The sequence below is a fragment of the Siniperca chuatsi genome, linkage group LG3, assembly GCF_020085105.1.
Source record: "Siniperca chuatsi isolate FFG_IHB_CAS linkage group LG3, ASM2008510v1, whole genome shotgun sequence".
Taxonomy (NCBI): domain Eukaryota; kingdom Metazoa; phylum Chordata; class Actinopteri; order Centrarchiformes; family Sinipercidae; genus Siniperca; species Siniperca chuatsi.
In genome coordinates, this window is record NC_058044.1 from 19,411,636 (window position 1) to 19,544,133 (window position 132,498).

The window sequence follows — 132,498 nt, forward strand, 5'->3', positions numbered from 1 at the left end:
ACACTCGTTGGCCTCCCTGGCTGTAGCTCTCTGCCACGGTCTGTCGTAGTGGAAAGGTTTGCACCTGTCGCACTCCGGCCCGGCAGTGTTGTGCTTGCACTCACACACAAGACTCCCATCCCGGTCCTTTACGCACCGAGACGCGTGCCCGTTGCATTTGCATCTCCCTCCGACCTGCAGGTCCGACACGGCGTAGAAGTACGAGTCCCGGGCCAGCTCCGAGTCGTCCTCGTTCTCGTCGCCGAAAGTGTGCAACCGGCTGAAGATGACTTTAATGTCAGTGGCCGTTACCCAGTCCTGCAGCACCGGGGAGTTGTCAAAGTCGTGCGCCGACGGTCTGCCGTCCAGCGTGCTGAAGGCGATGAGCCCGCCGGTCAGAGGGTACATGTCGGTGTGGGAGTCCGTGCAGACGGCCTCCTGCTCGTTCTGCTTCGTGATAACGGCCCTGTTTGGCTTGTTGTACATCTTTCTGCACTGGGTCGAGTAAAATTGAAAGGGTACCCAAGTTTTACCGTAGTCCATGGACTTGTAAATAACCATGGATTCAGGTCGAGGCGAGCAGAACTGCAGGCTCACATAAGTGACCTCAAACTTCTTGCCGAGGGACAGAGTCAGGGTGACATTTTGCGGGTACTGGATGAAGTTCTCGGACTGCCAGCAGGTGAGGTTGTGTGGGTTGTTGAGGTCCGTCAGGTACGCCGGAGGGTGGTACTTCTTGGGATCCGAGGCATCGCAGGTGTGACAGTTCCTGGTCCTCTCGTCTCCTTTCTCCGCCGATGTCACCACGCAGTAGCGGCTGGGCGTCTTGCCGCAGGTGCTGGACACCTTCACTTCCTTCCCGAAGGCGGAGTTGACGAAGTCCGGGATGCAGCGCCGCGGGTTGCCGTGCTCGTCGTAGCAGGGGTCCGGGGGAGAGGTCTGCGCCGCGAACAGGCTCATCCCGTAGCCGCCGAGGGCGCTCCGGCACGAGAGGGACACGGCGAGCAGCACAGTCAGCACAATATCCACAGCCCTTGTCATGGTAGGTCCCTCTGTCCCCAAGTGTCTCTGCCGCTGGAGGAGAAAGGGAAAGCAGCGAGCATGTGGGGAGAGAGACAGTAAGAGAGAGAGTTAAGTTTGGTGATGGCACAGTAATGTAAATGTCTGCAAACTGTTTCCAAACAAACATTGGGGGCAAGAATTAGTACTTGACAGTGATATAAAAGTAACATTCACTCGCACCACATGCACGTCAGGTTTGGTGAAATTTTTCATAAAGCTCACTTTACCTGAGAATAATTTAAAAAGATGTCAAAATACCGGCGATGTTAGGCTACTTTTCTCTATCAGGCTTCAATCACAGCTCCTCCTGTTTTGTTGTTTGTTTCTTCAAATCTCCTGCGTAAAAATAGAGGAGCGGCTGGATTTTAAGAGTCGCTAGTGTCCTTATAGCAAGTCCCACTCCTCCTGCCGGTCTTTTCACAATCTCTCCCTCTCTATCTCTCTCCCCCCCTCTCTCTCTCTCTCTCTCTCTCTCTAGGATCGGATCTTGCTTGGCACAGCTTTAGGTCAACTCATCTTGAGGGGGTGACACCGGGCTGAACAACGACATCCACTGGTGACGCATCAGGAGATTGACGTGCGGGGGGACGCAAATTGCCGCAAGAGAAAGAGAAAACAACTGGAACGAACACAGCATTGATTCAATGCTTAACGACACCTGATACGATCACGTAGCCTGTAATCGCCGGGATGTGCAGTAAAGCGAAAAATATTATTAGGCCTTTAACTCCAATCATACAGTAAAACGATAATTATTACTGCAGTTTTCACCGTTTAAATAATAAAAGCTTGAAATACTGCTTAACATTTTCTCTGGTTATTTCTTTCCTGATGCTTGCACTGCGTATAACTCTCAGGGAAACATGATTTGTAGTATCCTGGTGATACTAACACGGCTATAATTTGTAGTCTACTGCTATAGACTAGGTAAGATCTAATTAAGGAACATCATTATAATGGCATTATTAGAAGATAAAATAAAAAAGTGACCAATGTCAACCAGAAGTCCCTTCGAAAACCATAAACACAACACACCTATGGGATCATGCAGGAATAGTCACGTGAGTTGTCGTTACAGTCACCTAAATGAATTAAAAATTGTCCATCGTTGAATATGAAGGGATTCCTTCAAAATAAAATATCCCAGACACTAAAATGTGAAGTGTACCAAATGTGGAAGTTTGCTTCATTTAAGTGCGACTTAATTGACCTTAACAACAAATACAACGTTCTCTTTGCATCGTCTGATACAGTCTTTTGTTTTGTATTTTTAGTTTACTGCAGTTTTGTCTCCAGCATGAGGATCCTCTTACTGAAAACCTTGTGCTGATCAGCTGGGCGGCAGGACAGCACTTAGCCTCCATTGGGATATGAAGGGATACTATGGCTTCTACTTACATGCAAACAACATTAGATCTTGGAAAATAAAACATTTGGAGACCAGATGTAACTGCATTGTTTTGCAGGATACATCCCTCCTGTATGTGGCTCTCTTGTGCAGTCCAACCTGATGCAGCTACAGCTTCACTGGACCTGTTGAATGCTGGCAATGGAAGTAACAGCGCCATCTTGTGCCCGTGGAAAGAAAGCCCAGCCTGTGCAGCGAGCGGTGTCTACTACTTTTCCCAGGCGGTGGAGGCATAACACCGTTTATTTAATGGCCATGAAGATGATTGGCTGCTGTATGTCTGATTGCTAGATATTGCACCACTAGTAGGCTGCTGCAGACTACTGAGTTTATTCTGAGATACTTTTAGTATTGAGATTTTAAAGAACATTATACTTTCGCATTTTGAACATTTCCCTCAGTAGCCCTTCCTTAATCAATAACACGAAGTCAATGCTTAAATTTAAGAAACATGTTGTTTGCGACACTTTCAATCTTTAAAGTGGAAACAGACAACTTTTCCATTCTAAAGTGGTAAAACAAAGGCATGTGCACCCTAAACCACACAAATTAATATTTGAAAGAACACATTAATAGATTTGCAAGATACACTTCAAGCGATTATTATTATTTTTATTATTAAAATTGGAAATAAGAATGCACAGAAAAAATCATTTAAGAGTTGGCTTATAATATTTTCACACTTCAAATTTTATGAAAAATGTTTGGAAACGAGGTGGTAACACTTTACAATAAGGTACACAAAATAGTGATTAGTTACTGAGGAAACTAGTGAAGAACGAATCGGGAACACTCATAATTAATGAATCGTTAATAAGTAGTTAGTGAATAACTCCGAATGGAGGACTATATAGTAGATAATGATGATTTACTAGAGAACTTACTGCATATACTATAATAATAAATCATCAGGTAACGATTAGGTTACTTCATAAATATCTGTGAATCGATCAAAAGCTGCTTTTCCACCCAAAGTACCGGAACTTTTATCCCCAGGAACTACTTTTCAAGGAACTAATAAGTTCCTTCAGCCCATTGTGTGCGGTGGAAACGCACACAATGGGCTGAAGGAACTTATTAGTGGGCTGGCATGGGACCGAGGGCTGCTGTTGGTCGCAGGAGTAAACACACTGGTCTGCAGCCGGCAGTTCACTTTACCTGTCTGTTTCATCTGAAAAACACGGTGAAAAAAAATGAACGTTGTGTCTCACTGCAACGACATTAACAATATATAATTTTGTACAATCGATTTAGCCAACCCTTGTCTTAAGGAACACCACGATTCTACACCATTCACATTAGAGGTTGGTGTTAGCATGTAGCTAATGTTAGCTTTTGGTTAGAGTAGCAATAGCATGACAACAGTCAGCTGTTATAGCATTTAACAAGCAGCATGTGGGCCATTTGTCATTAACCTTCAACCGACTGGTCATCCATTTCTGTGTCTTCCACCACGGCTTCCAACAGCGCAGTAGCTGAGCCGCTGCGCCCAAGAAGGCCGACCTGTGACCCAAAAACGCATTGATCCAAACGGTCAAACCACCGCTGCTCCACCAGTCGACCTCAACCAGTCAGAAATGTTCAGCGCAGCAAGCCCCACCCAGAAAGTCCTGGTACTTCTGAAAAGTACTACCCCCCAAGCAGGGACTTTTTGGGGGTTTGTCCCCGGTATTTAATTTAGACCCTGGTCCCTGCGGTGGAAATGCACTGAGTTCCTCCAAAGGTTCCTAGTCCCTGGGGAAAGTTCCTGTGGTCGAAACGCAGCTATACTGACCACTTTCTTCATGAGTCCTTCCTGATGAACTCTGATCCAGCCGGTGAACGGCACAAAACATACTGAGTGGTTACTAAGTACTGAATCATTACTTAATTATGACCGTTACATTAAACATTTCAGCAATAAGCAAGACAGTGTGCGGGATTTCCCACAAGAAAAGCATTTAACAAGCAACATGTGGGCCATATGGGATTTACCTTCAACTGACTGGTCATCTGTTTCCGTGTCTTCCCCCATGGCTTCCAACATCGCAGTAGCCGAGTCTTTGCGCCAGAAAAGGCAGGTAATGTTAAGCTAACATAGCGTGACCAAGTAATCGACTCCGTGGTAAATTATAAGATTGTTAAATTATTATGAAAAAAAAATGTTTACGAGGAAAAAGATATGATTGCAAGCAGCTCCTCCAAGTACCAATTGTAAAAAAGAGCCATAGAGACCAAATGTTAGCTAAGCTGTGAAAATCAGGCTAATGTTGGGGCTACAGTGAGTGACTAGCTAATGTTGCTAACGGTTATCTAAGACACTGAGGTGATTATCAAAATGATCAAAAATACTATATACAAAAACTAAGGGTAAATACTATTAACAATATGTACATATGTGAAAAGTGAAGTAACTAACTTAAGGATGAAAAAGCACTGTAAGGTGATCACGGTTGGAGGCTCGGGTGGAACTGATGTCATGCTATTATTACCCTAGCCAAAAGCTAATGGTAGCTACATGCTAATGCCAGCTGCTAATGCTAACCGTTAATGGTGTAGAATCGTGGCTAAATCAATCATACAAAATGATATTGTGTTAATGCCGTTGCAGTGAGCCAAAATTCAACGTGTTTTTCAGATGAAACAGGCACACTGAACTGAGACTGGTGTGTTGACCCCTGCGACCAGCAGCAGCCCTCCTCCCATGTCTCCTGCTGAAGCACACCGACGCTGTATTTGGCACGTTTATTTCTGCAGATAAATAAATGGTTGTGGAACCAAATGTGTGTATAGTGGCTGTTCTGTTTATCTGAAAACAATGAAAGCAAATCCAGCACACTGTCTTGCTTATTGCTGAAATTTTTAACATTAACTAATGAAGAGGTAATAATTAAGTAAGGATTCAGTACACAATAACCACTCAGTATGATGCATCACTTTACTTGAAGGGACACAAGTAATTAGTAATGAATGAATCCTTACTAGTTTTGAGCCGTTCACCAGCTGGTTCAGAGTTCATCAGGAAGGACTCATGAAGAAAGTGGTCAGTACGATCGATTCACAGATATTTATGAAGTAATCATTACCTGATGATTCATTATTATGGTATATCCCAGTCAGTATATATATATAGTCCTCCATTCGGAGTTATTCACTAACTACTCACTACTACTACTACTACTACTAATTATCAATTTGTTCCTGAGTCGTTCCTCACTTGTTCCTCAGTAACTACTCACTATTTTGTGTACCATATTGTAAAGTGTTGCCAACCAGGTCATAGAAACCCTAGGTAGAGGCTACATCATTATGTAAATAATGAACTACAAAAAGGGTTTTAATATGTCCATATTTAATAAGGTGTTTAACAAAATGTGTAGCCAAAACAGTCAGGAGGGCACAGTCAAATTTGGTTTTATTCTTATAAGCAACACAGGATGATCACATGCTTCACCAGGTTCGAACAGACAAAAGCTTTTGGGTTAATACTTTTTTGTTAATATTTCTAATTTCAGCTCTCCCTCCTCCCATATTCAGGTATGATTAAGAATTATCAGTCCTGCAGCTGTTGCTCTGGCTTTACTTCTCTGTTTCACTGTTATTAGCTATTTGTTTTGCATGGAAAAAAGAATAATAAGTAATGATAAGTTTGGATCTGCTGTGGAGACACAATGCCTACTTCACCAGCTGGAAAGAAGAATAAAACCAGGTAGATGTTTGACAGCTGTTGGCCTCTTGGGAGAGTACTGTCCATAGTCCATAGTGTTGAATTAGGGCAACCAGAGAAAGGTGTTAACATTATTTACACCTACAGCAAAACTAGTCACTATGATGCAACACGCAATATGAATTCAGACGAATTTTGTGAAATGAAATAACTTTCCTTATCTGGAAATCATCTGGAACACCTCCATAAGGAAACAGAGTTACAGAGAAATGAAGTTTAAAAAACAAACAATCAAAAAGTCTACACAGTGGAGGAAGCAATCAGCTGTTTTTTGAGGCTTTTTGAACATACACATTTCAACAAGAACATGATGAAAATCAAAACACATCTGTCCAGTAAATCAGCATGTTTGCCAGTGGTAAGGTGTAAAAACAAAAGTGTGCAAGCAGAAATGAACTGAGGTGAAAAAAGAACAAATGTGCTCAGCAGGGTTTACCATCTCCTGTTATTTCTGTCTCGCAGAGGCTTCTTCATTTTCAACCACTTTGCAGTTCTGAACAGTTAAATCAGATTTGTGTCTTTGTTCAGAATCCTGTTCTTGGTTTACCTCTTCCCTTCAGTCAGCAACTCACTTTCTATGTATTTTTTCCTCAACTCCATCCTTGTTTTTTCTCTACCTTGCTTGTCTCTCTCTCTCTTCTGCATTTGCTTTTATTCAGTCATTTTCCTGTCATTTTATCCCCCTGTTTTAGGGAAGCCCTCGTTTCTGGGATAATCTGACTAGCTGCAAGTTTGTTTTCTGTCTTGTTATTGGAAGTTAGACATCCAGCACAATATTTGATGTCTTGTGGAGCAGTGGTCATCATGACAGTTTTGAAGAACAGTTTCTTGATTAAGTTTCAGTTATTGATCCTGCACACCCTGATTATAACTACAGTCTGATCGATGAATTCTACATACCTAATTCTTTTACCTCACTCCTTTTCATCATCAGACTTTGTATTTTCATAGTACCACTGATACTTTCCCTAAAAAAAAAATCGAATGGTGTATAATCAAATGTAACAATATAAACAGGTTTCTTTGACAAGTGAGATTACATTGAATAACATCAAATAATTTACCTGGAAGCTCTGTGAAAGTATTAAATACATTTTGTCAAAATATTGTTTCCTATAAAAAGAAGAAGTTCTTCAATGATTATCAGCTTTCCTTTGTATCTTTAATTAAGTGTTTAAATGACTGTTATTCATTCACCTAAATGTGTTTTGCAAATAACCTTTGAATTCAGATCTTGGTCTCCCGTCAAAAATTGCGCAGATATGAGCCGAAACATAGTTAGTATTTCACTCAGTCACTGTTTTGTATGGCATGTCACCACATTTCCCTCCCTTCAAGAGAAGGGGAATTCACAGTCACACTAATACATGAAATGTAAATGACAGGCAAAGCAAGAGGGGGAAGTATCAGTGTTTCCCTGACTGAGAGGGTTGCAGAGGGAGAGAGAGAGCAGGAATATGTAAATAAACCCAAAGGACCCTTTTATTATCAGTTATTATATACTAGTTGATATGCATAAAAATAAAAACTAATATCCTGCTCATATAATTACTTGGATCAAAGTAAAAGCCATTATGCAATAGTTTGCCATTTACCATAACATACTGCATATAATCAGTGTTATTAGTTACAGTCTGTTAGCATTTGAAATTTCATTTTAACTGGATGCAAAATGTTAGACATCAGTTGATATTGTTTGTTCATTTGCACTGCATCATTGATTTTGAAATCAAAATCAAAATCAGAATCAGAATCAGAAATACTTTATTGATCCCCGAGGGGAAACTCTTTCATTACAGCTGCTCACCATCACGTCAATGCACACAGAAATAGAGGTACTAAGCAAATCAAAATATAATACACTAAAATACAGGTAAGATAAATTAAGTACAAAGTATAAAAGCTAAAATAAGTGTAAGTACCAAAGTGGATTTAGAGGTTGATAGTTTGATAAGTATGCACGGTATAATAATACAATGTAATAATATAAGTAATAAGTAATAGTGCAGTAATGATTACTGTCAAGTTAAGTTAAGTGTAGCTTATCAAGATGATTATGAGACGGTGGATATTGCACAGCAGTAATAGAAGTATGAATAATCACTGAAAAACAAAAGTTTTTTGTGTTTATTGTGTTAAGACAATCAAGTACAGTGCTATCAATACTTGCCTAGCTTAATAACCTAATGAACAAAGACACAGCACCCAAACAAAGACACTTTATTCACAAGTGTGAAAATAGCATGAAAACAACGACGTCAAACACAACGACTTCCTTTTAGGGGCCAACATCCCTTCAAAATCCACATGCAACCTCTCAAACATGCATGTAGAAACACACACACATGCACACACAATTGCACTTCCCACCTATCCACGCCAGCAGCCTCCCTCATTGTGCTCACATGCACCTCTCTCATACACTTCCTGTTTGCCCTGTTTGTGAGCCGCAGTGTGTGTGTGTGAGGCGCAGAAGTCTAGCAGAAGTTTAAACGCACCAGAGAGCTACAACCAGATACAGATTTCACCCTTGTTTCGCTGCACTGCTCCGCCGTGCCCAGGATGTGGGTTTGTCTGTTAAACTGTGATGTGTGTGGTGAATGAATGGCAGTGGCACTGAGCTGGAGACACTTTGCCTTGGACTCTTTGGACTCTTTAGACACACACAGAGGTTATGGATGCTGGACTGTAAACGGCAGGTAAGATAACAGAGGCAGTAATAGGTATATTTTATTTTGATGGGGACAGCAGTCACTGACTATCAGCCTGATGAGCTGAGGACAAAGTTTGTCTAGTAATGTTCAGGGAACAGTGACTGACAGTAGAGTATTGATTTGGAAGTATCAATATGCTTGCATCTAGATATGCATGTACACTAAATATCTGAGAATATGATGATTTGTGACAGCATTATATAGCTATTTATTAATTTATCTATCCAACATGATGGTATATATCTTGGGGACTCTTGTCTTTAAAGCTGTTTTTTTCCATGTCATCTTTTGACTCATGTAAATGTGTTTCATAATATCAGAGTTCATTTCTCTGCAGTGCGAAAGCTTCAGGTTTCTTGTTTTCTGTCAGAGGAGCTGATGGGCAGTGTCAACCTCACAGTGATGGTAAAAAGTGGGCTGTCATGTTGACAGCCACCCTCTGTGAGATCACAGACCCCCACTGTGATACCATTTTGGGAACTTCTGCTTTTTCAGACGCTATATGATTCATGATTTTAATAAATGTTGAGGAAGTAGAGACGCAGAAGCATGTGTTAGGCGCCTGGATGTTATCTTGTTTTAAGTGTCTGTATCTGTAAATGGGAACACTAAACTGCATGATGAGGTGACATGGATTCATGTTCCTGAGGTAATTTCAGTGGCTGTAGTTAGTTTTACAGAGTAGGTGAAGTGTACTTGATTTGAACATTTATATGCAGTTTTAATTCAACTTGACTAATACCATTGTCAAGTTACCAATACCATTAAGTTTTAGCTCAGTTTGTGATTTATTTGGATAGATACAAAAACTGCTCTGAAAAGTGGCAACTCGGGATGCAAGCAAAGAATCATCTTAGCTGTCACTGAAGCATAAGTTCAGTCTGACACAAGATAGTCTGTCAGTGGTCTTTGTGGGCTCCACCCCATAGAAACTGTACTGAGCCAACGCCTGAACTCAACATCCTTTTTACTACATAAACCAACCACTTCTCAGCCGCATAAGGATTAAAGGTACATGTGCCTTTTGGAATGAAGCTGACTTTTAATTTAGGTATACAGGTCATAACCAGTGATGTAAAGGTAACGATGGCAAATTGTGACCTCCAGTGATCTTGATCGGACAAACTACCATCCTTATACAACAAAATAAAATAACTCCCATAGCATTGTTGGACTCATGATGAACAGTTTTTTACAAAAGGATCAAAAGAAATATCATCTTCTTTAATGTAAACATTCTTCTCATACATTACCCACAATGCAACTCGACCGGCGACAGTTCAGTTGGAGATTCGGATGTGTTATGCTAGTACCGGCTAATGTAGCCAGGGGAGCGTGCTACAGAGGTCTGGTGAACTCACTTCTTACTAACTCCACACTCCCAGATTTGATTCATTTTCAAACTTGTAGTCTTCAGCTCCAACTGACGGTGACTCATGTGACATCTCTTGAGGTAGTTTATCAGACTTTGTTCAGCTCCCTCTGGAGTCACAAAAGGATTTATACAACTTTTTTCACACGTGCAGTAGTGCTCCCCAACACCTATAAACAGACTTTGATGTGTAAAATTGGTGGAGTTCTCCTTTAAGTCTCAAGCCAGTCAAGTCTCAAGTCAAGTCTTAAGTCTTGTCAAAACAAGTTTCAGGTCAAGTCTTCATAAGCAAATAGCAAGTATATTGCAGGACTTTCAGGTCAAAATGCTGCTGATCATTAATTCTCAACATTTGAACATTTTCTTTTCAAAGCTGTTATATAAAGGTTTTTTTCTTAATCTGAGACCAGGTCCTTTCAATACATATCAAATGATGATATATTCCAGCTGTGTGGCTATGCAGGATTTTACAAAGTCAAGTCTTTAGGGAGTCAAGTCTCAAGTAAGTTAACTTTTGCGGCAGTCAAGTACAAGTCAAGTCAAGTCCTTATTTTTATGATTCTGACTCGAGTCAAAGTCTCAAGTATCAAATCTATGCAGCTCTGTTCTGGGATTTGATTCTACAAAATAACAAGTGGGTAAACTTAGCTTTGATTATTGCTGTAGCCATAAGGTACATAGTGCCTCATGTTTAATGGATAACTTTTCTCTCTCAGTGGTGGCCTCCTATGTAATGAATCTTAAGCATTAAATGTAATGAACTGCTTGTTGCTTGCATCCTGCCTGTCAGACTCGTCCTGCGCAACAAACGGAAGGAATCATCTATTCTTCTTAGAAATTGTTCAATTACACAATCTACAATCATCCCCTCCTGTTGAGAAAGAAAAACTGCCGGAGTAGGTCATGTGTCACACTTGAAATAAAAAAAAGAACACAGATGAATGGCGACTGGAGGTAACAGATATTGACATGCTTTCTTGTTTTACCACAGATATCAGATATGAAGAGTGAAGGCTGTCACAATGTGTTGTTGTTTTTTTTAATTTCACATCTAGCGCAGGTTGATTGCAAGTGCAGTACTGTGTGTTATTCACAACATTGCTTCCTGTTTGTCTCTTTACGGCTGTGGTATCAGTGAAATCTTCATTTTCACCTTTACGGCGCATACTTTCAGGTCAACACCCCCGTGTGTGTGCATGAACATATGCATCTCTGCACATGCACAACACACCTGTTGTTACAAAAAATATTCAGTGATGTAAGCTTTGAGGCAAACAAAGTGTTTTTACCTATATCATATTCAAACAAATGTCACAGGATATGTTTTTCTACTGGGGTGGCTGTGGCTTGGTGGTAGAGCAGGTCGTCCACCAATCGGAAGGTCGGCGATCCGATCCTGGCTTCCCCCAGACACTGAACCCCAAATTGCTCCAGATTGCTGTGCCTTCGGTGTGTGTGAATGATTAGTAGTTTCCTTGAACTGATGTGTGAATGGTGTGAATGTGATGTGTAGTGTGTGCTTTGAGTGGTCGGAAGACTAGAAACTCCACAGTCCATACTGGAAATCATGGATATCTGCATCCTCATCATTTGTTGAGTGATAAAACCCAATGTTGTTCTGTGTGAAACTGAGCAGACAAGGGCTCACTCAGTCCTTTTTTTTGTAGCAGTCACCACTGGCTACCTGTTGTTTGGCGTTAAGTGTCATAACCTGATATTTGCATTAATGGTAGTTTCATCATATGTTTATCAGTGTTTATTGAGGAAGTGAAGACCAAAGGTTATATAAAGTGGCTTTCTGTTCTGTTCTGTGACAGAACATCCTCTGTGTTTTGGTTCTGTAGTTAGATGTACATGTTAGATGTAGAGCAGATTGTGTATTTTTAAAGCCAATACTTCCTACATGAGTCACACATTTGCACATACTGTAGGTCTTCTTGAATAGGTTTCACGTGAAGTAAAGCAAGATATTGCAGTAAAACACAGTTATGCTGGATTCGTTATGAGGAAAGGATCTTCTCAAAATCACATTTAATATAAGATTTTTTTTAAACTGCCTGCAGAAAAAAGGCTTAACAGTTGAGCTTGAACGTTTATCCTTGACCTTGGGGAACAGCAGTTGACAAAACAATCTCACCTTTTTTCAAGTGCTTAGAAAAAAATGGAAATTTCAACATCTGCAATTCCATGACAACTGGGAAAACTCTGTCGGCTAATGAAGATCATGTGATATGATTGAAAGCTGCAGAACAAGCTCACCTTGATGTGAGACTGTTTTGTCAGCTGCTGTTTCCTAGATCAAGAATAAACTTTAAAGCTCATCTGTGAAATTCACTTCAGTGCTTTGCAATGGCAAAAAGTTCCAAATAGCAGCCTCATCGATGTGCTTTATGCCACTTTTTACTCCAGCTTAGTTTATCAGACTGGTGAGTCACCGGTAGCGGTTGTTTTAACTACAGGGAAGCACTTAGTTTGAGCAGAGATTTGGAGTTGGACCGCTGTTGTTTCCTAAAGCCATAAGAGGCCAGTTCACATCCAGTAGGTCAGCGGAGAGAAAGGAGGGGATAACAGCTCTGTGGGCCAGCAGAGGAAGACTGGATGTGAATATCAGACTCTATAAATTGGGGGGTGGTGGGTTGGGTGGTGTCTGTAAAAATGACACGCATACTCACATACACACATAAGCTCTCCTCCCTGGTCTGTGGGAGTTTATCTGAGAGTCTGATCACACCACAACAATAGGGAGGCACCTGCTTCCTCAGCTGAGCAGGGAAGCTATCTTCCTGTTAGGAAGCAGTTGGTAATGGGATCAGTGGGAGAGATGGGAAGCGGCCTGTGAGGAGATGGAGGGAGAGGAAAAAGAGGACAGCATGACAAAGAGACACAGAGACACAGGTGGAGGTGCTGTGCTTGGTTTTGTCTGGGAAATGTTGATACTTGTAATGCTAGACAAGAAGCAGGAGAGAGAGAGAGAGAGAGAGAGAGAGAGAGAGAGAGAGAGAGAGAAGGAGAGGGAGGCTGACTTGAATTGTTTGGGATGTTATTATGGAGTCTATAATTAAATTGTTTTCATTGTTGTTGTCAGGATCAGTGGTTTCTCTCTTTGGTGGAAATCAGCTGACAAGGCTATAACCCTTTTTAGCATCTGATGATGGATGTTATTTTGCATCATGTGATCTCTTAATTGTAGGTGGAACTGTAAATATAGCCTGCTTTTTGTTGACATGGATGTTTGCCTGTCAGAGACCTAGAAGGTCAAAATGATGCACCATTGCAGTATTCAGTATACAGTATGGACTTCTTTGCCTTTTCTTATGATAAGATGACAAGTCTATCTCTGTACCCCTGCAGTGTAAGTCTGCTTGGCTTTTGGAGATTGTTTCAAATTGTTCTTCCACTCCGCCAACACTGCTTGTTATTGTCTGACTGTTGTGAGTTGCAACCCATGAAAAGTGGAAGTGACCTTGTTGACTCTTAGGGATGTGCTGCATACATCCTCTTATGAAACACCACAGACTCAGGCATTTGCAACACGACTAGCAACTCTACGTAAACAACTATGATGACACTGGATTTGGGAATGAACTTTTCTGTTAAAATAATGTATATTGTAGCACCACTCACGGTACCATGGTACCCTAGCTCTCTGGTGATATAATTGACTAATAAAGCTGGTGTAGTTATTGAATTACAGTATAGACATTTTGGCTGTATTTTCATGCTTATAATATTACATTTGCATTGACAAATTAACTGTCCCTCAGCCACCCTGCCATTAATTCATAAAAATGATTATATCATTTAAATGATAGTTACATCACTAAAGGTGTTTGTGTGTGAAATCTTTGTGACATATTTTTGTCTAACTTTTCTTTGAGAATAAAATCATTCCAATACGATTCTTGCCTCAAACAAATGTGCAATAAGGCTACTGCTGTAAAAGGGATTACATCAACACAAGTACTAAAACAGTAACTAGATGTCGTCAGCAGAGCTATTACTACTGTTGGTACTAATAAACTTGAGAACAACACTTTCACTGCATCATGCCACCTCATATAAGGTCTTGACCTCTTTTATTACCTTTACACGTCTCCAATGAACCCAATCCTGGATGCAGGAGTCATCATGGCTCTGACTTATTGGTTTCTTCCACTCTCACCGGGCTCTCATCCAGCTCTGTCCAACCCTGACAATGACCGGACCCCTTAGCACAAGTGTCCAACACGCTCGGCTCTATACCCCGGCTCAGTGCCACTCGGGACACCTTTTAGACACAATACCTCGCTGGGGAAGAGGGGCTGCTGAGAAAAACGGCTACATGGATGTGTTTACATCTGGGGCTGTTGGTATTGTTGTTGAATGGTAACTGTAGGAAAAGGAGTGAAGTGATGTGGGATAATTGAGCTTCATTCCTCTGGCCTCCTGAACTTGGGTTTGCATGAGCTTCCTCAACCCACCTCTCCACTGGTGTTAATGATGAGGTCGGTGGGTTCGATGTTTGTACAGTATTTATGTGTGTTGGTACTGTTTATGTGTGTATAACCATGCATGTGTATGAATATATAGGCTTGTTTGTGTAACACATGCAACACACATGTCCGTAGGCGTGTTTGTGTTCAGTTTTTATGTTGACTTTTGAGTTTGCATACCTGTAAAGGAATAGTTCGACATTCTGGTTCGACATCTTGTTAGCTTTCTTAGATGGGAAAATTTATACCACTTGGTACCAGCAGCTGGTTAGCTTAGCTAGCATAAAGCCGGGAGAAACAAGGAGAAATGGGTACCCTGGCTCTGTCAGAGGGTAACAAAATCTGCCTACCAGCACCTCTAAAGCTAACCTGTTAACGCGTTATATCGTCTTTGTTTAATTTGTAAAAAAAAAAAAAAAAAAAGAAAACCAAAAAGACACAACTGGGGGCTTTGTGCCCTGCCTATTTCTTGGCCGGGTGCAGTAACTTTCAGAAGTCTTGTAATCACCGTGAGGTTGCAAGGCAACTTCTCCCAGCCAAGAAATAGTCCAGCACATATTGTTTTTTACACGGAGGTTTTTGTACAGCTTAAACAAACAGGATATAACATGTCAGTGAGGTTTAGAGGTGCTGGTAGATGGATTTTTTTTTTAACCTTCTAACGCTAAGCTAACTGGCTGCTGGCTGTAGCCTTATATTGAACAGACAAATATGAGATTGTTATCAATCTTCTTATCTAACTCTCAGAAAGAGGCAGATAAACATATTTCCCAAAATGTCTAACTATGGCTTTAAAGTGTAGTGTGTGTGTGTGTGTGTGTGTGTGTGTGTGTGTCAGGTAGGGTTATTAGGTGAGTGGGTGTGTACATGAGCGAGTGAGTCATTCATTAACACTATTCATTTGACAGCCTTCATTTATTTCTAGCTTTCATGTGAAATGGGGAATTTGTCACAGTCTGGGGAAATTTTGAGAAGATGTAATCAGGCAAATACAGTTTTGATGTTATTGCTCATTTCTGTGTGTGTTGACTTCACTCTGTAAGGACTCAGTTAACAAATACACAGAAGGCTTATTTTTCATCAGTGAAATGATATGTGTACACTTAGCTCAGATTAATATAACTAAAATGATTAAGTTTTTGATCATTTGGCTATAAACATTATGTCACCAACAAAAACTGCTGAGCTGCTCAAGTTCTAAAACAAATCTTTAAAAAGCTTTGCCTTCTTTTCTTTAGGGAAGTTCATATGTTCTGCTTCTCAAATTTGGACGTTTCCCAGTATTTGCACATGTGTATACTGTATTTCCATTGAAAAACTCTAATATGAGGTAAGAGAAGCTTAAAAATATATATCAAGTAGCAACATAATGCATTATCAGCAACCATGTAACTTTTCTTCTGACCACATATCAATGAATATTCATTCAATGTTCCAGTATTTTTAATTCCGGTATTTGTCTAAACACAAAAGTCTTACACACCATCACTTTCAGAATCTTTTTCTAGATCAAAACTAAATTTCACAGATATGTGCAGTGTCTGATTTTATGTACATTCATGGATAATTAATATTAATATATCCCATTCACTCAGATGTTTCTTAACTATTTGATGATATTTCTGGCTTTCTATCACATTGTCCAGACAGACAGATTTAAAAGACAAGTTTGTTTATATCATGTTTCAACCAATCGCAGGCCACTCCCCTATTCCCATCCAGAGATGCTGTTAGTCACTGAGCCAGGTCATCCACATTTTTGTGAAATGAACAATGTCATAAAATGCTGTTCTCGCCAAAAAACAAGAAAAATTATTACAGTACATTACCAATGAGGTAAAACAAGACACTTGCTAGATGCTCCATGCTCATCTGAAGAGCAGCAGTTTAAATGGAATATATTAAATGGAAAGTAAAAGATTTAACCAAATTGCTTTTGTTGCCTTACATTTAACCATTAACATCATTTGTGTGATAAACAAGTGTGTTAATTGTCTTAAAATGCCATTAGTGTTAGTGTTACTTAGTGTTAATCTTGTGTAGCTGAGCTCTGTTGGAGGTTGGAGGTGAGGTTGGAGTGTGGTACTGTGGTGGTCACCAAAGTAGAAAACATCTCCAAACCTCAAAGAGCTTGGCAAGACGGGGTTTCCCTGATAAATGACAACATCGGCAGCAACATACTGTATCTTGCCATTGTGTTGACCACTACATGCTTTCTTGAGTTGATTTTGTGACTGATCATATCAGGTGCAAGCAGTCCCCCCACAAAAACACCTGTGCAATTTCTGGGGGAATTCAAAAATCTTGCAATGTTGTAGTTACCAGTGAAGAAGTGGTCACTGTACAATATTGAGCATATAGCTTCTGTTTTTACTGTAACAATTTCCCTGGTTTGGGTAGCAGGCTTGGTTGACTTTTGGTTTTGGTTGGTGTCGTAGCTTCCAAAGTGTGCCATTACACACCTGTCACTGTGGTTGTTGTTTATGTACTGTAAAGAAAGCCAGGATTTATAAATCTGTCACTCGACTCTTTTATGTACCAGGGACTTACCCTGGTATCTTGTTATGCATATGGCTTCTGATGGGATGTGTTCATAACAGAACTGAAACAACTTGCCACACCTGGGTTGTCCTCAGATGCTGCGTGAAAAACAGCCAAATGCACTGATAAACTGAAAGTTCTAAAAGTGTTTGGCACATCCAGATGAGTCAGTGATGAAGATATGATGTACTTACAATGTTGTCGTCATACTAGAATTATACATTTGACCATTTTCACTATATCTCTCCAATCTGCAGCGTTATTTCACAACTCTGCTAAGCGTGGTTCTGATTTCAAATCTGAAATCATTAATGGCTGTTTTTCTCTTTTACCCTACCGTCAAAGTCATGTTGTGAAAATTGTGGGCTTGTTGCGGTATGTCTAAATGTTGCTGACAGAGCATGTTGATTCATGTTTAAATGTCATTTATCCAGTAGATGTACTCATCCTCCTTGTATCATGTAATTGCTGCCAGTAGGCGTATATATCTTTAGTTGTCAATTATGTATTTTACACTAATTACGCAACATCTGTGTTGAGTTTCAATAAGGCTTCTGTTTGTAAAACTTGTTAAACTGTCAATCCTTCTTCCAGTGTGTTTGGTTTGTGGCAGCATCTGGACAGACATCACTGACTTGGAGGTAGAGGTTGTTTGTTGTCGTATGACTTAATCTTTTAAATATATCACAGAACATGATAGCTAATGAGGCTCTTCTCAACATTTTTTTAGTCTTTTTATAAAACTGTCTGATTTGAGGCAGAACAAGCGTGTTGTACTGAATGTGACATTTCAGGAACTATGGCAACAAAACAGCAATACAAGCAACACCGTGTCTGTTTTCCCTTCCCCTTAGAAAGGTCCCTTTATGGTTTGTTTATCTTCTTCGACTAATTTTCATACTTACTGGGTGATCTGCCTTCATGCAAAAAGACGTGATAACACATACTGTCCGTGAAAAGAGAGGAGTATGTTTGTGTGCATGTCTGCATGTAACCATAACAGATAACATTCCACAGAATACATGAATGGGAATGGAGTTACGTATCATGTTTTGATACTTAATATCAGCTCTGTCTCTCGTCCCTCCACAGAACCTGAGCAGTGAAGATGCAACACACCTCATGTACAGAGGACAGGATCCAGCATGCTTTGGACAGGTGTCTGGATGGGCTGAGACAAAGCCCCACAGCAGCACACCACTGGAATGGTAAGACTTCAGGGGCTACCACGGCTGAGTTTTGGTTGTGTTGAACAGAGTTTAGTCAGGTCATGTAGCAGTGAAGCATGTAACAACAATTAATTATGTTTCTGCACTGCTACAATGAGGAAAATTGAATTTCTGTAGAAATTATGATGTACCTTTTCATTTAAAACATCTTAGAAATGGGAGCTTAATACAGAAACAGGCTTGTTTTTAGCATGATTACAATACATTTTTGACTTTGTTGTGTTTTGATCCCATGTGGTCAGAGTGTTTGTCATGCATGTACTTCTTCAGTTCTTGAAAATCTTTTTTTTTAAAAAAGCTCTGCCATAACTCTGCCAATATGCACCATCCAATTTATTTTATTAATGATTGCAATTTTTTGTCAGCACCGGCATCCAGATCTACATCAAAAAAATATACACAGTGACTGATAATCATGGGGCACATGCAAGATTACAGTGCTATACAGTATTTCATTAAAAATAGCAAAAATTCTTAATGTTAAAAATGTTCAACACAATTTTCCAATAATAATCCTTTAAAAAAAGGGTTAAAAAAGGTCATGAATGTGCTCCTGTATCTGAAGCCATGCCGAAATCATATCACTTGTTCAAAGTCCATGGCCTTAACTTCCCACCAAATTATATTAAAATCTGTTAGCAGTTTATTAATTAAAACATTCAGATATACAGAGTGGGACTGAAAACAGAATCTCCTTGGCAGAAATTGGTAAGGTTTATAGAGTGGATGCCGATGGAGTGGGAAAACATTGTCTTTCACTGTTTCATTTAGTAGTCTTAAGCTGTTTGCAGCTCACACTGCAGCTCAGGTGGTAGAGCAGGTTAGTTCAATCGACCTTTTTCACGGCAGACATTTTGACATCTCATAGCAGGAAAAGCACAGATGTATTTAATAACATTAACGATGGCTGCATTCCACTTAGAGGAGGTCCTGGTATTGTGTGTGCTGGCTCACTGGAATACCTTACTGGGACACTGAGCTGCTGTTAATGTTATTAGTTCCACCTGTTTGTTTCCTACAAGTCAAAATGCTGTGAAAAAGGTCTATTGTAGGGTTGGTGGTTCAATCCTGGCTCCTCCTGTGCACATGTGCCTCAGCCGAATCAATGTAAAATCAAACATAACCTTTTATTCATGTTTTTTTGTCTGGTGTGCTAATCTTGCACTCACAACGATCGAGCAGTCTTGCTCAAGGGCTTGTGGCTATTGCATCGGGTCAAACTTGTTACCTTCTTCTTCTAGGAAGGCAATACATTTTCTCAGAAATATCAGCCCCAGTACACACATTTGGATGTGATATGTGCTGTTTACAGTGCTGACTCGAACAGAAGGCTGTTGTTTGTTCTCGTTTTCTTAACACCAGGTCAGTGTGTGATATTTACCCTGCCAGCACATGGGGCATATGGACATAAATGTATCTGAGTTTGTTGTTGGTGGCACTGTTGCTGTATAATAATCCGGGTAACGTGTTACTGGGTGCTGGAGGAAGTTGTGTGAATAGACAGCTGGGAGGAAGTGGTGGTACAGACCGCAGTGTGAGTGAGGCATCGTGAGGCAGGACCCACTGTGACGCAGGGTGTAAAAACAGATCGGATGATCAATTTGGCATCAGCTTCCCGCGTGCCAACCAGTGCCATACAGAGTGATGCATACTTAATCAAACATAATGGACTGTCATGGTGTGATTTTGACATTTAAACCGTGTTAGCTGAAGCTGGAGTTTCTTTTTCATGTTTCCTTCTCCACTTCACTTCTTTTTTCATGGCATGGGCCTTCATGACTCCAATTTAGAAGATTTCCAGGGATGTGTATGTTGTCCATGAGTGTAATCACATTCATGTGTGTGAACTTGCTTACCAATAGCAGTACTGGTACTGAGATAAATTCATTTGAAAACTTGCAGCTTCATTTCCAGTGCTGGCATATAATAAAAATCGTCCCGTAGAGCGCTCTAGTAAATACTTACTAAATACTTAAAAATACTAAATGATGGGTGCACAGAAATTCAGAGTAAAACAGCAACTGACAAGTTTCTTGGAAAACTATTTTGTGTAACCTGAACAACTGCTGAAGTGTTACTTCCTTGGAAACTGAGCCCCTTAGAGATGCACACTCGGAGGCGTTGAGACCAAGGGATCAAATGGAAAGTAAGGTGCTTGTGAGGAGTCAGCAAACACTATCAGTTGATTTTGTGAGAGTGACAGACTTCAGATTAGTGTGGTTTGAGATAATGTATGCACAGCTCTCTCCCGTTGTTTTTATCTCATGTTTTCATCTCACATGGTAGTAGAAAATGTGCAATCAGAGCACGGTGGAACAACACAATTCCTTCCTTTACATCCCAAAGTTTTACGTTTAAATGAAAAGTTTCTAGTGGGCTTTGATGAAAAAAAAAAATTGAATTTTAAATCCACATTTTATGTTACATGGCCAATGATGATCTGAGTCTAGCTATCCCCAATTTTTGCAAATTTCACTTTAACACCACTTAAATTACCTTTATTTTTGCAATGTTTGGTTCCAAAAGACGTTCTTCTGGGGAAGATACTTTAACTCTGTTTTCTTGCAACAGGAAATCTGTCTTGCCAGTGTACAAACATCCTAACTGAAAGACTGAACTGAACAAATGGTGATAAAACACACCCTTGCAGTTATGGGCTTTAAAGCCCTGATATGAGTAGCTGCAAACCTGCATTTGGTTTATGGCAGTCCCAGAGCCCAATGCAAGATTGTCTGATACCCACTTAGTTTACACAGCGTTGTATATATGACGGTGTTAGATGTACTTTCATTCCTATAGGCTATGATTTGTTGAATTTCACAGCGGAAATTAAATGCCTCATACGAACTGAAATTTCAGCTTGCAATAAATGATACACATTTGTGTAATTGTTATTTTCTTATTTGTTGTGATAGTATGCAGAAAACTGCTGCCTCAGCTGAATGTCCGCACATATAGGTGAAATAGATGCGCAATAAAGATGTGAGATATGCAGTCAAGTTAAGGTTAATGACGACATTGTTTGTATAAGGTTGAGCTTACAATACATTCATAGTAAAAGAAACATTTCCACTGTCCAACATTTCTGTGCTGGTGTTATACTGTATGTAATCTGTTAAAACTACAGCTACTTGGCAGCATTTTTGACAGCATAATCAGTTGCTCAGAAACCAAAGCCAATAAATATGTATACAGTACCTGGTTAAATAACAGTGAAATAAACTTGGCTCCCTGTCTCATCAGAAAGCGTGCATTTTTGCCTGCATGCTAAAAGCACAAACACATTTACTTGTATTATTACAATGCACTACCAATACATTGCTGACCAGAACATTCTTGTATTAGCTCTGCTGCTGTCAGAATATACACCAACCACATTTAGCAGTGACAAATAGCAAATTATATATTGTTACACTACCGGCCATATACAGATATAACTACACTATTACACAACAGTTAGTTCTCTCAGTATTAATTCCAAGAAGGTTTCAAGAAACCTCCTCTGCACTAGTCAGATACAGAATGCAACAAAAACAGGTCCACGGTGAGACTTAACCCATCACTAGTTGGTGTCTCTTAGCTCTGCTGGAGCATAAAGGCAGTTTTTTACTGTCCTGGCTAGTGGTAGTATCCTTAGTGATGGACTCTGTCTCCTACACGTCTGCTGTAACCCTGACAACATACAGTATGTGAAGTGTTTAATATCCTATGCACGTGTACATTGATAATTCATTATTGACATAGGCAAAGTTATCCTTAATTTTCTTTAACCCACATGCAGTGTGGCATGACATTGAACATATCCACAGAACTTTATTTTAAAAGATTTTATGGGTAAAATCAGGGCTTGAGAGGTTACAGTAAAATAAGCTTTTCTGCCTTCAGAAATGTTTTGTGTTTCTAGCAATTCTTTTTGGGTTTGGCACAAAATTGTTATGGTGATGTAAAACATGTGACTTCTGTCTCTGTCATCTCTTTCTGTGATTGCATGTTGAAGTTGTTCATTACCATGAATCCACATGTGCTGTCTTTCAGTGCTGATGTGCTCGGCGGGTCAGTCAATGAACCGCTGGAGCCTGGAGGAGATGGTGAAGAGGGACCCTGAGAACTTCCTCATCCTCTTACAACAGATCATCAGAAAGACCAAAGAGGTGAGAGGACAAAGGTCAAAGGGAACATATTGTCCATTGTATATGTTGTGTAGTAACGTCTATGTTTGGACTAATCACTGCTCTCTTTCTGTCTGTCTGTCTGTCTCTCTCAATGTGTGTGTGTGTTCATGTGCGAGTTCAGGTTCAGGAGCAGTGTCAGTACGAACTGGTGGCTCCCCTCGCTATAATGTTCTCCTCCACACTGCTTCAGGTACAAATCATCCTCATTCAGATGTTATCAAATCCTTTAACCTTTCATTACCTCTCAGTACCATTCAGAGAGTACTCTCCATCAAAAGGTCAATCAGTTCCTCAATTGAAACTACTGTGATGTTTTTTTTGTAGATGTTCTGACAAAAGCTTCCAGCGCAATTGAAAAATCACTGTAACGCACAACACTTACTGGCTTGAGCATTCATACTTCCTAAAATCCAGTGGTCCAGTAACAGTACACAAAAATCACATAATTGGAAATGTGATTATTTGATTTATTACAGTTTGAACTGTGTAGCAACTGATAACATTACAGCTTTGAGGTTTTGTAATGACGTGACAAATGTACCTTTGGTTGTTTGTCATAAAGCCTGTAATATAATACAACAGTGGATAATGAAATAACATCACATTATTACACTAAACTGGGTTAAATACCTCATAAGGTATGTAACATGTTTTTAGTTGATGATGTAATGATACAATTGAGCAGTATAAGCCAATATTGTTATTACATCGTCAGTTAAAGTTATATTACACCCCTAATGAAGCCATAAAGGCCAATGGGTAATTATTAATTATTTTTTACATCAAAATCAATATCAAAAAATAACATGTGATAGATTGATCAATAATGAACATAATTGCTCTATGCAAAACAATAACACATGAAGCCTCAAACAGGTCTCGCTGCTCCTTTAAAGAATTACACTAAAATACCTGATTTGTGCTTTGGTTGCAGACACCATACTGTCCTCCAGACACAGAGCTGCTGGAGGAAGCTATTGAGGTGTTTCGTTGCTTCCTCACCTGGCCTGAGCCTTACTGCAGTGTGTGTAAAAACCTCCTCTCCACACTACAGCAGGAGATGAAGGCCCCAGGTAAATATAGATGGGTTAATTTTGTTTAAAGGCCTCTCTATGTGTATGTGTTTCTATTTATCTACTGGTCTGCCAGTCTTTGAAACGTTGACTTACTGTTGTCTCTCAACCCTTGTAATCGTCTTCCCCCTAGTGACAAGTCAAAGAAGTGCATTTAGGATGACACATAGGCAAAATGACACTTCTTAAACCACAAACACCACTAACAACAACAGCAATGACCGGAAGATGATAAGGCTTCAGGTTGAACTGGGCGCTTCATACTAACGTCAAACTGTTTGAAAGTGGATGAAGCTTCAGCATTTACAAAACAAAAAAAGCAGAAGCCACACATGAACACTTACACTGAAATGTACAGGAAGGGTAAAGGAAGTGCTAAAAACACAGCAACAGATTCAATGAAAACATCTGACTGAAATGAATGGATAGGTGTTAAAGGGTGATTTGATCTATGATCTATATTTGAGCTATCAGTGTTTCACTCTTTGAAGCCCTTTGCTGCTTGTGTATTTTTAGTTTAACATTGGTGCTCAATCTATTCTAAACTTCATTTTGTAATTACAGTGTTTAAAAATATAAAGCCATCATTGATACGTGATATGTCATTGTGCTCTTGTCAAGTTGTTAAAACCATCAACAGATAAAATAAAATCATTTTTCTATTTTCCTCATAGGGATTTCCTTTCAGAGACTGGTGAGAGAAGAGCAGGGTCTCATCACCCCTAGCCTGTGCTCCAAGACCATGTAAGTCCACACAATACTTTTTTTTAATAAAGCTCTTCAGTTTCTCACAGCTCATCTTTGACTTTGCAAGGGTTTCATTCCTTAAGAAATGCTGGTGATATTCAGACATTTGTATTATTAAAGGATTCTGAATTCTGCATATGCACATAAAACTTGTTTGTACCTCTTTGAACAGCTGCATGTTCATGACAATCTATTTTCGGTCCAATTCAGACTGTGTTATCTTTGCACTCTTGCACCTTCTGCTTCCTTGTTGAAAAGGGCAGTTTTTTCATACATGTCAGTGGTTCACAGTAAGCTTATCTGATCGGATGCCATACTTTTAAAGTAAAAAAACAAAACAAAAATAGCATTCAGTGTCCTTAGTTAACTGAATTATAGCTCTCAGGTTGTTAACATTTACTATAGCAGGGCTATTCAATTACACATTCAATTGGGCCAGATTTTAAAACCAGGAAGTGTAGATGGGCCAGACATTTTCAGCAACCTTTTTTTAGTTTTAGTAATGTATGTAATAAAAAAAGAGCAGGTGTTTGGAGATGGCGGTAAAATAAACAAATACTTGCCAGTCCAGGCAGGGTTAAACTGACGGTTTTCATTGTCAAAATTACGTTTCAGGGCTGACAGAGACATATTTTCAGTAGAGCACTTCCCTACTTGTGACTGTCAATAGCCAGATGTTTTGAAAAACTACTAAGCGTGGTCGGAACTCACATGAGAAAACGTTGATTTCTGAAAGATATGATTGGCAGTGTTGCTACATCCATCAACATCCTGCCCGATCGGTTCTGCGCATGTGCAACTCTCAACTCTCTCTACTTCCATACACTATATATGTAGTTTACCTGTTTTGTCATATATCAGATTTATGTGTGCCGGGCCACTGAAGTTGCTTCTGGGCTGGATGTGGCCCGTGGGCCGCCAATGGGATAGGCCTGTACTATAGGTTCATGGCCTGGAAAGTCCCTTTTCTTCCCCTTCACCACCCGCTAAACTCCACCACCATCGTAGCACCCTGGTGGCTGTTTGGTCTCCCATGTGAATTTGTGTACGTGCTCACACATTGTCTGCTGCCTGCAGGACTGTGCTGCTGATGAACCCAAATGAGGTGCCCGCTGACTTTGTCTCTGTGGCTGAGCAGCTCAGTTGCATTCAGCACTCACAGAAAGAGAGCTACATCACTCTGATCAAACACGCCTTCCAGTCCACACTAGGCACCAAGTACCCTCTACATCGTATCCACAGAGCCCTGCAGGTATGTGCTCAGAGCGGTGGTTCAGAGGCACTGGACTATGCACTAGAATCTACAGATAGTTCTCAAAAACAATAACATTATATTTTGAGTACAATTTGTGTTTCAAATTGCCTTTGTGGTATGGGGTCACATTATTTAAATTTATATACAGATAACAGTTACAACTACATTTCCCTTTAAACTCTGTTTGTATGCATTTAAAATGAATACCAGGAGTTCATAGTATTTCAAGGTAACTCCCAAAAGGCTTTACATTTTTTTTATACATTATACTACCATGTAAGCAATACCGAGGAATTGAGTAGCATTCCATCTACTGTACAGTATGTTACATCCACACTTTTGAAGAAGAAGTTAACACAAACCATCAGAGAGTGCATTATTATTTAAAAAATCAGAGAGGATGACAATACAGGAATGTGTGAAGACGTGTACCTTTACTTATACCATGTCATGAATACTTTTTGCAGGCAAAAACTGTGAATGAATTAGGGGAGATCTTCTCCACGGTAAGTGATGTCTTAGAGACAGCCGCTGCCATGAGTGACCCTCTGAAGGGCCGCAGTCATGTGATCCAGGGACTTGAGCGACTGAGGGAGAGCATGAGTATCCCAGCATCCAATGGAAGGAAGTCTGACGGTAAGAGGGCAGGTTTCATGAACTGGGGGATATATACATAATGTATCACATGATAGCTGTATTTCAGTTTCCAGTAGATAGACCTCTGATCAGCTGTTTTTTCTGTTGTCGCCTTCAGGAATGCTACAAACTCTACCACTGCCTACAGCCAAGTGTTACATGTTTCACTGGGAAAAAGATAACTTTGGTAAAGAATTCTTTATGGTACTTTACTGATTTATATATGGGAATTATCTTTCTCCTTTGAGCTCATGGAGATTCACTAAATCCATCGGACAATCTTCGCTACCGCTTTACGTGAAATTTATTCTCAGTTTTAATATGATAAAAATACAAACTATATTTCCAATACAAAGCACATTTAATTTATTTACTTGTTGTTTTTTTGTCTTTTTTGATAGCTAAATGTTAATCTTATTTCATAGCTAAATGTGATTGATATTTGTCTATTTTGATTCCTGCAGATGTTTTGAACACCCTTTTGGAGCATGACCCTGATAACCTGGCAACTAATGGGCAGGCTGAGGAGGAAGAGGAGGTAGACACTGATGATGATGAGGAGGAGGAGGATGTGACAGAGATTGATGTAGAAGAAGAGGAGGAGGAAGAAGACAAAGAAGAGGAGGAACATGGAGTAGAATTGGCTTCAATGTGTATCATCCCTAATGGCTGCAGCGTCAACCATCGTGCCTCCACCTTCTCCACCATCTCCTCCCTGTCCACCGCCTCCAAAGACTCCATGTTCTCCACCTTGTCCGTAACTTCAGAGTCCTACGCTCCATCCCTCTTCTCTGTCACTTCTGGAGCTGACAGTGACTACTTTGAAGATTCTGATGACTACATCTGCTCCTCTCCCGTCGCTGAAAAATGTTCACCAAAGTCTATCAACAAAACTTCGGCTCGGCTCAGCCAGCACTTTTACCGGCTCTTCATCAAACCTAAGAGCCCTCGCTCACTTTCCCGGGCCAAAAGCTTAGGAAACACGGAATCAAAAGACATTTTAGTTGTGCGAGAGAAGCGCTCCAACTCTTTGCCACAGCAAGTCAAGTTACGTAGTCCTGAGCCCCTACTCCAGCCACAAAGTCAAACTCTCAGACATGTCTGCTTCCGAAGGAGACCTATTCTCAGCAGTGATGAGGACAGTAAGAATACTACGCTGAGGGTGGTGGTGTTCGGTGCTGATCATGTAGCAGGGAAGGTGGCCCGGGCCTACAATAGCCTGAGGAGGAAGGAGAGTGCATGCCCACGTCTCAGCAGGGCCTTCAACCTTCAGTTCTACTTTGTGCCTGTGAAGAGGGACTCAGCAGCAGGGCCAGGGAGTCTGAAGTCCCCTAGTCCTGTGGTTCAAAAAGGAGCTGCCCTCTTTAATGTAAGTAGAAGAATACTCACATTAAACTTCATACATTGAACACAAATTTTGTTTCTAACATCTTATTTACTAAGCTGGCAAAGATCGGAGTTGTAAAGTACAGAGTAAAGAAAGCCACATGGCTACAGTGTAAAAGACCCAAAAACACGCACATATGAGAATTCCACTGTGTGGTTGTAATTGTTGCTTTTTCTCAAGCAGGATCTTCACCTCATGGGCACTGGGGACAGTACTAACGACATTGCCCATCTCCTTGGTATGTTGGACCCTTGGTACGAAAGAAACACCCTCAGCCTGCTTAACTTGCCTGCCAATGTCGTCTGCCAGGTACAACTGGAATCATTTTTACACTGCCTAACTAAAATTAATCTAAAAGTCAATCATTCATGTTTATCCAACCATGAACATGACATGCAGATAGAGCATAAATACCTTTCAACAATACCCAATGTTTTGTTTAGGCTATACCTACATAAATCATCTTGCTGTATAGTTGTATTAAGTGTTAAATTGTTTTTGTATTGCTCTGCAGCAAACCTCAAAGACAGAGTCAGAGTCATATGATAGTTCATATGAGCAGCGTCTGCCCATCCTGGCTGATTTGGTCCTGTACTACTGCCGCTATGCTGCCCGGCCAGCTCTGATCCAGCTCTATCAGGCTGAGGTCAGACACGCTTTTACACACATAAACACACACACACACACACACACACATGCACACACATAACCAGACCATGGTACTCTTGTGAACAGAAATAGGACCCTGATGCCCTCTGCGTATTTGTAATAACTAATGAAACACTGTTCCACTTTCAGTGATTGATTGAGGTTTTTTGGTGTTGTAGATGACGTTAGCTTGTGGAGAGAGAAGGACCGAAGTGTTCGTCCACTCCCTAGAGTTGGGTCACACCGCAGGAACACGAGCCATCAAGGCTATGGGTGAGTGTGACACACACACCAAACACATGCACATATCCTAGCAACTGTGCCACAAACAAAAAAAAAATCTGCCACATTTTCCTTTCAGTGAAATGCATCATCCGTTTTTATGAGGTTGAGACTGGACTAAATATATGGTAGAGGAACATCTGCTATTTCTATATCATGATTCAGTCTACTTCTACTTTTCTAGTTTCACTCGTCGCCACCACTTGCACTTCTGATTTTTAATTTCCTTTGAGAAGTAAAAAATTCTGGGAAAGCTGCTTATGTCTCATGTCCGGTAGTTACTGTGGAAATGACTGTATTCCATTACTTACAATATTCTTCACAGAAATTATCTAGTTTTTGTTACTGCAAACATATCTTCCACTGTAAAACTTTTAATGTCTTATTTAACAGTGTTGTAGCATTATTTTGCACTGTATAACTGAAACCCTACTCTCACATTGATCACTAATGTGTGCGTGTGTGTGTGTGTGTGTGTCTTTTTCACTCTTTATATAGGTGCTGCCAGTAAACGGTTTGGTATTGACGGTGACCGAGAAGCAGTGCCTCTAATGTTGGAGGTGGTGTACAACAGGGTAAGATGGTGTTTGATTTTATTTACTATCAAAATGTGTGTCTTGAAGCTGCACTTTACAATACACCATAACATCAACAGAATAACATCCCATTACCCCTTTGGAGACAGTGCAGCTTCTCCCCGTTTACCCTAATTCAACTGGTTTCGGTTATGGTCACTTCACTCCACCTACAGGAAATGACACATCAAAATTTAAGTCTGCTAAACAGCACTGAGCATGTGTCCTGTCCTAACAAAGCTAGAGCTTTTGTCTCTGTGGTCCCTGTGAAGCATTAGAGACTGGTAAACATGATGTACCTCTTTACTGATGTTATAACAGCTCTTAATCTATTATCTGTCCCTTATCTTTCATGTTTTGTTCCCAATTCAAAATTCCTAATCTAGTTATGCTGCAGTTATAATCTTTAAGGTTTTTCTCATTTCCCAGTATTTTAGTGTTTTTTCCAAAACAGCAATAATCCTATCCTCCCTTCTCCTCCCATTTAGGTGGTGATTAGTGGGAGAAGCCAGTGGAAAAGAGAAACCAAAGTCTGTACTTCAGTAAACTTAACCAAAGCATGCAAGAATCCTGAGGAACTAGGTATGCTACAGCCAGTGGCTATTATGATACATGGCTAAGTCACTGAACTGCTTAACACCACATACTAATTACTGTTTATAGTGAAAAGGAATATTTTTTCATCAGCAAGTCATCAGTGCTGATTGTTGCAAATTCAGGTCATTCATTAATCTCATGGGAACTATACTTTATACTGTTAGTCCAGCTAATGGTAAATGTAAATTCCTTAATATTTTCCTTTTGGTAAATGCATTAGGTGATGATGAAGCAATTACTGTCAGATGTGCTAGTGTATTCATAATTTACAATCTCTGGCAGACTCAAAGATGGAGTGCCTGCAGCTCACGATGACTGAGGTCCTGAAGAGACAGAATGGTAAAAGCAAGAAGGGCTACAACCAGGTGAGCTAGATGTGACATCAGTCTGTCTTGGTAGTTTGCGGTTGAAAGCAGCAACATGCTTTCACAAACAACTTTGCAACACATTCTCTATTTAAAGACAGAGACCTAAATACATTAATCTCACACTTGTGTCACCTGAATCTCTCATCTCACGTATGCTGAGAACAAAGTTTTTCACACTGGCAGCTTGATGGAACAAAAAGCCACAACACAGGCAAGAGTCACGTCTGTTTTGCTTGTGTTTGTTTTGGCAATATCGTTTGCTCAACATCATAGCTTAATCTCTTAACCTCATTTAGATTTGGAGCTTTGATTTGCAATAGTCATTACAAACCTCCGCAGAATGTAGACCTATTTAAATGATTGATTTTTAGCTCAAGGCTCTCTTTGCAACTCAGAGACAAAAACAAGTGCTTCAAAAACAAAAACAAAACTCAGACAAGCTGCAATAGCAATTCATATCAAATGATACACAAATGTGCAAATATATTAATATATATAATATGTATCTGTTTTTTCTCCAAAAGGTTTATTCATGAGATGCAATGCATTTAGTTTTGCTCTATTCCTTCGTTTTGTAGCAGCTGAGCATGACAGAGGTGAAGGTGGACAAGGTGCAGGTCAGTGGTGCTGGAAACACGACCTTTGCTGTATGCCTGGACCAGGATGAGAAAAAAATACTGCAGAGTGTCACCAGGTGTGGAGTTAAGATAATCACACAAACGTTTGTCTTTCTATACTTGGGAGGACCCTCACTGACATAATGCATCCCCTAGTTAAACTTAATTCTAACCAAAACCAAGTCTTAACCTTCAGTGTTATTATTTATCTAACCCATGTGTCTCCCTCTGCCCCATATAGATGTGACATATCAGTGTGCTATAAACCCGACAGCTCCACTGACTGGAGGCTAAGAAAATCCCGAAACTCAGCCCAAATTCAGCCTCTCCACCCGACCTTCTGCTCCCTCCTCTGCCTGCCCATAGTCACTTTCTGTGGGGCTCTTCCCTGAGACTGCTGACCACTGGTTTGGATGGTTTGAAAGGAAAGATTCTGTGCACTGTTATTTATATGCTCTAAGTAACAGACACTGACTGCAGAAGGAAAGTACACAGGACATGCACATAAGTGCGCATGCGCCAACGTGCGTGCTGCCTGTTGCCGTAGCTCCGTCTCGTTTAAAGAGTTTCCCCTCGGGGATCAATAAAATATTTCTGATTTCATCATTTCTGCCTGCTGTCTTGAAGCTGCTGTTGCCAAGATCAGATGACGCCTCAAACGGCAGTGGGACGCAACTCTTGGAAACACGAGGACTTGCGCAGAAGGGGTAATCAGGAAACTGCAGACCTGGCTGGCCTGTGACCGTTAATACAAACACATGCTAAAGAACCTGAGACACAAAGAATGACTAGAGATACAATAGTTCTAATGATGCTGAGTCCAGCTTTCTCAGTACAAAGCAATCATTCATTGTTGTTAAGGAAACTGTTCAAGTTTCATTCCACGGGTTTCAGTTTTTCTTTCCCTGTTTTCAGAGAAGTGACCTTACCCGCAGTAACATTAGAATGTAATTTGGTCAAAAAGGGTGAATCTACAGTACAGGATCTCGGGTGAGATGGCACCCAAACTGGCAACACCAATATGAGTAATGAATAATAAGCCTTGGTCCTACCGAGAGATGGAATGAAAAAATTTAGACATCAGCTTGAAATCAACCTACATGGACATAGAGGACCAGAAGAATTTTTTACACCTGTTGATCAGACTGCACTATGTAATGCCTCCATTAGGGGTAATTATGGGACTATGTGACTATATTTGAGAATGGACACTATGGACTCACACAATATGTAAATGTTATGTTTGTAAAATATTGTATTGCATGCTTTAACTTGAATGTTACACCATAATGTGGTCTGTCTGTTTTACATGGGCATAAAATTTCTCCTATGGAGTTACAATGAAGCCACTGTTTAACTGGAGTTATACATATGACCAGCAGGGGGTTCTGTTGACCTCCATTTCACTTCAGTTGAAGTACTGATTACTTTAACAATCCAGAGTTGGCACACTTGTAGTCATGTCTCACTTTGTAATAACTGTAATGGAAGTTATGTATAGACCATATTTTTGCTCTTGCAAAGTGATAACCTTTATTTCATTAAGGGCACAGATGGAAAATACAAATTTGATATTATGGTGCTGAAAAATACATTTGGATGCATGTCATCCTTTATAAAAAAAAAGTAACTGATTAATTGCACTTTGCATACTGTAAACTATGACATTTTTAAGAAAGTCGTATTGTTGGTGTAAAGGGATAATATCCTGATCACCTGACTGAAACTGAAATAGTAGCACTGCACAGAAATATATTTTATGGAATTGAAGCACTTGAACATTATAGGTACTTTTATGTTCAGATGAATGCCTGTCACCACTGCCCTCTCCCTTCATGCCTTCTCTGATGGAAATATTGCAAATACAATATTAGTTTAATAGTTGTATGTGTATCACCTATGCAATGTTTACATCTTAAATTCACTGTTCATTAAAATATGTCTTCAACTGGGTATTAATTTTCATCTTGATATTTGCCTTAATTTGAAGAGGCGCTGTATATCACCAACTTGTTATTGTGTACATATACAGCAAGTATGGGTACGGTGGTGAAATTTAATTGAATACATTCACTCAAGTACACTACTTATGTACAGTTTTGAAAGACTTCTATCTTACATATGTATTTTCATTTTGTACTAGATTAAACTTCTACAGGCAAAGACTTTTGCTTTTCACTCCACTACATTTATCTGACAGCCATAGTTACCACTTTTTAGGTAAAGATTTTACATACAAAATATGTGATCAACTTAAAATACTATAAAATATGATGCATTGTTACTACCAACTCCAGGAGCAGATAGAGGTGTAAACAACAACTTATAATGATTACTCAGCTGCATCAGGCTGATGATATCACAGGCCTAAACTGGTTATAAGATAAAACAGTACTTTTACTTTTGATACTTTAAGTACATTTCACTGATACAGATTTAATTCTGTACTTTCACTTTGGCAAGAATGTAGGACATTTCCTTGTAGTGGAGTTTAGAGTTTTTTTTAACATTGAGGTAGGCTATTGCTACTTTTACTTAAAGATCTAAATACTGATTCACCAGTGTGTGTGTATATATATACAGTGGTGTTCAAAAGTGTCTGCCCCCTTCCTGATTTCTTATTTTTTTGCATGTTTGTCACATTTAAATGTTTCACATCATCAAACAAATTTAAATATTGGACAAAGATAACATAAGTAAACACAAAATGCAGTTTTTAAAATGAAGGTTGTTATTATTAAGGGAAAACAAAATCCAAACCTACATGACCCTGTGTGAAATAGTGATTGCCCCCTAAACCTAATATCTGGTTGGGCCACCCTTAGCAGCAATAACTGCAATCAAGCGTGTGAAATAACTTGCAGTGAGTCTTTTACAGCGCTGTGGAGGAATTTTGGCCCACTCATCTTTGAATTGTTGTAATTCAGCCACATTGGAGGGTTTTCGAGCATGAACTGCCCTTTTAAGGTCATGTCACAGCATCTCAATAGGATTCAGGTCAGGACTTTGACTAGGCCACTCCAAAGTCTTCATTTTGTTCTTCTTCAGCCATTCAGAGGTGGACTTGCTGGTGTGTTTTGGATCATTGTCCTGCTGCAGAACCCAAGATCGCTTCAGCTTGAGGTTACGAACAGATGGCCCAAAGTCTTCATTTTGTTCTCCTTCTTCCTCTGTCAGCCTCACTAGAATGCTGTATCAAATTCACATCTGAATCCATGTAAGGTTCGGCTATTATGCAACAGATGTTGAATAAACATTCACAAACAGTTGCTCAACTATATTACTAATATACATATTAGTAATATACTATATGAGGAAAGCAGTAAGATTATTGAAGGATTACTGTAATGCTTCTATAAGAAGCTATCTATCTCTCATATGGGCCTGTATAAACTTTGGAACACCTGTGGCGTAAATTATGGTTTATATGGATAAGTGCTCTGATTGGTTTGCAACGCAAGTGCTTAATGACATGCCATTGGTCGGTTGCAGCAGTGGGCGTGGTCAGCAGACTCACTGACAGACTGGAGCCGACAGAAGTGTCACCGACAGAGAGACGATACAGGAGGCGAATGGAGCTGTTTGTACAACTTAACTGCACGTAAGTTTTCCCAAAGACAGAAATATTTGATGTTTTACCAATTGCAGACATCTTTACATCTCTACTTTATAGTTTAGTGTCAATTTATTTGCGGAAACGTTCATGTCAACGAATATAAATTGTAGTCCGCTAATATTGCGGATGATATTTAGGCTTCGTTAGCCTACTGTGTATGTAACTATAGATATACATTTAATTCCGTTTAACATAAACTTGTCAGTGGATATTTTATCTATATTCATCGTATACCTACTGTTCTTAACTTCTGAGTTGACCTGTTTATATTTGCGGATGTTTTTTTTTTTTTTTGCTGCTACTCATTTCGTCTTAATGATGTTCACGTTTTGCACTAAGGCTAGGCTATTATCTGATTTTGTCAGTATGCAATATGCAACTTACTGTACTGTGCAGATAAGATGTGGTTCACTGCACCTGGCTGAAATATCTTACCAGAGATTCCTGTGCTGCTGTAGCTTATACTGTATGTTAGCCGCTCTTTTACACCTCATCTGTTTTTTTTTTGAATGGGCTCTTCTTTTACATGTGAGTCGGGCTCTATAAACTTCATACCCCATAAGGCTGCCAACTCACGTACTGACCGTGAGACTCACGCAATTGACACCTTTCACACGCTTTCACGCCACACGTCCATTTTCTCACACAGTGAAAAGCAAATCAAATGTCTGATAACGTCAGTAGGGTTATGGATTAAACATGCAGAGAGTAAGACAGCTTTTTCTGGTGTATATTTACCACTTTTCTGGTAGACTGATTAAACTAAGCATGATAGCCATGTTAATCATAGTGTGTTTTAAGTAGCTGAGAATATAATGAAAGCTCCCAGACCCCACGATGTATTGTGTGTGCCCCCCCCTCAAACCAATGTTACACCCTTGAGGTGAGTACTACAAATTTGTAAATCAAGTCACCAATAGCAACCGTTAACAATAGCTAAAATATAATTAACCCACCAGATTCTCCCGAGAGTGCCATTTTTCAATGCCCCCTTCCCCCTTGTCCTCCTGACTTGTCCACCCCATAAATTCACTAGAATGCAGGAAAATAGTCTCTGAAAGTTTTCTGTGGGAAGATCCCCGATTACCCTGGTTAGGTTTGATCTCCCGATTTAGGCTATGATGTCTGGAGGTCGGCAAGTATGCTGATTTGGCTTTTCATCTATACATGCTTTGAAATTGTAAATTTGGCTGCTGAACTTTTTAAACAAAATTCCTGGGGGTTTAGGAGTGATGACCCCGACCCCTGCAGTCGGTTTAATTTTTCCCTCCTGAGATAATAACAAGGGTTTGATAACAGTGCCTGATCTGATTGAAGCCCTGGCTCTCTGTTGTGTCTGTTGGAAGTCTAAGAGCACAGCTGCATTTCCTCCGACTTCCTTATTTTAGATCCGAGCTTCCTGGTACCAATTTGGGGTGAAGGGGATGCAGGGTGGCTCCAGTCTGTGTGTGTGTGTGTGTGTGTGTGTGTGTGTGTGTGTGTTTGGGCGTGTGTTGCTTTGTAAGTGGTATTTTTGTTCATACAATGAGCTAATAATCAATTAATTTTTTGGACAACAACCCATAGTACAGGAATAATTTAAGGCACATTACATCTTTATAGGTTGTGTAAATCTCAAATGTTGACATAATAAATGTGTTGAAGTCATCCACTGTTGCTCACAATGCCTAGTTAAAAGCCATCTCTCTAATCCTAGATCAAAATCAGACTGGTGATGTCAACTATTGGGTGAGGCATGAGAAAACAGTGATTTATTTAGTGAAGTATTTAATCTATTAGCTGAATGCTGGTGATCTAGTCTTGAACATGGTTCTAGAGTAAATAACTTGAAACATATAGACACATCATGTAACACTGTAAAACAGTGATTATGTAACAGTTGTCATAATTCTGCTACATATGATGAGCTTAATTAGTTACAGTCCACACTGTGTTAAATATGATCTCCATTGTCTAAGGTTACCACACCTTATCATTAGACAGTGTGATCACCATGTCGAAATATCTCATGACCACACAGTAAATCACTCAGATACTATTGCTGGGATGATACGTACATCTACAGTGAGATAATGCAGCAAAACAACATGTTTTGGATAGTTGATTGGTGATGACTGGAACAGGTGCAGCATGAAACGTAGGATCGTAAATGAAAACATCACAGCATCTACGGAAAAAGAAATGACCTATTTTTTAAATCATAGGCTTAAACACACCCTTAGCATGTAATAATGTTAATGAACACACTGAATACATAAACATTCACACAGCACAAAATTAAACCACTGTATTTTGTCCTTTCTTTCTCTTAGTTTACCTGCTTATAGTAACAATAGGGAACATCATTTACCAGTTAAAGTGAACTACTCCTGCTAGAGGGAACCTTTTACACAGATGGGATGGCATTTGTGGCCTTTTTCTGAAAAAAATGCAGTTTTTTTTTTTTACTTCACCCGCTTCTACCCAGTAAGTTCAATGTGGAAGGTTGGTGGGATTTACGTAGCAAAGACTGTTAAACATACTAATGTGTCAAGATTAGAACAGGTAAACCCAGAACATAAGTCTTTTCATGATAGAACAGTAATTTTCCAAATTTGTGTTTTCCTGTCAAGACATGAAGAGGGGGCCACCATGAAGCGAAAACTGTCAACATTTGTGGAAACAAACTTATTAGCTACTGTACAGGATGTAGGTTAGAGAGAAGATGGGGTTTTCTCATTTGCATTAGTTTTCTTTAGATTTGTATCCAGCAGCGATTATTTATCTTAAGGCACTTCAGCCACGGGGGTTGTCACTTTGTAGCAAGATTCAAGACCTGCCAGTTTTTAATAGTTTACCTTTTAATTGTCAGGTCAGTCAATGCAGTGTATTTAAATGCATGCACAAAATGTATTACCCTTCCAAGGTTTGACAAAAACTGACCAAAATTAACTCTAACCCTGGTTTATCACACTTAACTTTTTTAAAGTTGCCATGTTTTACTATGTTGGCCTCTGGGTCAATCTGTGTCAGTTTTTTTTTTTTTTTTTTTTTTTTGGCTGGAAGGCAGGGTCAGAGTTCATCGTCTCCTTCATGTTTTGTCAAAATTAGATCCATGGACTGGATGGATGGACAGGGTGTGTCTCATTGTGCCACTCCACCCCATGAGGGTCACCATCATGAGATGGTAACCTTTCTGTACAAAGACCTTTTAGTCCTCTACAAAATGTCAACTACTTAAAGTCAATGTTGGGAGGTCTATCCCAAAGGTGTCTAATACTAAAATAATCTGTGTTCTATTGCTGATCAGTAGATCAAAAAGTGATACTGGGAAATCAGCCCATGTGAGGCCAGCGGTGTCAGAAAATCAGACACATGTGTGCTACAATATGTTTTTGGCCTTTGGTTGGAATGCTGAAGTTGGAGAAGCAGTTTGGCAAACGTGAGAAAATCTGGTTTCCCTTACCAACCTGACCAGAAACTCAGCTAGGACTTTGCAATTAATTTGTTTATAACCGTAATTTTCAGAGAACAAACTGAGCTGACCTGGGATGTGCTTTTGATTATGCTACAAGCAAAAAGAATTGACATTAGGGACTTGTGGAGTAGGGGAACTCAATAAAGACTTTTGTAGTCCCTTTTTTCCTTTGCTGTTTAAGAGGGACAGTAGTTTAGGGCAGTTAGATCAAATAGACTCCCCATGTCTGTAGGGTGTGTTGACACCAGACTTGTATGCCTCAGCTGAGGCTGTGACCATTTCAGTTTAGTCAGATGACCAGATTAATTCAAGCCATCACTTAGTCACTTGACATGTGCCTTATAAATAAAGCACTCAGCAGAAACCTTCATACCAGTGTTACAGTCATGCACAAAGCACATAAAGTGCAATCCATATTAGTCAGTATTTTTGACAACTAAACATGTTGAGGAGCTTTGTAGAACTGAAAGGATTAGTCAGTCGATTAGTCAATCGTCAGAAAACAAATCTGTTCAAAACTATTCTAATAATTGGTTATTCGTTTGCCATTTTTCAAGCAAAAATGGCAAACATTCCTAGTTCCAGCTTCTCATTTGCGAGGATTTGCTGCTTTTGTTTATCTTATGTGATAGTAAATTCAATATCTTTAGGTTTTGCACTTATAGACGAAGAAGACACAATTTTAAGATGTCTCCTTGGACTTTAGGAAAGTGTGATGAGCATTTTTCACTGTTTTTGGACATTTTATAGACCAAACAATTGATTGATTAATTGAGAAATATTCTGCAGATTAATCAGTAATTAAAACAATCGTTAGTTGCAGCCCGAGAACTTTGTTTTGAAACCACTAGACTACATTTGCCTCTTTAGGCAGATGTTGCCCTGGAGTGCTGGGCCCTTGTCAGCCCACAACTGTTGTGCTCTCCCGGAAAACCTGATCCAACATTTTAAATGACAACCTTGCCCAAAGTTATTACAAAACACCCTTAATTCCACTTACTGCAGCTCCCAAAATTCAGACAGCCGCAGACTCTCTTCAATTTGAGATGCCACCCTTTTGTTTGTCCTGTGAGGAATATGAAAACGAATGGCAACACTTCTTGGCATAGTCGTGTGCCTGTGGGCTCCTTGGAAAGCAGTCTCCATCGTGGCTAAGGCTATTTCATGCCAAGTGTGTGTGTGTGGATATATTTGTGTTGCTGATCATATCTATGTGACGCACTTGTTACATCCTGTGCTTGTAGCAGTTGGATCACTTGCCTCATTATCCCCACAGTGGCTAAATAAGGTCTGCTGCGTGGTAAGACTGACAGTCCACAGGAATCCTCACATTTGTCTACATGCTTTTTACTTTTCCCTCGGCATGTCTGGAAACAATGTTTGTTTTTCCACACACGTCAGTTGCAGAATATCCAGAATATTTGGTTAGAGAATGTCTCAAATGTTGCAGACATACTGCAACCTGTGCTTTACTGTGTGCTTACTGAAGTAAAGAGTGAGTTATAGTTTAAGACTTACAGTAAGACTTACAGTATGTGGCTTAAATATTAGGAAAATCTGAAATGCGTTGCACTTGATTGAACAGGTACACAAACAACAGGGATGCCTCAAAAGCAGAGACTTGAACCCATGTCATCTGTTGAAAGAACAGTCTTGCAAACCACAAAGCAACTGTACCATAGCAATTTCTTCAAAAGCATAAGAGGGAATCTGTAGATTTATGGCTAAACAAACAAACAGAATATTTGAACAGAAATTCACAGCTGCTTTCCCAAGTTTTCTTTACAAACTGGCAAGGAGTTGTTAGCCAAAGTTACAACTGCAGTAGACGGCTAAATAGCTGATACCCTACCTTCTGTGTAACAAAAATGGCTTGTTGTGCATTAAGAGTTTGAGTGCAAATTAAATCATTCATACTTGCTGTTCCCCCACAGGCCTCTGCCTGAGGCCACAGCTGTATCGATGGTAACAATGCTGTCTTTGTTCGTTGTTTTTATCCTCGATAAGAACGGATTTAGAAGTATTTCATGCATAAATAATTAATCTAATCACTATTCCAAAAACACAGATGGAAGTCTTTGCAGTTAGTGGCCATATGCACAGGATAAACTAAGTAAGTGCAATAGAAAAACTATTGTGAATTGATTTATAAAAGCTTTTGAGGCTACAGAAAAGCTACTGGTATTTTTTTTTATTCTAAGATTCAGTAGTGTGTAACTACTGGGAGTTGCGTGTGCACTAAATTGCATGTATCTTAGTGTAATGTATGTATTTGCTCATGTGTGACCACACAGAAGAAGTATGTATAGTTTGTGTCCGTTTGCATTTGTGTTACAAATGTGTACAAAGTACAACAGTGTACAAAACTCCTTAACTTATGCGTGTTGCCTAATCCAACCTAAATGCCACATCCTCAACTGACACCTAATGGACCAATTAACCCAATTCTCACTATCATAAGCCCCACAGAAGGAACCATACCACACAAACACGTTCTCGGGAAACCCCTTTGTATCTCTACCTCTTCCTATCTTTCTTCCTCTTGCCTGATGGATTTAGCACACTACTCCCAGCAGCATAAATCTTCACCCTGTCCATTCTGACCTGTGATTGGATGTTGCATTTATACCAACTCCTCCAAATATCTTTTAGTTTTTTATGACACATTCACCTGTTTGTTTGCAGATTTTTGTGGACAATGTTTGCAGGCCCTGAGGAGGAAATAATCCTTGGTCAGTCAGGTTCACAGACACACACACTCCCCGGTCCAAGAGGACTTCCTCATATTGTCCAGCATGTTGATGCAGGAAATCACTCTGATTGATATCCCCTGTTGCTCACACTGAATTAAACATTGTCTGTTTTAGGGGTTTCTTTGCAACTTTTGAACGTGTGTGTTTCTGCATGTGTGTTCCTCACAGCATTGAGCTGTCTTAGCATGGTTATAATCAAAGATGACATGCTGTTTGACTGTTTTATAGCTCAAATGTAAACTCTTGGCGCTTCTTGAGTGTAGCGTGTTTGTGCTACTGTGAGTTCTCCGGGCTCCAAGACACATGCTGAGACACCGCTTACAGGTAATGTTTCTTTGTTTACCACTTTTGTTACACACACAAGTTTACACTCTGTAGTTGCCGTTCCTCCATACCGCCCGGCTCCGATGCTGGTTCCGAGGCCTCTCTGTCCTACGCCCGTATAATGCCAGCCCAGCCTGGGCTGGCTGGCTGACGTGGTGCTGGTGTGTGTGTGTGTGTCAGGGCCAGGTCCAGGTCCAGCAAGCTGTGCATTTAGGGAGAGCATAATTAGTCAATCAGTTTCAGCTGTGACAATTACCTCTCCCTGATGCTGCTCACCTGAGCCAATCCCCCACCTCTCCCTCTGCAGCTGACAGCTACCCATGTCCACCTCCATACTGAGATGCTCCTTGGTGAGAAGAGGGCAGCAGCCATTCGGCTACTTCTTTCTCTCCACATTTGAACAGTGTCGTATTTGTCATCTTCTTGTTTGTGCTGTCACTCTGCACTTGTTTTTCAGGTATTGCTTGGTAGCTACAAAGGAGACAAACTCCGCAGGTGCTTTCATCACTCTTCCACTTTGTCCAGGTCTATATGTAAGAGACGACGAGGCCCATCTGTGTCAGTAGACTCCATGCTATCCTGGGTTGGGGATTTCCAATCAAGTAAACACATACAACTGTAGCACCCAAGCACCACCTCTCTCTTGCTCTATGAATGCACTTCCACACATCGCTGTCAGGTCCTTCCTGTTTTCTGAGATGTCTGCAGCATGCCTGAATGGAAATGAGTGCTCGTTTTTTCTGGTTGGCCGCATTGTAAGAGACTTCGGCTGACCACTGTGCTGTGTGGTGACGGCTGCCCGCATTGGGAAGGGGTAGATAGATGTGTTTCGTAGCCGAAACTTAGATCAGGAACTGATTAACCGTAAATAGTCATAATAAGTCATAGAGGAAGTTTGTTTCTGGCATGTGGCCTTTACAACCTTAACATTTCCGCTTGTGCCTCATTTATTAGGACCCTTTCTGGGTCATTTGGCAGGTTTTACTGTCACACATCATTTATACCTGACCACTCGTGTAGTTTGTTAAAATAATGAATGAGGATGTTCAGGATGCTGAAAAATAACACTTAGTGCTTTTGCTGTAAGGTGCAACAAAAGCACTATGTCAATGCATTTTTTTCATGCACTGTGTGATTGATACAGTGCAAGACTGTGTGTGCGTTTCGTCATTTTAGATTATCTGTCTTTGATTATGTGTGCGTTAAGCGCTTTGTGATAGAGCAGTAACTCACATTGTTTTCACCTCAGTGTCCACATGTGCAGTTTGTTGAACTTGGTTTGGTTTGATGACTTGATGAGGTTTTAACTCATTCATTTTCTACTCCCTGGCATGTTTGTTAGAGCAATACACAGAAGAAAAAAAAAACACAGAAGGGCATGTGGACTTTGAACAAAAGTCAAACTAAATGATGTCTTATAGCGTTCCATACAACCAAAAAGGTATGATGGTGCTTAGAGGCTTAGCTTTTTGCAGAAAACTTTCTGCAGACTCTGGGTTTTCCAAGCTAGTTATTTGGAAAGGCTGTGAATGGTGTGGTGTATCTATTTTTAAGCTTAAGCTCTGGTTCCTTCTGTCTCGCTCTCTTTCAGCATCTCTCTCTCTCTCTCTCTAAATATAGAGTGCCTGCCCACTCATTCTGACAGAGAGGAAATTCTGTCTGTGTCAGCTCCTACACTGCATTAATAGTAACTGTTAGAAAGGTAAAAAAAGAGAGTGTAAGATTGCACATCTGTTTGGGCGGAGTCAATGCGTGCACATGAATGCTTTCTACATGCATGTGTATGTGCGTGCGTAGTGAGTTCTGTATATCAATACAGTCCAGTATGTTTTTGTGTCTGTGTTTTTATGCATGAAAGAAAAAGACAAAGAAAAGAAAAAGAAACAATCTTTTGAGACATCATGTGCATCACAGACCCCTGATAGATGACTGTAGATGTAAACAGTGAGATGGGGAGAAAGGGGGGAGAGAATGAAAGAGAAAGAGACAAGAGGGTGAATACACTAGAGGCAACCGGAAACTTGTGGTCAAACAGGCAGCGTTCAGCTGCTGAGGCAGCGCTGTCAACTCGCTGTTTTTGAAAGTACTGCTTTTCTTTGAGGGATCAAGGCTAAATCACATCACACAAATTCCTTTTATTGTACACATACGGCCTGTGGAATGACCACCCGTGTGTGTGTGTGTGTGTGTGTGTGTGTGTGTGTGTGTGTGTGAGTGAGAGGGAGAAATAGGGAGAGTGAGAGAAATCAACAAGAACAAGAGCAAAATGGGAGTAAAAGCTTAGAAAAGTGAGGCGACCTGTCGTGAGTCAGGTCGTCCAAAAATAGAAACAAATCCAAATACATTAGCCTTGACCAAACTAAACACGACTCAAACAGGTTATGACTCCTTGACACATACCAACATTTGCGCATACAAACACTCTCTCTCCCTCTTTCTTTCTTTACCTCCCCCCTTCGACTCTGCTGACACACACACTCACAGTGCTTATTCCCTGTCACTACCTCATACCCTCTCATAAGAGGAAATACACTCAGCAATGAATCGCTGTGCTCCCTTGATACTCTCTCTCTCTCTCTCTTGCTCGCTCTCTCGCTGTCCCTCTCTCTCTATGTCTATCACACACTTTTTAGTTTCAGTACAAAGAGTGTAGTGTGTGGATGTAAAAGACCTCCAGGACTGTTTGGTCCGTTCCTGTACAGAACAGGGTAAGTTTATGCAGTATTATCTCTGTACACCTGTTAGCTTTGACTGGTAAACATTAGCGGGAAATGGATGAGGGTGGTATTGGTAGTTTTATTGCCTTGTCTGGTGGTACAGGTATACGTTTGGGCATTTTGATTTCATTTAATTGGTGGCTAAGAAGTTAACCATGAAGCGTAAAAATTTGGTTTCAGCCTGTTTGGGACATGTCTTGTTTCTGTGACTCTAGGTTCTTATAATGTGAGACATTTCTGGTGTTTCTTTTACACTTAGGTTACGATTAGCTACATGAGCTCTCTTATTTGCGCAAAAGTGGGGTTTTTTTTTTTGGTTTGTTTTTTTTGAGAATTTGCCCAAAAAGGACCAAAGCATGAAAATAAATAAAAGTCTCATCCACCACTCTCTGTATTTACAAGAAGTGGTCTGTGTATGTATAAATGCTGCAGGAAATGGAGTTTCCTGTGGCAATGAGCATTTGTTGTGGTTTTGATGGTCTCACATTTAATTTATGTTGCATATATTAATTTCACCATAAAGAATGTTTAAGTAAGTGCGATAAGGCCAAATTTAGTGTTGGTGGAGGTTTGAGAGATGACTCATGAACCTGTGCGGGACCTGAGTTGAAGTTATTGATAGGAACACTTTTTAACACTGTTGGGAGGGGGGAGGGGTTTTGTGGGACCACTGCGCATTCTGTCACCTTTTTAACCATCAGTATGCGTTGGTAGGTGTTTGTGGGGGGACATTTTATACACTAAACTTTTAACCCCTCAGCTGTACTGGCATAAATGCTAATTGCAGGCACAATGTTTCACACGCAAATATAAAAAGTGAAACACATTGAGACACATGCAAGTAGAGATTATATCATTGTTAGCCCACCTGCCTGTGAACAGAGAGAGTTTTAAATAGCTTAATTAAATATATCTGTGTAATTTTACACTCACTGTCAGCAAGCAGACAGAAAAAAACAGTCATCGCTTACACGCACTTAATGTCCGCCTGCCATAAGTCAGGCAGAGTGAGAGGCTGTTCACCCACTTAGTGTTTGACCTCAGACATGACTGAACATGACTGACACTTCCTGTCCATGTCTTCTTCCTGATTACAGTTGATAGACCCACAATGCATGTGAGACATGACCAACAAGACGCCCTGGGATAACTCGAGCAGTATGTGCAGCATGGATCCAACAGGTACACACAACACACACACACACACACACAGATGAACACACACTGTACTCAGTGTATGAATATGTGCAGAAAAATCAATTCATCTCCATCTTGGATACACACATGCAGTCATTTGGTAACATGGGTCCGGCTTTAAAGTGTATTTATTCTCCGTTAAATGAGTAGAATGCATCACAGTTTTTCATGGCTAGTCTGTGTTTATTTCAAAAGATACTGATAGTTTTTAAGCAAAACCTTTTCATATTCGGACTTAAGCACCCAACCTCTCTCGACTTTATTGTCAGCCGGCTGCTCCCCCACAGTTCCTGAGCCAGAGCTCTATCGCAGCATCCAGGCTGTGCTGCCCAGGGACACGGACAGCCAGCAGCACCCAGACTGTTTCAACAAAGGTACAATATGATCTACTACAACACACACTAAAATAAAGTAAATGTATTAAGATAGGAAGATTATTTTCTTTGCACTGATGTAGTTTTATCTGTCTTTGCTGTTGGCTCTGCTCACACATAATAGCCTATATGAAATCTTACAAACAACTTAATCCGATTATATCACTGGGTCTTAACTTTATCGTGATGGTAAAGAGTTTTCAGTGGCAACGGCAAAAAGACCAACTTTATTATGTTCATCATGTAGATAATGCATTCACATTCACAATGGTTATATTTAAACGTGGTTTAGACGCCACAAAACTGATTTAACCACCCTGTAAACCTTTCCATCCTCAATGGATATTTAATGAAGCCAACCTGTTTGTGTTAATCACACTGTGGAATATTTTGCCGTATCAGCTTATGAGGGCTGTTCAGTGTTAGTCATCAGACAGATTTTGGATTAGCACTGTAATAGGGAAATGTGTGACACATTTAGAAAGTTTGTGTTAGTCCTGGATTTGTGTGTTTATCTGTGTGTACAGGCATGCTGAGATGGACGCTTCATAAGAAGGTTCTAAACAATCCTGCCAACAGCTTATCTCTGATATGGGTGCTGATAAAAGAGCTGGAGAAGGTACTTGATCTCAGTAGTGGCACTGTTGACACTTTGAAACTCCAAATTTAAAGGATTACTTCACCAAAAAGTGTGTGTTTTCTGTGCAGGCTGAGAGATGGGACTCTCGTAAATGCATCATCCCTCTGCTCCACACACTGATGTATGCCATCATTCAGGTACAGTATTTCTGCCACATTGTTGCACTGTGAAAAGCTGCCTCAGACTTGCTTGTTCATACTTTTTTACACTATTTATTGAATGCATACATGTAGGAAATTTCCCTTATTCAGTTTTCAGAGCCATACTGAACAGATCATTCCTGTAATAATACTGTGTCCAGTTCTTCTAGTCCTTTCTGGGGGTGTAACAGGTGATATATTCTACTAAATGTATCTGGTTAGCCTGATCAACACCAGAGGCATAGTCACACTGCCTTGTAACATAAATATCCAAATCTGCCAGACTGACGTGTTTGTTTATTACTTTTTGCATTGTGTAGGGAATTTCAGTATTGTCACTGCAAATAGTACCAAACAGGAATGTGTTTTCCTTCCAGGAACAAATGCCAACGAGGAAGTAGACACTTGAAAAGCTGAAAAACAACAATCATAATCAACATTCACTAACCGTAAAAGGTATTAGTTGTAACCTGTGTGGTTATTGATATTCCAGACAGCCTACATTCCAGATGAGCTGTACAAGCGGCTTTACGACTTTTGCAAGAGACTCCTGACATACCCTCATCCCTACTGCACCGTAGGCCTCAGCTACACGAGACAGATAAAAATTGAGCGCTCCATTCCAGGTATTACTCAACTCTCAGCTTGACATTGCAGTCAAATTTAGAACAAGAGGTGATAGGTTCACTTCCAGGCATCAGAACAACCTGCTTGAGGAGCCTAGTGTTTGTTTGTCCACTAGCTGAACACACAATTTGGATGTGGTTCAACAAGCAGGAGGTAATGATGATGACAGTGATGACAGTGATACTTATTCATAGGCCTTTTCTCATGATGTTGTGATTTTATGCTGTCATTTCCCACATAGACCAATCCCTCAGACAGGTCAATCAAAACATTAATTATCTATTACTCATACTGTTGACACAAAGAGGAAAACTACACTAACCCAAACTGAAAACAATGAAGAAGATTAAACAAATGTAGCCAAACCTAAAAGATAGCACAGAGGCATAGGCATGTCAGTGACTGACACCAGCTTATACTGCAGACCAGATGACAAGCAGAAGGCCATCACTGCAAGAAAAAACAGATTATGGTTACTGTGATGTTAAATTAACTGTCGATTCATCAAGCATGCGTCAGTTTATCTGTATGAGGATTTGCAACCTTATACTGTCATTAAATGCCAGTTTGATCCACAGGTCTGATGTACCAAAGGATGGTCACAGCAGAGCAGAGGCTAAAAAATGAGCACTATCCCTTTCAAGATAGGTGAGTCAAAAATAAATAATGCATCACATGTCTGAGGGTACAAATAAAAGCCTTAAAAAATGGAATATAAGAATTACAAAGGCTTATTTTATGTATGTATTTCGTGTAGTCAAACTGCCTCACTGAAGTCTGTCATGTAAATACCTGCAGGGTCTTTGTGCTGGCTGACCCAGAAGTCTTCTCTGGTTCTTTGGGACAAGTCCTGTTGGGTGATATTGAGGCATCTGCTTCAGCTTCAGGTGGATCTCTAAGTCCTCTAGATCACATGCGCAGTGTGGTGCAACACTCCATACAGGCTGCTTTAGGAACAGAGCATTGCCACGGGCAGAAACTGGCTCGAGCCCTAAAGGTCAGTGGGACTGCACAATACTGTTTGGTTGCACTCACTTACTGCCTTCTCTTTTCAGTCCTCAGCCCTCTATAGTTGTCACTGCTATTGTGCTTTGATAAACCTTTCTTTTGACTCAAAAGGCTTTGTAAAGTAAATGTGAATGTTTTCCGCATGCTTGCCATTTTCTCTTTTCTACTTAGAGCCTGGCTCAGAATTCCCTGTGTTTAGTTGTTACTTACTTATTACCTTAATCATCTTCATCAAATGTGACTTGACTTTACACTTGAATTCTGAGCCTACACTAATCTTACAAAGTTTGCTTCAGCTTCAGTAAATGTGCCCTACCAAGGCTCAGTTTAATGTGGACTGATGTTATTGCAAGTAGGACATGACTGACAGTGCTCTCCTTCACTGAGACTTCAACATTAACACTTAATGGTAAAAAGCACCATTTTCTGAGCTGTCTTTAGTCTTTGCTTCTGACCTGGCAGCTGCTCTGGAGGAAGCTGCTTATTATTTACTGAAATCCATTTCTGAATAAACAGTATTTGAGGAAGCAAGTAGACCATGCAAGCAGCAAGCCTCATTCAGTTCACTGATTGCGCTGACTTAACTTTTTCACATGATGCCTCTTCCCTCACCACCGCAGACTGGCTGCTGTAAATGCATAGATCTGTAATACTGCGAGGAAAACAGCTGAATATCTCGAAAAAGTAAAGGATATCAGAATTGACAATGATCAGCACAACATACTGTTTCCTTCCTTATGTATAACAACATTTTCTTTGTGGATAGGTTTGTGAAATATTAACATTTCATTGCAGGTTTTATTCAGAAAACCTTCTACAGATGCTTAGAAAATATCACTCCATGTTGCTTCTCTTCTCTTTAGTCATCTCCAGTCCAGGGAAAAATTCTGATTGAATCTGTTTGATCAGTCGATTGTGCAACATCTCTTTATAATTTTAGCAATATTCCATATTTTTCCCATGTGAGTGCATAATTACATAAGCTTACTGTTGCAATTCAGGGGAAGTGAATGACCTCCGTGTACAGTGAAATCAAGTGCATAACCTCTATGGTTGCTACATGTAGAGCATGCTGGGAGATTTTAAGTACTTACCAGAATGACTCATGAGCTTGAGAGTAGAATTAGTAGAATATGATATTGTCAGGTGAGGTTTTTGGTGATGGCGGTACATTTTTCAGTTTTTGCTCCTGGATTAAAAATAGTTTAGTGTCCCTGCTCCATATGTACGTGTCATGTGAAACATCCTGAATGAAGGTCTGTTGTCTTTGAGCTGCATGGTGGAAGTGTCTCCTGGCACCGATCCTAAAGTAACACCTCAGCAGGACGCACACGTAGGCAGACGCACACGCGCGTGCTACTAACCCCTCACCTCTTTGCTATTAATAGTCTGTATGTGTTTATCTTCCTCTGTGCATGTGTGTTCACCCACATGTGTTTGTGTGTTTTTCCGACAGGACATGGGTCAAGACGTTGAGCCGTATTTTCAGGAAGTGTTGGCGACCCTAGAGCAGAGTGTGGAGGAGGGCGGCAGAGGGGAGGGGGGAGCGCTGAGGAGCCGTCTTCAGCAGCTGTACAACGAGATCATCGCCTACACAGAATCAGGTAGGAGCTCTCTGAAAAGAAACTACAGCAAAGCCATGCAAGTTTCTCTGAGGCACAGCTGCTCTGTCTTAGACATAAATCAACTTATTGATTTAGCTAAATCTCAATGGAGGAAGGAGAACCATAAGAGGCACAGTTACATCTGGTTATGTAACTTGACTGTAGTCAAATGGAAAAAGTTTGTAAAGGTTGTAAAGAGATGATAAATGTAAGGTGACATGGACTATGTATGCATATTTTGTACATGAGTCCTATCTTCTAAGTATTTTATCTGACTTCTTGTTTGGCATTCAGGGTTGCCATTGTCCTGGTTTGCATTCTGGAAAAAAACATTTTTTTTCCTGTAAATGTTGAAACTCAAAACCCGGGCCTGTTTCACAAAAGTGATAATGCAAGAGCTGCTTACACGCAGATCACAAATGGTGGCTGCGTCACATTTCACAAATAATTGTCGCCTGCAAATTGCAGGATATTGCAGAAATTTGTGAGTTTTACTGGGCTCTTGCTTGCGAAATTATCTCATGGTTATCTCTACATTTGCTTAAGCCCATACTTATTCTAACTGAGCTACTTCACTGTAAGCTAGTGCAGTGGAGTTCAGTCTACTGTTCAAGCACAGATTGTCGGTGATGGACATGTTTTGGCACGCCAGCTCTTGCTGAGATCAAACATGTGACCTTGCCTTTATCTAGCGATTTCCTCCATGGCCAAATCAGTTGAGTCAGTTGTCTGTCTGTATTTTTATCGTTTTCCAGATATCTATTTCCATGGTATCCACTCTATTCCACACTATTATCATGTCAGCAACCCATTCGATGAACCTGCTCTTCCCTCATCCCAGCTGGGAGATTGAGGAATAGACAGCAGAGAGGAAGTTGTAAGGGTGCGGGTGGGGGGTGTTTTGTTTTGAGTGTCATTGTGACAGTTTTGGTCTCTTCCTATCGCCCTTCCTCTATGTGTGTATGTATTGCAGAGCCATTGTCCAGTGGACCACTGCGTGACTGCCCTCTTCCTAACCCAGAGATGAGCTTCCACCTGTGGACGGAGGAGCTGGATATCTGTGAGTGGCTCTGGACACCGTGGGGGGTCTAAAGGAAGTTGTTACCAGCAGTCAAACAAACTGAATTAGGCTGAAACTGGAATATTATCTCAAAACGGAACTGAATAAAGTGAAGAAACCTGAAATAACATTTCACATTTAGTTACTATATATTTTCTGTAGTGATCAAAACCAATAAACACCAGTGGATGCCAAGTTTTGTAATCACAGACAAAAGGTTTTTCCGGAGACTGCCTTTTTGCACTGTTGTTCAGCAACCTAAGGGAGAAATCCTTTATGAATGAAAGTTTATTCAACAACAGGTAGCCTCGTTAGATGATAAGCATGAATTAAATTCAGTGTAGCTCAATAGGTTTACAGAGCTTTTGAAAGTAAATCTGAAATATGTTCTAAATGACTAAATTAGAAGTATGAGGCAGTTTGAAAGTGCGAACATCCTTAAAAAGCAAATTATAACACTTGTCACAGTGTGAGAATATCTGAGGGGTAGAATGTTCCTCAAAGATGAACTCAGTTTATCAGTACTGGACTTACTGTAACAAACTGATTTAAACCGAATAGATTTGAATTGAATTAATGAAACTGTGAAACTACCTGTGACTGAGACGTGTACCTATACAGTATGGTCTTTATATTCTCAGTAATGGATGACGCACAGTAAAAATGTAAATCATCATCTGACATCTTCATGTGATATTTAAATAAAGAGGATATGTCATGTCCTGCATTTTATCTCATATAAACTGTATAAAATCATACACTGTTTACTGTAAATAAAGGACAATGATTATTGCTCTTGCAGCAGCTTATGCAGTGCTGCATTAACAAGCATTAAATGCTGAGGGATGCAGGCGCTGACCAAATGTGGGCACTTGGTCCCTGCAGGATTGTGAATAGATTCCTGAAATGGAAGCAGTGAAGAAGTCCTATAACCCTCGTTCTGTGCTGTGTCTCTGTGCCGTGGTTTGTGCTGCCTTGCTCCATGTGAGTGTCGACCACTGAATTTGTGTAAATGATGAATGTTGAAATGTTGACAGGGCGAGAGCTGGCCAAGTGGTTTCGATCCAGCTCCACGTCGGAGCAGTTCTCCCTCAGTCTGGAGCAGGAGGACTTTGAGCTGGGTGAGTCGCCAGGTGACCTGATGCCATCTGACATGACTCGCTTCTCCATCATGTCCAACGACAGTGGCATCGAGAGAGACCTGCCCCTCAGTGCTGATCCCTCCCCATTGTCACTATCTCTGGACACTGCCAGCTTGAGGGCATCATGGGAACAATGCAAAAGGTAAATCTAATACCTGTTATTGTTTAATAGTTAAAGGCCGATTGCTGGTTTCATGTAGTTTACTTGATTTGCTGTCTTTGTGGTAAAATGTGCAAAAATACCAGCCACTTCCACAGCATACCTTAGGTTTTTGATTTTTAGAGCCATTGTTTTCCATGTAAATCATCTTGAAGACACTTAAAATTTATGAAGTAAAGTAATCCTCACTAAAAACATTTACGGTAGGTCACTTGATTTTCATTCAGGGAAACTTACACAAAGATTTAAGAGTTGTGCTGAACTAGAAAACTCCAGTGACGCTCATCATGGGATCTTTTGCATCACTTGTTGTGGTTTCCAAACACATGATTTTAAAATGATCAGGACTCAGCGTGTGATAGTAAACCTTCTCCTTTTCCCAGTGAGCAAGAGTCATCGAAGCTGTCACGGCGTGGAGGCATCAAGATGAAACCATCTATGAAGGACAGTATGGTGCTGATGCAGGACACCCTGGAGGACCACACAAGCCTCGGAGGAGGAGGAGGAGGAGGAGGAGGAAGTGGAGGGAGGGGCGGAAGAAGAGGGGCGACTCTGCAGAGGCGGGCAGGAAACAGCACGATGCAGAACCCCTTCCCCAAGCAGCAGAGAAACTTTACTGCCAGGATAGTTGTCATGGGGGATGACAGGGTAGTGGGCCGCCTGGCCAAGGCCTACTACATCTTCAGGTGAGGGACTCATGTCACAAGATGTAAACACAAGATTATGAAGCTTCTTTGACAGCAGCTGGAGGTTTGTGTGTGACTGAGCTGCTAGAATATATTGCTTTCAGTTGTTTGATTTATATCCCCTTATTACACTGTACTGTAGTAGATTGGTAATATTTTCTGGCAGCTGAGATCTGCATGTTATCATGTATGTTGGTCTTTCTCATGAACATAATAGCTCGACATTACAATACAATAAACAATGTATGATGTAAATTATTTTTGTTACAGTAATAGGAAGCTAGATGCGGCACATTCACATCTACTCCTAAATTAAACTTGTATATCCTTGTATATATACTGTATGAAGGCTAACACTGTCATATAAGCACTAACAATACAATTTGATTACTGGAGAACTGTTAAATCACTACTTTACTTTATTTCTATGGCAGGTTTGGGAAGCTAAACAGTACTTCTTCTATGGCAAATGTCATATCTTGAAATCCAAAACCTTTTTGCTGGGATTGTTAAACTGCTAGTAGTCAAGCGTGCACACACTTCGTGCTTCTCACGTATCTTTGGTTTTGTCTTTGCAGAAAAAGGGAAGCACGGAGGCTTTTTCTTACAATGAAAGTCAACCTCCAGTTTTACTACATCCCTGTTTGCAGGGCTGCAAATCCCCTCTCCTCTGCCAAGGTAAGCCAACTTCCTCCTGTCAGCACACCATTGGTCTGTTTATTGTGTGAAAGTCACCACACCTCTAGAGATAACAAAACAAATGGCTTGTGTTGTAACAGAAGATCAGTATGTCAAAATGGCCATTTATATATGTATGACGCTGCATGGGAAGTAATGAAGTGACAATAAATTTGGCTGCAGTTCATCTGAGAACAATTGTCTGTTTATATTTTTGATACAACAAACTTCAAGGGTAATGAAAATGGGATAGAACTGCATTAGATGTGCAAATAAATGATACATTTATTTCTTAAGAAGATATACATTTGCTGGCTGTTCTTGAGTACAAAACTCCACAGCCATTGATGGTATGTTATAGAGATGGAGAATTTTTACGTGAACCTTAATAAATGCAGTGGAATTCATATTCAGCAACACATCATACAAACATCAGACAAAGTGCACCTCATATGAGCCAAATCATGCATTCCTGATGGTTTGCCCTGAGCATGTACAACTCCAGGTGCAGAATGCATAAAAAACAAGGGGTGATAGCCTTATTTTGGTGGTAGAACTAAAAACATACAGTAGCTAGAAAAAGAAAACCTTCAGACTTGTTCTCTCACTGCTCTTGATTTGCCAGATATGATATATTTTTGCTTCCACTTTCATGTTCTTTTTTTCTAGGAAAACCTCCATCAATTCAAGGGGAATCCCTGCACTCTTGGTTCCTACTTGAGCATGGTGGACCCATGGTACAACTCGAACATCAAGAGTTTAGGCTGCATGATCCCCAAACTGGCTGAGATGGTACAATACAATTCCAAACAAATCTAAAGGAAAATGCCTTTTTTTTCACAGCAGGCCTATGTTAGATAAAGTCTTTATTTATGTTTGAGTGGCTCGTGAGAGAGAAGAACCGTGGACACTCTATTCTCTTTAGTTTGAATACTTGCACATTTTCTTTTCCACTGTATTGTAACTTGTCTTGTCTGAATGATTTACAGACACTATACAAGAATGTCAACACATTACCGCATCCCATTTAGTTAGCGTGGCAACTGTACTCTGCATAAGTTTAAACACAGGAAGTCGCAAAAAATCTTTTACTGAGAGGAAAATATATATGTTGATTTCACTGAAACCACAGCTACAATGAGCTGAACTTAGAGACATCTTGATGCGCTGACTCTGTAAGCTGTAAACAGGAAATAGAATTACCATGAAATTGGAAAAAATATGCAAAGGACCATCTAGAAAATAAATGTAATAATATGTAAATGATATAACCTTTCAAGAGAAGATTTATTGCTTGAGGTGACTACTCTTTGAGAATTCTGAAAAGGTTTGTTTTGTTCTATAAAAGGTTGAGTGCTCTCTGACTATGTCCTTCCCTTCCTTAATTTCCTCTAAATACTCTATTAACAAAAATAGATTAAATGTGATGTGTAACACAAAGCTCAAAGCGACGCTTTTTTTCTGTAATTCCTACTTCCTTTTCAAGTTACTGGAAAAAATTGAAAAACATGTTTTTTGCAAAACTATAAACTTTAAGTCACTTTAAATTTACAGCAGAGTAACCTCTGTTACTAAAGTGACTCTAGGCTGAACATAGGCAAATTACCTAGCACTATTGTAGTACCTGACAAGCAGTTGACCTTTTAGTGACTCGTTATATACGACCAAAGTGTGAGCAAAATGAGTTTGTGGTTACCATGTCATGCAGGTTCACATGATTTTTGTCTTCTCTAGCAACAGGCGAACCCAGGGAAGCCAAAAGAGCCCTTTGTGTCTGATGTTATTTCCTACTACGTTCGTACCGGCCAGCAGCCTGTCTACTTCGGTATCTACTTTGTTAAGGTAGTATGATACATTTTATGTGTAGATTCTAGTTTAGTTTCTGAACGTTAAAATCAAAGTGTACTCTCCAATCTGAAGCATCTACTGAGCGAAACAGCTTCATACCAAAAGGTTTTAACACAAAAATATTCACATTTCACATTCATATTTTTCAAATGTCTTTTGGTTGTTTGTTGTCAATTAGATCACATTCACCAGCATGACAAGGGATCCTGTGGAAGATGTTTTTCTTACCCATCTAGAAATGGAGTTTCCTGAGTTCAGACAGATCTCAGCGTCAATTAGAGGTGAACTGGATATACATTTTTTTATGTGCACAGCTTTGCATGTGTGTGTGCAAAAACCAGGTTTAACAACATGCCTGTCTCTCAAACAGATAAACCGAAGAAGAGCTCAGCGGAGGCATGCGGAGCTGTTGTCTCAATGAATTACAGAAAGGTAAGGTGTTTTTTTTTTTTTTTTTTTTTTTTTTTTTTTTTTTAGAACCATTCTTTCCTTATTAGATTACTGCCATGGGGGTATCGCTGTAGCCAAATGGCTTACCAATTACTAGAAGAAATTTCCATTTCAGATTGTGTTGTTTGTGTGCGGGATGCCATTGTGTGAATGCATAACCTCCTGTGTGTGTGTGTATTTCTATGTGCGTGCGTCCAGGTGACATTAAGTGGCCGAGACATTGACAAAGGAATCTCAGTCAGGACATCAGGCGCTCAGATCAACGCTATTCCCTCCGATGAAGCAGAAGGTTCAGTATTATCTTTAACACACTCAGTATTTCATACTTAGGGTCAAAAGTTCCAAAGCCAGCTGTATGTGTTTTTTTTTTTAAATATATTTTTTGATTGTGTCTTGGTCTTATGCTCCCTTTTTCTCTCTGCCTTCGTCTCATAGATCTGAACTGTTTGACACTGACATTGAATGAATCGCTGACAAAAACTAAAAACAACAATGTGGTGAGTCTAGGAAATACCTCTCAAATTGCTGAGTGCTCAAATATCTCACTTAAAACTTAAAACAACTCATAGAATGTAAATGGTTCATACAACAATAAATCCTTTTATCCTTTTACTCAAGTCTCCGATTCGGACGAGCAACATTAAGATTCGCACTTTGGAGAGTCGATCTTTCACTCTTACACTGGACAGAGATTATCGCAGGACCTACAGAGATGTGCAGAGGTGAGAGAGTCTAGATTCAGCTGTACTATAAGTGACTTCATTTTTACACCACTGAATGAAGGTCACATAAAGGGTTGGTATTTCATTGGTTAGAAAAATTATCATTGATAGCAATCATTGCTATCAAAGCACTAGCAGATCAAAGAGATCTCCAATTAATAAAGGCCTCTTTTGGATACAAGGGTACCATCAATGGTGGGTTTTAAAGTGGAACCCTGCAGTTTGTATTTGAAATTGCTCTGTTGGGGTTTAGTTTGTGCCACAGTTTGATTTGCGTCACTTTCTCAGTTGGATTTTTTTCTTTATAACAAGGGAAGTCTGCAAATTTAGAACAAGTAGCTAATAAGACTGACAAATCTGAAAATTGACCCTTTTCACAGTCTTGGTGAATATGGACCCAGTTTCTGTGCAACCCAAACTGATCTGCTCTATTTTGAACATGTTTGTGTTGTAGCATCGAGATCTCACCGTGTCTTGATCCGGGATACTGCGTACAGAAAACCATGAGATCCAAATTCAAGGTGGGAGAGGACAAAGATGCTGGACTAAGCAAATACATAAGCAAAGGACTCCCTCTACCAATCAACACATTTGCTGGAATCATCACCTGACATGATGGAGTAACCCTGCAGAGAGGAGATAGCGGGAATGGTTGTTGCTTCGAAGAAAACAGATGTTCAGTCTGACACATAAAAAGACAAAAGAAATCACATTTGAGTCATACTGACCTGTTCCTGAAACCAAAAGGTTTCAGTTGGCATATGTGAAACTTTAGGCCAAATGCAACACATACAGTAAGAGTGTGACATCTTGCAGTCGATGGAATAACCAGTCGGCTCTTCATGAGTGAACGACCAATGAACAATGCCAAAGAACAAAATTGCTTGTGACACTGGAGAGACCGGCAATAGAAAACAAGTAAGCAAAGATGTGTATACATTAAAGATTTCAGGACTACTGACAATTGGATCACTAATCATGTGACATTATCACAAACCTCCACAGGCAATCTGGAAAATCTGATTTGAAGGGTTGATTGTAACCATTATCCTACTTCATGGACACACTACCGTTTACTGCCTTCTTGAAAACACACATACATACATACATACATACATACATACATACATACATACATACATACATACATATATACATACATACATACAGTACACACAAACTAATGCAGACATACAGACTCACCTGGCCTGTCAGTTATTGAAATGTGCAGATTGTTTAAAGCTGGTACGATGACAGCTGACTAACTTGTTATTCCACATACCTGTTACATGATGAAAGCTGTTATGAAGGTGCAAACGATTGACATCCGCCTTGGGTTATGTGCTTGGAAATGTTCTGGAAAGTTGAACCACTCTGCTCAGTGCAGAAGCTAGAGCCACGTGCAATGTCGTGGAATAACTACAGAACAGAAGAAACTTTTGTGTTTCACTGTATCAGACACACACGGGGATCATGCACAGACTGAGCTACATAAAGTAGCTGTTAGACCTCAGACTGCTGGCTTTGTCCTTGGAGTCACTGTCTACTAACCAGACGTGCAAGATCCTGTGTTACATGCTTGATAATATACACGACGAAGAGCTAAACTTGGGGACACTCAAAATTGAATCTTGCACGACAATCAAAAGTAATACTTGCACACAAACCAGTAAATGTCTCGTGTATTAGCCTTGAGGTGTAAATAAAAATCACCTCTGACACTGTGGTGTGTTACAGTAGAAATGATAAATGTGCTAAACTGCTTCTATTTGCACTAAAACTGCAGTTTCCTTGTGGAAGTGGAACTTTATGTAAAGCATGTGGTATGTCATTACTTACCATGTCAAATATATGATATCCTCTAAGTTACAGAGGGCTGTTCAAGACAAAACACAACACAACTATATATATATATATATATATATATATATATATATATATATATATATATATATATATATATATATATATATATAAAAAAATCTTTTTGATGCATTCCCACAGATGTGATCTCAGGCAGTAAAGGTCGACAGCCTAGGGAACTGGATGTGATGTTAGTGGATGCAAAACATAAAATCATGTGAGTGTGTTTGTCTGTGTGTTTGCTGGCCTGGCAGGGTAAAAATCATGAGTTTGAAATTCATGATAAATTTTGCACATTTTCATCTAATGTCATATAAAGAGGATGCCATTAAAAGAAAAAAAATAATTGTGTAAATAAATGATATTGTTTTGTAAAAACAGTGTTTGTGTTTTATAGTACATGTGGTAAATATCTGCTTGAATCTCAACACTTTTTTTCTGAATAAACTACGACTTACTAAAGAGCTGAGTGAAATGAGGAAGTGGTTTTTAGTAACTTTGTACTGACGCACAGTGGAGTGAGCTCTCCCATGTTGTAAGTGCGTCCAGTGGCCACCAGATAACGCTATTTAGTTACAAACTAACTAGTGTGAGCGTTGGTCGACACCGGGAGACTCTTGTTTGCTGCGCGCACACACCGGTACCTGCCAGAGGTGGTGGGGACCGCTGGAGCATCTCGCGCTCTCTGCCTCTACAGGTCGGTTACTGACTGGCGATGACTCAATGAAATACAGCAGCCAACTAAGACTGCAAGGCCCTCCCCTGTAGTTTCCCTTGCCGTTCCCCAGCAACTGCAACTGGAAGCATAGAGAGGACAGAAGAGGAGAGCAGCAGCCGGACAGATGGAGAAGAAGCAAGGATCTCCTCACCAGTACGGTTCTCTGGAGCGCACTGAATGGACCAGAGACAGCAACAAACCAGGTTAACCAAACGAACAAACACTGCAATTGTATTAGTTGTCGATCTATTGACTGTTTAAAGTGACCTTTCTGTATATATTTAGTATCTCCTACAATATCACTCTAAATTATCCTAATGTAGCTAATGTTCGTATTACAATAACATTGCTACAGGGAGTTACAGTGTCTTTGGTATAGTTAGTAGTGAATTTACAGTGACCTTAATCTGTTTCTACACTGTTTATGTTATAATTTATGGCATCACCAAAATGTTCCTGTAAGTCGTCATAGGTTTGTGTTCTATAATGTAACACTAAAATGTATAACAGGATTACTATAGTTTGTGTTTTTTCTTTTACTTTTGTGTGTCATTTTTATAGTTTGTAGAACCAATCAATGTATTTTTCTAGATGCAGACAGGGTGCAGCTCTAAAAATGTCAAGAATCCACAGGTGTCTGTTCTACTTGTGTGTGTGTGTGTGTGTGTGTGTGTGTGTGTGTGTTGTGTAAGAGCAAAGTGAGGGCCCATTACTCAGTGACCTGCACCTCAAATGATGAATAATGACCCACATGTGGGACTTGGCAGGACATTGGCCACCTCTGAGCTTCAGCGCTCGATAGACTATTAGGTTGGAAGTCACTGAAACTCTTCATTGCATAGTGCTCCTCACAGTAATAATGTTCCTCAAAAGCCTGCAACTAACAATTGCAAACAATTTTCATTATCGATGAAGTTAAATTTTTTCTATGAATCTCTTGGTCTATAAAATGTCAGAAAATAGAGAAAAATGATCTTCACATTTTCCTAAAGCCCAAGGTGACATCTTCAGATGTCCTCTTTTGTCTGACCAAAATCCCAAAAAATTAAATTTATAATGATATAAACCAGAGAAAAGCAGCAAATCCTCACTTTGGAGAAGCTGTAACCAGAAAATGTTTGACATTTTTACACAAAATAGTGAAATGATTAATTAATTATCAAAATTGTTGATGATTAATTTTCATTTTTCGTTTCAGTTCTATTCCTCTACATTGCCAATGGTTATTGCTTTCCTACATTATAGTTTTGTGAATTATGCTCATACTAGCATTATGTTGTCAAGGTTTTTTGGTCATGCTGACACTCCATCTATGAAGTGTATTGATGTGATCAGTCATGTAGAAGTTTGCAAAGTCGTGCAGAATCTCTGTTAAGCTCTCTACATGTTTTTCCTATACACAGGAAGATTTCATTCTTCCTTTATTTGTCTCACTCCTCCTTCCCATTTTCCCTACCTCTTACCCTTCTCTCCTCATCTCCTCCCCGCTTCTGCCTTTTGGTCTCTAATCTGGCTGATCTGTCTGTCAGTATGCTGTTCTACCTCATTAGGCGTAAAAAGCACATCGTGGCAGTGTAAAAAGGGAGGGATGGAGTAAGAGCAAAGACTGTAAACTGAGTTCATGATGTAATTCACATCTCCATGGGTTTGGATAAAGAGAGGGGCAGGTTTGGGGACATATGTAGCGAAATGAGGAAAAGCAAAGGGAGATGAGAAATGCTAACTGTGAGAGAGAGAGAGAGAGAGAGAAAGAGGAGAAAGTGTAAAGGAGGGAACAGAGGTCTAGTGATGAGTCATAACTGAATAACCTGTCCTCGAGAGCCTCTGCAGCAGAACATGTTGTCTCTAACGATGCAAGAATATACTAAGCAACGCTTATGACATCATGTTGTACATTTTCTGTATAATAACCCATCTGAACCCAGCTCATAGTCCATTGTTTCAGTCAGCTACATGGGAATCCCCAGTCATAATCAATGAAGCTTGTCTGAGTTTTTGGCAGGGATACAAGTGGTGAGTGAGATGAGAATACAAAGAGTGAGTGACTGGTCTTTCTTTCCTTCTCAGTTTCTCACACTCAGGTAAACACACATGCAGACAATGCTTATTACAACCAAAGACAACTTCCTGTATATCTGCTTGTGAAATGTGCACCCTCTTCTGCATTAGTTTACCATAGTCTCATGGACGTATTCTTTTAAATCAGCATGAATTCTGAAACACAGATTTGGTTTTGGACATGTATCGTGACAAGTGTGCGTTCCTCTATCACGACAGCGAAAACCTCCGTGACAATGTCATGAATCGCACACTCCACTTTATCTTTGTTAGAAGGCTAAAGAGACCGTTTTTCACCTGTCGTGCTGACAGTAGAAATGCACAGGTGGAACTAATAGCATTAACGAGGGCTCCCTTCCAGCAACTAATGAATAGTTATTCGTTACACCTGTGCTTGACATGTAAGAGTGTATGCTGTGAAAAAGGTCTATTCAGCTGTTTGTCAAGTTCATTCATTTCAGTAGGCAACTCACTTTTGTTATGGTTAAGGATCAGGTAAGGATTAAGTTTAGGCAAATGAAACAGTTTGGTTGAGATGAAATGAGTTGGGGGGTTTTTTATATGCTATATAATAAACACCAGCAATAGCACAAAAATTCTGACTTCATGACTGACATGTCATGAAAAAAAGGTTCATCTACAAATTGTTGTTAATAAAATCACTTTTTATGTGGGAAACAAAAGATGTTGAAGGTGTAAATGGTTTTGCCATTAGATGAGAAGCTTGCCACCGCAATCAAGTCTGTGCGAGCTACAGAGCTAGAGCAGGAAGGCAATTAGCCTAGTTTAGCATAAAAAAGCATTAGCATTAAACAAATGTGATACAGCATGTTAGTCAGTGAGCTTTAGAGGTGCTGGTAGGTGTATTTTTGAACTTTCGACAGAGCCAGGCTAGTTGTTTCTGCCTGCTTCTGGTCTTTGTGCTAAGCTAGGCTTGTTGTGTTTTGGCTCTAACTCAATAGTTTGGGTACAGACATGAGAGTGGTTTTGGTCTTCTCATCTAACTCTCTAAAATGAAGTGAATAAGCATATTTCCCTAAATGTCAAACTATTCCTTCAAAATTAGAAAGAAGCTGCAAAATGTTTATTTATGATGCAAATACTTTAAAAAAATGGAACCAAATGGAAACAGCCTTTTCCTACCGTCATGAAGGCTATGGAGAGCAATCTGTCTTTGTTAAGCACTTTAAGCGGTTCTCTATATATACAGTTATCTTGTGGTCACAAGTTAATTAAAACGTGCGAACGAGTTGTATCTCGTGGCCATGCAATAGCGTTTTGTGGCCTCAATATACATCTTTTTTAATCTTTAATCCTTCCAGGGCTCCGTAGAGATTAGGCTTATTTGCTACTTTATTATGCAATGCATTTAATTCACTTTAACATTTAGATAGTTCCATGTATGTCTTTTTATACTTGTAATCTAATTAATAGCTTAATACTCGCTGTAACAGTTTGCGCAGTGATTCTCCGCTAAGATGTCAAGGTTGTGTTGACGCTACACTGATGTCAGCCAGATTTGTCATAGTAACAGAGAACGTCTGTGTGACGATGTCTGTCTATACTTCAGGATCCCTTTTTGTCTGTCACACAAAGCAGACTGCAGCCCCCAAACAAAGCTTTAATGCCAGCAGGGATGTGAGTCCATGTAAACCGGCAATTATCACCAAGCATGGTTAATGCTTCCCACGGTGCTTTTACTACTACCCTGAAATCATACAAACCCAGTTTGAATTATTACGATACACTTCTCTTCTATTCTGCCTTCTTTCATGCTAGTGCAGAAGACGTGTCTTCACAGCACTTTGAACCCAGTCAGCTCTACCTTCCCCAAGGCTAAATGTGACTAGAATAGAGGTATTACAAACTAGGGCTCTACTAAGTAATAGTGTGTGTGTATAAAGAGGATTTAAGGGCCCCAGTAGGAGTCAGGGACTGTCTGTCAGGTGATATTGGCATCTCCCTCGTTATGTCTGTCTCGGCCCCATGTTCTGCAACTCTCTGCAGGGAAGAGACAGTTCTCCAGGACCGCTACAGTGCTAAATGGAACAATTCGAGAGCAGACCGTGGTGATTTCCTTCAACTGTCACTGCAGGTCTTTGATTATCTAGCTTCAAGAAGGTCAACCATACTTGGATCTCAGGGTGAATTGAATCTAGTGTATGTATTTTGAGGGGCATGGCTAAAACAACTGCTGTTTTAGAAGGTGGTTGCAGTTAAATGTTTGATATGCTGGTGTATTTGATTCTAGTGCAGCAGCTGCTGCTGCTCACAGTGTACAGTAGCTACACTGTGTGAAATGCTTTGATGTCCTTTCATACCACACAAACGTTTCCAGGGACCTTGGGACAGATTCATTAAAAAGCGTTATAGAGCTGTTTGGAGCAAGCCCACACATTGTTGTAAATGGTGGCTGAGATATGTCCAGCAAACATTGCGCAATTTTATATTATTTGCTTTATTTTAGATTGAGGATTGAATTTTCATTACAAACTGTCTGTTTAATTTGAAAGGATACAGCTAAAAGGAGGAATACAGGGAGCAGTGTGTGGAGTGACATGCATAATGAGACAGATTTAAACAGCATTGTGTTTAATATTACTGTTCACCAAGCCATCAAGGGATTCTCTGTGCAGTATATGATTATTTAATTTCTTGAAAGCAGAGCTGCTGTGTGTGAGAGAGAATATTTCTACACGGATTTCCTACTACCATCTCATTGTTCTGTAGAAATAATTACAAACCATTCTGCTTTTTCTATGAACATTGAAATTATTTGATGGAAGGTACTTTAAATTACTGAATGCCGTTTGATTACACTTGAGACAAGTATTAGCTGCAGTGCATTTTCAATTCAATTCAGTTCAGTTTTATTTATATATAATTCATAACAGAAGTTATCTCATTGCCCTTTTCCTATAGAGCGGGTCTAGACTGTACTCTTTATAACATCAACAATAACATTTATTCTAACCCTCGCTAAAGAAGATCACACATTGATACACCTGCCAAGCACATATTCAGCCTTTATGACCATATGACATGGTTCCCTGGTGTGATACAGTATTTTTTAGAAAAACATTTTCTTACTTGATATCATGTGGCTCAGGTTCACGTATGGCTTAGAAAGACTAGAGATTACGAGATAGTTTTTTTGCTTATGTCGAACATTTGGTTTCCTTAAATGTTAATTTAATGTTGTACCATGGTCAGACTACAAACTGTGATGTTGAATATATAATAACCTATACAAGTAATTAGAGATGTCCTTGAATATATAAGCAAGGTTTAAAGTGAATCCTGATGTCACATTAAACTGCCTCTGTGTTTATGTTTGCCACTGATCACATCGATTACTTGCAAAACTGTGTTTTGGGAGTAGGGCTGCAACTAACAATTACTTTCATTATTGATTACTCAGTTATTCTTTCAATTAATCGAACAATAGTTTAGTCTGTAAATTGTCAGAAAATAGTGAAACATGTCTGTTATAGTTTCCCAGAACCCATGCTGATGTGTTCAGATATCTTGTTTTGTCCGACCAACAGACCAAAACCCAAAGAGACTCAATTTACAATGATTTAAAACAGATAAAAGGGGCAAATCCCCACTGGAGAGGCTGAAACCAGAGACTTTGGAAGTTATTGCTTGATAAGTGACCGAAACAATTATATCAGTTATCAAAATTGTTGCTGATTAATTTTCTGTGAATTGACAAATTGATTATTTGAACAAATCATTTCAGCTGTAGTTAGGGGATCGGATTCTGTGTAAACTGTGTGGTGAATACACTAGGGGATTACGTTTTGCAGAAATATTGACAGTGAATGACTGAACAGTGAATTATCTCTCTATAGCAGAACAAGGCAGGGTAGACAGGACTGCAGTGTGTGTCTAACAGCCATACTGGGGGAAGCTAATTTCCTAGGCTGACCCACCAACCTGGGTTTATGCAATGTATTAGTTTGTGTGTGTGTGAGAGAGAGAGAGCGAGAGAGAGCAGCAGTGCCAACCACTGACACTTGGTAATTTGGCTGTGACGCTCTGCTCCTCAGCAAGCAATTTTAAAGAACATCTGCTGCAGCTGTTTATCCAGTTAAAAATGCAGATTCATAGGCAGTTATTGTTATGCAGTGGCAAATTGGATAATTTTTAAAAGCGTGTATGTGCGTATATGTATTTGTCAGTTGAAGCGGTGTACTAAAAACTCCCTTTAATAAAGAAGAGAATCTAAATACACCTGAATGGTTTTTATGTCAGACTTGTGTCCAACACATGATCTTTTACAACATACAGCAAGACTAAAAGCTGTCCTTCTCTTACTCTCTCTCCCTTTAGAGGACGACGTGGTGTCCATGGCGGACTCCACCATCACAGTGGATGACATTGAGGGGGAGCTCTTTAAGATTGAGAGGATCAGGGACATCCTGGTCAGGAGGGAGTCAGAGCTCAGATACATGTGAGTGGCTTAACAACACCAACTCCTTGCTTTTATTTGGTGTGATAAATATTATGACAAATATGAAATATTAAATATTATGGTGACCATAAATATCTGTGCAAAATTTCATCTCAAAATTGTCAAAATATTTCTCTCTGGACCAAAGTGTTGGACTAACAGACTGACCTCCATCCCTAAAAGACAATATACTGATTGACGGAGAGGCATCACTATAATTAAAGGTCAAATTTTCTCAATTTTTAGATGTCATAAATGCAACTGCATCTTATTTGTGATTGGTCCCAGGACTGTCTGCATCAGGCACGTGGGATAACATGTTAATGTACTGTGAGAAACCTGAATAAATGAATGATTTAGTTAATTAACCAGTCAAAAAAAGTGCACTGATACTTTATCAAGCCAGAACAAAGATTTGCATCCATCTTCACGCTTTGGTTTTTCCCATCAAGAGCAGTTCAAATCATTTAAGCCATTTTTCCATTCAAGAGCACACCTTGGTGTCAGAAACACATCTCCTAGCAGCATTGCCCTCTACTCTCTCCCTCTCATTTCTCCCCATCACACCCCAAGCTGGACCCCATTAAAATTTCAATGGCTATACCTTTGCTTCCACTAAGCAGGATAATGCATGGATATTTATTCATCTACTCCTCTGAAAGATAGGCAGTAACACTGCTCAGACAGCGGGGGGAATGTGAGGAGTGGCGTGTGTGGAGTAGCAAGCAAGAGTCAAGCAGATAAAGCGGGAGAATGAGACACTGGGGGAGGAGGAGGTGGAGGGGAAGAGGACGGAGATAGAGAGTCAAGATTTGACGCACCTTTTTTTCCCAGCGCTCCACAAACAAACAAACCCCAAGGTGTGTGTTTCTTCTAGTAAGTTAAGTAAAGAGTATAATTTGTATTCCAGACCTCATGGCCATTTCTCCACCTACATGTCTGTGGAGAGCATCTTACATGACAGGTAGATGAGGCACGGTGGTGAGGCTCTCACTCTGCTGACATTGATGAATGGGTGTAATGTGTTGGGGATTTTGCGTCTGACCCTGTCAGTGCCTGTATGTGTAAAAAAGACTCAGTTGCTGTGATACCAGGTCACATGAGGGCCTCTATCTCCGTCAGGGGAGGAAGGCACAGAGGGTCTTCCACCCCATCTCAGTGTCAGTAATGATCCACTGACTTGAAGGGCCATTGAAAGAGAGAGCATGAGAGAGACAGAGGCGGAGTGAAAGCTATCTGACTCAGAGATGTCACAGGGATTTCTGCGTCATCTCCTGTGTGAAATATAATATCATAATCAAGCTTTCTTTGTTTGAATTTCTTTTTCCCATGCAGTAATGTCAAGATTTCACTCCTAACCACCCTTTAAAGTAGAACTGATATGCATGTGCAGTAGGCTACAAATAAGTGTTTGTTTGTTTGTGTGTGTGTGTGTGTGTGTGTGTGTGTTTCTTTTGTTCCATAATGCCTGTGCAGGATGGATGACATTCAGCTGTGCAAGGAGATCACTCGCCTGAAGAAGGAGCTGCACAAATTAGTGTCCATATCAGGTAGGAGTCCTCTGGATATCGATAGTTGTTGATGGAGGAGAAAAACAGGCAGGGAAAGTTCGACATTTTGGGAGACAAGTTTATTGGCTTTCTTTGCAAGAATTAGTTGAGAATATTGATGAGTGTACGCTAAATATGAAGCTAGAGCCAACAGGCGGTTACACTTAGCTTTATGCTATCTTAGCTTAGCATAAAGATTGGAAACGGGGAAATAACTAACTTCGCTATCTCCAAAGTTCCAAAAACTGCACTTCTAAAGCTTATTTGTTTAATTCTTACACAAACAGAAATGTAAAATCAGTTTATCCGTCCAACAGTGTTGCTGCTTTTACATTTCTTAACAAACAAGATGCAACCTGTTAATTAATCTGCTTTAGAGGTGATGGTGCATGTATTTTTGAACTTTGGACAGCGCCAGGCTAGCTGTTTTCCCTTGCTTCCAGTCTTCATGCTAAGCTAAGCTAATCGCCTCCTGGCTCCAGCTTCATATTTAATGCACAGAGCATGAGAGTGGTATCACTCTTCTCATCTAACTGTCAGCAAGAAAACTAATAATTGTATTTCCCAAAATGTCCAACTATTCCTTTAAATAAATGAATGGCTAGATTTCCACATAGAATTATTAATTCATTTATTTCCACATTTGTTTGTTTAATATCCCGTTATTTTTGTACAAAGTAGGTAATCTGGGACAAACACTAGATAGTCAGATGTCTTGTGCTGCAGATAATGACAAGTCCAACGAGGACCGGCAGAAGGAAGAAGAACTACTGCAGCAGATCCACAAACTGGTCGAGACCAGAGATTTCCTGGTGGATGATGTGGAGTTTGAACGACTCAGGTGTGCTTCTGCCTCTATGGTTTCATTACAGTTTTGTAGGAGTCTTTTGGTCATCTGTCACTATAGGCTGTGAATGAATAATTAAAAATGAAAGACTACTGAACAAAGCTACCAGATAGAGATGCAGTGTGCATGCAGTACCCATGCAGTCTCCCAGAAAATGCTTCAGGAAATTCTTTGCCCAAGCGGAAAAACTTAAGTTTGACATCTATTTTTCATGCACAGGAGTGCAGTTCATGAACATTGTTCTTATAATGACTGATAGGGCTCAGGCTGGAACATCGCTTATAGTCACTATTGCTGGTAACGTTATATCTCAGTTCAGTATCATCCATATGCATGCTTCCACAAAGCCGCCCCATTGCACTCCATTAAAACACTGGAACATTTCCTAAGGCACAGCGCTGCGAGACAGTGTACCGCAGAGCGCACAGCAGAGAGCCATTTCAATTAAAGATGTGTCAGCGGGCGTCAGTGAGTACCGCCAGAGGAGCTGCCATTGGTTAAAAAAATAAACAGTTTGCATCTATTTTAGGTGCACCAAGCCTCTTATGTCTGCTGTTGGTGCTGTGTTCATGCAAGGGAACCAAACATATTATACAAATCACTACAGGGCACCTTACAGTATATTAGAGGTTATACAGGTTAAATCTGTATTATGGAGGACTCCAACAGTGGATGCAACTGCTCTTTTTGAAAAGTTTTGTCCTGCATTCATAAAGAACTTAAACCACTGCATTCAACTTACAGTGAGTCAATTTTGCAGCAGCCGAGTTACACTGCATGGTAGTCTTTACAGAAAATGAGCGCACCTCTGCTTACTTGCTGATCATGATGCAGGATATACATCCTCGCAGGTTCTTTAACTTGACACTCAACTTGTAATCTAATTCGACAGTTGACAACTAGATGTGATTTTAGGTTTAAGCTTCTCTCCACTCCAATTCTCAGACAGTATCAAGCACTGTTACTTTGTGTGATCAACAATTTGAGCTGGCAGCTGACAGCATGCTGTGAAAACGCTGAAGGGCTGCTGGGAAGGTGAGAGGCAGGAAGCACAAGAACCACAGTGCGCTAATGGATCGCAGAGAGGAGAGGCTGTGACGGCACTCAAGGCCATGTTGCCCATGCTGATAAATATAGAGATCTTTCTATTGTTATTTCTCTTTTTAACCCTAACTGTCCTTCACAAGGAAATTCTGTCTGCAGTTGTTGTTTCAATATTTATTTTCAAAGCAGAGCAGACATGGTAGTTAGTAACAGATCAGATATCAATATATATCTGTTACATACATCCTGATGTATTTAGTAGTATTGAACTTCACTTGGCACTACAAACATTCAAATACCCAAATATGCAGGGTATGTTTATCCAATCTAAGAATCTCTTCATAGATGATGAAGAGTGGCTGCCAGATTTATGGAATTTATCACTTGAACCTCTCAGAGTAAATCTAATCTTTTCTAACAGCCAGAACTGCATTAGGTTTTTTATCCAGTGGGTATCTTGGGAAGGTGTTTCATCTCTCCACTTTAGTCAAATCAGTCTTTGAATTGTTCATTCAGTGCTTGTGGAATAGATGGCAAGTCCAGCAAGTGTAACATAGAGACCATATTTTACTTTTACATCTGTATAATAAGGGATTCATGTCAGGATATATTTTGACTTGTCTTTTGTGATCTGAAGGCAATGGAAGACTAAATTGATCTTTCTCAATTTCTACAGAGAGAACGAAGAAGATAAAGAAATGGCAGATTTTCTGAAGTCCAAATTTCCAAGAAATATGAAAAAGACAGGTATTTAAGCATAAAGAGAACTGCAACTTTGTGATCACTGAGGAGGAAATAAGCAGTGGCAAATATTTTCCTTGTTCCAAATGTTTTTCTTGTTCAATGTGTTTTCCTCCTGAGGGCTTTGAAGGATGAAGCTTCACACATCCACTGACTGATTCACCATAAAAATGAAATGGGAGTACTGAGGCTATGCTTTAGACCTGTCTGAAAAAATATGCTCGCTCCTCTTAGTCAAGTCATTAATCATCTGAACTTTATTATACATTGACAGTTAATACTGCACACCTGAGTGTTCTTGCTGTGTGAGTGTGAGAGAGAAAGAGAGAGAGAATCAAAGATGAACATAGATGAAGTTGTCTCTTGTAACACATGTAACACAATACACCACAACATTTTTTGAACATTTCATCTTTTCCTCACAGTGTGATTTCTCTGCGCTTCAGGTGTACCAACCAAACGGATGCCATCCCGGGGTCAGCAGGCCTCTTCTCCCTTCACCAAGACAGGCCTCACCCTGCTGAAAGAGTGCTGTGGCTTCATGTGCTCCATCATGTAGCCTGGAGTCAAAATGGAGGGCCCCACTCCAGGGCTGACACAGGGGCCACAAACCAAAATGGCCATTCCACAGGAGTCAATATTTCCAGTTTCAGCTTTTCAGTCCGAGAAAGACTTTGAAGCATGGATGGAGCACTTACAGACACAAGTTGAGAATTTCCCAGAGGGAGAGCAAAGGATGTTGCAAAGATCATGTGGTGTGTTTTCCATGTCAAGACCCAAGTTTGTCTTGTGTTGTTTGTCTCTTTCGTTGGATTTCATATCTGATTTTGTTTTCCTCCCGTGTCTCTGCTCTCCACATCTCTCATCCCACTCGTGTTTTCATTTTTACTCTTGTTAATTATCACTGCTCAGCCAACTTCAAGAAAAACATGACATACGTTATTTATTTCTTTTTTTCAGATAGGCAAGACAGGGTTTTAAGGACAGAAACAACATAGCACAAGTCAGCACAAGGCATGTGTAGTGTACACACTAATTGGATTGACACGCCTACAAATTTTATATTCAAAGACCTTAATGAGCTATGATAACTGTCCTAATTAAAAAAGGAGCTGTTTTGCAGGAGTCAGCAGGCCAGTCTAGACACACTGCTGGAACTTTATAATCTGTATTAAGGAGATAACACTAATAAAACTGACATTAATCGGGAGCTCTGTTAGGATGAAGTTGCCTGTGATTTGACTCCAGGTCCAAATTGGTACGACCTTTTGAAAAGTGGTTTGTGAAGAAAGAACAGATGTCTCATAACGCTCCATTTTGCTTTAATAATAGTTTACTAATATTGACTAATGTATACTTTTTTCAAGTATCAGTTTCGATGCAAAACGTGGGCTGCAGGCTGCAGTGATTTTTGTGTTTGTTTTTTATTTGCAAAAAAAACATAGAAGAACATCAAACAATACAAATTTCGAGAGTTTTTTGTTGCTAATCCTTACTAGTCATAGTGTTGTGCTTTTTGTCACAATGCTTTAGTATTTATTGACATATTTCTGATGAGTATTCAACAGACGCTACAGTATGGAGGGGGCTAACAAGTTGACAGTAGAAGGGAAAGGTAGTGATTGCAGTGTCATGTGGGGACACAGTATTATCTATATGGTACTGTATGCACTTGAGCAAGCTGAGGTATCAGCACATATACACCACTCCAGTGATAAAGATAGATCATACGCATCACTAAGGCACACTTGACAGTGTTTTAAGTGAGTACTTTATGTTTCATATTAATCCACTGGCCAGGGGCAAAACTCTTCAGCCCACTTCCACTATGAATAAATATTTGTTACCACCCTATGTTTTATCAGTTATTATGGTCTGAATATGTACCTATAGAAAGTGTATCCAGGGATGGCCAATCAAACTACGGAGCAGATCTCTGTGTTGCCAAGAAGAACAGTCGCCATAGCAACCTTGTATACCCCATATCTTTACAATGAGACAATGATGAAGGTTGGATGGATTGGAGAGATCAGACTTCATAGATGTGACAAAAACTCGAGCGCAATCATGGTTACCTAATGAAAGCTAAACAGGAGACAGAATAATATTGCTGTTTTAATTGTGGTGATTTTCATATTTTGGATTCACTCTGGGGATAACAGCCAATTTAGGATTGCAAAAAATCTACCATAATTGAGCCTCTGAATCCCTTTCACATCCTTTTAGATAAACTAACAACCATTTGGAGATCTTTTTAAATCATTATAGATGATACAAGAATCTCCCAGTTTGTTTCCCATCCCTGTTATACGCAGTGTTCTCTTTTATGGTTTATTCCCAACTAGTCCTTGGGATGGATACATGGATACAGCTGTCTCCTTTGTTCAGTCACTGGATCTTTTGATTTTCAGTCTCAACACTGTCATAGAAGCTTTGGGTCACATATCACCCAGCAACCATGTCTGGTGCTGTCATGGAGGTTCACAGGGGAATTAGATGTGTGCCAGTAATGTTGAAATGCCATAAGTAACTCCCATGGTAGAAAAACAAAAAGATACTGGTATACCAGGAAAATATTTCTTCTTGTTATATGGGTGTGTAAGTAAAATGTGAGAAGAAGTGGATAGGAAATTTGTTTCTAAATGTTAAGTATTATGACAGTGTCAACCATTTTGCTGTTTACTTCTGTATTTGTAACCTTAGTTTTGAAAAAGACAGTAATGGTTTGATGAAATTTACAAATATAGTGGAAACACAAAATCTATCATCTGAGCCAAAATAATCAGTTCATACAAAAACTTAACATAACTTTGCCTTTTTAAGTCTGTTCCCATGATTGAACTGCATAGTTTATAAAATAGCTCTTCGCCCTGACAAAGACCTTCATCTAATCAGTAATTGTTTTTTTGAGTGTGTGACATGTTTCTGTTCTTCAGTTTTCACATTTAGACATAAAACCAGCTGTTCGCACCAGCTGTAGGGTGTGTTACATCCCCTAACTGTGCTCTGCCTGAGTCAAGCGAGGATTCAAGAATCTTCTGAGGAGAATTCTTAGAGACGTGGAAGAGACCATGTAGCCTCTTAGGAGAGACACGGTGTCACAGGAGAAGGAGTCAAAGAGAGAAAATGACATTAGAATAGAGGCTGAAAGCAGGGGAGATGAATAAAAAGAGAGAGAAAGAGAGAGAGAGAGTGGGAGGGCACAGAGTTTGGGGGTGGTGGGGTGGTGGTCTAATCTTCAGTGTGAGTCATCCTTAGTGAAAACACTGCGAGTTCCCACAAGGGCAGCTCTCAGTGAACGCTACGTGAAAAGGACAGGATTGTCAGTCAAACACAATAATCCTGTACACCTTCTGCACAGCTCACTGTGTACAAGAGGTGACAGTACAAATGTGTTTGTACAGGTGTGTGAGAAACAAATAAATGAGAAAGAAAATGTGAGTGCAGTATGTGTACCTGTGCTTGTTTGCGTGCCTAGGAACACGAGGGTGATAACAAGAGGTACAGTAGCTGTCACTGCTTTGTTACTATGGTTACTGTGACTTGATGGTATACTCTCACTTCTTGTTTCATTTGGTCATACTATGTAATGTAATAGCCTACACTAATGCAAGGCTGCATGTGTTGTAATATTGCTAGGGGAAGAATATAAGGACCTGTTTTTATAATGTTCAGTGCACAGAGTTCTTAAATGTTCTCAGTTAAAGCTGCAAATGTAATAAATTAAATCTTATCTCAAGATTCAGTCTCATTATTACAATTTAAACGTGTTGAGTTTTAAAAGTGAGAAATGTGATCAGATAGATTGCCGAGAGTTAGATAGGAGATCAATAGTTTACCATAAAGGCTGGAAGCAGGGGGGACACAGCTTGGCTCTCTCCATAGTTCAAAAATACATCCATACAAGCACCTCTAAAGCTTACTAATTAACACATCAAGTTGCTGCCGGTTGCCTGGCAACCTCAAGGTGATTATAAGACTCCGGGAAGTCCACACGCCCTGCTCATGGATGTATTAAAGAGAGCACTGCCACTCAGTCTTGTTGCTAATTTGTCCCAGTGGCCACCCGCGGTATTGCAACAAAAAAAAATCCCCTGCGGCCCAAAAAGAATTTTTCTAAACGACCACCGTTGTAAAACACAGGACACCTCCAACTGCAAACAATGTCAGTTACTCTTTGTATAATGAATATTTAATCCATTCAGGTTTTATATTTGTAAAACTTTCCCAGAGCCTAGAAAAGCAATTTTAAAGTGCGTGATGTCATCCCAATGTAAAGTCTATAGGCCCAGCGGGAATGCATGGGCGGGGCCAGTGGGAGAAACACTTATGAGCATGTGCATTGGGCCACACAACACGGAGGCAAACCCGGAAGCTAGAAAACTTTTTTGCTGTATGCGGACAGCAAGCAGTTTTCATTCACTTGACTGCGAGACTGAATCCAGTTTCCAGTTCTTATAATACATCCATGGTTCTGCTGCTGTTTCCCAAGAAATATTTCCAGCATGTAACTCACTGTAAAACAACAACTTGTCGTTTTTACATTTTTGTTTGTGTAACAGATTAAAAATGAAATACAACATATTTATTAGTGAGCTTTAGCAGTGCTAGTAGGCGTATTTTTTAACTTTGGTAAAAAAAAAAAAAAAAAACAGGCTAGCTGTTTCCCCCTGCTTCCTGTCTTTATGCTAAGCTAAGCTAACCACCTCCTGGCACTAGCTTCATATTTAACAGACAAATATGAGATAGGTATTGATCTTCTCATCTAACTTTCAGCAAGAAAGCAAAAAAGCATATTTCCCAAAATATTGAACTATTGCTTTAAAAGTGTACTTTTGACCTATTTTCCTCTTTATTTTTCTTAAATGACTTTTTATTGACTTTTCCTTTTCTTTTTCTATAATTTAGAGATAATGTATGTATACTCATGCCTCAAAGCTTTTGAGGATGTGTGCTCAGCTTGAAATGAAAAAGCTTTTAAGTGTCAAATTTGAGGGTTAACAATCTAAATTTGTAAACTCAGCCCTCAGACTGTAGTTTTATGTAATCTGACACCGACTGAAGTGCTCAGTATGTCTGTGTAACTTTGAAAGGGCGCAGAAGAGTGAGACTGAATAAAAAGGTCAAATGGGGAAATGCCTTCTCACCCCACTCGTTGCCATGGATACCACATGGCTTCTTTTTTGGGGACTAAACAATGTTTACTTTTCTTTTATACTGTACATGATTACTCTCTTATTATCTCATTATAAGATACACTGAAATATTAATATGGGTATTATGTAAATTTCAGTGTTACAGACTAATAGTACAGTCATTTGTTAAATCTGAATCTCTGAGTTTAATGCATCACAATTATATTACAAAGTACCGTTGATTCAATGCTCATTCAATGATTCAACAATATGATAATTTTGGAGGCTGTAGTTCGTGGTGCTGTTGAATTGTATTGCGTTATACTGACAGGTGATGCTATTATTTTGTTCACCCCATTTATATTCTCTATTATTTCAATAAGGGTAGGCTAAATAACAGAGACACCTCTCTGTATAATGCAATACAGTTCAACAGCACCACAAACCACAGCCTCCAAAATGATAATAGTTTAATCAACACCTCTCTAAAACAGTTTCAATAAAAGCTGAACATTATAACCTCCATGAAGATAGGATTGATTGCAGAACTGTTGTATTATACTGACTAGTTTTAGCTAGGTGTACCTAAAAAACTGGCAACTAACTATATCCTCTATTAAAAGCATAGTGTACATGGCATTAAAACTAAACCCTTAAAATGTACAAACAATTGTGATAATGCAATGCTGTAGATTTCTATAGCAGTAAACTTGAATGAATGAAGGTGGTTTGTTGCGGCAGAGGATATATACTGTATAACAAAGTGCTGAAATGAATCAAATAACTACAACTGAGCAAGTGAAGCAGTGAATATAATACATAAAAAATAATAATGCTGCGAAATGGAAGAGCAGATGCACAGAAATGTCTCCAAAGGAAGAGACATGCTTTTTCAACACTGCAAAAGAGTGGAGAGGAGGCAGTTTGGAGGGGTGTCAGATTGTTGCAAAGAGGAAAAACTCTTCATGTTGATCTTGTGGAGGTCAATCTGCTCTGAAGCACGTACTGGAAAGGTTCTTTGATCCTAGTAGGACCAGGACTGTGTGTTCTGGCTAATTAACAATCCAGTGACATCTGAGCACTGAGGATACCAGCTGGAGCCTGCCTGCTTTCTATTCTTTCATTTGCATAACCATAGTACCATTTGTACTGTATAATCACAGTGTATAGCAGTTGATGATGATTATGATGATGTTCCATAAAAGTCATTTGACACACCTTCCATATTTTGTCTTACCACCCTCTGTCAGTCTCTGTCATGTAGTTCTGTTTCCTACTTTTTGTCTTTTGTGTCCCGCGTCTCTGTTCAGTCCAGGGGTTTCTAAATAACAGCAACACTCGACATCACAGTCACCAGTAATGAGAACGTGGGCAGTACTTGAACCTTTACTTGGAAGGTTGCCATGTTCCATTAACTCTCTCCTAAAGTCACCATTGCAGGAAACAAAACTGATTTCCTCTCTTTAAAAAAAAAGCAGCTCTGACTCATCCCCCAGTCAATCCTCCCTCCACGCTTTCTCTCTCTCGCTGCTCCCATCCCTGTCCTCCCTCCCTTCCAGTGTGTCCTCAAAACACTCCCCGAGCATCTCTAAACAAATAATCAAATGATTACGAAGCAGCAGGTTGCCAAGTCCCGGGTCTGCTTTCCTGCTTATCTCCCTCTCATTATGTCAGCAGCAACGTCATGCAAGTGTGGGTTGGCTCTGAAAAATGCTAAAGTAGCAATGACAGAGTGCGAGTGTGTGAGCACCTGCAGGCCTCTGTGCATTTTTTTGGAGAGAGTGTGACCATTTGTGACACTTTTATGTCTTGTTAATGTTTTTCTCCTTAGTTTTTCACCTTGTGCTTCTTTATAATATGTGATTGCTCAACAGGCTTCCCTTATGATTGGCTGCTGAAAGAACTGAAGGTTATTTGGTTTTGGCATTCATCACAGGTCATGTAGCTTTGGCTACATGCCTAAAATATAATTGCTTTAGGTGTAGGGCTGACAGACTGCATATAAACCAAATAAATATGTAATATATATCACACCAACAGCTATGACCTGAATATCCAATAAACAGATGAGCACTACAGTTGAACTACCAAATAGTGGAAAAGCACACAGTTGTCCAGCACAGGATTTGTGGGGGGGTTTTGTCAGGACCCAAGGTAAATTTTGTCTGCCTGACAAAATTCACAAAACCTCAAAATGTTCACTGAGGAGATTATTCTAAATATTTGCCAATATAGAACTCAAGCACAAGACCACTGATAAAGTGCAGGATTTGATTTCAAAGTTGCTCTGTCTGGATATTTTTCTGGATATTGCAGAATCACCTTAGAAACAACAACTAATTATAATACTGTTAAAATTACAACAAGTCATTTTTAGCCAAAGTAAAGGACACATTTGGGATGTGGTAGAGGTTATGAATGAAATAACTGCTAAGCTAAATATAATGAAGTGCTTTCTCATTTTGTTTAAAGCAATCATCACCAAGAGGCAAATTCAGTACAGTTTTGTAAATGTGAACAGAACCTTCAGGAACTAACAAGCTTTTCAATCACCACAAACATCACTGTTACACCTACACAGTATTTATTAGCCTCCAAACCATTCACAGCAGTCAGAATGGACTGTATGTTTTAAGAATTTGTTGATCAATAATATGTATTCCCTTTCTTTGCAAATGAATATTCAAATATTAAGCTTCATCCAGCAGTTGAGTCCATGCTCAACATTGTAAGTCAGCATCTCTCTCCTTCTACAAAGCAGTCGGTTTTTCCCTTTAAATAAAAATGGGAGGAAAAGGTTAACATTCTTCAGTTTAATATTGTGGTTCACTGAATACCAAAGACATTCATCATAGACAGTCACTTATATGGGATTTTAACTTGTAATGTGTACTGCATATACTGTACAATAGTGGATGAGCTGTATATTCTACAAAAACCAAACAGCCATGCCACATCTCTCCAAGGTTAAGTGAAACCAAAGCATTCATTGTGCAGCATTTGATTAACATCTTGGTAACTGCATGAAGGATGGAGACATAAAAGTATTAATTTCCATTGATTGGAAAAGATCGATATGTGAATAAAGCAGAGAATGTCAAATAAAATGACAAATAAAATGGCAAATAAAGCAAACTGCAGTTTTGTGAGGCTAATATACAGTAATTGTGGTAAGAATATTTCTGGGGGACACCTAGTGGACAGTTAATGCTAAACACTGTTCACAAGACTTCAAGTGCTTTTCATTTGCAGGCAGTGCATTGTCCAAACAAATACTTTTAACATTCATTGTGTCTTTGAATATCACATTGACCTTGGAAATCAGGAAGTAAGTAAAGGGGATGAAAGAAGCTGGTGAGATGCAGGGGGAGGTCAGGGTTGGAGGGAAGCACAAATTTGACTCACAGGACAGATTTATGATTTTGAGCTATATAGATAAAACTGACTTGACTTGACACCGAGCAGCAAACGTTGGACCCATCCAGGGATCTCTTTCCTGTTTTTTCTGTCTTTCAAATACACACACAAGACTATTCAAATATTTATGCAAACATTTGAATATTTTACACCTACAAATTGTGTAAACTTTACATTTTGCTGGCCATTTTCCAAAACATAGGCTACAACAATGATTAGCTTGCTTTAACTTCCAGTTAGCCTTTGGTTTCAGTCCATTCCAGTTCTGTATGAAAACTGATATGTAAACCTGCAGAGAGACTAAATTAAAAAAAATCCAGTGTAACTAATATTAGAAATTAGTCTTAAGTCTTTAGTCACCTCACAAAAAGGATTATCCATCATTGCTCTGTCACCAAGCAGCTGATGCCCGTGGAGGTTATGCTCAGATAAAAACTTTATTTGGTTTTTGCTGCCCTTTAGTTGTCATTGCAGCCAGACCATAACATCAAGGATAATGCAATTTGCTGTCATAACACAGAATAAGACAAAAGCATCCTTGTCATCGCTTTGGAGCAATCATTTTTATATGTGTGCCATACGTGACACCAAGAACCGGCAATCTGCATTTACATTGATGACAAAAAAAGCATAGTGGTGGAATAGTGAAATAAAGCAAGGATCTTAATAGCATTCAGTCTGTTTTAAGGAATGTTCCTGACTTGACTTGCAGACTTGTCAGTACAGAGAGCGAGAGTTTGCACTAAGTTAGCGTAGTTAAAGTTTTGACAGTAAACATGGTAGAGTATGCAGTTATTAGATGTAAACTGGACCCTGGAGCTTCCTTCTACTATCTATTAATGTTATGTAATAATTGTAGCAGAAATTTTTGTATGTTTCACAACCACAAGGCTGTTAGCCACTGCCAGTTACAAGCTAACAAACAACATAAACAAATAAAAGATGCTAACTACACTCACCATTCTGATACGTCTGCTAGTTGCCAACTTTGGTGCACAATAGACTTTTCATCTGGGTCTGACTGAGGCTCAAATATGTGTGGCTGAATCTCTCCGATGTTTCCTCTACTCAATGTTACCTCTAGCTATCTTGACGCGCACTGCTCTCTCACCATGGATGTCACCAGCACTGGTCAACCTATCACTGGTCAACCTAACACACAGTGATGGTGGGCGGGTCATTCAGAGATCCAGAATTTCTCAATGAGGGAGAAAGAGTAGATGTGCTACCAGCCCCTTTTCAGAGTTTATTTTTTATTTTTTATTTGGGATAACCATGTTTAACAAAATATTATCATAGCAGAGTATTTTTACATACTTTAAAACGTGTCTGGAGGGGAACTTTAAGTAAAAGTGTAAAAGTACTAGCATGAAAACATACTTAAAGTAGCCTACCAAAAGTAAAATTACTCATTATGCAGATTATGGCCTATTTCAGAATAATATATATTATATTACTGGATTATAATTATTGATTCATTACTGTGTTAATCACTTTAATGTTGCAGCTGGTAAATGTGGAGCTCATTTTAATTACTTTACATACTGCTGGGTAGCTTGTGAATTTCCCCTGATGATCAATAAAGTTTTATCTTTATCTATAATAATAAATCATAATTTATTTGTTGACTATGTTTTGTATTAATAATCTGCATCTGCAAAGTACAACTGACTACGACTGAAACCTTTTCTACAATCTGCAAAGTAGCTAAAGTTATTAAATAAATGCAGTGGAGTAAAAAGTACAATATTTGCCTCTGAGATGTGGTGGAGTAGAAGTATAAAGTAGCAGAAAATTGAAATACTCAAGTAAAGTACAAGTACCTCAAAACTGTACTTAAAATTGTACACAGTATTTGAGTAAATGTACTTAGTTACTTTCCACCACTGATTACTAATACTCATGTGTCCATATCCTGGTGGCTGTGGGAGAAATATGATTTTGTCTGAGTGCTTAGACACTCTATGGAGCCATCTATGCTGTAGAAATATGCTCCTCACTCAGTAAGGAGCAAATTTACCAAGAGTCATCTTCACATCGTGGTACTCCATTCCCCTCCGGATCATTGAACAGCAGTGCTCTGCCTCCATCTTGGGGTCACATAGAGTAAGTGCAACTACAAGTGAGAGCGCTGTACCTCGGTTTTTGCCAGATTCTGACTCTCCGCCAAGTTGTGTTACACGTCAGTAGGGAACCTGTACTGGTGAGCGGACGTGTACAGCGCGCGTCAGGCGGTTCCCGGATGCGCCAAACAGAAACATGGAACGGGTAGTGGTGGAAGTGCCGATCAACAACGGTGAGATACATTACCACCTGCACATCTAACGCGCCTTTCAGCCACTTATATTAACACCGCCTGAACGGCATTGGTTCCTCTCTCGATTTGTGCACAAATGCTCCTCCTCCTCTGACGCATGGTTCGGCATTGAACGTGCTGTAGCCTCTGTAGGGCTATCAGTGCTTTACAGGCTATTTGTCTCGTTTCTGTGTATGAATTCTTGTAGCTGCAGGCTACCGGCTGCTTGCACTTGTGCACTGTGACAGAGCTGCAAGCTTCTGTCAAACAGCCGCTCTGCAACTGACTGCTGCTGTCATCACTTACCTCGCTGCACCAAAACACAGGCCCAATTCATTCCCCATCATGGCTTTTTAGTTATATGCATGGTAATAACATGTAATTACACGCGTAGTCTGTGTAAAATAATCCACCATTATAGAACATATAAATCGATCGTAGATCAGTTTAATACCACTAGCAGTCTTATGACAGGAAGTACAATGGTTTTGGTTCAATAAAAACTGAGGGTTTCCTAGGTTACAGTGGGTTCAGCCTTAACATATGACCAAGTTGAACTTGGTATCTATGGTAAAAATGGTAATAATGATGTTGATTATAATAATATAATAATAATAATAGTAACTATAAAAATGTGATTATGAGATATAATTTATTTGTTTCCTTTTCAATAAAGGTCAGAGGTCAGAGCAATTCTGAAGCAGATCCTCTGTGTGAACGACGGTTTCCATATTCATTATCTCACCTCACTGCATTTCAACATGTTTCTAGACTGCATCTATTCCATTGTAATCTCTTCTATTCCCAATTTAAGGATTTTCCCTCGCCGGCCCTTCCACGACCCCACGAAAGCGTCAGGTGCGTTTTTCAGCACGGCATGACATCATCCTTCTGCGGGAGGTTATTGCCCAGAACCCCTTTGCCTCCAAAGAGCCAGGTCAGCCCTGTTTTTAAGGGACTAATCTGCCTGAAAACACTTAAACAGTGTTTAAATGCATAGAGCTGCAGTTCCTGCATGACAAATGTGGACAATGTGTTGTCACGTCAAAATATTTCTAATGAAGCTACAATGGAATTTAATAACTTAGTTAAATTAATGGCCCATTTCCTACATACTGTATATTCACATGTGTGTGAACTCAACCATCTTTATCAGGACGGCTCTGGGCCCGTGTGGGGGAGATTATTACTACAGCACTCCAAGATGAAAACTTTGAGGTGGATGCCAGGAGGTGTAGGGAGAGGACTATGCTGCTGCTAGACTACTACAAGAAACAAGACTTTCCCAGTCTGCGCAGGTTGGTTCATTCACTAAGACCCACATTTCAGAAGAAATGAAAAGTGTACTGTTTCCTGAGGAAATAATGGCCCTAAGCTGGATGTGTGGTGGAGATGTGTTCGGCCTTACCAAAAAGAAACACAAGTTTAATGTGTGTGTGCTTTTGGTGTATTCAGGTTCGGAACAGAGAGGTTGTACGCCCAAAAGGAGGATCTGCTCCATGAGGTGTTGGAGCTGGAGGCTGAGAAGGGGCTCCTGGCCAGCGGGGAAAGCACAAAGTACCAGGTGGGTGTCAGTGGTGTCGTGTTAGCAGAGAAGAGTAGGTAAACTTATGTGACACCACCAGCACAAGAAATTTATTTTCACAGAGGGTGTTTTAGTGCCCGTGAGCTGGTTTAGACGGGCACATCGGCCGCATAAGTTACAGCTCCCATCACACAGCATCATGCTGCAATTTCTTTATTTTGTCAAAAACAGCACTTTTGAGTTATAGACATCATTCTTGGCCAAATATTAAATTAAAGTATATGATTGAATATGTTTTAAGCTGGCTTTACACATTCTATTTGTGATCTAAAAATGTTAAACTCATTCCACACTTTGTTATTAGGGCAAGGATGCCCATATCCCATTATCAAACCTGTCGATACAGTCGCCACTTTTTTCTATCTCTGTTGGCGATAGTTTATCTGCTCTAACACTTGAACTGAGGCTAGACAGAGAAATTGGATATCCAAGTCAGCAGGTATTTTTATGTTCTCTGTAACTACTTTGCCACTTCCCTTTTCTTCCTCTTGGTGGCATTCAGTCACATGTAAACTTCCAGATCTGCCAACAGCTTATACAGTATAATAATTATCATTTTCTTTGTTCTTGTTGTTATAGAAGTGATATTTAATCGTGTCCTTATCTTTCCAAGGACGATGAACTGAGAAAGCGAGCCATGGAAGAACTAACTCTGCCAGAGCAGGAAAAACCCAACATCACTATCACACAAACACCCACTGCAGGTAAGAACACATTCAGAACACTAGACAAGACTGGCACTTGATCCCCACAGCACATAGTTAAAAGAAAATGTATTCATTATTGCTTCCAAGGTCAATTCCTTCTCAGTCATCAGAAGAAATCAATGAGCCAATCAGGTAATAAAACAGATTTAAATAATATGCCATCCAAAATCTTTTAAGTGTGAAACATTAACCTGCTGTGGTCTTGAAATGTAGCTTGTATTTTGTTTTGAGAATAGAGGCTGTAGTCACGTTGGGTTTGCAGCAGTTACCTGTCCTTTCAAGTCTACAAGGGAGTGAGTGTTTCCTACTCAAAATAAAGACTTTGGTGGAGCATAACTTAAATCCCTCAACCCAACCCTCAATTTCAAGTTCAAGTGCCTGTGTAAGCCAGTATTTGCCCTTCTAAAGTGCTTTTCAGCAATCAATCCTTGCCAGCTCCATGGTTGTTGCTCTGTAGCTGACTGGTTCTTTCAGAAATGGGTACATTTTTACATAATTACTGTTCCAGCAGAACCAGAAGAAGACCGCGAGGAAATGGCAGAGCTTTCAGCAGCGCCCATGGCCAAGCGGCCCTGCCAGTGCTGCTGCCAGACCTACTCTGAGATTCTCAGCTTCCTGGAGAAACGCTCAGAGGCGGAGCAACGGCTGCGAGAGGAGGAGCTTGCCCTGCGCCGAGAGGAGCTAGAGATTCAAAGGAGTGAGTTTTATAGAGAGCAGTGAAGTGTGAGTTTAATGTGGATATTTCTATCTTGCAAAGTGGACTTTCAGGAACAGGAACATCACTGATGTTAGTTGTTTCAGATTAAGTTATCAGAATATTAACTGTAACTAAAATGGGCAATAAATGTCCTGTCTACTGATGCGATGTCATTCATTTTAAGGATGGAGCGATTAGTAAACAGGCTCTAAACACCTTATTTATTTTCATCCTAAACAAAATTCTAATGAAGTTTGAATTAAAGTTAGCCTGATAATCATTCTGAATTTCCATTTCATTTGAAAAATCTGAGATGTGGGCAGCGATTCAGAGGTCTGGAACCAGGCTAATTGAAAGTATGAAAATGAAATAGGAACCTTTACACTTCAAGAATGAACACATATCAATGAAGTAATTTATGAAAATATAAAAGACTTGACATGTGCAGTTATTAATGTCAGTTGAAAAGGATCAAAGTTTTCATTAAACTGATCTCAAAATAAAGGAAGGAATAACTACTGTATATGCGGACCGTTGTCATCATCCTCAAGGGGCAATGAATTACAGATTTCCCTTTTTTACTCTCAGGTAAGATTGCTCTGGAGAGGGAACGTCTGGGAGCTGAGAGAAAAGAGACGGAACGGAGATTTGAGCTGGAGAGCCAAGAGAGGCAGGTTATCTTGGACCTGCTAAAAGAGAAGGTGCTGAAAGGCTGACAGAGAAAAACTGTATCACATCTTTAAAAAAAAAGTCAAAAGCATGAAACACGGGGGAAAAAAACATAGTTGAATCCTCTAAAATGAGGAAGCAAACCAAGGAAACAGGAAGTGAAAAGATCAATGGTTGTTGCTTGCGACATGCAGGTCATTGACTTGGTAAAATAACCGAACAAAACCTGATTGTTGAGATGAACAGTGAACTGAGCTTTAAAATGGAGGGCAGTAATGCAGGATTTGCAGTTGCCTTTGTCAATCTTGTGTGTTTGGTGCACAAAGTACCAGAAAAGACATAAAAATGATGACAATGTTTAAAAGGTACAATATTTGCCTAAACCAGCTGTACAAAGCTGATCCATATAGATCTCAATAGACACTCCCTGCATTTTAGTCTTCATCGCACAGTCTGCATGAGGATTTAAAAGCGCTGCAATTACTGGAATGCCACCTAAGAAATGGAGTGCCAAAAAGGGTGCGGTGCAGTTTCTTAGGTGTGGTGATCCACTGAAAAAAACTGGCAGACAGGTTCATCGTGTGCCAGGATTGTCTGTTGCACAAAAGCAGATAAATGCATTCCTGCATGTGACACTAACAGCAGTATGGTTTTATGAGTCTTGTTCACAGTGTAAGGGTTATTTCTTTCTGTGTGGTTCCAGGATGAAAAAAAAAATCAAGGAACAACTAAGAAGCTGTATTTTGAGGCAATTAACATTCAAGTTATGGTGCAGCTCAAACTTTTTGAAAAGCCTGTAGCATTAACATAATGACTTTACACATGCTTTATTCAGCCACTTCTTTTTCAATTTGAAGACATTTTGATTAAAATAGATGTTAAACTATATTTTACTGACTGTGAATCCACTGCATATTGACTGGTAAGCACTTTTGTACTGCAAACAATAGAAGCCATTAAGTGTGTGTCCCTATTCTATAGATTATACAGAAACAAGTGACATATTTTTGAACTGAAATTACATTAAGTGATAATGTCACATCTTGGGTGTGCTACATTCCTTTTGCTATAAGATAGTTATTAGTCAAATGTATGTCAACATCCTTAGTTTTAAGCTGTCACTCCCAGATGTAGATGAACTGTCATTGGTTAAAGTTGCAATATTACTTAACATGGAATTCATGATACAAGCACTTTTTATTACATGTTCCACTGTACAGGGCGTTTTTTTCTGCTCATGATTTATTAAACAATCTGGCTTTTATTACATGACAGTTGCTACTGTGACCTTCTGTATATTGTTCATAAAAAATGCTATTTTTCTTTAAATCCCCACAACATAGTCTATGTTGTGTAAAATGAAAGCGTTGAAGAAAATGTATTAACCTAAAACCTAAAAGTTGATCATTTTTATTCTGCAAATAAAAAACTATAAAATTATTTCCATCTACATTCACCTTACTACAAAGTGTGACTCGACATGACTTGGCTTTCAGCACTGTGAGGTTCAGAAATGAGGCCATGTTTGCCACATACATATAGCTTTATGGTAAGGTTACTAATTTATTAAGAGTTATTATTTTTTTAAAATAACTATGAAATTTGATTTTATTTGGATTTTACCCTCATGCTAAAGTCCATATTAATCCCCTGAATCTTAAAACTGACTTGAGCAGGGCAGTATTTTGAAGTTGTGTAAAAAAAATCTCTTTTCTAAGAGACCAGTGGTGGAAAGAACATTTACTTAGTATGTGCTTCAGTAGGCGCTACTTGCACTATACTTGAGTTTTTCCATTTCATGCTACTTTATAGCTTCTCTGCTATATTTCAGAGGGAAATATTGTACATTTTCCTCCACTACATTTATCTGATAGCTGTAGCGACTACTTTGTAGAATCAGATGTTTTATACATACAAAACATTCGATCAGGTTATAAAATAGGCTGCATGTTTAAACTACCTGAAACACAGCGCCGTCTGTAAATTTAGGGCAAAACCACAGCCATTTTGTGGTCGTTGCACTTTAATTTGAGGTCTTACAAATCCCATCCATTGATTGGTCAAAATTATATCTCACACAGCCTCTGTTGTTTCGATCTAGTCTCTGATTGGTTCTCTTTCACGTCACTCCCTCTTTTCATCCACCCAATGAACGTGTGCTCGAGGCGTTTTTTTCTCTGCTGCGACCGCATTGCTACAAAGTTTACAGTATCCACATTTGAGTCCTACGAGCGGAGTTTAGAATTTATAAGTGTTTCAGCGTCAAAGAAGCTTTTGTTACATTTCAAGTTCGTCTTCATGGTAACATAAACCGTTGTGTGTATGTTCTGGAGACGATAAAAGACTCAGTGACACATAGCTCAGCTTTCCATCTGCTGTCGATTTTATTGGTAGACAGGGGTTTTTGTGGTGCTGGTCGATGTGACGGCGGTTGTTGACTTCACCAGCACGAGTGTTGCTTCCACTTTACATGTGGAGCATGTGCTCTTTGTTATTTTAGTTTATATTCATTGTTGCGTCACACAGGTTCAGTGAGTTCTTGTATTTTCTTACTTAAAGATGCGTCTGCATGGTGGAAGTCTAAACCAACAAGAGCTCAGATTTTAGTGTGGAAACTGCTCTTCAGGTATTAACGGATTGTTTTGACGATTTTGGGGGAAACGTAACCAAATACCTTGACTCCAAAGCAACATGCCTATTAGGCGTTTTGGGGGTCACAGGTCTCTGGTCTCTCACTCGCCAAAGCTGTCGTATGGTTACAAGAAAATGAATGTTTCAAGAAGCGGCTACCGTGTTTTTTCTGCCAACTCCACCACCGCCAGCACCGAGCTGGCCAAGAAGATCACAGAGTAAGTGAGCCTTCAGCTATACAATACCATCTTTGGTACCTGCCATGTCCCTGACAGTACACCTGGGAGTCATATCTGCAGGTGACCTGAGGCGTGGGGGTGTGTATTGTTTTGAATTTAATGCATGTTAAGTTAGACTATACAAACACACACACTGTATATAGTGTGGGAATCATAGGGTAACTCATGACACTAACACTACATGTTGTCCAATGTACATGCATTTGTTCACTTGTTGGCTATTTGTTCAAGTTTAATGTTAAACATTAAACTTGCAAAAGTCTGAACTACCAGTGACAACAGTAACAGAGTTAGTGTATGTACTGAGGGAAGAATAAATCTATACTTCAGCATGGCAAGACAACTTATTCCCATATACTCTATGTGCGTGTGTATGTAATCATGTTGCAAAACGGTTTGGTTATCTATATTATTTGTCTGATCTCTAACATTTCACCACACTTTTAGCTTGTCACTTGCAACTCCAACTTGTATACCCTTATAAACAAGGCTTAGCATCAATACTTCATAGGTGATCAGTTTTCTTTGGTTAGACTTATATATTGCTTTGCTAGTATTGTCCTAAATATTGTATGTTACCCATGTAGTCTTGTACACTGTTCTTGGATAGGTGTCACTTCTTTCAATTGAAAAACATGACATAAAACCTGTAGTTAGTGTCCCTTGATGTTGGCACCAAAAAATGGCAAAAACACAAGAAACTTTTGTTAAAAATCTGTCAACCCTCGAAGAATTGTTTTGATTGAACCCTTCTTCTAGCATTGTAAGGCTCCCTTAAATTAAGTCTGCAAAGCTTAATCAGCATTTCCCATAACAGTATAATCGCAGATTAACAACACAGTATGCGCAATGCTACACAGTGAAGATGAAAGATTTGTTTTATTATATTAAGACTAATCTGGGTTTTTGTCTCGGCGTGGGAGATTCAAAGGAGCTGTCAGTGAGAATCGTTGTGATGAAAGAAGAGTACAGTGCAGACACTGCCCTGTCAAGGGAGTAAGCAGGGCACAGATACTGTACATTATTTAATAGGCAATGATTCATGGGCCATTTAAATGGGTAGTGGCTCAATAGAAAAACAAGTGAAACCAGGTAAGATGCATCTGAATGAAAATAAAAACAATGGGAAATATCTGTTTGTAGTCCCTGTGAAAACACTGACTGACCCGGATTTTAAAAACATGTCAACTGTAGCAATATTTTGCTGTTAATGTAACGGTCACAAACATTAACTCGTGGTTCACTGCTGCTGAGTCAAGAGTGAAACAGTGCCTCTGTTATAAACGTTAAGGGGAAACGTTCAACACATCCGGTGAAAAAACAAGCTCCTGTGACTCCAAAATGGGGACGTTATTTATTTACTTTCCAGCATTACATCTCACCAACTAGGTAACAACGTAGCATGACATCAACACTCAACGGACTCAAACCACCACTGCACCATCGTCTGCTGAGCTGCAGAATGATTAAGAGAAGCTCTCTTCTAAAATCTGCTACTGACGGACAAACTATAGCTTGCTAGCTACCTCGCTAACACAACAAACAGTTGTGATAAGCATGAGTGATGTGACGTTTGTCAGGGACGTGATTATATTAGAGTTATATTGACAATGATGGGTTCATTGTTTTTTGACTTTCCAGCAATGTATTTCACAAACTAGTTGGCAACTTACTGTGAACACACTGCCTTGACTCCACTGCGTTGGCTCAGCTGCGCACCCAGCACTCTACTACATGTGTTGCGCGGTAGGGGGGGGGATCCATACCAAATATCTATACTACGTCTTGTTTTTGAAGATCGATTTCTAGCACCTATAGGATCAATACCAAAAAAGGAATCCATTTCTCTCAGGTTGTACCCATTTGTATTTCATCAAAGAGTAGAACAGCAAACAACGCTCGGTTGTTGGGAACACATTGTAGTGGATGTACTCTTTTCTTCTCCACTGCTGTCGTTGTGTTTTGTGCACTCATACACACACAACAAACAGTTTTATATCGGCTCATATCGGATAACATGTACGCCGATACTGATAAATCTGTGATATGCCGATATTGGCCGATAATTTTGGACGACCGATAAATCGGTCGGGCTCTAGTAAATACCCCTCGAACTGAAGTCAGTCTTATTTTTTTTTATAACCATGTGATTCGTTACTGAATGTGACTAATAATGAGCAGTATATAACATTTTAAACTTGGTCTCTTTTGCAATATTCTTGGAGCTTTCCCTTGTTAGACAAATAGATATAAGAACAGAAATAATACTTATTGCCCATGTCCCATATTCTTTGATCTTTCTTTTTATTTGTCTACTTAAATGTATCCATAATAGATGATGGCATTATATCAAATATTTGAACAAGGTTGAGGGATGTAAACAGGGCGAGGCTACAGAAGCAGAGAGGCCTGTCTTGCCAAGCAGGATCCTGGTACTGGCAGAGCCTCTAACTGTCGCCAAGCCCTCACTCATCTGTGATGTGCTTTAAAGAGCCATCAAGTTCATTCTTTATTATTGGCACTGTTATGTGACGGTTCGGTATTAGATTTAACAGCATACTTTTCTGCCCAAGGCACAGCTGTATTATTAATGCATGGGCTTGTTCAGAGTTTGACTTGATGCACCAGGACTGTTCTGCACTAAATGTCGATATCAATATCAAATTGGTTAATGTTTGTGCCAAGTGTTTTTTGTGGATGTTTTCACTTTTTTCCTCTTTGAAGCTAGTTACAGGTTTACAGTCTTATCACAATTACACTACCGAAGTTAACAAAACCTTACATTTGTAGGCTTCCTTTATCACATTTTTTCCCCCAAACCACTCCTACGAATAAATTACCCAGACAGTTTTTTTTTTTGTGGGGATGCATTTGAGAAGTTGTGGCATGCAAAGGTGCATTGTCATAGCTTGCACAGATTGCAATGTTAACTAACAGTTATTTTCATTATCGGTTAGTCTGCCAAATATTTTTTCCATTAATCTATCTATTGTTTGGTCTATTAATTATCTATATAAAACAGAAAAGCAGCAGATCCTCATGTTTGAGAAGCTGGAACCAAAGAATGTTTGGTTCGTTTGTTGGAAAAATTATGATTAATCAATTACCAAAATGGTTGCAGATTATTTTTCTGTCGATCGACTAATTAATTAATCAATCGACTCATCTTTTCACCTCTGCAAATTACTTAAATAGTTGATTGATCAAGATTTTATTTTCTTACAATCAACAAGCTCTTTTGTTGTTCAAAATAGTAGTTTAGTACACGCTAGAACACACTTCAATTAATAGAACACACAAAGGTGTGTGTTTGTTTTTAACACTCTGTTTTTTCCCCAGACGCTTGGGTGTCGAGTTGGGCAAGTCAGTGGTTTGTCAAGAATCAAATACAGGTAAGTCTAATTAATATCCTGAAGTCCCTCATTTCCAAAATGAATGTCTTAGATGAATGAGCTGTGGTTTAGTGTTTTCTCACTTGACTTTGCACTTGAACCCACAATGATTGTATTTTTTTTTGTTTGTTTGTTTTTTGTTTTTTTTTTGTCAGAGACTAGAGTGGATGTGAAGGAGTCTGTTCGTGGGCAAGACATCTTTATCATTCAGACCATTCCCAGGTGAGACAGAAGGATGCTCTTGATGCCTTGATGTTTTATATTAACAAATCACTATGTGTAATGTGATGAACCCTCAGAGAAGTGTCACCCAACTCTGAACTCTACTGAGATTTTCAGCTTCTATTGCTTATTTTTTTTAATTTTACAGCCCATAAATTTAATGTTTGGTTCACTCTCATCAACCTCGTTTCGTTGCCGTTAGGGGTCCCTCACATCAAAACAATAACAAAAGACATAGTTTGATGACATCGTGTAGTAAGTAGTGTCGGATCATGGGAGTTGTTGTCTTCACCACCATTGCCTTCATTGCAGTCAGCTTCTCCTGGTTAGAATTCCTTCAGTGTTCATCGTTCACAAGGTTTTTACCGGGAACCGAATTATCCGCAGAGGTCTCCTCCTCCAAAACAAACAAACCAGGTGAATAAAAACGGTAAATCAGTTTAAGTTAAAAATCTGTTTCTCTCCAGTGCTTTTTGGCTCACAAAGGACATCCCAGAGGGGCTGCAAACCAAGCTGCTGCTAACGTTTGCTCAGCTTATTTCTCTGATAACTTAAAATCCAGACGTCCGATGACTTAAATCCTTCATCTGGTTAAAATATACTAAAAACGACTAAAATCTAAGAAGTGTATCGTAAAAATGTGGCTTAAAACTGGATAAAGAGTCCATTTATGGCAGACAACTACAACGCAGATGTATGCGCTAAGGGGATATGAGGCCATTGATAGGGGACCAAATGAAATGCGCTGTTACCTTGATTAAAATTACGTATTTCTCTAGGTTTGAAAATTGTTGGAAACATTTGGGACATTTTAATGTGGAAAAGTTACTTATCATTCCTTTTTAATGGCATGGTGAATTGAACATCTACTGTGGCAAGCTAAAGATCCAGATATTTTTCTTGGAAGTTTGTGTAGGCCAAAACAGCTAAAGTGAAAGTGAACATTGGACTTAAATCATGAGTTGGCCAGAAACATGACTCCAAATGAGTATGTAGCTCCATGTCTGTCTGTGTCTGATTAACAGGTTAGCCACAACAATTTTATAAGGTGATAAAATTACTGTCTGTGTCAAAATGCAGCTTTAGATTGTTTTTTCTAATTGCCATACTGTATTTACGTATGCAAATGGCATTCCCAAATGGCTCCCACATAGAATGATTATTTTATTACCAAAATCTGTATCCCATCATAGTTTTACACTGCATTTTTGACCAGGTTTAAAATATCTACTTATGATTGCATTCACATAACTAAGAGCCTGTGACAAAATAGCATAAGCATATTCTCAGTAGCTGTGCCAGTATACTGCATTTGGTATTACTGTGTAATTAACTGAAACAAGTCAAAGTATTTCTACTTTGTGTACTGTGCCTCTAGTTTTTCACATTTAAGAATCCTATACAGGGCTCCAGATTAACTTTTTACATTGGTGGCACTGGTGCACCTAACTTTTACATTTAGGTTCACCGGCACATAATTTAGATGCGCACCCAGTGATACATTTAAGCGTTACCTTTTTTGGGGAGGATAATATATACAAGGTAGATTTATTTATCATTTTACAACAGAGCATTGTATAATGATATTTGAGTTGTATTTCCCTTTTATGCTACTCACAAAAATCAACGTTATATAGGCTAATATTTGAGAATACATTAATTCATTACCCTATTAAGTTATGTCTTATTTCACCATTTTAATTCTTAATTCTCCACCTTATTTTAATGTTTACATGCACACACCTACACCTTTGCACACACACACACCGGCTTGCCCCGCCCCGCCTCCTTCTGTTTCTGCACTGTTGACTTTCTTCGTCATCACTATGTTTTATAAAGTTGCCCAAAAAACACATCTCGCGTTTTGGATTTTTTCACCTGCAATTTCATTTTCACAACAGCAGGTGAGCCGCATTTGGAGGAGGAAACAATCTAAACCAACGTGGTACAGAATGACATCGTCACCAACAGGTGCACTTACAAGCTTTAACAAAACAACTGCATAAGTAGGCCTACATTAAACCGGGGACTCTCTCTCTCTCTCTCTGTGTTTCTCTGCAGACCATGTGCAATTATCAGTAGACCGCACGGGAGGGGTAGAGTGAGGGAGGATTATCCACTCGCTAATCAATTGCGGATGGCATCATTTTTAAATGTTTATCAGACCTGCTAAATTTTTTGTTGCATTTGACCACCAAAATGGGCACACCCTGGAGCCCTGCCATAGTATTCATTTGCCTGGGAGGTTTGGCTCCAAATGAAGTTCACCTTTGCAGCAGGAGAAACAGGAAAGGCAACGCTAACTATGGCTTTCTCACTTTAACCAGCTGAGTCTTCTGTTTGTCCTTGTTAATCAGTTATTTGCTATGACGAAGAGGCATGCTCTGAAAGATGACCAGAGGTCACAGGAGGGGACATCACATTTTTGAGCTTCCTGTACTGAGAGTGTACAGATCCACCAGGCCGTTGACCTGTCTGTCTGGTTTCAATAAGCTGTCAAGGCCAATATGGCTACATAAAATAACCTGTTACACCAACAGCTCTTCACCTTTTCAAAAGTAGTGAAACTCTTCTAGTCATCAAAATAACAACCATCATGGTAGTGTATCAAAATCTTACCACAGTACAGAGTTTTGATTTTAAAAGTGTCCTGTAAGCAAATCTTTTCTTACTTGCAAGCTTTTTTTCCTGAACAGAACTTCATATTTAGGTCATGTTTAGTTATGCAGTTAGCTTTGTGTTTCTTTTGTTGCAACTTGATCAGCTGCATTTCAACAGCCAGTAACTTTTTCAAGGTTATTTTTGGCTTGGGGCTTACAGGAAAAGCCTGTTAAGGTGGAGTCCAATAACAGGCCATGTGTAAACAATAGTAGGTTAGTATTTGCCAGACATTGTTTACTTTATTTACAGTGGTTTGTGAGATGATGATCTTGCAAACAAATATTAAGCTGCTGACTCATCAATCCCCATCAACATATCCTTTTGTGCCTGTTTGGCTCGCTAATTGCATACCAGCACTGTGCTTGTACGGGTTGTGATATCTAATATAGTCTCTTGAACTGAATGTGTTGTTTCTCAGAGATGTCAACACAGCCATCATGGAGCTGCTGGTTATGGCTTATGCCCTGAAGACGTCCTGTGCCAAGAACATCATCGGGGTCATTCCCTACTTTCCATACAGCAAGCAGTGCAAGATGAGGAAGAGAGGATCCGTTGTCTGCAAGCTGCTGGCATCCATGTTAGCTAAAGCTGGTATGGATTGTGTGTTGTAATTTCCTTTGTCATTATTGATTTGTTCACTGAATTAAAGCACAGATTAAAGTCACATTGGGTCAGTTGGTGTTGACAATCAGCAGATAAAATCATACCTAACCTTATTGCAAGTCTTCAGATTCATTCGCTGCCAGTCGTTCTCATGAAGATTTTTTGTTTGATACTTGCAACCGATGTCGCTTGTGTCACCCGAGGGAGACATACGACAGCTTCACCTGAAGTCAGCTTTGTTTCATAAAGTTCACTCACCACCAGTTTGCTCTGTTGCTGCCTTTTCAGCGCAAATTGCACTGCATATAAACAGTGCAAGCTGTCAATTGTAATGATTGGCGTTCTTGCGGGATTTGCGGGGGCGTCTACCACCAGAACTCCAGTCGTTCAGTGTGTTGTATAGTGTATTTTCTCAGGTTTAAGGTGTTTATGCTCCCTCTCTCTGAAAAACTAAAACATCTATTCAAGTTGGTGGAAACAATCTTTACGTGTGGTTTGTTCAGTCTTTGTAGGTTTCAGCTCGTCTTCAGGTTTGTCCCAAGCTTTAGCTGAACATAACAGGGTTACAATCAGCCATTTAGAGCTGTGCATAAATTACACAGTGCGCTGTACTTACACAAAGTCCTGTTGAATAGTTTGTGTGTTAGACACAGGACCTGGGATACATTAAATCGTGCATCACATTACTTAATTTCCCCAAACTTTGCGCTCAGTTTAGCAATCTGTTTACACTATTTATGAATCTGTTTGTACATATTGATCCATGTGCACAAATTTCCATGCCAGTATGTATATATCTTTCTGCCTGGGAGCTCTGTAACACTGCAGAAACTTGTTCTGAAGCCATTCCAACTCATGTGTGTGTGTCCTTGGTGTTGCAGGACTAACTCACATCATCACCATGGACCTTCACCAGAAAGAAATCCAGGGCTTCTTCAGCTTCCCTGTTGACAACCTGAGAGCTTCCCCCTTCCTCATCCAGTACATCCAGGAGGAGGTGAGGCTACATAACACTGGACAGTGTTGAGCCTCTTTGTCGAACAGGCACAGTGTCACAACAATACTACTTTACATCAAAGAATGAGTTCTGGAACAAATTTATAGTTAAATAATCTTTATTTTTTATGGAATATCAAATGTCAGTTTTACATCATAGCGCTAAAAAGAATATTTCTCTTTCCTCAGATTCCAGACTACAGGAATGCCGTAATTGTTGCAAAGACCCCTTCAGCTGCCAAGAGGTAACAAGAAAGCCTGGGACACTCAGAACTTGCAAGTCCTTAAATTATCTAGTTGCATTCTCTGTTTTACACGAGTACATCACTTATCCTACTGTCATAGTGGTCAGTGTCTTTCTTTAGCGTTGCATTTTTATTGTGCTTTTGTCTTTTCGTAATACCTATCATATGCCTACCTATTAGTTTTTTATGTGCCATGTTTGTCAGTTTCTTTGACTCTTGTGTGCCTGCATGTCCGTCTGTCTCAGAGCTCAGTCCTACGCTGAGAGGCTGCGACTGGGGCTGGCAGTGATGCATGGGGAGGCCCATCATTCAGAGTCAGACATGGCTGATGGTCGACACTCTCCCCCCTTGTCCCGCACCACCACAGGACACACCGGCCTGGAGCTGCCATGTAAGACACAACGCAGTTTCTCTCTCTACTCTTTGTTTCCTCTCCTTCTCTTTTTCACTTACAGATATTTGTTACGGCATTACTGAAATCAAATCAGTTTTATGACTCGATTCTGTGTTCCATTACTGGTTGTATGTAAAGTTGCCTTTCGTGTTTATTTTGACTCACAGACAGTTTCTCCCTGAAGGATGTTAAGTTTATTTTATAACACAGGTCATGTGTGCAAGATGAAAGCCATATACACATCTACATCTTTTATTATGTCATGCTGACTGTTGAACTTATAAATACAAAAAGCATAAAAAGAGGATAATTGTTTAAAATTTAATTGTGCAGTTGCAGACAGGAAACTTTCCTTTTTGAGAAACTGTTTCTTCTAGACAATTCAGCTCTTTTGTTTGGTGACGTGGAGAGCTACATTTCCAACAGGGACATTAGAGGGCTTGAGATTCGAGCAGTGAGAAAAATGAATGCCATGGTACTTTGCCATCTGTTGCTCATGTGTCTCTAACCACACAGAAATCATAAACCAAAGTTTAGATCCCTAAATTGTTAAACATAAGTACTCACAGACGTCTTAGGATCTTTTTATATATTTATTGTCTTGTTCTTTATAAGCTCTAAATACTTCTGAGTAAAGACCAGTAGCAGGGTTGACCTTTGCTCACAGTTTCAGTCTTCTCTTAAAGCTGCCTAAAATGGCCAGCTTAAGATGAGAGTAATGACCATGCTGACCCTGCAGTAACACACACATGCACGCGCGTGCACGCACAGTTTTCAAAGCATGTGTCAGGTCAGCCCTGCCCCAGGCGTTGTTGTAGCCAGCTGTGAAATACTGCAGGCAGTGACTGACATTGCCCCTTTTTTCTTCCTCAGCCATCTTTATTTCCCTCCTCATCTCGTCCCGTCTTCTCACTTTTCAGCTGACTTTATGATCCTCCTCCTTCTCCCTCTGGACTTGGAAATGTGTTTTATATCAGCCGTCTCTTTCTTGTCTCCAGCAGGAGCTGAATCCCATCTCTCTCTCTCTCTCTCTCTCTCTCTCTCTCTCTCTCTCTCTCTCTCTCTCTCTCTCTCTCTCTCTCTCTCTCTCTCTCTCTCTCTCTCTCTCTCTGCGCCTTTACACATGCATTGATTATGTGAATAGTCAATTCATGGTACAGAAAGGCTTCTTACCACTGAACACAGCTGCTCTGGGATTTAGAAGCTCCTCCTCAGAAACACAGTGGGAGAGTTTGTTTTGGATATCACTGAGCGCTCTGTAATGTTTTGTCTGTTTGTTGTATGTCTAATTGTGCATTAATATTGTCTGTACCATCCTATCTTTTGCCAACGCAGGCAGCAAGCGTCACATCCCATTCCCTGGGATAGAGCTCCCAAGTACGATCATAACGAATCCATTTGTGCTTCCTGTTGATTGTTTATGCTTCACTGCATGGAATGACAGAATGAGTTACTGAGGGCTTCCACTTCATTTCACTTCTGGACATTCAAGAATTAAAGTGACAATGATCTTATAATAGGTGTTAATTTGTCATCCTAAATCTAAGCTGACTTGAATATTCATGGTATCCTTATTGATTTAGATTGTTCTTTTCAACAACAGATCAGTTGAACGATAGAAATACAAGGGCTATGTTGAGATTCTTTTCAGTTGAACTTGAAGTTTATATATGGGTCAAACGGGACACCCTACATGTGAGGATGTAGACAACCTACCGTGTCTTCTGTTTATGCTTTCCTTTTGGCAAGGGGAAATACTTTATGTTGTATTAATAGCAATGAGCTGCACTGTCCTGTTACATTGAAGCACACTTGGATCACAAGATGAAAATAGTTTTTCACCTAAGTGTCAGTGATAATTGTTGGAAGCCCTCAGTCTCACATCCTCTGAGCTGAAAGGAATTAGTTTTTTGTGAAATTAAGAATTATTACTGGTGTGAGAAACTGTAACAAGAATGATATGACTTATGTTATCTTAGTCTCCACAGATGTGAAATCCTCAGGTTGCTAAATATTAAAATGTTAAGGGTGGGGGAAAAAAGCCTTAGAGACAAACAGAAACAGTATTATTTATATTGACTCATGCTAATTAACCTTCCTACTAAATTTAGGATATGAAATTACTCATAACTTGGCATATTATTGATTATGAACTAGCAATTAAAGTTCATTAATTGCTTAGCATGGACATAATCTTGGCAAGTAATAATATCCTTGCCTGACATTTTCAAAATTCAGCTCATGTGACATCTTCAGTTTTCAGTTGAAAAGTCAAACTGCTTGATTTTCTTTAGTTTCTAAAAACGTAATCATTATTTCTAGATTCTAATTTCTTGGCTTCCTTTCCGACCGAGAAATCCGTTACCATTTTAAAAAAGTTTACATTTTAGTTTTTACACAGAGGGCCTCGCTGGATGGTCTTGTGATGGATTTTGGAACTGCTCTGAACGTGCCTTGCTGTATTTTGGAACAAGGTTTTTGGCATGGTCAGGGCCTCAGTGTGGGGGGGCCCTACAAGTCAGATGTGGTGGGTTCTGGACCTGGATTGAAATATTACTTGAAATCCCCTTGAGCACTTTAAACATTTTAATATATGCCTGTCTGTTGAGAGACTTCAATTTGGGATAATCTCCAAGATATGTTATTCTTTTTGTAACATCCATATTGCAATCTGTAAAAAAATAGTGTTTGATTAGATTACAAATAATGATCGATCCTGGTCTGTGGTTCCTAAAAGAGGCTCAGTTCTACACCCACTTGTCCATCTACCACTATACCAAAAACAGTCAAATGCAAGCACACCATGTAAACCCATCTTAAGTCTTGGTTTAGATTTAGCAGATACACTAATTTTTCCCAAAGATAACTTGGTCTCAACAGTCTTTAATGGCATGCAGTTATTGGGTTGGTGCTGTGGTAGCTGGAAGCTTGTTGGGGTAGAGCTGTCTTGCATGATGTTTGCAGGTTTTTAACCAAATCCCTTCTCACCAAATCTCCCTTAACTTTACCTCACCTCAAGAATCTGTTCCTGATTGGGGTTATATGATAGACCTCAATTATTTTCCACAAAGTAATGTTCCTTCAATTGTGTCTTTCAGTGATGATGGCAAAGGAGAAGCCACCTATCACTGTTGTTGGAGATGTAGGAGGCAGAATCGCCATCATTGTTGTAAGACCTCAAGCTTTTTTTGTGATTTACTTTTACTTAAAACAATTTAGCAATTAATTTCTCATATTGAAACCTGAAAAGTTACAGTGTGAAGAAATTGGTTACATTTTTGGGTTTTAATTTTTCTACATTCGAAGCTTCTATTGAAATTTTCAATGTATGTCATATATTTTATGACGTCATTACCCAAAAAAAAAAAAATCCTCGAACAAAATCCTCAATATGATTAAATTGATTCATCGGATTAAATGAGTTAGTTTTTAATTTTTATTTTATTAAATCACCTTTATTTTGCTGAATATAACTCGTCAGTTCCGTCAACATAAATACATGTAGGCAGCAGGCTAATCCAGTATTAAAACCTAGTAAAAACCTGTGCAGCATTCAAATGTTGATTTAGAATTCAAATGTCAACGTTATGACTGAAGCTTTGAACTATTCGGTACAGCCCTATTAATCATTAAAGGAGCAGTGTGTAGGATTTAGTGGTATCTAATGGTGAAATGGTTTGCAACCATTGAATGAATGTATGAATGAATACTGCTCGCCTCGCCCTCACCTTCCAAGCGTGTAGGAGAAACAACAGTGGCCGAGAAAAACGCGAATGGCCCTATCGAGAGCCAGTGTTTGGTTTATCAGTTCTGGGTTACTGTAGAAACATGGCAGTGCAACATGGCGGACTCTGTGAAAGGGGACCCGCTCCCTATGTAGATAAAAACGGCTTATTCTAAGGTAATGAAAAGGCAGCGATTCTTATTTTCAGGTGATTATACACTGATGAAAACATACTTATGAGTATTGTATTCCTTTTCTGCCAATGCCACTTTAAGTCACAGATATTAAAAACAAACCTCAGAAATGTCTGATGCTCAGTATTGTTTACACCGTGACATGTTGACCCAAAAAATAGAAGCCTGAATGTTGACATTCAGTTTTCCAGCAATTCAAATGTATATATTTTTCTTTCTTCTTTTTTCCTTTTCCCTGTGTGATGTCTAACCCTGTGGTCACTTTCTCAGGATGACATCATAGATGATGTGGAGGACTTTGTTGCAGCAGCAGAAATCCTGAAGGAGAGGGGAGCCTACAAGATTTACATCATGGCTACACATGGACTGCTGTCTGCAGATGCACCAAGACTAATAGAGGAGTCTGCTATTGATGAGGTAAAATCATGTGTGGATGGCAAAATTATTGGTGTCATCCTTTCTTGTCATTTAAGTTAACATTCAAAGGTGCATGGAAAATTTATGTAAACTGTGTTTTTAATATGTCAAAATTAGGACAAAGTTGACCTATAATCTAATTAATTCAGTTGGTAAAAAATACTATCAGCAGAAACTTACATGTAAACCAATCCCACCCCAGTACATATACATTCTGTAGATCAGATTAGATGAGTTTACCTTCCTCCTCAGAAAATGAAAAACATAATGAATCACCTTTTGACTTTTTGCCTTATACTGAGAATATGGTCGGTTTTTTTATGCATGTCGTTCATGGTTATCTAGTGCCTTGATTAATGTCTGAGGGAGGTGTGAAGCTAGAGAAAGCATGTAAGACAAATCACTCATAACACAAATGACACATCTCCGTAGCATTTATTTCTGATGACAGACAGACTTTAACAGTGTATACTTATGCCTTGACTTTTGTCTGTGTTTATCATGAACCTTCTCAAAAGGTTTAGGACTTTTCCCCCTGAATTCAGCCTCTCTGCAACTGTGTTGGTAAGATACAGCGTGAGGAATGGCTTTAATTATTGGGGAATTCTGTGTCATGAGACTGAGGTTTTGAAATTAAATAATTAATTATTACGCTTAGTTGTTTAAATGCAGAGTTATGTATCATTTCCACATGGCATTTGTCATGCATAGGTTATTCCCGTGTACATACCACTTCACCTAGCTCCACCAATCAAATGCTCATGTTTAGAGTTATAGATTAAGAAGTTTTAGAAAGTCAATTTCAGAAGAAGCCCCATAAACAAATGCACTAAGGCTGTTAAATTGCGCCTCCAGGTGGTGGTGACCAACACTGTACCCCATGAGGTACAGAAGCTGCAGTGTCCAAAAATCAAAACTGTGGATGTCAGTATGATCCTGGCTGAGGCCATCCGCCGCATCCACAACGGAGAGTCCATGGCCTATCTGTTCCGTAACATCGCTGTGGATGACTGAGGCAACACACACGTACATACATTTACATTCCTGCACATACAAAGTAAACATTACCAAGCACACACACAGATGACCAAGAATTAAGTTTACTCCAGTCACTGCTTTAACCTGCTATTTTTGTTTGTTTTGCTGATAAACATGTTGACAGAAATTGGCTTTATTTAGTGGATGTTAAATATGAAGCAACTCAAAGCTTTATTCCTCTGATATGTTACATAGCAGGACTGTACAAACAATACAAACTGTTGTACTTCACTAATATTTGCTTCCTACCATCTGAAAACATGAATAGCACAACATAATGTATCATGTGTAGCCTCTCAGTACACTGCAGAATTTGGCAAATAAAACAATTTTTCTTGGGTGAGTAAAGTTCTGTTGTTTTTTTTTAACTGAACAATGTAGATTTAAAGTGACAAATGCTTGGATATACTAACTGGATAAATGTACCGCACACTACAACAACTGGTGGTAGTGAGTACACTTAGTGTTTGCATTTTGAATTTTAAGTGTGAAGAAATATCTGCAACTGTCAGAAATGTACAGTACAGTGGCTTCACACCTGAACCTAAACTTTCAGTAGCAGTTTCAGTCATAGCTGAGGCTGCCTGCTTCATGATGCATAGAAAAGCATGAAATGTCATGAACTGCTGTGTTCAGCTACAGTTAGATGAAAGTGCTCATCATAAAGCTTGTGCCAAAGAGATTCTGCAATGTATGAGGTGTTTGTTTTTTTTTGTTTGGTTTTTTTGGGGTCATTTTACAGTTGCAGTATATTACAGTACAGCACTTATGAGGAAATACAGTAGTGTAGGAAAACGATTTGGTGTAATGTAGGCATGAGTGCTGGGATTTGATTGTTGCATTGTGCCTTTTATTTTTTAATAAAGCTGCTGCATGTGTAACATCAAATACAAAAGGTAAGTTAACCTTTTCATGCCTCCCTAAAATAACTAGATGGTGTATAAAATTTCAAGTTTGATGCATAAAATGTGACCAGTTATGATTTACTATGTACTGCAGAGCTGAGGTTCTCTACCACTGCATGTATGCAGCATATCATCACTGTTAATTAGCCTTTAAATGACACTTTGGGTGATAATTTCCAAATATACTTAATAATAATAATTGTAAATTCAATTGTAAATGTATTGAATCCCTTTTTTAATTCATGATTTGAATAGGTGACTAACTCACAAGTGTATCTCACAAATTGACACATGACCCATAAAGGCTCACTCAGAGTTAAAGATATGCATGTGACACATTCTACAGTTATTTTTAGTCTTCTACAGAGGATGAAAAAAAAAAGCCATAAAACCTTCATTGTAGTGATTTGAATAGAACAAAATACCACATAGTTTATATGCAGGCAATACACACACTGCTGACATTTCATTACTCATTAATTACTTATTTAATAATCTTGATGTGTTCTGTCCAGGACCCTGAACTTGTTCTAAACGCCTCAGAGTCACTTTAATCTGCTGAGGAGCTTTGACCAAGTCCAGGGGCAAAGACATCTGTGAAAATGAGTCATCAGTGCAGTTAAAATCTGACCATTGAATGCTAATAAAGGTAATACTTAAGTAAAGGTAGTGTACGTAAAATGACTATCCAGATATCCTCAAATATCCATCTAAGATGTAAATTAAAGTAAAAGTCTGTGTACGAGATGACAAATCCACACACCTGCGTGACTGTGAAGCTGCCAGGCCTCCCTCCCTTCGCAAATGAACAAGAGCAGAGTGCGGAAGAATGTTTGTTTAAATGTGGACTGAAAGAGGAACTGCCCGCAAACGTTTACCCAGCTACTTCCTCAAATTAAAACAGGAAACTTGGTTCTTTCTAATCTGATGGAGTGAGGGGGGGTGGGGGGCTTGGACCTGAGCACTACAACTGTCTCCACTCTGCAGGTTGCATTTATGGGAACCGTGCACAGCTATTTAAGGAACTGCACAATGATCCCTTTTGTCAACCGGTTAAACATTTAGTATTCAAATGTAGTGATGCTCAATGACATCTCAGATAGTTTTGCTTAACTTTGACTGCTGTCCTCTCAGGCCTGGAGGCAGTTAGCAGAGTTTACACTGCCTCGTTAACGTCACACTTACTTTAATCTTAAATCGGAATCATTTTTCAGAGATGTGAAAAGTGTTTGTGAAATTATCCAGGCTGTTTCAGTTGTTTACTGTAAGCTAAAGTGTGTGTTATAGTTCAGAAACACCAGCTGTGAAAGACTTTATCAACAGACGTTTGTTTACATGCTGTCAGTCAATCCAATCACTCCAGACTGATGATGGACAATAACATCGGCGCACATTTCTTTCTTTATCCCAACACTGATGAAACTTAAGAGGAAAGGAACACAAAGCCTTGAATGTCTTGAATATTCAAGTTACAAACCAAAGCATTTAAAACCTGAGATGAGTCCAAACCACTGGATCTCTCCTTGATATGTAATTTCAAGGTTTTAGGTTGAAGCCTCATTGGAGGTATGACAATAAACTCTAGGATTACACATACACTGAGCTGGCACTTGTTTCAATGAATGTAGTGAGTGTTTTTCATCAGCAGATGGCGACAGAGAACTTAAAATACTGTAGGATACCAACAGAAATTAGAACACGGAATACTTTTGTTGGCACTTGTTGGCTCATTTTGTCACATTTTAAGACTCCACAGATGAAATGGAGCAGTAGTTGTGAAAGCAGGAAGTGAACATGCTGGGACCCCACCAAAAAAAAAAATCTCTTTTCACAGTTCTGTAACACATGCATTGCATCTTTACTGTTCTCTATTTCACAGTTTTCTCTTCCTATTTCTACCTGAAAGGACATCAGAACATCTGTGGCCTGCAAAAATCGGTTTCCTCCAGCAAGCTTTATACTGAAAGTGACAGATTTCAGTGCTGCCTTCTTCAGGAAGATTTCCTGACTCCATGAAGAGCTCATCTCTAATATGTATTGTAAAAAATCAAAAAGTTTTGGGTAGAAAAGAATATTAATTATAACTAGTCCAGCTTCAGATGTATGTAAATTTAGTCAAATAATAGTCAAAATAACAGCAGTCCTACAATACAGTACTATATACTGTAGCTGTAAGATGGTATTTTTGCACCATGTTCCATGATGTTGATGTATTTAATCTATGTTGTTTGTTCATTTATTTCTCTATATAGTCATTCATTTCTGCACCGACATGATTTCCTTAAAGGACTTATTTAAATTTTCATGCAATTAATCATCCATTTATTATTTACTTTTAATAACATACCTCCTTTCTATGATTATTTATGCTAAAAGTGAACTTGCTTCTCAGCAATAATACATAATCTATACATATAGCTACATTAATAATTTCACACGACTTTTTTGTGCTCTTTTATTACACATTTAGATCCACATTCTACTTACATTTGTTAAATAAACAGCAAAAATAATAATTCGTGAGAATATGCCCTGGTAAAAAAACAAAAAAACTACCTAAAAATATAATTTTGAATGGTTATTTAAAAATGAAAAGTGCATTTACAGTTTACATTTGCATTTAAAACAAGAGTAATATCAAGCTTAATAGCAAATTGGAATTGAATACAAAAAATTGTAAACATTATGATGTGCTACAGGTGAATTATTAAATTTAAACAATTTACATGAGACATACAACTTTTACGCATACCACAACATATACACACTTTCTCTCAGTAAACACACAGTGAGCAACAGTCCAAATATCTTGATGTAAGTGAACATTTTAATTTAAAATCCAAAAGCTATACATTGATCTAAACACCAGCAGCATGTCACCAAATAAGCAGCAACAACATTACATGAAGTAAACAACTGTCTAATGCATCTTCCCTCTGTCCACTGGCAGTCTGTTCAGGTTCAGTCCTCATACCATTCACCTCTTCAGTTTCTTTTCCTCTCAGTTGTGAACCCTGAAGTGTCTTTGTTGGTGCAGAACCACTTAACTCACTCAGGCAGCTCTTCACTTTACACCCCCACTGACTCCAGGCTTTTCTCGTTACTCTTTCTCTCTGTCCAACAGCACTAAGTTGCACAACATACCCTCCATCCTCTCATCTCTTGTCCCTTCGTGGAACAAAACAACACTTCTCTGCCTCCCATTAAGACAGAATACAGCTGTTGGTCTTGTTCATAGGCGGCCGAAAGTTGGTGTCTTTTGGAAAGGTCTCCCTGCGTCTGCGTAGTGCGGGGCTGAGCCGACTGGGTAGGTTCGCCTGCTGCAGGAGCTCTTTGAACACCTCCACCACGTTGGCGTTCTCCTTCGCCGAAGCTTCCAGGTAACTGTTGTTCCAGTCCAGCTCTACAGTTGACAGCACATCCTTGTTGGACACCTGGCGCTCCTCCTCCCGGTCCACCTTGTTCCCCACCACCACGATTGGTGTGTACTTGTCCTCCTTGATCTCCAGAATCTCATCTCGGAGGCTCTTGACAGCCTCCAGTGACTCTGGGTCGTCCACAGCGTACACCAGCGCGAAGGCATCGCTGTTTTGGATGGAGAGCTTGCGCATGGCTGGGAAGGAGTAGCTGCCACTGGTGTCCAGGATCTCTACTGTGATCTTGACCCCACCAATGTCGTATTCCCTGCTGTGCAGCTCCTCCACTGTGCGCCGGTGTTTTGGCTCAAATGTGTCTTGGAGAAAGCGTTGGATCAGGGCTGTCTTGCCCACTCCTGCTGCCCCCAGAAACACTAGACGCACCTGGGTCTTTTCCTTCACCTCAAGAGACATGCTGTTTTTTTGGGGCCAAAACGAGTAAAGAAAATGTCCCGAAAACTGTGTGTTTACTCACTTCCTCTCAGTGGTTACAACAGCTGCTGTAAAACTAACACAAATTTCAACACCTGCCACTGACTGACTTTTCCTTGAAACTCTCCCTCAACGCAGTTTCTCATGAGTCTTCTTCTTGAGCGTCTTTCCTTGCTTTTTTTCCACCTCCCAGTTTTGTTACGCTGGCAGTGACTCTGTCAAAGCTCCTCAAAGTTGCTCATTGAATGCCTCTGTGTGTCTGATCCCACACACTGCCTTTTATGCCTGTTTTGGTAGAGAGCTGCCGTGCCCTCCTGCAGTTGCATCCAATCAGCAGAAGGCAGCCAGTTAAAGTGTAACATCCAGGCAACCAGTGATAGCAGAGCATGTAAATCAGTGTGCGGAGCGAAAGGATATCTATCTCTCTCAATTAAATTGGGCTTTATTGGCACGAGCAAGATGTTAACATTGCCAAAGCATGTGTAAAATAAAAACATACATAAACAGAAGAATTTTGATATTAAAATATATACGGAGGAGGAGGAGGATGAGGAGGATGATGATGATGATGATATTAATATAATAATAATTATTATTAATAAAAAATTGTAGACTTGCAGTTAAAATACACATACAAAAAGTGAAATCTACCTAAACACTGCAACATTTTTTTTTTTTTTTTTTTATGTGTGTGTGTGTGTAGGTCATTCACTGTCCCTCAGGTTGTGGCATGTTGATATATATTGGGCAGCAAGTCTCCTAGGAGTATTTTTAATTTTGAAAGGTAATTTAGCTCTTTGAAATCTGAGATTGCAGAGTTGAACTTGTTAAAGTAAACGTTCCTTATTTCATTGAATGTTGTACATTGTAGGAGGAAGTGCATCTCTGTCTCAGCCTCACCTGTCGAAGGTGACACATATTTTCTTTTGGTTGCCATGATTTTTTGTGTCTTGCTTTTTCCATTGCCAGTTTGTGGTCGCTGAGCCTGTACTTGGTTAGGATCTGTCTCTGCTTTCTGTCTCTGACAGTAGAGAGATATGCTGCCAATTCATAATCTCTTTTTAGGGCCAAATAACATTCTGATCTACTTTGGCTTTTAGTTTCTTCTTTCCAATATTCCATATAGGTTTCTTTATATTGTGTTATAATTTGGTTTGCTCTGATTGGTGTTTGGAAAGCAGTGTTGTTGTGAGACTGGTCAGTGAGTGTCTGAGAGGGGTCAATTAGTCTCAGCACCAGCTGACATAGGAGACTCTTTTCTGGGCTCAGCTCTTGGGTTTGGAGGGCTATGGAATGGAGGGTGTCTAGAGGGTTCGATTTAAGGTGATTAAGGTCCAGGAGCAGCACACTGATCCAACTGTACAGCAAAACAAGCAAATATCTTACCATTTTTTGTTTAGTGTACATGTTTGTTAGTTAAAGTGTGAAGGGTGTATGCATGGTCGGTGGTGCGGCGTTTTGGGAGGAAGCCAATTTGGGACGGAGGGAAAAGCAGGGTCCTGATTATAATGTCAGCCGGTCACAAAGTACCTCAGAGGAAAGACATCATCTGCCCATCATTGTTATGCCTCACTTGACAAAATAAGGAAATAGAGACTAATATCAGAAGATCTCTTTTAAATAACCAGTTCTATTGAGATTTTCTTGCAGCAAAGGGCACAGTGCTTACAGAGGGTGCTGTTAGTAGAGTTGTCCACAACAGCAGCTAACAGAGTCAAATCTTGTAGATGACTGATAAACTCTGTGGTTCTTCTTTAATCGGCAGAATCATCCCATAAATAAACAAACCTTTGTTAAACTAGAAGATGCATAATAAATTCTAATTCAAGCTCTGACATCCCTTTTGTATGATTGTTTGTCATGTTCTGCAACAAATTAGTAGACAGCATTACTGTCACCGTCAGATTCTTTACTGCAAACTAGCATATCCGGTGAGTAATGAATATATTTATATTTATGTCCTGGAGAGATGAAAGATGATATTCCATTAAATAGACAGTGAACCTGTTGGTTTATTATAATCATGTTTGGATTAGTTTGAAGGTCAGTTTCCTGTTCTGGAAAAACATTTCTGTAGTCTTGTTTATATTTCTGTATTCACTTTGCATACTATGAGACAATTCTAACAATTACAATGGGCTCTATATATCAATTTTGCTAAGGAAAGGCACATTTATTTACATAGCACCTTTCGACAACAAGGCAATTCCAAAATACTTTACATAACACACAAAAAGGCATTAAAACAATATATAAAAGAAACACAAGGCGATATTAAGACATAAATGGGATTTAAAAGCAAGATAAAAAATAAGATGAAATTGAATTAAACAGAATTAAAAATTACAGTGCAGTACAAGATATGAATGGAGAAGCCCATGTTTTATTTAATAAAATGCAGCAGCAAACATGAAAGTTCTCGGCCTTGATTTAAAAGAACTGAGTTAGAGCAGACCTCAAGTTTTCTGGGAGTTTGTTCCAGATATGTGGTTCATATAAACTGAATGCTGCAGCTCCATGTTTTATCCCAGATGATCTGAGAGGTTTGGATGGTTCAGCACAGTTATTTATTTGCAGAGTTAACATTTGGCAACCAAAAACCTTCAGTGCATGCAGCAGATCTAGACCTAGAAACTAGCTCAACCAGGAACAGGACTCCATGCAGTCAATCTCCACTATTTGTTGTTTCATTCCGCCAGTAGTAAAAGGGAAGTCATAAAAGATCAAAAGCCTGAGTTAAAACAATATTATTTGCTTCCTGTGGTGTTAATTCTGAATTAATTACGCAAATTCTAAGGAGAGCAGCTTATAGATCGGTCACACATGGCAATGCATGACTTGGTGTTTGGAAAGATAACACCACTCTGTGAATCACCTTCAGCTGTCCTTGGTGTCCAATTAGATGTGATGCATTGCCTGTAACGGTCTGAGAACGAATCCTACCTGCCTCCAATTGTCAGAGTTTGTTCTAGAGGAGTGAGCCTGACTCGTGATCCTCCTAAATTTCCACTGAGACTAGCGATGTCTCACAGACTGTGACTCTCCCTGCCTTGTTAGGCTAGGCAACAGCGTGGAACCACCACAAGTCGGAGGGAACGCTGTAACCCTTCCCACTGTCCCACCAACACACACTTTTAACATGCACTCATACACTGTATCCCCAGGGGGCTGCTGTACCTGATGGGCTGTGGAGCAGAGCTAAACACTGTGGAAATATTAGCTGCGGACTTCCCTGTCCTGAAACAGTGTGAGGATCGCTGATGGCTGCAGTCACTGCTGTAGACATTTACTCAAGAAATGACTTTGAGTACAATTCAGAGCTACTTGTGATCTACTTTCCATTTTATGTTTCTTTATACTTCTACTTCACTACATTTCAGAGGGGAATATTGTACTTTTTGCGCCACTACATTTATCTGACATTCATAGTTACTAGTTATTTTGTAATGTAAAGATCCCCTCCAGACATATTTTAAGAGAGATAAGAGATACTCTGTTTTGAATAACAATTTGCGTCTGGTGTAGTTTTTCCACGAAAAAAGGAGTACCTTTTTTTTACTTTAAGTACATTTAGCTGATAATGCTTAAAATAATACGAAAAACATTTCGAATGTTACACTTTTTCTTGTATATTTACATGTATTTACTTTACTTGTATACAAGTGTATTTTACATTGTGGTCTTTCTACTTTTACTTCTGTGTACTTCTAAGTACTGAGAGATGTACAACAACCTCTTGATTTACTTCATTGTGATGATCAATCGCACATTGCAGCACAATATTGTTGCCTCTCCATTCTGATTTTATTTCAACTGGAAAAACTTATTATTGCCATCACTCTCTCTCTCTCTCTACACACACACACACACACACACACACACACACACACACACACACACCTGTAAAGCATTTAAAACCTTTTCACCTTGTTAAGAGGTATTTTTAGGAAATGTATGAGCAACTGAAGTAGGCATACATCAGGCAGTTAAAGGGAAAGTTGATCCACGAGAATAACGATGACAATACTTACATAAAACTCTTTGAATTCAATGAATATCATAGATCAGTGTTCTGAATAAGTAAGTTTTCCTTTAGTTCATCATTCATTTTAGTGAAACACTGAGCCACAGGCCTTTTACGCTAAATTACATTTTGACTTGTCACAGCAGGGAAAGCACGGGTGTAAATAATAAACGATGGCTGAATTCCATTCAGCTGCTTCTGTTTCAGGGTCCTGGTATTGTTCAAACTGGATCACTGTCACACTGTCATGGCTTACTGGGGCACTTGAATATAAAGGAGCCATCATTAATGTTATTAACACCCGTGTTTTTCCTATGACAAGCCAAAATGTCTGCTGTGATAAAGGCCTATTGTGGCATACTGCAATATACTGTATATAATATACAACTTGTAAATGGAAGAATGCCACAAAAATGTATTGCAGTAAAAACTGACAAAAAATCAGCACCATTAAGTAAAATTAAATGAAAAATGGACCTCCAATGTGTGGCCATTGGGTGTTTTCCTGTGTACTTCATGTGCCATTATTTGCTTGTATTTCTATTTACGGCCATGCTGCCCTTTGGTGATGATAATTACCAGATGGCATTGCCTATTGGACTGAAATGAATGTTCAGCTCTGACGTGTGTTAAGAAGAAACGCTGTTGTAAACCACTGCACATTATAGAGATGTTACGGCCATTCATTGCATATCTTTTACACCAAAAGACCTTTATTTGCAGGCTGTATTTATTTCTGGTCAAAGCTTCCATAACTAATGTTGTTTGATACAAAATAGCTCTGTATGTTTTGTCTTCCCTTCATTTATCTGCTCTGCTATGTTTAGTTCACCTATTCGGTTTTCAATGCCTATTCAACAGGTTGCATTGTCTACATGACCTTTGTCGTGACACTGTTGTACTGAATGTGCCATTGTGCTTTAGTGTGTGTGTGTGTGTGTGTGTGTGTGTGTTTGTGTGGGTGGGTGGGTGTCCTTTTGTATGCACATGGGACCTCGTTCATTCAGTGTTTTTTTTTTTTGTAATTGCCCTCCTGTAGTGTTGCTAGTGTTTCCTCTTCCATCTGTACCTGTGTTAATTTCATCTTCATAGACAAACCACAAACCTCTCTGAGGAACTAATTTTTTCATACACTAGTCCCAGATCTGTCTTTCAAACAGAGAAAGTCGATTATTATTATTTGTCTTTATTTGAAATAGATTTCCTAGTGGCTATGAACCCCTTGTGTTTTATTGAGCAGGAATGGCCCTGGCTCTGTATATTGATTGAAAGTCGTCCGTGTCTTGGCCCCCTGTCCTCAACGTCTGCATCTACACTCCTGTGGGAAACATGTGCACTGCACTGTCATCCTGTCAAGATGATGCCACAAGATGATGGTGTTGAAATCTGACAGATGCCAAATATAAATGTTGCCCTGCGTGTGAATTAAGCTTCACTGCAACTGGAAGATTCTTCCCCTATATCTGTTCTTACAAGAAGGGGCCGAGGAGGACTGTTGATGTTTTGATGCGGGTACAAAGAAAACATTGTAATATAATGAATCCATAAGACACCTTCTACTCAAACACCACAAGCTTTGCATGATTAGTTTCAAATCAAAAGACCGAAACCGACAATACATAAGTCGTTCTCACAAAGCTTTATGACTTCCCTACCCTGTCTGTGGTACTCAGCCCCAAGGCCATTTGTTCCTACTAAAGACTTAATTTTTTTTTTAAAGGGCCACAAATATACAGATACATTTTTACAAAAGGCTCAGTTATTTCCCGTACTTTTTAGCTAATGTTACTCAAACAGGTATAAAAAGTGGATTTGGGGGGCATTGTTTTCAGCTGCGGAATAATATGCATTTGGTGTTCTAGTGAGTGTTTACGACAGCAGATGTATGTGGAATTGACTCAATAAACTTCAGTGCCCATGTTCATCGTCACTGATGTGCTCTAATGGTTTTTGGACAACAAAGCTCTATGATACAGAGGAATGGGCTATATCAGGCTGGACACACACAGGCACTACTTGTCAGTAGGATCAATTCATTGTTGGATTTGTTTAATATTAAAACAATATAGAATATTGGTAGCCTTATCCTTTATTCCCTCTACACTGTCTACACTAGAGTTCAATCCTACACACACTGTTAATACAGCCCAGGCGCTGCCCTGTTGCCTACGAGCTGTAGTGCAGTAGCTAACAGCCTAATGCTTACCCTCTCTGGTAGTCACTGTACAATATTACAGTACACTGTATGTATATGTAATAACCCCAGGCTTTACCTTTTGGGATTGACAATGTGGTGGTGCTGCATTGCTGCACAAATGCAACTAGGTCAAAGTTTGCAATGGCAAACATTCCCACTAAACTTATTGGTGCTGATGTAGATGTTAAAATGACAGCTTGTCACGACAGTCTTCTGTCGCCACTGTAAAATCTTTCCTCTTCGGCTGTAACGCTGTGTTGATATGGTGCTTGGGCATATTCCAAATGGCCTGTGTGCCAGTGTTGGTTCATAGTCTCACCCTGTTGAAGCGAATTGAGTCGTACATGCACGGTTAGTGAGTAAATAGTGAGTAGTAAATGTTAATGGGTGAAATTATACCATCTTTTATGGTTGTGTTTTAACTTTATGATGGCACAGCTGGCTTTTGTGCCGTTTATTTCACGACTTCCTTAATTAGAAAAATAATTTCTTTTTTTTTCTTTTCACATTTTGGAAGAGAGACGCTTCATTTGGAAAATAAAGTCAGAAGTCCAAGTAGCTGATAAAACAAACATCTTTGCTAAGATTGTATTTGGGATAGAAACTTGCAGCCTGTTTTAACATATTCTGCAGTGCAATTCTTACTGATTGACTGACAGGATGTCTGCCAGGATATTGTGCGTCAACAGTCACATCACATGTCTGACTAGGTAACCACTATCGGTGTCATCATATCTTAGTCTGCATACAGATAGACATGCAGTGATAATGGCCACCAAACACCCATCTTGTCTCATTCCTGTCAAATACATCACTGCAAATTATGTGACATTGTTATGTGCTCTGTTTTCTTTTACACTTATTTTTATACTATGGCTTAAGTAATCATGGTGTTAACAAACAAATTATAATGTAGTGAGATGTGTATGACCTCTTTTCCTTTGTGGATCATCCAGTATCTGTCCAGTGAGCCTGATTTTATAGGATAAGTCTGGTGATTTTCTATATTTTTGTTATTGTCAACAAATCCCATGAAGAAACTAGAACCAACAAATGAAATGATCCTACTAACAAGTGTTGCCTGTGTATCTAAACCTTGATATAGCTTATTCCTCTGTGCCACAGAGCTCCATTGTTGTAAAAAAAAAAAAAAAAGCCACACTGTTGCACTGGTTGATATGTTCTTTAATTATGATGAATATGGTCACTGTACTTTATTTTGAGTCAATCCCACATAAACCGTCCTACTGCTGTAAATAATCACTAGAGCATTAAATGTGTATTAGTCCGCAGATAAAAATAGTCCCTAACTAATGCACTATTTACTCCTGTTTGAGTAATGTTTGCTATAAACTACAGCTATTTTAGGAAATTGCTGGGCCTTTTTTTTACAAATAAATTAAACTATGCTTTTGTGGCCTGTTTTTACATCTTCAATAGGAACCAATGGGTATAGGACTGAGTGCTACAGGCAAGTCAGAAAGTATTGAGAAACTAACACGTCGTCTTTTCATGAGATTTGTTGACAGTGACATGTTGCTATCCTTATCCTTTAACAGAACATTTCACTGTGGAGAAATATTGTAATTCATGTCACAAACATTCCTGTGGGTATCAGGTTTAAAACAATAATTGTAAAACAAGAAACGTATACAAAAAAGACTAGAAAAGAAGGCACTTTCTATTCTATTTCTACTCTACTAGGTTGCACTGATGCTATCTTTCTGTCTATTTACAATGCTGTATTTTCGCCCTATTTCTTAACTGCATTGTGAATCAGGGCAGCGAAGCACAATATCACCTCTGGAGTGATTTTTAATGCACTCTGACTATTGCCCTCTTCTTTTCAAGACAATCTTTCTTAAACAAGTTAGGGTTGTTTCCTGAGGACATGCACACTTCTTCAGCCTCAGTTGTTCTGTTATGTATTTTGGACATTCAAACATGCTAAAATTGTTTTCTCTCCAGCGTACATCAGTCATAATTTATTTTGGCACTCTCAACAATTATTACTTCCATAGGCATTCGTTAGATGGAAAAATTATATGTTCAACATACAGTGTTTACCTCTGATGCATTACCAAAAATGTTGATTAAAAATATACCAATTTAAAAAATATAATAACAAAACCTCAAATCAAATGCAGTTCTTGCTTCCAGCTCATTTTTAGTGAATTGTGAACATCACACATAGGGTTACTTCAGAACACGGTAATACTGCATCTCCTTTTTAAAAATCTGCACAATCCATGCAGAGATACTCATGGCACCATAATTAACTGACTCTTCTTGATTAAAGGTTAAGAAGGCTGGTGACAAATCACTAGGGAGTTTTATTAGACAAACATCCTTGTGCCCTGCAAATATGTCAGCTGCCTCTCGTGTAATAGCACCATTACACAGTAACAGCATCCTCTCAATCAACAAGACAATCCCCAAATGGATGTGCCTGAATTATGCATACTAGTGTTGAATGTGAGCTGCATGTGTGGATGTACAGTATCTAAGCCTCTATGCCTGGAAAAATGACTCATAGGCATTATGTTAATGTCTGGTTTTCACAAGCTACACCTTCAGAATACTGATTCCCAGTGAAACGTGCTCAGGTAATAAAGTACATGTACTGTAGATTATGGTGAAGGATGAGGATCCAGACAAAAAAAAGGAAATGCTGCAGGAATTGCTGAAAGAAGTTGCTAAATTATTCAAACCATAACTGATGGTGCTGGAATATTGATGTTGATTTGAGATTTGTCGAGTCAAAGTTATTGATCGTTTTGAGTGACACTATATGGGGGGCACTGAGTGTTAAGACCTTAATTTAATTAATAACAACTCATTAGTCAGGTGAGTAAGGGCTAATTAAGGAGGCACTGATGAAAAACATTTCTTTAGTGAGTAAATAATTTTAATACTTTGCAGGGTAAATGGGGTTTTACAGGAATTAAAATGGATCACAGCATTGCGTCTGCATATGTTCATAACTAAGCAATTTACACCCCACATAAGGGTGAAATAGGATTATTGCGCATTTGTGGTGAAATACTCATTTAATCATGGCTTTACAAATAAAATTAACTTTCTTGTTGTCCTTATTTACCCAGAAAGTTGACTATCATTTAGTTCTTTAGTACTTGTAACGTTTGGAGAAGAGTCTGGTAGGGTTACAAACGTCTCGACATTCACACAACTCAACTATTTAGTGCAACTGCTGTCAGTGCCTGTTACTACAGAGATCCTGTGAAATGAAGCTGTACTGAATTTCAGTAAAACAACACACTCATTATCTGTCAAACCACATTAGCATATTATTTAAGTACATGTTATCTCTCATCTTCATTTAAAATGTGGACACACTGAATGGCAAGCCAACAGGAAGTAAGTGAGTGAAACCACTCCAGCAGGCAGCACAACCCCATGACTCACTTCTAAAAGTGTGGATGAATGTATCCTGCTCTATAATCAATCTGTTGGTATAACTGTGACTCAGGATACGCTTGCTTCATGAATGCGTGTGCCTGTCTCTCTGTTTGTGTATGTCTGAGAGCAATAAAGGGGAAGGAATATTACAGCTACACTATGCACTTTCACACTTTGGCAGGCCAGAATAGCAGTGAAAGGTACTGCTATTCTAACCCTAACCAAGTAACTAAAAATCATGTTTAGTGACACCAGGGGCCTGATGTATAAACAATACAATTTTTGCAATTAAATTTTGCCATTCATTGGACAGTATAAATTTTTGTGCACATCATTACTGATGATAAGAACTGAAATACAGTATCACTGCTGATGAATTAAGGAATTATTAAAGGGGAACACCCTCGATCTTACACATTGAAGTCTGTTTACCGGCCTTGTGGGGTACTACTGCGTGTGTAAAAAAATAAAATAAATTGTATAAAGCATTTTGTGGCTCCAGAGTGAGCTGAGTGAAGTCTGATAAAGTGATGTCACTTGAGTCAGCGTTGGTTGAGGCTGAAGACTACGAGTTTGAAAAGGAAAAAAATCGGGGTAATCGGCGGGTGTCGAGTTTACCAGCTGGTAAACTCGACACCCCCGATTTTTAGTTTTGAATCTACACAGTTTTATGCATTTAGTCAACATAAACTTCACAGAATCTCTGACCCAAATAATTGCTTGAACAATTAAAGAGTTTTTGGATTGCAGTAGATTCAGGTTTTTACCGCTGTCTGTGTGAGAATCTACATGCATGTGTGCACTTGTGAGTCAACAGCAGTCAGATGGCTTGGCAGTCTGCATCGGGCTCAACAGTGTGATGTCATGCCACATCCTGTCGGATTCATCACGGCGGCTGTTCCAAGGACCCGAGGTCCACCTGATGTAAATGAAAATATGGAAGAAAGAAGCATTTTGAAAAAGTCAGTCATTCTTGCCACGTGAATATACTGTATACATGTATATGTGTGTTTCTGTGTGTATATGCATTTGCAGTCATATGTTGTATGTGTATTTCCATCAACAGGTGCAAACTTAGTCACAGTCCTTTATAATTGATGATGATTAACCTTAAATTTGTTTCTTAATCTGAAAGTCTGTCATGCTTTTGTGGATTTGACAACCAGTGCCAAATCCGCCCATCTGGCTCATATGACACAGATAGAGAAGGACAGCTAAATCACATGGAGCCAAGAATTATACAGAGAAAAATCCTATTTTTAACTGTAAGTGATACAGATTTAATGGAAACGCTTTTTTGTAGCCTGTGGCAAATTGGCTGAGACTAATATAGAGTTCAGCGGGAGAGACAACGGATATAGTGTCATTGATTAAGATTAGAATTTGGCATACATGTGTGGCTTAGTTAATGGGGATGAAACCCAGAAAAGAAAAGCAGCATACAGTAACTCCCCTTGGCCATCATGACTCTCACTGTGGATGGAGCAGCTAACTGGATTAATAAAGGGCATGCTGATTAGTAATTCTCTCCCATGTGGGTAAGCAAGAGGAAGTTTATCTTTATTGGATGGAGAGAACAAGTTGGCAGTTTGTCTTTCAAATTTTAAAACTGATAGGATAAAAGAAGGAAGCGGGAAGACATATAAATGGATATGAGCCAAGAGGCATTGGCAGTAAAACTGAATGAAGGCGTAGAGGAGAAGGAAAAGTCTGTCTAATTGAACTCCAAAGCTCCATCTAAAAATCTGACTTCAATGTGACCCATCCCATGACTGTTAGTCATTACTCATTCGCTCCCACACACAGTTAACCTTTCTGCCCCTAATGGCCCTCAGAAGACATGACAGTATTACCAGGATTGTTCACTTGTATAACTTGCCAAAAAAAGTCAAATTCACAAACACCAGTGCAAATAGGCACATGCAGTTGGAGTGAAATTATTAGCGTCTTTGGAGATTTGGTGGTAACTGAAGCACATTTATAAGGAGCGCCACACCTGGACTTTCCAGTGATCATGGCAGCAATGATTGTAGCCAGGCGAAGCAATAGTGCATCACAGTACATCATATGCACACAGGTGGCACAGAGACAGTGCAATACCTGATATTCATGAGGGATTTACACTGTTAAACAATGTAAAGTCTGCTGCTGTGAGTCTTCTTTCAAATCAAACATCTCTTTCCACATGAGTGGAAAGTATTGTTCTTGCAACTGCATTTATAATATTCATTTGACTCAAACGTTGCTTAACCATGTCATGTGATATGCTACTTCAGAATTGCAGATGAACATTTAACAGATGCAAAACAATGGCAAATTGCACTCAGCTGCAAAACTTTATGGGTGTATTTGTCCTGCAATATCATTAGCTCAGTATCTTATATGATATTACTTTTGTGAATCAGACCTTGAGACGGGGCAGATAGCGGTTGCAAATGATGCTATTAGTGGCCACAATTAATTCTTTGTGAATTCGCCCTTTAGTTGCCAGATTATTAAGTAGGCAACACCTAGCTAAAACGAATGCAGTCTAATACAACTGTCCTGCAATAAATTCTATGAAGGTTCAGTTTTTGTTTAAACTGTTTTAGAGAGGTGTTAAATCAACTGTATGATCATTTTGGAGGATGTAGTTTGCTGTTGAATTGTATTGCATTATACTGACAGGTGTTTCTATTATTTTGTCCACCCTATTTATATAAATGAGGGTATGCTGAATAATAGAAACATCTCATCTCAACTGTAATGCAATACAGTTCCACAGACATTTCCATCATCCTCAGCTGTACTTGGATTTAGTTTAGTTAATTAGGAAATGTTAGCATATTAATATGCTAAACTAAGATGGTGAACAAGGAAACATTACCTGCTAAACATCAGGATGTTATTGTCATTATGAGCATGTTAGCATGCTGACTTTAGCATTTAGCAGCCTCACAGAGGCTGAATGTTTTACCTGTTAGCCATGTTTGATGGGCAAAAAAGTTTTTTCTGATTCTTTTGTAGCCCTATTTTTCTCCTGATATATGTGTTGCAAAGGTTTTTTTTCACAATCTTACAACCTCCTCCACTTCAGAAATAGGTTGGGAAAGAGTTGAGGGTAAAGTTACAGCTCAGGAGAGCTCAGTACGTTAGTATATACTCTGGGTTCCCCAGGTTTTTCATTTTATTTCCAAGCTAACACTAACTATTATCAGTGACCCACATATTTCAACCCTCAAGTAGATGATAAGTTAATATCATACACTCGCAGTTCTGAAGCTCTGACCCAGAAACTAAAAAGTTTATGTGTCATGTGGAGCCCTTATTAGGCCATACAGACTTGATGGGGTGAATCACTGGAGTTCACTGACTTGATATTATGCTATTATTGTGTTAACTGTGTGTGATCGCTGGTAAATTGTGCCTGAGTGTCGCTCACTAATGGAGACATATCTAGGGCACTCTGGCACTGTGTCAATAAAGTGGATATTTTGATATTATTACCGTCATCAGCTGTGAGCTAATGGTAATAAAGTTATCCTAAATAATCATCATCATTTCAGTTTGAGATTGCTTGTTCTGTTTGAGTGTGTGTGTGAGTGTTAAGTATTTTTACAATTTTCTCTGGTAATGGTGCATGAAAGGAATGTTTTGACCTACTTTTCTTGATCATAGACTTTGGGGATGTACAGTAGTTTTCAAATGCCTCGAAACAAAAGTTGCCACATTGCATTGCTGTTGATTGCAGGGATGCCAAACCTATTAGATGATTTTAGGATTTTACAAATTAACTATAAACTTTTTTGGGATTAATCTATACTCAAAATCTACACCAGCAAAGTTGCATAAGCAGCACATCTGGACAGACTGCTTGTATAGTTATAATAACTATACAAACCCACTGAAACACACATACTACCACCATCCATCCATATATCCAAAGTGGGCACTGTGGACTGTAATCCATCAAGCTTATCTGTCCTCCCTGAGTCATTCAGTGACCCATCTTTCTGGACTGACGTGACAGAAGAGAACATCAAAGTTTTCTCCATCACTGTCCGTCATCCTGCGCTCCTGTTTATTTAGGCAGAGACAAAATGACTCAACATCGTATCACTTCATGCCAAGTGTGATAATTTTCCCTATTTATACAGTATGTACTTTACTATTTTTCCAATGTGTTAACTTGTTATTTACACTTAACCAATGATCCCAAAGCAATGTTTACTGTTGGTGTGATTGGATGAACTATCTGACTCAAGCTCATGAACCTGGTTTGTACTTGTTTTAAATGCATGTCACTACAATAGGTACAATATAGTGACTTCTAGCCTTTTGGCAATAGATTCAAATGCTTGAATATGGGTTACTTTTCACAAGGTGACTGTTTAAAGTTGAGAATTTCTATGTAGGCTACTTACACTGGTCATGGACCAGGCTTAGTAGCCTGGTCTGTTTTTTGTTTTTTTTAACTATTCAAATTAATGTAGTCATTAAAATAAAACATAAAAAGACTATCCATGGCCTTTTAGTTACGCTAGTGCTCGGTCCACTACTTTGGTCCTGACTGAAATATCTTAACATCTATTGAATGGATTTCCACAAAATTTTGTAAAAAAAATTCATGGTCCCCTGAAGATGAATCCTTTTGTACTTTGGTGATCCTACAAAATTCACATTAAACAAATGATCAGCGTAAAGGTGCAATATACAGGCAAACATAATACACATACGCTTTCCCATATTTCCACTAACTTGTCCTGTTACAGTGTCTGTTTTTTGTATTTTTTTGTTTTCTACTGGGGTTTTTTTCATATGTAATAATGTACTTTAACCAGATTCTCTAGTTGGACAGGACAGCCCAGATGAGTCATGGTTGAGCTTTGATAAATAATTCTGTTGAAATTACAGAATTTTAAATATTTACATGTATGAGGCGTCAGCTCTGCTCATACATTTCAATGGAAGTAAGAATACTGCAGATGACAACTTCCTCCAAAAGTACATGGTCGTGTGGCTTGCGGGCTTGTATTTCATGCTCACTGCATGATTCAGAAGGTTTACTTTTCCTCTGTCTGTCTCACTGTCCTTCATTTAGCCCCTTAGCCCCCGCTGTGCCTGCGCCCCAGACCCAGCAGGGCTGTCACATATACAGAGATGCCTCTGCATGCTTGTCAGGGATATTTAATGAACCTCATGAGTTAAAAATAATAAGTAGTAATGATAATAATAATTATAAATTAGCACAGTGAGAGCTGTGAAAAGCTGCTTTTAATTAGCGTAAACAAGAAACTCTCGTCATGTTTCCTCTCATCTCATTATGTGACAGATCAGTATAACAGCTGTGCAGTGCAGTTCACACGTGTGTGTGTGTCAGTCTGCAGGAAAGTCCTGTTTGAATGCAGGTCTGTGGTGTAGTGACAGCTTAAATTCAGCAGGCCAGAGCAGTTAACCACCTATCTACTGAGCTCTATTGTCTGTGTGGAGCAACGAGGTGAGAGAAGTAATCACTAACCAGGTACACTGTCTATTTATCTAAATGGCTACAATGTGCCATATTATAGTCAGCCTTTCCAGAAAAGCTGATTCCACAAATTGGAATTCCATTTATCCCTAATGGGAAAGTCCATTTTGTGTAAATAAAATGCCTCTGTTGGACAGCAATGTCAAACACAGCGTACTGGACTGTTATTGTGCAGACGTGACAGTAGCTAACAGCACAAACCGACAGTGTGTGTGTGTGTGAGTGACAGCACAGACTGATGATTTACCACAAACTCAACACACCTTCACATCAGCCTTTGATATTCAATACATTCTAGGAGTTTGTGATGAAGCCTTCATTGTGTTTGTTTGCTTGTTTGTTTGTGTGTGTGGGTCCTATATTTTATTTGCTTCATTTACATACGTTTTTGACTTCCCAGATGTCTTTTAGCAAACCCCAGAGAAAGAATGAATGTTTGTTTTTTCAGTGGAAATCTGTACAGGCAACTGATTGGTGAGCATCATAGTGTGTCTGTGATTATAGAGATTTGCTTCCCTCAGAGCACTGACTGCATTGTATTCTGGTCTATTGATGCATCTGTCAGTGAAAGAGTTACATCTCTTCTATGATTGATTTCTTCATGTAGAAATGTTGAGTGTAGGTGAAAAAAGGCAGCAACAGAAAAAAAGAGATTCATCCTGAAGTCTTATCTTCCAGAATGTATCTGCCTTCTTATCAACCAGTTGTTTTTCTTCTAAAAAAAAACAGGCTGAGAGTGTGTGTGTGTGTGTGTGTGTGTTATGCCTGTGTACACACATACTGTATGTATGTGCATGAGATGGGTGGGGTTCGTCTTGTATTAGTCCCCTTACATGGCACAGTGTTGCTGACAGGTAAGCTGTCAGAGGCAGCAGAGGGAAACAGCCTGCTGGGCATCCATGTGCTAACAAGTCACATTTGGTTGTGTAACACTGTCAGCTATCTCAAGTCTAAACTGAAGTCTCTCTCCATCTCTCTTTTACAACCACATGCTGCCTGAGGACATTCACAGGCAAAAGAAGACAGGCAAAGTGTCAAAAAAAAGTCAGATTTTCTTAAGTCATTCTGTAATGGTGCACAAATGAAACATATAATATTCCATTAAACCATTAACTGCATTTAACTGCTTGCGTGTGCATATTTTGGAGGTAAGGAATATATTCTGGGTTTCATTCTAAATTACACCAAAAATTAAACAATCTTTAGACCTATGCTTACAAAATGGTAACAATTCTGACCAGCATCATCTCAGTCATCTATGAAATAACACATATTATAAAAAATTGTATAATATCACTCATAATCCAGGCTCAGGGTTTTAGGTGCAGAGAAACCCGTGAAGCTCAAAGTGAAAGACTACATGTTACATACCACAATGTGTGTTTGCTACAGAAGCACTCAAACTGTTGCAGCAGACACAGTGTTGTATCAGATGGAGGTAAATCCCATAAATACTTTGCCTGTTTCAAATGTTTTACCGCATTAAGCTTCCCATCAGCTTCACGGCAGAGCATGATGTTGTCCTTGACAACAAGCACCCCCACACAGCCTCTTTACACCTCACTCGCTGAAAGATTACGGATCCTTACTGATATTCTGAAAACCCCCATAGGCTGAACAGCTGGTGCGTCTCTGCACAGGGTAGAGGATGCTAAATATCTGAAGAAATCTGCTCCTGATTTGTGCTTGTACACACACAGTGTGTTATCACACAGACCAGCACACACCTCATCCACCTTAATCCTGATTACTACTCTCTCCTCCACTCTGCCTCCATCTCATTTCTCATTTCTCCTTCTGCCTTTCCTCATTTTGTAATCGCTTTCTTTCTGTCTTCCTCGCTCTCAACGTACATATTGAGGCTCCATCTATCTCATGCATAATACCCTGAACACTTCCAAAGATGGGGAGGAAGGCAGCAGAGTTAACGTGTTGACAGCTCTATCCTGCTTTCTGTGCTCCATCTCTAAGGTTATTACAGTCTGTTGAAGTGCTTTGTTAGTACGTCGTCTATCAGGGTATATGGGAGCTCCTACATACCTTGGTGCAAAACAGAGGTTCCTGCCAACACAAAGAGCTGAATTACTCCATGCTACCTCGATTCTGTCACCTGAACTCAGTGTGATGAAAAGCCTCTCTACGGTACCTCAGTGATTGGGTAAAGCCCCAGCATATCACTATGCAAGTGCAAGTCCCTCAATTGGCCCCAAAGTCAAAAAGAAGCAATTAAGTGTATGTGACGATTCACAGGAAATGGACGGCACTCACTCTTTTTAAGAAGAATGACTACTCCACTTGCTGGCTCTGGAATTACCTATTTTCTGCTTCTGTGTGGAAGGGAAATGGGGGTCTTTGTTGGAAATTGAGGTCATTCTTGTGAGGGGATGGGAACTAACTACACCTGCAACATTAATTAAATTTATCTAGCTCTCTACGGGTTTCTCCTGGAAATGAGAAATTAAATAAATAAATAAATAGGGAACATTAATTCATAGTAAATGTAAATTTGTTTGAGATAGTGATATTGTGGGAAAATGTAGTCAGAGGATACCGGCTACTAGCAAGAAATACAGCATCTGGCAAGCAATACAGAAGTATCCACTGCTGATGTCAGAATGTTTGATATAAATTTTGAGGCATGTCAGATGGTGCGATGAATGGCTGAATTTCCATGCATCAAAAAAACCTCAACAGAAAAGGAAAGGAGATTGTGAAGCTGGAAAAAAGGAAAAAAGGGCAACATGGAAAGCTGATTTTGAAAAGTGAGTTTGAGATAAATATTTTTTTGGCAGCAGCATTATGCCAGTGTATTTGTGGGTCATAGCAGCAGTCGCATTGTAGGATTGCCTATCTATACATCCAGTAGAATTTTACATCATCTTCATGTAGTAGACACCTTTTTCCAAATGATGTTTAATTAGTGCATTCACACTCTGTGAAAACAAGAGCTAGATGTCATCAAACATTTTTTGATGACATAACATTTTTGACTTCATCCCTATCAAGCAACTAAGCGTGTGTTCAGTGCTACAGTACAAATGCTTGAAAATTTTTCAAGCAATATTTGAGTTGTGTTTCTGGGCATCTGATGGAGTGAAGTCCAATATGCACTCTCCTTTTAGCTCAGCTTTAGTCTTCACCAGCAGATATCTTATTTAGCTTGCTAGAAATCTGATTTCTTATTCACCAGTTAGTTGATAATTTTGTCTGTTTTTCATTTGGTGCTGGGCAAGGCTTGTACAATCTCTTTTTTGCTGAAAAAAGCTACCTGCTGCTGCTGAAAAGGAGGTTGATGAAATCACTGAGACTGAACCACTTAGTGAATGTGCTGGTGGTAAAAAACAAAAACAACAGAGGCCAAAAAGCTCTGTAGAGCTGCTCAGTTGGGTGTCAAATCTTGGATGATTTATCACCGCAAGCGACTCCTTTCAATTTACACACAGTCATTTAGTTCAATGTTAATATAAAAACATTGATTTAAATAAGCTCACAGTTTTAAATGTCTCATGAAGCAATTTAAAGTAGTATATACATAGTGATAAGGAAAAGCAGAGGATCTATAGTGAGGAAAGTTAAATCATTTTCATATTGTTTTTGCTAAGGCCAACTCAGAGTATACTATACTGCAGGTTCCCTAATCAATAATCCAGCGGCTACCCCATGATTAAATCTCTTTTGATAATGATCCATCCTGCCACTGCTACCCCTTGATTTTCCATACAGGACACCTCAAAAGGTCACATATGTGTGACATATTAGCTTGTGTATGTGTAATTTCTCCCTTGTATAGAACTCATTATAACCTCCATCTCTGATTGTGTGCCGTATCTTATCGTTTCACTGGTCTGTAAGCGGAGCGAAGCAGAATGACTATTGATCACATACATCCCCTCACTCCCCATTCTCCTGACTATCTCAATCTTTTCCCTTTCATCCCTCACCCTTTTCACATTCACTCATCTGTGCCTCTTCATCACCCTGTCTCCTACCTCTTATTCCAACCAACCTCCTACCTCCTTCTCCATCTCTTCACCGAGGCAGATAATGAGCCTGACTGAGCAATGATTTTTTGTGCCATGTAGGTTCGGTTGCGACTTAGATTTGTTGTAATGACTATTGGGTTTGGTGATTGAGCTTGATCCAGTTTTGAGAAAGAGTGATCAGCCGGTGTCAAATCTGGCCCACTTAAAGAGAGTTTGCCGCGACTGAGGTTACCTTTCCCATGTCTTCTTTCTAAGTTTTGTTTAAGTTTTGTCTGCATCTCTCTCTAAAAAATAACTATTAACCCAGGACTAGACTAGTTCCTTCTGGCTTGGAAGAGCCACGCTCGTCAAAGAATCGACACAGGCCGATTTGGTCTACGGCCGTAAACCCATTCCCCTTTTTCAAATCCAACAACCAGTCTACATTGTGTTTATTTTGCCACCTGCTCTGGAGCTCCTCCAGGCAATGCACTAGTGTTAGACCCAGTGTTACAGTTAGTGTTACAGCCAATGTTAAAGCTAATAATCATCATCAGACAAAAATATAATCGCTTAGGGCTGTCATGACAATTTCAATCACTGAACTGTCATTGCTAAGGTCAAATTTAAGGGAAAAAAGAGAGCAATTGTGATGTCATATCAACAGTGAACAGGGAGTACTGTACTCTTAACAGTGCAGAGTAAATGTGAGTGCGCCACTGTGGAGCGACCTATTGGCCTTGATGAGGATCTCACGACTCCAGCCCACTCAGAACCTTGGATTAGAAACAACAAATTGCTCAGAGGTATAGATTACACACACATTCCCATGAACCTACCTAGACACAAAAAACATTAAAACTACCACCTTTATACAACCACAATAACAACCCCTACAACCACTGTTGCATCATGACTTATTGATGTAGTCAGTGTGATGATCTGTTGTGTTAACATAAAGAATACCTGTGGTAGTTTTGGTGTTATCACTTCCTGTTTTATTTTGGTAGTATTCTTCTTCCCTTGTGTGTCTTGTGTTTTTACTTCCTGTCTGTGTTTTCCCTCCAGTTTTGATTGTTGGCACCTGTGTCTCGTTATCTCATCTCCCCTAGGGTATTTAGTCTTGGTCTTTTCTTTGTTCAGGGTTGGATTATTGTTGTACACATGGTGTTGTTCCTTGCTGAGCCTTGACTCTGAGTTTGTATTGAATTCTTTGTTCTCCTGTGGACCTTGTTTGGATTTTTGGATTTTGCCTGCTCCCTTGTGTACTGTTTTTCTACCTTGGACTCACGCCACTGCTTTCACCTCTGCTAGCCGGTAACTTATCTGCCTTTTGTCTACCTGTACTTGCCTGCATACCACCCCACAATAAACACGGAAGTTCCGGCTACTTCATCTTGAGACTGCTTCCTCGTCATCTGCTTTTGGGTCCACATACCTCTATATAGCACCCCCGTTGTGACAATATCTGGGGGATTGTTGCGTAACTGAAATGAAAAGTCTGCATCATCCTCGGCTCTGGTGAAAATCAAAACCCTCACGACCACGACAATACTGTACACTGGAAATACCCTCTGAGTTAGCTGGATTGACAGTGTGGCTGTATATTACGCAGCAGAAAAAATGGTAATGTATTTTAGACTCATAGAGGCTGCTTTCAAACTCACTCACTGAACACAAAATGCTAATGCATGTAGCTAGGTATCTCACTGCTGTGTGCACAGTATGCATTCATGCTCTTCGGTGAACATAATTGTCATCTGTTGTGCAGGTCCCCACAGCTCCATTCTGCGTGTAAAACACACTTTCACAGTCAAACAGATGCACACATGCAGGTGACTGGAATTAATACAGCACAGTGATGAATTGTCACTGATTAATGTCTGTTGATTGCAATCACTAATCATGTAATTGCCAACAAATGACCCAGAGTTCCATCTGCTGAAAGCCAAATTTTGTGTGTGTGTATTACAGATGAAGGTGTAAATAAATTTGCTGTGCATACTGAAGAGCCCACGTGATTAAAGTCTGGTTAGGTTTAGGCACAAAAACCACTTGGTTAGGCTTAGGAAAAGATCATGATTTGGGTTAAAATAACCGTCTTTGTTGCCACAAAAACATCTACAAATGTCCCAACGACACGCTAAAAAACAACCAGTTTTGTCACCACAAAAACAGCTACTAATTTCGTGACTACACGCTAAAAAACAGCTGGTTTTGTCACCACAAAAATGGCTACAAATGTCCCGAGGACACACTAAAAATAGTCGGTAGAAACGGGCAAACAGTGGTCTTGAACTGCTGCTTTTACAACTCCAGCCATATGTAGAATCGCACGGCTATTGTGTTTACAGTTTCATCTACAAGCCTGAAATAATGAACGCATCAGTCTTGAAGGTCACAGCTTTATACATTACACTGGATTGAATGGTAATATGAAGGTATCAAGAAACTGCTGTCAATCACACAATAAACCTTTATAAAAAGGACTTGAAGTAAATACCTGGACCTAAGTGAGTACACCCGTCCCCATCCATGTTGGCTGGCTCAAAGAGAAGCCAATCTGTGTGTGATGAAACTGTCTGTAAGCCCTGCCATTTGGAAGTCCCCCACCAACTTTTATGAAGGGAGAGAGATGCTTTGGAGGGAAACATACTATAGAACAAACCAGTTACACACTTTCACCATAGAGCTTTTTGTTGTTGAGTGAGTTGCAGCAAAAAGAAACAACACAATAGCTGTGTTTCCATCAACATATTTTTATGTGCATTTTGAAGTACTGCATTAGAAAAGGTTGATGAAAACAGCAAAAAAAAAAAAAAAACTTGAAGTCTCTTCTTCTCATTGAGGTTTATTATTGGCAAACAACTGGTTTTGTTTCTAGTTCGCAACCTCTACTTCTATGTTTATTACAGCCATGCGTAACGTAGCCTATACCAGCAACTTCTATGCTGTAGCCTTGTGTATTCACTCCAAACAAGTAGATGGAAATGCACCTAATTCGCAATTTCTTTTTTGCAACATTTCAAAAGTTTGCATCAAATTCGCTTGACAATGGAAACATGGCTACTGATGTAAATATTTTTTCAACAGTGGTAAACTTGTAAAAACTGAATTTCTGTTTCTCCTAACTAATGAGTTGTAACAGCGGACTTGTGTGTTCATTCTCCTCATTTTAGTAATATTTGTGTGTTATTGTTGAACTGTGTTTGTCCTGCATTTTTAAGCTATGGGCAGCGATTCACCTCTCTCACTCTCTTTCTCTCGCTCAGTCTCGACCACTTTGGTCGATACCTGTTTAGCAGTTAAGGTTATAACTCACCATGGCAACCCTGTACCAGCCTGTTTAACTGACAAATGGGATAATGAAGTGAAACACAACCCACGTGGCCAGAGAAAGAGGACAGTCTGCTCTGGTTTTTGCATTAATAGTATCAGAGAGCAACACTGCAACAAACATAATAATATACAGAATGCATAAAGAAATGTCAGCTGTTGGGTTCAGCCTTATCTGTGTTGTCAGTGCCTTTCAATAGTCCTATATCTTTGAGGATTGAGAAACTTTTCTCAGTTACTTGGCTTTTTCCTTGAGTCAAAAAAGGCTTTAACCACAGAATGTACACCACTGGCAGTTATCTTCTTTTATTCATGATAAATTGGACATAATATAGTCTCTGTAACATAGCAATAATGTTCAAGTGAATCAAAACTCTGAGAAATGCACCTGTATTATGCCCTGAGGTTGAACAGCTCAGTGACAAAGGGCTTAAAATATTTTGGTTAAATACAAATGATGAAAGCCTTTTCATACTGAGAAATGCAGACATACAAGGGTACTGAGATATAGGATTAAATGGATGGTATGAGTCATCTAAAACAGTTTGGGACTGTTTGAAAATGTATTTGCTTAGGGGAGAGTAGTTTACATTTTTCTGGCGGCACTGGTGAGTGCCTGCTCGAGATTTACATGTTATTACTAATGTAGGAGAATCACCTACTTTAATCAAATAATAATAATAATAATAATAATGAACACTTTAATACTCTCATTTAAGGGGCACCACCCTGTACCAGGGCAAACAAATAATTAATTAATAATTAAATTGATGTTAATTGTCTCTTAAGAAGGATTGAATTCTTTTCGAAAGATTGACCTCGTCTTCTGCTTTAAAAAAAACACATAGACAACTTCTTACTGATTAAATGGGGACATTTATTTATTGCTAAATGCCAAATAACTGAATAAATTAAGGATCAAGGAGTATATGATAAAAATAATATACAACAGAGGAATAAAGATATTGAATGATGGGGTAAAACTTATTGAGGTGAGGTATGTGATTTGATTGTTAAAACCAAAATGATGAGTAGCACAAGGACAACTAACTTTTCTAAAAGGGAATTCATTTATTTTATTCTACATCAATGCTTTATCACAACAAAACCCTGGTTTAGTCTACTGTTTTGGAGCACTGGAAGGGACGAGGCATTTCCGTTGGCTTTCCACCATTGAGTGCTGGGTTGAATCCGCTGTGCAGAGAACATTGCGGGAGGTCCGTCTGTGAGTCAGACTCAGTGATTTAGGAGCCCAGCAGGTCGCTCCAAGGTGACTTCATAAAAGCAGTTGGTCACCGAGCTGATGAGGTCTCCTGGCCGGTCTGGCGGTCTCATTTTAGAGCTGATGCAAAGGTCTGGGCCAAGACGCTGCTGGCACAGTTCTTAGTGAGATGCAGGATTCAATGTTTCTTCGGTTCTAACCTTTTTCTTGTGTTAGAACACAGATGTCCAGGCTTCTGTCACAAAAGGCTTTGCTGAGCTGGCTGACCTCCAGCAGGTCAGGGTCGCTTCTGTTGAGTCTGTGATTGTTGTGGCTTGTTGAATATAAGATCTCTGGCTACACCAACTTCTTTAACTAGGCTTGAGTAATTCTGTTGAAATATAAAAGTCAAAGGGAACAACACTTCAGTTTAATAGTGAAATTTAATTTTAAAAAATTTCAGACTTTAAGGAAAACATCAAGAAATATGTATAAGAAACTAAAGTAAAACAAAGCAACCAATGAGCTCAAAGGTGAGGGCCAGCCTGAGGGGAGAATCCCAGTCAAACTCATTTGTCAGCTTACCAAAGGAGGAGGAGTTTTGGGTGTGGAGGAAGGCTTTCGCACAGAAAACTATTCCTTGTTTGAAACTTTTAACATGGCTATTCATGTTTTCCTGACTCTAGTGACATTTTATTTAAGTTTTATGTACAGAATATCCCATACTCAAACACCCCTATGGCCATACAATCATGATCCAAAAATCCAAAATTTTTTAACACTACTAATAAGTAGCATAAGGTTAAACAATACCGTTTGCTTTATAATAGTATAATAGCTACAATATTATACAGTTTCATAATGGCGATGGTTGCAGAGACTTCTGTCTGTTGGTCAGTAGGTGGCACTGCTGTCACCTGGTAAACAAGAGGTAAACTCTCTGAATTAATAACTTACTCATTTCATGTCCTACAAAAATAATAGTTGGGTTACACATCAAGTAAAATCTTATCTCAGGCCACATCAGGAGGTGAGAGAACAAAGGGTGCGTTTGTTTGCATGTGTGTGTGAGAGAGAGATAAGGGAGGAGAAGATATTGTTTTTAGTCTCACCTCCTTCAATCATACTGACTAAAAGTCAATTTATTGTCTTTAAATTTTGCTGTTGCAAGACATATCTTTCCTCCAGGGTGGAAAGTTCTGGTCTTGTCTGGCAAGTATCTAAATTGACACCTTTACTGTTTGAGAGAGGAGTAGTCAGTTTGCAAATCCAGAGGTCTGAGCCAAGTTTTATTTAAACCTCCCCCCTTGGAATTCCACCGTGTTGTAAACTGTGGAGCAGAGTGTTTGTGAATATTTGGGAGACATTCAGCCATTGTGGTCACTACAATAAGTTGTTGATAGTGTTGCAATCATGCTGTCCTCTAATTCACACCATTAGGGGCTTATCCAGGTGCACCTTTCTTACATTGGTGAACTGTTACACACACTAGCAGCGTGGCTCCATGGGTGACAATGCTGGTCAATCAGTTGGTTGGTCAACAGATAACTTTATTCCAGATTGAAATGTCTCAACAACTATTGGATGGATTGTCATGAAATCTTGTACAGACATGATGAAGCCTACTGACATCCCCTGACCTCCTCTAGTGTCAACAGCATTTTTCATTAATGTTTTGACAACTATTGGATGAATTGCCATGAATTTTGATACTTACAGCAGGGCTCGACAGTAATGGTTGCCAGGTTGTCATTGGCAACCTTTTTGAGAAATTGGCAACAAATTATTGACCTTTGGTTGCCATCAGTGGCAACCACTTTTCAGTTTCAAGCTTCGAAATCAAAAGCAGGATCAACGATTCTTCCAGTATTTTTTTTTCTCCACCCACACCTACTTGCGCGTATCCGTCGTACGTCGTAAAACTTCAAAGAGACACAGCGTAGCATACCAGTAGCCTGCAGCTGCACTTTTCGAGACACCCAGGGACACACACAGGGAAGTGGTCAGACCGTCCATGAGTGTCCGTTGCTAGCCTGCCAACGCCTGGCAGCGCATCAGAAAAGACAGCCGTTTGTTAGGCCGCCCGTCCTTGGTGAACATGGTAAACATTCAGCCCAATCATGAGAATCAAATGTAGGCATTGTACATTTATGCAAACCATGGATATGTTGAATTTCTACATTTTAATACATATAATACGTATCATATCAACATTTGTATTATACATGTCATATTAACATTTCTGGAAAGTGAAAAAGTTAAGATAACGTTTAAGAGCAAACTTTCATACTTGGAAGAGAGGCAGATGGTGGCGAGAATGGTAGCCAGATGGCCAGAGTTGTAAAAGCAGCAGTTCGAGACCACTGTTTGCTTCCCGTTTTAACCGAAAAAACCTGCTATTTTTTAGTGTGTCGTCGAGACATTTGTAGTCGTTTCTGTGGTGATAAAACTAGCTGTTGTTTAGCGTGTCATTGGGACATTTGTATGTCTGTATTTTAACCCAAATCATGACCTTTTCCTAAGCCTAACAAAGTGGTTTTGAGTTTCAAGATTTTGGCAGGCAGGAAGGTGAAGGCATCAAAATTAAATGTAATTCTCTGTGACTACAGCTAAGCATGACTGACTTTTCTGCCCTGTCCTAGGTTATCCTCTCTACTGCACATGAAGAAATAGCTAAATATGAAAATCAGTAAAGGCAGCAGTTTGGCACCAGTCCATTTTGTTCTGGTATACAAGCAAAAACTTCAGTTCACAAACCTTGTTTTTTTGGTCCTTTCTTTGAGTTGGGTTGGAATCATTGGGCACTTGGTGCAGTTATTTGATACCAGCACTTAATACTGCAGACAGTATGTTCTAACCCTGCATGCTTTGTTTTTACTCCATTATTTCCTTTAAGAGAGGTAGACCTGTCAGTGACAATGTTTGTTGTGTACACTGTACGACGTTACTGCCTGTGATATGTCACCTTTACAGTTTATTGCCAGTATCTCTGTTGTGGCACTCATGAGTGACATCTGTGCTTTATAGTTATGTAGGAGCATAGAAAACACTGGGATGCATGTTTCCTCTTCCAGGGGTACACAGAACAGAACATAATGTGCCTGTATGCCTGTTCCCACTCTACTTAAGAGAGGAAGGATATATACATCCAGCCATATGTTATCTCCATAGAATGTCACAGAGGTTATGAAATCATTAACAGGAACTGTAGTAGCTTGGAAAAATATAACACATTCACGTGTACGTGTGATGTTAAAGTTAATATGATCCTATTGCTCCCCATCCCTTTATTTATAGCTTTTTACCAGTGACACAAATGTCATTAAAATAATATATAAAATTTACTGTAAAGTAAGTCTGTAAAGTTAAGTGTGAGAAATGGAGAAACATAAATAGAACTAAAAATGAACACACAAGCTTAAACACTCACACATCCTCTTTCACAATCAGCCTGCATGTCCTTAAACATCAATCAAGCATAAACATCAAATGTCAAACAAACAGAAAACCTCTT

General features: G+C 39.4%; 7 protein-coding genes across 27 annotated transcripts in view; 5 read left to right on the top strand and 2 right to left on the bottom strand.

Moving 5' to 3' along the window:
- Positions 1–1,510, bottom strand: part of ntn1a (netrin 1a) — a 63,003-nt gene extending 61,493 nt beyond the window's left edge. Inside the window, exons 1-2 of one of the 2 annotated variants that reach the window (XM_044189798.1) lie at positions 1,269–1,510; positions 1–1,053 (exon numbers count right to left, since the gene is read on the bottom strand). The exon at positions 1–1,053 is cut by the window's left edge and continues 4 nt beyond it. In XM_044189798.1, the coding sequence (XP_044045733.1) occupies positions 1–1,020 (1,020 nt within the window). In that variant the 5' untranslated portion in view covers positions 1,021–1,053; positions 1,269–1,510. The remainder of the gene's footprint in view (positions 1,054–1,268) is intronic. The other variant, XM_044189797.1, reaches the window with a different exon arrangement.
- Positions 1,511–8,581: 7,071 nt separating this feature from the next.
- pik3r5 (phosphoinositide-3-kinase, regulatory subunit 5) lies at positions 8,582–32,793 on the top strand. 2 transcript variants are annotated; one of them, XM_044190648.1, is made up of 18 exons: positions 8,582–8,854; positions 18,347–18,462; positions 22,519–22,634; positions 22,777–22,845; positions 23,590–23,728; positions 24,403–24,472; positions 25,553–25,727; positions 26,198–26,366; positions 26,485–26,553; positions 26,831–27,735; positions 27,937–28,062; positions 28,268–28,399; positions 28,581–28,674; positions 29,182–29,258; positions 29,747–29,840; positions 30,138–30,220; positions 30,805–30,917; positions 31,082–32,793. In XM_044190648.1, the coding sequence occupies exons 2-18, from the start codon at positions 18,363–18,365 to the stop codon at positions 31,230–31,232; spliced, it is 2,682 nt and encodes an 893-aa protein (XP_044046583.1). In that variant the 5' UTR covers positions 8,582–8,854; positions 18,347–18,362; the 3' UTR covers positions 31,233–32,793. The 2 variants fall into 2 exon arrangements, with proteins under 2 accessions (XP_044046583.1, XP_044046582.1); XM_044190647.1 differs by having other exon boundaries at positions 8,583–8,854; positions 30,802–30,917.
- A 1,513-nt stretch (positions 32,794–34,306) lies between these two features.
- LOC122873544 (phosphoinositide 3-kinase regulatory subunit 6) lies at positions 34,307–57,971 on the top strand. 6 transcript variants are annotated; one of them, XM_044190351.1, is made up of 22 exons: positions 41,277–41,340; positions 41,516–41,592; positions 44,805–44,889; positions 45,174–45,278; positions 45,806–45,897; positions 45,987–46,055; positions 46,552–46,684; positions 47,264–47,333; positions 47,484–47,682; positions 49,150–49,297; positions 50,271–50,357; positions 51,395–51,641; positions 52,043–52,345; positions 52,924–53,023; positions 53,693–53,815; positions 54,758–54,865; positions 55,050–55,152; positions 55,242–55,303; positions 55,520–55,610; positions 55,757–55,818; positions 55,940–56,043; positions 56,498–57,971. In XM_044190351.1, the coding sequence occupies exons 3-22, from the start codon at positions 44,832–44,834 to the stop codon at positions 56,652–56,654; spliced, it is 2,421 nt and encodes an 806-aa protein (XP_044046286.1). In that variant the 5' UTR covers positions 41,277–41,340; positions 41,516–41,592; positions 44,805–44,831; the 3' UTR covers positions 56,655–57,971. The 6 variants fall into 6 exon arrangements, with proteins under 6 accessions (XP_044046285.1, XP_044046290.1, XP_044046286.1 ...); XM_044190352.1 differs by lacking the exon at positions 41,277–41,340 and adding an exon at positions 43,624–43,698 and having other exon boundaries at positions 41,550–41,592; XM_044190350.1 differs by lacking the exons at positions 41,277–41,340; positions 41,516–41,592 and adding an exon at positions 34,307–34,441.
- A 479-nt stretch (positions 57,972–58,450) lies between these two features.
- Positions 58,451–73,062, top strand: LOC122873545 (bMERB domain-containing protein 1-like). 7 transcript variants are annotated; one of them, XM_044190357.1, is made up of 6 exons: positions 58,451–58,827; positions 65,021–65,141; positions 66,618–66,691; positions 67,370–67,532; positions 69,259–69,329; positions 69,770–73,062. In XM_044190357.1, the coding sequence occupies exons 1-6, from the start codon at positions 58,749–58,751 to the stop codon at positions 69,880–69,882; spliced, it is 621 nt and encodes a 206-aa protein (XP_044046292.1). In that variant the 5' UTR covers positions 58,451–58,748; the 3' UTR covers positions 69,883–73,062. The 7 variants fall into 7 exon arrangements, with proteins under 7 accessions (XP_044046292.1, XP_044046293.1, XP_044046296.1 ...); XM_044190358.1 differs by having other exon boundaries at positions 58,475–58,827; positions 67,418–67,532; XM_044190361.1 differs by lacking the exon at positions 58,451–58,827 and adding an exon at positions 60,497–60,637.
- Positions 73,063–80,018: 6,956 nt separating this feature from the next.
- si:dkey-45d16.4 (scaffold attachment factor B1) lies at positions 80,019–85,269 on the top strand. Of its 6 annotated transcripts, none has more exons than XM_044190892.1 (9): positions 80,019–80,171; positions 80,986–81,108; positions 81,328–81,469; positions 81,627–81,735; positions 82,370–82,460; positions 82,551–82,595; positions 82,700–82,845; positions 82,972–83,160; positions 83,749–83,887. In XM_044190892.1, the coding sequence occupies exons 1-8, from the start codon at positions 80,135–80,137 to the stop codon at positions 83,146–83,148; spliced, it is 870 nt and encodes a 289-aa protein (XP_044046827.1). In that variant the 5' UTR covers positions 80,019–80,134; the 3' UTR covers positions 83,149–83,160; positions 83,749–83,887. The 6 variants fall into 6 exon arrangements, with proteins under 6 accessions (XP_044046827.1, XP_044046828.1, XP_044046825.1 ...); XM_044190893.1 differs by having other exon boundaries at positions 82,975–83,160; XM_044190890.1 differs by having other exon boundaries at positions 80,020–80,171; positions 82,700–82,756; positions 83,749–85,269.
- Positions 85,270–85,978: 709 nt separating this feature from the next.
- Positions 85,979–100,933, top strand: prpsap1 (phosphoribosyl pyrophosphate synthetase-associated protein 1). Of its 3 annotated transcripts, XM_044190209.1 has the most exons (12): positions 85,979–86,678; positions 90,039–90,091; positions 90,247–90,313; positions 93,393–93,565; positions 94,459–94,574; positions 94,763–94,818; positions 95,064–95,209; positions 96,548–96,589; positions 98,311–98,381; positions 99,401–99,547; positions 100,066–100,111; positions 100,403–100,619. In XM_044190209.1, the coding sequence occupies exons 1-11, from the start codon at positions 86,521–86,523 to the stop codon at positions 100,069–100,071; spliced, it is 1,035 nt and encodes a 344-aa protein (XP_044046144.1). In that variant the 5' UTR covers positions 85,979–86,520; the 3' UTR covers positions 100,072–100,111; positions 100,403–100,619. The 3 variants fall into 3 exon arrangements, with proteins under 3 accessions (XP_044046144.1, XP_044046143.1, XP_044046142.1); XM_044190207.1 differs by lacking the exon at positions 100,066–100,111 and having other exon boundaries at positions 85,982–86,678; positions 100,403–100,933; XM_044190208.1 differs by lacking the exons at positions 96,548–96,589; positions 100,066–100,111 and having other exon boundaries at positions 100,403–100,933.
- A 3,008-nt stretch (positions 100,934–103,941) lies between these two features.
- rasd4 (rasd family member 4) lies at positions 103,942–105,845 on the bottom strand. The gene has a single exon (XM_044190210.1). It carries the CDS (start codon positions 105,318–105,320, stop codon positions 104,694–104,696), a length of 627 nt encoding a protein of 208 aa, XP_044046145.1. The 5' UTR covers positions 105,321–105,845; the 3' UTR covers positions 103,942–104,693.
- Positions 105,846–132,498: the final 26,653 nt, after the last annotated feature.

Excerpts from the sequence above, each read along its gene's own strand:
- rasd4 (XM_044190210.1), bottom strand. The coding sequence starts at position 105,320 with ATGTCTCTTGAGGTGAAGGAAAAGACCCAGGTGCGTCTAGTGTTTCTG.
- pik3r5 (XM_044190647.1), top strand. The coding sequence starts at position 18,363 with ATGCAACACACCTCATGTACAGAGGACAGGATCCAGCATGCTTTGGAC. Across the intron at positions 26,554-26,830 it reads CTGGGAAAAAGATAACTTTG|ATGTTTTGAACACCCTTTTG; the intron begins GTAAAGAATTCT and ends TGATTCCTGCAG. Across the intron at positions 30,221-30,801 it reads GCAAGAAGGGCTACAACCAG|CAGCTGAGCATGACAGAGGT; the intron begins GTGAGCTAGATG and ends TTCGTTTTGTAG.
- si:dkey-45d16.4 (XM_044190890.1), top strand. The coding sequence starts at position 80,135 with ATGGAACGGGTAGTGGTGGAAGTGCCGATCAACAACG. Across the intron at positions 81,470-81,626 it reads GACTTTCCCAGTCTGCGCAG|GTTCGGAACAGAGAGGTTGT; the intron begins GTTGGTTCATTC and ends TGGTGTATTCAG. Across the intron at positions 82,757-82,971 it reads CCTTTCAAGTCTACAAGGGA|CAGAACCAGAAGAAGACCGC; the intron begins GTGAGTGTTTCC and ends TTACTGTTCCAG.
- LOC122873544 (XM_044190350.1), top strand. The coding sequence starts at position 44,832 with ATGACCAACAAGACGCCCTGGGATAACTCGAGCAGTATGTGCAGCATG. Across the intron at positions 44,890-45,173 it reads GTGCAGCATGGATCCAACAG|CCGGCTGCTCCCCCACAGTT; the intron begins GTACACACAACA and ends CTTTATTGTCAG. Across the intron at positions 52,346-52,923 it reads AAGGCCTACTACATCTTCAG|AAAAAGGGAAGCACGGAGGC; the intron begins GTGAGGGACTCA and ends TTGTCTTTGCAG.
- prpsap1 (XM_044190207.1), top strand. The coding sequence starts at position 86,521 with ATGCCTATTAGGCGTTTTGGGGGTCACAGGTCTCTGGTCTCTCACTCG. Across the intron at positions 90,314-93,392 it reads ATCATTCAGACCATTCCCAG|AGATGTCAACACAGCCATCA; the intron begins GTGAGACAGAAG and ends GTTGTTTCTCAG. Across the intron at positions 95,210-96,547 it reads CACCGGCCTGGAGCTGCCAT|GCAGCAAGCGTCACATCCCA; the intron begins GTAAGACACAAC and ends TTGCCAACGCAG.
- LOC122873545 (XM_044190356.1), top strand. The coding sequence starts at position 62,652 with ATGTCTGTCTCGGCCCCATGTTCTGCAACTCTCTGCAGGGAAGAGACA. Across the intron at positions 66,692-67,417 it reads CAAATTAGTGTCCATATCAG|ATAATGACAAGTCCAACGAG; the intron begins GTAGGAGTCCTC and ends CTTGTGCTGCAG. Across the intron at positions 69,330-69,769 it reads AAGAAATATGAAAAAGACAG|GTGTACCAACCAAACGGATG; the intron begins GTATTTAAGCAT and ends TCTGCGCTTCAG.